A 120,128-nucleotide genomic window follows, 5' to 3' on the forward strand; every position below is an offset into this window, starting at 1 on the left:
TTGAGATCATCTTGGCTAACACGGTGAAACCCCATCTTTACTAAAAATACGAAAAATTAGCCGGGTGTGGTGGCACACACCTGTAATCCCAGCTACTCAGGAGGCTGAGGCAGGAGAATCGCTTGAACCTGGGAGGCAGAGGTTGCAGTGAGCTGAGATTGCGCCACTGCACTCCAGTCTGGGCGACAGAGTGAGACTCAGTCTCAAAAAAAAAAAAAAAATGACCGAGCATGGTGGTGCATTCCTGTAGTCCCAGCTACTCGGGAGGCTGAGGCAGGAGAATCACTTGAACCTGGGAGGCGGAGCTTGCAGTGAGCTGAGATTGCGCCACTGCACTCCGGCCTGAGTGACAGGGCAAGACTCTGTCTCAAAAAAAAAAAAAATTCGTAGAGATGGGTTGTTACTGTGTTTCCTAGACTGGGCTAAAATTCTTGGGCTCAAGAGATCCTCAGCCTCAGCCTCCTAAAGTGGGATTATAGGTGTGAGTCACTGCAGGTGTTTGGATTTTAGGGGTTGGCTGATAGGTGAGGAGAAGGCCAGGATGAAAGTGTTACTGAGCAAAAGGACTCACTGCTTGAAGTGTTAGAAACCAGTACTGTGACACTGGGTTTCGGGCTGAAGCAATCTTCCCGCCTCGGCCTCCCAAGTGGCTGGGACTACAGGTGCACACCACCATGTTGGACTAATTTCATTTTTTTTTTTTTTAATATAGTGACGGGGTCTCACTATGTTGCCCACCATGGTCTCACTCCTGGGCTGAAAAGATCCTTCCACCTCAGCCTCCCAAAGTACTGAGATTACAGTTGTGGGCCTGGCACCAGATTTGGGTTCAAGTGATTCTCCCACCTCAGCCTTCCCAGCAGCTGGGATTACAGGCATGCGCCACCACACCTGGCTAATTTTTGTTTTTGAGATGGAGTCTCGCCCTGTCATCCAGGCTGGAGTGTGGTGGTATGATCTCGGCTCACTGCAACCTCCGCCTCCCGGGTTCAAGCAATTCTTGTGCCTCAGCCTCCTGAGTAGCTGGGATTAAATGTGCCTGCCACCACACCTGGCTAATTTTTGTATTTTTAGTAGAGAAGAGGTTTCACCATGTTGTCCAGGCTGGTCTCGAACTCCTGACCTCAAGTGATCCACCCACCTCAGCCTCCCAAATTGCTGGAATTACAGGCGTGAGTCACTGCGCCCGGCCAAGAAAAGCTTTTTATTGCAAGTCAACTAGTAAGGAAGCAGGAGTCCAGCTCCAGTGTGTCTCCCTGTGCTGGCTTTAAGGCAGTAATTTTATTAGAAAAGGTTTAGGGGATGCATACTGGGATTAGTAGGTGGGTGATTGGTAGAAGGAAGTGGGAAGTCTGGAAAGTTCTCAGACATGTGCAGTTAACTCTTCATGCCTCCTCATGGGTCCCCCGTGCAAATTCTGGAGGAGTTATATGAAACGTGGTGGAAATTCAGGCTGTGATGTCAGGAAGCTCTTTCTGTGCAAACTCCAGTCGGGAATATTGGGTCCATCTGATTTCAGACAGTTTTGTTATCTTATAAGCAGAGGGAATTTCAGCGTTTCAGCAAGTTGTTTCTTTCCTTATCTACCATCCTATAAACTCAAGGATTTCTAGGGGCCAGGTGTGGTGGCTCACAGCGGTAATCTCAGCACTTTGGGAGGCTGAAGTGGCAGGATCACTTGAGGCTAAGAGTTTGAAACCAGTCTGGACAACATAGTAAGACCCCCATCTCTACAAAATAAATTTTAAAAATAAGTAAATAAATAAATTAGCCAGGCATGGTGGTGCACACTTGTAGTTTCAGCTACTCAGGAGGCTGAGGCAGGAGGATCACTTGAGTCCAGGAGGTCAAGACTGCAGTGGGCTGTCTCTTTAAAAAAAAAAGAATTTCCAGGCCAGGCGCAGTGGCTCACGCTTGTAATCCCAGCACTTTGGGAGGCCGAGGCGGGCGGATCACGAGGTCAGGAGATTGAGACCACGGTGAAACCCCGTCTCTACTAAAAATACAAAAAATTAGCCGGGCGTGGTGGCGGGCGCCTGTAGTCCCAGCTACTCGGAGAGGCTGAGGCAGGAGAATGGCGTGAACCGGGGAGGCGGGGCTTGCAGTGAGCCGAGATCGTGCCACTGCACTCCAGCCTGAGTGACAGAGCAAGACTCCGTCTCAAAAAAAAAAAAAAAAAAAAAAAAAAAAAAAGAATTTCTGCCGGGCGCAGTGGCTCATGCCTGTAATCCCACCACTTTGGGAGGCCGAGGTGGGCGGATCATGAGATCGAGACCATCCTGGCTAACACGGTGAAACCCCGTCTCTACTAAAAATACAAAAAATTAGCCGGGCGAAGTGGCGGGCGCCTGTAGTCCCAGCTACTCAGGAGGCTGAGGCAGGAGAATGGCGTGAACCCAGGAGGCAGAGCTTGCAGTGAGCAGAGATCGTGCCACTGCACTCCAGCCTGGGCAACAGGGCGAGACTCTGTCTCAAAAAAAAAAAAAAAAAAACGAATTTCTGTTAGTTACTGGTTTCTTTAACTGTTTGGGGCTCACTGCAAGCCCCGCCTCCCCGGTTCACGCCATTCTCCTGCCTCAGCCTCTCCGAGTAGCTGGGACTACAGGCGCCCGCCACCATGCCCGGCTAATTTTTTGTATTTTTAGTAGAGACGGGGTTTCACCGTGGTCTCAATCTCCTGACCTCGTGATCCGCCCGCCTCGGCCTCCCAAAGTGCTGGGATTACAAGTTTCTTTTTTTATCTTTTTTGAGAAAAAATCTCACTCTGTTGCCCAGACTGGAGTGCAGTGGTGCAATCACTCATTGCAGCCTCGACCTCCCAGGCTTAGGTGATCCTCCCACTTCAGCCTCCTGGGTAGCTGGGACAACAGTCATGTGCCCCTATACCCAGCTAATTATTTGTATTTTTTATGGAGATGGGGTTTTGCCGTGATGCCCAGGCTGGTCTCAAACTTCTGGGCTCAAGCCATCCACCTGCCTCAACCTCCCAAAGTGCTGGGATTCCAGGTATGTGCCACTACACCCAGCCTAGGGCCCAGCTTTAAAAGGAGGTGCTCCCTCAGTTTGGGGCCAGCCAGGCCTGCTGGGACAGTAGGACCCAGAACCCAGGTCTGCCATTGTCCTCAAGCCCTGGACTCCAGCCCCCCAACCACAGCCAGTTTCTGGCCAGGCTGCTCATGAAAGGCCATGGGCCTGGCTGGAACCTGCTGCCTTAGAGCCAGGCCTGTTCCCGGGGGAGGGGCGTTTGCCCGTTGCCAGGTGCCCAGGTTCCGGCCCCTGGCACTAGCAGCGGCCATGCTGCATGTGCTGGCCTCGCTGCCCTTGCTGCTCCTGCTGGTGATGTCTGCCCCCACCCACGCCTGGTCGCGACCCCGCTGGTACCAGGTGGGGCTGGACTTGCAGCCCTGGGGGTGTCAGCCAAAGAGTGTGGAGGGCTGTAGGGGTGGCCTGAGCTGTCCTGGCTACTGGCTGGGCCCTGGAGCAAGCCGCGTCTACCCTGTGGCTACGGTCATGATCACCACCACGATGCTGATGATCTGCCGCAAGATACTGCAGGGGCGGCGGCGCTCACAGGCCACCAAGGGTGAGGTGAGCACAGCTCTTCTTTCTCCCCCACAGCCCCTGCCTCAGTGTACGCTCAGTGAGCCCATCTTCCACCCAACCCTGCCCCATGGGTCCACACTGGCCTGTGGGACTCCCACACCCCCACCTCTAGCTCACGGCCCATTGTCCCTGTGTCCACACGCCTTCGTGGAACCCATGTCCACCACCCACAGCCAGCACCCTGCCCCCAACTCTCCCCTTTAGTACCCCTGCTCTCATCCAACCCCTGTGGGCCCCATGACCACTGTAGCCCACAACAGACCCTCGGTGATCCTCTATCACCCTGAGTCTCCCATCCCATCTGGGCACTGCCCCGCACCCTACTCCTTGCTCCCCAGCTCCATCACTGCCCCTCGTCGCATCTCCCTCTCTGCCCTCCATTCTCACTCCTGCCTCCTGGTCCTGTCTCAGCATCCGCAGGTGACCACTGAGCCCTGCAGACCCTGGAAACGGCAGGCCCCAATCTCAGACCACACCCTGCTCCGTGGGGTCCTGCACATGCTGGATGCCCTCCTGGTCCACATTGAAGGCCACCTACACCATCTAGCCACCCAGCGGCAAATCCAAATAAAGGGGACTTCCGCCCAGAGTGGGTGACCGAACACGTGCTTCTCTTTGCCTGACAGCCTGAGGTCCTGGGCCAGGTCTGCTCTTTCCAGGCCTGTCTGGACCGTGTGTCCCTTTTCAACTTTTAGAGCTAGCTGACTTGGTGTCCAGGACGGGCGGGCAGGTGGGGCACAGGCTGGCTCACACTGCTCCATTGCCCCCACCAACTGACCTTTCCTCCCTAAGGATCCCTCCTGGAGAGACAACTGCTCCTCTGGGCTGGGATCACACCTGTAATCCCAGCGCTTTGAGAGGCTGAGGTGGGAGGATCATTTGAGCTCAAGAGTTCGAGACCAGCCTGGGCAACATGGCAAGACCCCATCCCTACAAAAAATAAAAACAAACAAAAAAAATTAGCTGAGCACACACATAGTGGTGTGTGCCTGTAGTACCAACTACTCAGGAAGCTGAAGAGGGAGGATGGCTTGAGCCTGGCAGGCAGTGGTTGCAGTGAGCCAAGATTGTGCCACTGTATTCCAGCCTGGGTGACAGAGCAAGAACTTGTCTCAAAAACTGCTCCTCTGGCCTGACACTGACTCCCAGTGTGATGGGAGAGGACTTACCATCGGGACAGACTTGGGTGGCTCAGGAAGGGTTGCCCAGAGGAGCTGACAACCTGGCTGAGCCCTGAGGGGAAATGGGTGTGAGGAAGGGAAATCTGAGTGGAGGTCTGGTTCTGAGCAAAGGCCACGTGCTGTGTTTGGTACTCTCTGCACATGGGCAAGGTGGGCAGTGCCCACGATAAAGGGCCTCAAGTGCCGAGTGAGGGTACTGGGCCTCTCCAGTGCACAGGGGGAGCCGAGGAGGGACCTGGTCAGCTGAGAAGAGGGGTGGGGGCAGTGGTGAAGCTGGAACCAGATGCTGAGGATCTCTGATGGGGGACTGACAGCCCCAAGCCCCCATCACTGCGGAGTCCAACACCCTTTGGCTTCACTCATCCTTGTCACCACCTCAGGGAGGTGACTTTAGTCCTGCCATCAAACAGCAGCTGGCTCTGGTTTCCTTCTTCCCAGGCCCTGCAAGGCCCTCCCTTGAGGGGCCACTGCTCTGTCTCTAATAACAGCCCCTCCCCAGATCCTTGGCTCCAGCAGCCCCGACCTGGGGTCAGGCAGGCCGCCCTAGTGGCCTTTGTTTCTATGGCAGTCGCAAACATGCTCTAGTGTCTCAGTGGCCCTTGCTCCAAGGCCCCTGGAAAAGAAGGGACCCTCACTTCTTTACTCCCTTTCTCTTTCTTTTTCCCCTTTTTAAAAATTGTTTCTTTTTGTTTTTTTTGACCAACTCAAGCAATCCTCCCGCCTTGGCCTCCCAAGTAGCTGAGGCTACAGGCATACATCACCATACCCAGCTAATTAAAATATATATATATTTGTAGAGATGGAGTCTCACTGTCTTGCCCAGGCTGGTCTTGACTCCTGGCTTCAACTGATCCTCTTGCCTCAGCCTCTCAAAGTGCTGGGATGACAGGTATGAGCCACAGTGCCTGTCCCAGGTTCCTGTTTTAGAAAAAGACAACAACGTTATGAATTCTAAAATGGAACTGAATTAAAATAATGAGAAAAGAAATTATGAAACTTTTTTTTGAAAACTTTTTTTGAAATTGGCAAATACTACAATACTAAATCCAGAAAAATAACATAACTTGTGGCAACTTCCTGACATATTTCTTTTTTTTTTTTTTTTTTTTTGAGACGGAGTCTCGCTCTGTTGCCCAGGCTGGAGTGCAGTGGCGCAATCTCGGCTCACTGCAAGCTCCGCCTCCCGGGTTCACACCATTCTCCTGCCTCAGCCTCTCCGAGTAGCTGGGACTACAGGCGCCCGCCACCACGCCCGGCTAATTTTTCGTATTTTTAGTAGAGACAGGGTTTCACCGTGGTCTCGATCTCCTGACCTCGTGATCTGCCCGTCTTGGCCTCCCAAAGTGCTGGGATTACAAGCGTGAGCCACCGCGCCCGGCCTTCCTGACATATTTCTAATACTTTGGTCCCCTACATGGTCTGGCTTCTTACTCTGAAGACCTCTACAGAGGACAAGGATTTTGTGATTTTGGGGGGAGATATTTTCCATACAGAGAAAAGATAGTTCAGTCTTCCTCCTAACATGGTTGAAATTTGTGTTTTAATTATTGGTAGTTTAGGAAAGTTAAACTTCCTAATCTGTTGTTGATGGTGCCATACAAATGTTCTGGATTGTTGTAAAATTTGAGAAACTGTCATCAGCCTTCTTTCATATAGGAACTATGAAATTTGGAAGAATTTTCCACAGATGAGGTTCTGGCTCCACGCATTTCAAACCTTGTTTTCCTTCCGTGGCTCACAGTTTTCCCAGCACTGGGTGCCGTGGGGCATGTCCTTAAGGCAATAGGACTTTGCACTTCTGTCCTTACCCAGCAGGATTTTCTTACGAGTCACATTCCTAGTTTACTCTAGAACAAGACCAATAAACTAACTTTACACAAGGGTGGAGCAAACCACATAAATATGTCCCTCTAAACCTGGTGTAGAAAGTAAAAAAAAAAAGTTCCTCTTTAAAGTTTCCCTTCTTGTTAAAGAATAAATTATAAGTGTTACAAATAATAGTTTCTTTTAAAGACTAACTTCCTTTAAGCCTCCTCACTTTGTGCTAATAACTCTTTGTTAAGCCCTATCCTGTGTAGCTGTTAGATATAAAGAAATAAGGCCGGGCGAGGTGGCTCACGCTTGTACTCCCAGCACTTTGGGAGGCCGAGGCGGGCGGATCACGAGGTCAGGAGATCGAGACCACGGTGAAACCCCGACTCCACTAAAAAATACAAAAAATTAGCCGGGCATGGTGGCGGGCGCCTGTAGTCCCAGCTACTCGGAGAGGCTGAGGCAGGAGAATGGCGTGAACCCGGGAGGCAGAGCTTGCAATGAGCCAAGATTGTGCCACTGCACTCCAGCCTGGGCGACAGAGCAAGACTCCGTCTCAAAAAAAAAAAAAAAATGAAATAAGTACATTCTGTGTCCTTGTACTTTAACCAAGATATTTGTGCTGGAAATGCTCACAGGCACATTCCAGCTTGCAGCCTATGTGCCTTCCTTATTTCGAAATATTATTACTTTTGGCTGGGTGCAGTGGCTCACGCCTGTAATCCCGGCACTTTGGGAGGCTGAGGCGGGCAGATCATGAGGTCAGGAGATCAAGACCATCATGGTTAACACAGTGAAAGCCCGCCTCTACCCAAAATGCAAAAAAGATTAGCCAGGCATGGTGGTGGGTGCCTGTAGTCCCAGCTACTTGGGAGGCTGAGGCAGGAGAATGGCGTGAACCAGGGAGGCAGAGCTTGCAGTGAGCCGAGATAGCACCACTGCACTGCGGCCTGGGTGAAAGAGCAAGACTCTGTCTCAAAAAAAAAAAAAAAGAGAAAAATTTTAAAGGGACCAAACAAATTCTGAACCTGAAAAGTACAGTAACTGAAATGAAAATTTCACTAGCGGAATTCAGCAGCAGATTGGAGCAGGCAGAATAAAGGATCAGTGAACTTGAAGCTAAGATAATCAAGGCTGAACGCCATGGCTCACACCTGTAATCCCAGCACTTTGGGAGGCAGAGGTGGGCAGATCACCTGAGGTCGGGAGTTTGAAACCAGCCTGGCCAACATGGTGAAACCCCATCTCTACTAAAACACAAAAATTAGCTGGGTGTGGAGGTGCGCTCCTGTAGTCCCAGCTACTCTGGAGGCTGAGGCAGGAGAATCTCTTGAACCCGGGAGGCGGAGATTGCAGTGAGCCAAGATGGAGCCACTGCACTGCAGCCTGGGTGACAGAGTGAGACTCTGTCTCCAAGAAAAAAAAAGAAGGTAATCAAAATGTTATAATGCTATACTTCAAAAATTAAATACCAAAAAAAAAGGCAGTAATGGAGGAACAAGAAAATAAATATAAGACATACAGAAAACAAATAGTTAAATAGCAGAAGCAAATCATTTGTCAATAATCTCATTAAATATAAATAGATTAAACTCTCCTATTAATGAATTTTCAGATTGGTTTTTTAAAAAAAGGTTAATCTATATGTTATCTATCAGAGACTCACTTCAGATATAAGAACATAAAAACACCGGAAGTAAAAGGATGGAAAAAATATTTTATGGCCAGGCATGGTGGCTTACACCTGTAATCCCAGCACTTTGGGAGGCTGAGGCAGGTGGATTGCTTAAGGAGTTTGAGACCAGCCTGGGCAACAAGGCAAAACCCCATTTCTACAAAAAACACAAAAAATTAGCTGGGCATGGTGGTGTGCACCTTTAGTCCCAGCTACCCCGGAGGCTGAGGTGGGAGGATCACCTGATCTCAGGAAGGTCAAAGCTGCAGTGAGTCATGATCACACCACTGCACTCTAGCCTGGGGCGACAGAGTGAGACTCTCTGTCTCAAGAAAAAGAAAAAGAAAAAAAATACTTCATGCAAATAGCAACCAGAAGAGAGCCAGGGTGGCTTTATTATTGTCAGGTATAGTAGCCTCTAAATCAAAAAGGTTACAAGAGACAAAGAAGGACGTTATTTATTGATAAAAATTGCTTTTTTTTTTTTTTTTTTGAGACGGAGTCTTGCTTTGTCGCCCAGGCAGGAGTGCAGTGGCGCAATCTTGGCTCACTGCAACCTCTGCCTCCGGGGTTCATGCCATTCTCCAGCCTCAGCCTCCCGAGTAGCTGGGACTACAGGTGTCTGCCACCACGCCCAGCTAATTTTTTTTGTATTTTTAGTAGAGACGGGGTTTCACTGTGTTAGCCAGGATGGTCTCTATCTCCTGACCTCCATTTTTTTTTTTTTTTTTTTTTTTTTGAGACAGAGTTTTGCTCTTGTTGCCCAGGCTGGAGTGCAATGGCATGATTTTGGCTCACCACAGCTTCTGCCTCCCGGGTTCAAGCGATTCTCCTGCCTCAGCCTCCTGAGTAGCTGGGATTACAGGCATGTGCCACCATGCCTTGCTAATTTTGTATTTTTAGTAGAGACGAGGTTTATCCATGTTGGTCAGGCTGGTCTCGAACTCCTGACCTGAGGTGATCCACCCACCTAATAAAAGTTTCAAAACAATAAGGCAATATGATAATTAGAAACTTTTTTTTTTTTTTTTGAGACGGAGTCTCGCTCTGTCGCCCAGGCTGGAGTGCAGTGGCGCGATCTCCGCTCACTGCAAGCTCCGCCTCCCGGGTTCACGCCATTCTCCTGCCTCAGCCTCTCCTAGTAGCTGGGACTACAGGCGCCCGCCACCACGCCCGGCTAATTTTTTGTATTTTTAATAGAGACGGGGTTTCACCGTGGTCTCGATCTCCTGACCTCGTGATCCACCCGCCTCGGCCTCCCAAAGTGCTGGGATTACAAGCGTGAGCCACCGCGCCCGGCCTGATAATTAGAAACATTTATGTGCCTAACGGAGCCCCAAAAATAATGAAACAAAAATTAACAGAATTGAAAGTAGTCAGCTCTACAATTATAGTTCATATTTCAACCCCTCACTTTCAATAATGAATAGAACAGGCAGGTGTGGTGGCTCACGCCTGTAATCCCAGGACTTTGGGAGGCCGAGGTGGGCGGATCACCTGAGGTCAGGAGTTCGAGACCAGCCTGGTCAAGATGGTGAAACCTTGTATCTACTAAAAATACAAAAACTATCTGGGCATGGAGACAGGCCCCTGTAATCCCAGCTACTCTGGAGGCTGAGGCATGAGAATCACTTGAACCGCGAGGTGGAGGCTGCAGTGAGCCGAGATCATGCCATTGCACTCCAACCTGAGCAACAAAAGCAAAACTGTCTCAAAAAAAAAATAAACAAAAAACAAAAGCTGTGTGCAGTGGCTCATGCCTGTAATCCCAGCACTTTGTGAGACCAAGGCAGGAGAATCACTTGAGCCCAGGAGTTCAAGACCAAGCTGGGCAACGTGGCAAAATCCCATCTCTATTTAAAAAAATTAAAAGTAAATTTAAAAAATAAAAAAAAAAAATCTAGAAGAATAAATAGGTGAATGTATCAAATAGAGTAAGAAGGGTAAGGCGAGTGCCAGAGCCCTCCCTACAGAACACAGCCTGCATGGACCTGGTACAGGTTTGAGAATCTATGGGATGATAGAGGGAACATCAGAGATGGATAGGGAAACAGGGCCTCGTCAAGAAATGGTGTTACAAAATTTAGTTTGCCTTTTAGGGGGAGAGAGGATATTTTGACCTTACCTCACTCCATATACCAAGTAAATTCCCGAAAATCAATGAGTCACCAAACACCGTTGCAAAATTATTGCAATGACCACTGCTTGCACTTAACCTTTTAGTAATATTTCCTGTTTTGACCAACTCATTGAAACGCATCGTTCCCAACCAGCATCACACTTCCTGGTTGTCTCCTACTTCAGTGGCCTTCCCTTCTTAGCCCAGGGTAGCAGTGGGTATAGGGTGGGAGGCTAGATGACTGGGTTTAGAAATATTTCATTTGGGAGGCTGAGGTGGGAGGATCACTTGAGCCTAGGAGTTCAAGACCAGACTGGGGAATATAGTAAGACCCCATCTCTAGAAAAATGTTTTAAAAAATTAGCTGGGTGTGATGGTGCATGCCTATAGTTCCAGCTACTCAGGAGGCTGGAGTGGGAGGATGGCTTGAGCTGGGAGGTTGAGGCTGTAGTGAGCCATGATCACACCACTGCATTCCAGCCTGAGTGACAGAAAGCCAGACCTCTCAAAAAAACAGAAAGAGAGAGAGGAAGGGAGGAAGGAAGGAGGGAGGGAGGAAGGGAGGGAGGAAGGGAGGGAGGGAAGGAAGGAAGGAAGGAAGGAAGGAAGGAAGGAGGAAAGAAAGAAAAAAAGAAAGAAAGAAAGAAGAAAGAAAGAAAGAAAGAAAGAAAGAAAGAAAGAAAGAAAGAAAGAAAGAAAGAAAGAGAAAAAAAAAAGAAAGAAAGCAGGCAGGCAGGCCTGGTGTGGTGGCTTACACCTGTAATCCCAGCACTTTGGGAGGCCAAGGTGGGTGGATCACCTGAGGTCAGGAGTTTGAGACCAGCCTGACCAACATGGAGAAACCCCATCTCTGCTAAAAATACAAAATTAGCCAGGCGTGATGGCACATGCCTGTAATCCCAGCTACTCGGGAGACTGAGGCATGAGAATCGCTTGAATCCGGGAGGCAGAGGTTGCAGTGAGCTGAGATTGCACCATTGCACTCCAGCCTGGGCAACAAGAGCGAAACTCTGTCTCAAAACAAAAAACAAAAAAAAAACAGGTCGGGCACGGTGCCTCATGCCTGTAATCCCGGCACTTTGGCGGATCACGAAGTCAAGAGATAGAGACCATCCTGGCCAACATGGTGAAACCCCGTCTCTACTAAAACTACAAAAATTAGCTGGGTGTGGTGGCGCATGCCTTAGTCCCAGCTACTTGGGAGCCTGAGGCAGGAGAATCGCTTGAACCCAGGAGGCGGATGTTGCAGTGAGCCGAGATCATGCCACTGCATTCCAGCCCGGCAACAGAGCGAGACTCCATCTCAAAAAAAAAAAAAAAAAAAATAGAGATCATGTCCAGGGGCGGTGGCTCATACTTGTAGTTCCAGCACTTTGGGAGGCCAAGGCAGGAGGCTCACTTGAGCCTGGAGTTCGAGACCAGCCTGGGCCACATAGTGAAATCCTGTCTCTACAAAAAATATAAAAGCTGGGTATGATGGTGTGCACCTGTGGTCCCAGCTACTCAGGAGCCTGAGGTAGAAGGATCACTTGAGCCAGGGCATGGTGGCATGTGGTGTCCCAGCTACTTGGAAGGCTGAGGCAGGAGAATCGCTTGAACCCAGGAGGCTGAGGTTGCAGTGAGCCAAGATCATGCCACTGCACTTCAGCCCGGGTGACAGAATGAGACTCCGCCAAAAATTAGTGATGTTGGCATGTGCCTGCAGTTCCAGCTACTCGGGAGGCTGAGGCAGGAGAATTGCTTGAACCTGGGAGATAGAGGTTGCAGTAAGCAGAGATCCTGCCACTGCACTCCAGCCTGGGTGACAGAATGAGACTCTGTCTCAAAAAAGAAAGAAAAGCCGGGCGCGGTGGCTCACGCTTGTAATCCCAGCACTTTGGGAGGCTGAGGCGGGCGGATCACGAGGTCAGGAGATCGAGACCATCCTGGCTAACACAGTGAAACCCCGTCTCTACTAAAAATACAAAAAATTAGCCGGGCGAGGCAGCAGGCGCCTGTAGTCCCAGCTACTCGGAGAGGCTGAGGCAGGAGAATGCCGTGGACCCGGGAGGCGGAGCTTGCAGTGAGCCGAGATTGCGCCACTGCATTCCAGCCTGGGCGATAGAGCGAGACTCCGTCTCAAAAAAAAAAAAAAAAAAAGAAAGAAAGAAAGAAAGAAAAAAAAATAGAGATCATAAGACTGAGAGAATGAACTGTTTGTAGCAATAAGATACCAAAGTATAAACAAGACCTAAGGCCATGCCAGGCAAGAGTTAAGCCATTCACCAAAGAATAAACTATGTTCTAACTGCTGCAAGGTTTTTCTTTTTCTCCAGCAGCTAAACAAGCACTGGCCTTGAGATAAGCAATATGGAAACAATTGCAGTTCATCCATCACCAGACACTGACCCCATAAGCCATAACTATAGCTTTGATTGGAAAAGAGACTGATTTTGGTGACTTTTTCCTAATAAGAGACCACTGACCAGGGACTGGCTTTAGCTGGTTTATGGAACCTGTGCACTGAGTGCTTTTGTATCCTTCATTTTGACATATGGGGCTAATTGTATTTCTTTTCTTTTCTTTTTATTTTTTTGAGATGGAGTCTCCCTCTGTAGCCCAGGCTGGAGTGCAGTGGAGCGATCTTGGCTCACTGCAACCTCGCTTCCCGGTTTCAAGTGATTCTCCTTCCCCACCCTCCTGAGTGGGACTACAGGCACACGCCACCACGCCCAGCTAATTTTTGTATTTTTAGTAGAGATGGGGTTTCACTGTGTTAGCCAGGATGGTCTTGATCTCCTGACCTCGTGAGCCACCCACCTTGGCTTCCCAAAGTGCTGGGATTATAGGCATAAGCCACCATGCCTGGCCTGTAATGTATTTCAATGTTAAGTCTCCACCCCAAAGTGAACATGGGTCATATACAACACACATGTTTATTCAGTATACTTGCATTAGGACCCCCTTCATGAGTATCTATAGCTCTTCCTGTAACCTGTTGAATATGGTATTTTTTGTTTTTGTTTTTTCTTTTTTGAGACAGAGTCTCCCTCTGTCACCCAGGCTGGAGTGCAGTGGCGCGATCTCGGCTCACTACAACCTCTGCCTCCTGGGTTCAAGCGATTCTCCTGCCTCAGCTTTCCGAGTAGCTGCGATTATAGGCACATGCCATCATGCCTGGCTGATTTTTTGTATTTTTAGTAGAGACGGGGTTTCACCATGTTAGCCAGGATGGTCTCAATCTCCTGACCTTGTGATCTGCCCACCTCGGCCTCCCAAAGTGTTGGGATTACAGATGTGAGCCACCACGCCCGGCCGAATATGTATGTTTAGCCAAGCCATTCGACATAAAGCTCCTGCCTCTTTTGAAGGGTTTGTCTCTGGTTTTGACCAGAGGCCCACCTCCCAGCCTGCAGGTTGTAACCCTTTATAAGAAATGAAGTCAGCCTGGCACGGTGGCTCACGACTGTAATCCCAGCACTTTGGGAGGCTGAGGTAGGAGGATCACTTGAGCCCAGGAGTTTAAGATCAGCCTGGGCAAGATAGTGAGACCCCTGTCTCTACAATAAAAAAAAATTAGCTGGGTGTGGTGTGAGAGAGAGCCTGTGGTCATGGCACCTGGCATGATTTTTATAAAGATAGTTTTATTTTAAGTATAAGAGTAGTTTTTGGGTAAGGCGTGGTGGCTCATCCCTGTAATCCTAGCACTTTGGAAGGCTGAGGTGGGTGGATTGCTCGAGGCCAGGAGTTCGATACCAGCCTGGCCAACATGGTAAAAAATGCAATGATTCTAGCCTTTGCCTCTTCCTGTACTTAAGATACTGTCTGACAGGATTAATGATTATGCTTCTGTGACCTATAAACAGATGTACTCTTGCACCCAAACCTTGATGAGATTTATGCTCTAATGTAACTTCTGAGCACATTTGATGTAATTTCTGAGCACATGGAGAGCCGCCACCACCACCAATGTATGAACTGTCGGAAACACTGCTTGGAGCAGTCTAGCAGAAACTCCCTGAAAGGCTCTCCTGGATTGCAATTCTTGGTAAGACTTTTGAATAGAACTAACTTTAAATATTTAAATGCTTGATTTCTTTTACTTTAGTTGACATAACAAAGCATACCTTAGAATTCTTTTTTTTTTTGAGATGGAGTTTCGCTCTTGTTGCCCAGGCTGGAAATGGAGCGATCTCGGCTCACCGCAACCTCCGCCTCCCGGGTTCAAGTGATTCTCCTGCCTCAGCCTCTTGAGTAGCTAGGATTACAGGCATGTGCCACCACACCCGTCTACTTTTGTATTTTTAGTAGAGACGGGGTTTCTCCATGTCGGTCAGGCTGGTCTCAAATTCCTGACCTCAGGTGATCCGCCCGCCTCGGCCTCCCAAAGTGCTGGGATTACAGGCATGAGCCACTGCACCCAGCCAGAATTCTTTTTCCCCTTACAGGAAAGAAAAGGTTTCACTATGTTGGCCAGGCTGGTCTCGAACTCCTGGCCTTAAGTGATCCACCTGCCTCAGCCTCCCAAAGTGTTGGGATTACGGGCGTGAGCCACCGCTCCCGGCCTCTACTTAGTTCTTTTACAGAGAAAACTGGCAGGGCGCAAAACTGGCCAACATGGAGAAACCTTGTCTCTTCTAAAGAAACAAAAATTACCGGGCATAATCCCAGCTACTCGGGAGGCTGAGGCAAGAGAATCGCTTGAAGCCGGGAGGCCGAGGTTGCAGTGAGCCGAGATCGCGCCACTGCACTCCAGCCTGGGCGACAGAGCGAGACCCTGTCTCAGAAAATAAAAAATAAATAAATAAAGAGAAAAAATACTGACTTTCAGCACCGCCTTGCGGTCTCAGGTAAGTTTCCACGCTGGTACTTTAGCCCTGGGCTCGAACCTGCGGACACGCTGTGGCTGCAACTCCCCGCCCGCCAGACCTCTACTCAGAGTACGCGGCGCGGCTGGTGAGAAACATAGTGCACTCTGACTTCCACGCGTGGAATGGGGAGGCGGACCTGCTCGGGCTGATGGACCGCAGGTGGACTGATGTGCGCAGGGACGGGCGGCAGCGCGGTCAGGGCCAGCCAGCCAAAGCCAGGCCAGCACAAAAGACTGTCCCGGCTCCCGCCAGGAGGCAGCCGAGCGCCAACTCTACTGTACTGCGCCTGCGGGGCGACCGCCAACGCGCCCACTCTACGCTTGCGCGGTGCAACAGGGCCGCCTGCAGCTGGAAGATGGCGGCGTCCATGGTTTGTCGGGCCGCTACCGCCGGGGCACAAGTGCTATTGCGCGCCCGCCGCTCGGTGAGGTGGTGGCGAGAGCGCGGGGCTTCAGGGGACAGGGCTTCGGGAAGCGGACGGGTGTGGGCTGTTAGCAGTGGCAGGTCGAGGTGGGGAGGACGCGGGGTCAGGGCCGTGGGAAGGTCACGGCGGAGGACCGGGAAAGGTATCTCGCCGCTTGCCTAGGGGCGGGGACGGGGGTCCTCTGAGGACCTGGGAGGTGGGGAGCGATCCCCCAACCGAGTCCTCACTCGCAGCTGTTCCCTTCCGCAGCCGTCCCTGCTGCGGACGCCAGCCTTGCGGAGTACGGCAACCTTCGCTCAGGCGCTCCAATTCGTGCCGGAGACCCAGGTTAGCCTGCTGGACAACGGCCTGCGTGTGGCCTCCGAGCAGTCCTCTCAGCCCACTTGCACGGTGAGTTGGGGACGCTTTTGGGGAGAGGGCCTCCAGATTGGGCCTGCTGTGTTTTCCCTGGTTGGGGTGTGACCTTGGGCTCGAGTCTTCCCGTTTATGGTTTGGGTTCGGACTCAGGACCACTCACCCCGAGAATGGCCCCATTCCCCACCCTAGCCACGCCTTGGCTTCACGGGACAATCTTCACTATAAGCCAACGTTATTTAGCATATAATGCCGTCAAGTAGGCGGCCAAATTCTTTTCCAGCCTTTTGTTAAGGAGCCCATATAAGGGAAGTGATCATGTCTCCTCTTACAATGCGGAAAATGGGATTCAGACACCTTAGGTGACTTGCAGGGGTCCAGATCTGTCAGCCTTCACTGTCCAAGGTCATAATTTCCAGGCTAGACCAGAAATGCATTTTAGGAAGAAATGCATTTTAACAGTACAACGAAATGTGTGATTTTCCAAAAAATACAAATTCTCAAAATTAACTCAAGGATAGAAATCTTGATTCACAGATAGGTATATGAGTAGGTGAGAAGATTCCCAAGAAATAATTATCTCCTCCTCCCTTCAGCCCCCAGCTCCAGGGCCAGATGTTTTTATTGGCACATCCTTTTAGTTTTCCAGAAACAATGTCCTGCGATTTAAATTGTTACTAAGCATAGGAAAAGGTGGCCTGCAACTTCCTTGTTATATGTCACCTGTTGTAGTAAAGAATGCTATATTACATGAGCTCTAAAATGTGCTAGATTATAAGGAGCCCTCTGTGCTCCAGTGCTAGAGAAAGAATCTTAAGAATCTTGCCAATTAATCAAGGGATACTATAGATTGTAAAATGTCTCTTGCATTCGAAGATGTTAGATGTGAAATACATGTTCATCTAAGATTGTGTGATATATGGTATATGCATTGACATCTCTTAGGAAAGCAAATATCACATGTTCTCACTTATCAGTGGGAGCTAAAAAATATGTACATACAGATGTAGAGAGTGGAATGATGGACAGTGAAGACTTGGAAGGATGAAGGGGTGGATGATGAGAAACTACTTAATGAGTCCGGGCCTGGAGGCTCACACCTGTAATCTCAGCACTTTGGGAGACCAAGGCAGGCGGGTCACCTGAGGTCAGGAGTTCAAGACCTGCCTGACAAACATAGTGAAGCTCCATCTCTACTAAAAATACAAAAATTAGCCATGCATGGCAGCACACGCCTGTAATCCCAGCTCTTGGGGAGACTGAGGCAAGAGAATCGCTTGAACCCGGGAGGCAGAGATTGCAGTGAGCCGAGATCGAGCCACTGCACTCCAGCCTGGGTGACAGAGTGAGAGTCCATCTCAAAAAAAAAAGAAAAAGAAATTACTTAATGGGTACAAGGTGTGTTATTCTGGTGATGGATAATTCAGAAGCCCTGATTTGACTACTTGTGCATTCTGTGTGTGTAATGACATCACACTTGTGGGTGGGGCACAGTGGCTTACACCAGTAATTCCAGGGCTTTGAGAGGCCAAAGCAGGAGGATCGATTGAGCCCAGGAATGAGAGGTTGCAGTGAGCCATGATTATGTCACTGTGCCTGGGTGACAGAGCAAGGTCCTCTGTCTTTAAAAAAAAAAAAAAAATGGAGTTTCAGGTTTGGATAGAAATTTCTAAAAATTGTGCTTGTACCCCATAAATTTATACAATAAAAAAAAGTCTTGGCTGAGTGCAGTGGCTCACGCCTGTAATCCCAGCACTTTGGGAGACCGAGGCAGGCGGATCACGAGGTCAAGAGATTGAGACCATCCTGGCCAACTTGGTGAAACCCCACCTCTACTGAAAATACAAAAATTAGGCTGGGTGCGGTGGCTCACACCTGTAATCCCAGCACTTTGGGAGGCTGAGGCGGGCGAATCACAAGGTCAGGAGATTGAGACCATCCTGGCTAGCACGGTGAAACCCCGTCTCTACTAAAAATACAAAAAATTAGCCGGGCGTGGTGGCGGGTGCCTGTAGTCCCAGCTACTCGGAGAGGCTGAGGCAGGAGAATGCTGTGAACCTGGGAGGCAGAGCTTGCAGTGAGCCAAGATCGTGCCACTGCACTGCAGCCTGGGTGACAGAGTGAGACTCCGTATCAAAAAGCACACACACACACACAAAAACAAAAATTAGCTGGGCGTGGTGGTGCACGCCTGTAGTTCCAGCTACTCAGGAGGCTGAGGCGGGAGAATCACTTGAACCCAGGAAGCAGAGGTTGAGTGAGCCGACATCACACCACTGCACTCCAGTCTCGTGACAGAGTGAGACTCCATGTCAAAAAAAAAAAAAGTATCTTAGGAAAGTAGATGTGAAAAACTTAAATCAGCTATGGACAAATAGTAAATTAAAAGATTAGACCATGTGACCAAGTAGGGTGAGTGGTATTGTTTGTTTTTCATTTTTTTTTTTTTTTTTTTTTGAGACGGAGTCTCTCTCTGTCACCCAGGTTGGAGTGCAGTGGCATGATTTTGGCTCACTACATCCTCTGCCTCCTGGGTTCAAGCAATTCTTCTGCCTCAGCCTCCCAAGTAGCTGGGACTACAGGCACGTGCCACCACACCTGGCTAATTTTTGTATTTTTAGTAGAGACAGGGTTTCACCATATTGGCCAGGCTGGTCTCAAACTCCTGACCTCGTGATCCACCTGCCTCGGCCTCCCAAAGTGCTGGGATTACAGGTATGAGCCACCGTGCCCGGCCTGTGGTGCGTGTTTCACAGCAACCAGGAGGCTGTCAAGAAAATTAATATTATCTTTTTGGGTGCCAGGGCAACACTGTGTTTGGTGTCCAGAGCTGATTAAAAACAACAACAAAAAAGGTATTTTAGGAGCAGTATTTAGTGTGATAAAATATACAGTCTAAACCAATAGTCCCTTCCTTAGTGATGAAAGGATAAAATCATTGCCAGAACAAAGGCAGCATGTAATTTTTAGAAAGGAAAAAATAAGTTGTTGTTTGCAAATGATATGTTGTATGCTTAGACAAAAACAAATAATTAACTGAAAAGTGAGAGTGAATTTAAGGATTTTGTATGCTGGTGAGACCAGGTAAATGTGCACAGTTAGAAGTGTCCCTGGGGGTCCTTGATAGCCAATCAGGAGAGCAGTGATGCGGTGTGACTAGTCATTCGGCTGGCCCTCTGTTTCCCAGGCATGACTGTGTCTCCAAGCACAGGGGTCCTGCTGGGGCAGCTCTCCCTGACTCCAGGATTCATGAGTCCCTGCCTGGGGCTTGTACTGAGTCACTCAGGGTGGGGTGTGAGTAGGGGGCTGGGGAGTGGTTGGTTTGTAACCTTTGTTGGTGGCTTCTTGTCCAGGTGGGAGTGTGGATTGATGTTGGCAGCCGTTTTGAGACTGAGAAGAATAATGGGGCAGGCTACTTTTTGGAGCATCTGGCTTTCAAGGTGAGGCTCTTAAAGTCTGTCTCCTCTGGGCTTAGGGCTGCCTGTTGTGCCTCCTGAGGACGAAGGTCAGAAAAATTAGCCTGATTATGGGCCTCAGTTGTGGGGCTGATGTCTGGCTGGCCTTCCTAAAAGAAGCCACGTGAGCTTAACCTCTCCTGAGTGGGCACATATCTGATGAGCCCCTGCATGAGGCCCTCAGAGCCAAGAAGACCCAAGGAACCACAGGAGCCCCACTTTTCACCAGAGAAGCCAGGCCTGTGTTATGTGCATTCATACAGGAGACCTGTGGAACACACATAGATATGCACGTGCATTTTAACAAACCCACAGACATGGGCATGCATGCTTGCTTATGAAATGTTCTGCTCTGGCGGAATACCTGGGCATCCCTTGGTTGTAAAGACCCATGGTTTTTTTTTTTTTTTGAGACAGAGTCTCGCTCTGTCGCCCAGGCTGGAGTGCAGTGGCGCAATCTCTGCTCACTGTAAGCCCCGCCTCCTGGGTTCACACCATTCTCCTGCCTCAGTCTCTCCGAGTAGCTGGGACTACAGGCGCCCGCCACCACGCCCGGCTAATTTTTTTGTATTTTTAGTAGAGACGGGGTTTCACCGTGGTCTTGATCTCCTGACCTCGTGATCCGCCCGCCTCGGCCTCCCAAAGTGCTGGGATGACAAGCGTGAGCCACCGCCCCTGGCCAGACCCATGTTTTTTAAAGGAATGAAAAACATGGAGAAGGATTATGGGGTAGACAGGGCCATGGAGCCATAATAGGCAACCTAGCCAGCTGCAGTGTCACAGGTCTGTGTGCGGAATTAACGTGTGTGTGCACACCAAGAGATAGCACCACTGTTCTCCACACACAGGACTAGGATTGGGTCCCACAGAGGCCACTAGCATGTATTCACAAACACATACAGTCATGGGAATGGCATGGGAGGAGTGGGTTCTGTCACTTGGACACAGGTGTGGGCTTACCTGACCATGGCTGTCAATAAGGAGGTTGGGGGTGTACTGGTAATGACCCCACTGCTCGTTGGTAAGCTGTTACAGGAGCTTTAGGCAACACTTGCTCTGGCCATGCCCTTCATTCCTGGCCCTGGCTATCTCCATTCTGTTGGTGCATGATGCCATGGCTTTGGTCACCACAAGGCCTGCTTAGTGCTTGGCAAACAGACTCTGGGATCTGTGTCCCCAGAGTCTATGCTGAGGGAGGTACCTGTGGACCAGTGGTCCTGCTGGGTGTTTAGCCTCTGAGGACAGGGTTCTTGGGCTCCCGTGTGGCTCCTGATTGTTCTGGTTGCTATCCGGTTCCAGGGAACAAAGAATCGGCCTGGCAGTGCCCTAGAGAAGGAGGTGGAGAGCATGGGGGCCCATCTTAATGCCTATAGCACCCGGGAGCACACAGCTTACTACATCAAGGCACTGTCCAAGGATCTGCCGAAAGGTAACACCTGGAGGAAGAGGTGGGGACAGAGGGCAGGGGAGCAGCGGACAGCTACCCAGGAGCCCCTGGCTGACCACAGAATCATATTACCCTTAGTGTATGGCTTTGCAGCTGGGCAACTAGGGGTGGGCAGCAGGAGATGCCAGGCCTGGGGATTTTGTGCTGTCATTGATCTCCAGTGATCCACCTGGCACCTAAACATGTCCTCCTTGCATCTAGTTGTGGAGCTCCTGGGTGACATTGTGCAGAACTGTAGTCTGGAAGACTCACAGATTGAGAAGGAACGTGATGTGATCCTGCGGGAGATGCAGGAGAATGACGCATCTATGAGAGATGTAGTCTTTAACTACCTGCATGCCACAGCATTCCAGGGCACACCTCTCGCCCAAGCTGTGGAAGGGCCCAGTGAGAATGTCAGGTGAGAGTTGGCTGGCCTTGTGGTGGGATGCTTGTCCTATTCTGGCCTGGCCAGACCCTTTCCAAGTCACATTTTTAGTTGGCTAGCTGTCTTGTCGGGGTTATTTTCCTGAGTTTATGCAATTGGAGGCAGTCTCTATATCCATGTGGTCCAGTGAGTCTTTTTTAATGGCTTTGTGGGCTTCACTTGAATTTTGGGCTTTGTTTTAAGGTATGTTTTGGTGCATGTCCTGACAGTCCAAGGGCGAAGTGTCTGGGTGTCCCCTCCATGTGGTCTCTTGTCTCCTTTGCGGATGGCTCCGGGAGCTTTGATGCTGCCCTTTGAGAGTCCCACAGTGTTGGCTCACACCTTCTGAGAGAAGACTATGAGCCTGTCCTGAGGTCAGGCATGAGGCAAGGGCAGACGAGGGTTGCCCTCTAGGCCCTGGAGGGGTGGGTGGCAGAGATAGGGGAAAGGGGTCGGGGGGTGTGCTAGGGCCCACTCTTCAGAGAAACCATGCCTCTCCTAGTCTGCCTCCTCAGTCCCATTCATGCACGCACCCCAACTCACTCCAGTGTGGTAGAGGTGTTGACACACCGGCCGTATGTCTTGTAGGAAGCTGTCTCGTGCAGACTTGACCGAGTACCTCAGCACTCATTACAAGGCCCCTCGAATGGTGCTGGCAGCAGCTGGAGGTGAGTGATGGACTCACTGAAGCCCTGGGTAGTGGGGTCCCAGCCTTGGTTATCAAAGCCAAGGTCCTGGTTCCTACCATAGGGGACCTTCCACCCCAGGGGACCCTGCTCCCACCCTAACCTTGAGGGGAATGACCTTCCTCCTGTGCCCTCTGAGGTGGGATAGGATTCCACCCTGCTGCCACCACTGGGACTGGTTACACAGGATGCTGTCCCTCTGGTACAGGTCTGTCTTAGCCCCATCTGGTCCTAGGATACTGAGTTCATGGGCTGGTAGGGGATGTAAGCCCCTGGCCTTGTTCCTTGTTGCCTTGCCCTTGGGAGAGCCAGGCATTAGTTATGTGTTGATGCATGCCTGATAACAGACCAAGAAGTGACTTGAAAGGAAGGCACAGAAGGGTGGGGGAGATTTCACTGGGGACTCAGAGTTGGAGGTTGGGGGAGGGGCTTTTTAAAGCACCTATAGTTTGAACAGAAGCCTGAAAGGTGGTGAGTGTTACTTAGGTGGGGTGTGGGGAACTGAGCGCAGGGGAAGAGCAGTGTCATGGTCTAAGGTTTGCCCTGCTGCTGTGTGGGGTCACAGTGCAGGCAGGCTGGCTAGAGAGGGGCTGTGGCAGGGACTGGGCAGGAGATGGCAGGAGCAAGGGGGAGCAGAAGATGGACTCCAGGTGGTTTTATAGATGGAACCTGTTTGGGGTCTGGACATGGGTAAGGAACTGAGGTCAAGGTGCTTCCCATCTTGGCTGGGTGTGGTGGCTCATGCCTGTAATCCTAGCACTTTGGAAGGCCGAGGTGGGTGAATCACCTGAGGTCAGGAGTTCGAGACCAGCCTAGCCAACATGACAAAACCCTGTCTCTAGTAAAAATACAAAAATTAGCCAGGCATGGTGGCAGGCACCTATAATCCCAGCTACTTGGAAGGCTGAGGCAGGAGAATCGCTTCAACCCGGGGGACGGCGGTTGCAGTGAGCTGAGATTGTACCACTGCACTCCAGCCTGGGCAACAGAGTGAAACTCCATCTCAAAAGAAAAAAAAAATGCTTCCCAGCTTATGACCTTGGCGGCTGAGTGTGCGGAAAAGACCAATAGGAAGAGCATGACCGGGGGCTTTGGAGCTGGGGAACCTGGGGACAAGAGCGATCTGACGTGTGTGTCAGACTAGCAGGGCTTGAGCTCATGGAAGGAAGGAATAAAAGGCCAACGTAGGCTGGGCGCGGTGGCTCACGCCTGTAATCTCAGCACTTTGGGAGGCCGAGGCGGGTGGATCACAAGGTCAGGAGATCGAGACCATCGTGGCTAACACAGTGAAACCCCATCTCTACTGAAAATACAAAAAAATTAGCCAGGCGTGGTGGCAGGCACCTATAGTCCCAGCTACTCGGGAGGCTGAGGCAGGAGAATGGCGTGAACCCAGGAGGTGGAGCTTGCAGTGAGCTGAGATCGTGCCACTGGGCTCCAGCCTGGGCAACAGAGCGAGACTCCATCTCAAAAAAAAAAAAAAAAAGGCCAATGCAACTGGTGGCACCACAGAGCCCTCCTCTTGTGGAGGTGAGGAGGCAAGATCCAAGGAGTCCTAGGGTATACGTTTGTAACGTTATTTGCAAATGTCCCCAGCTCTCAGGGGACCAAAGAGCTAATCATGGCCCTGTAATAGCACCTCTTTCTGCCCCATCACTTGACACCCCCTGCAGGGCCAGCAGCCAGAAATACTTGAGGGAGAGTAGAGGGAAAAGGCAGGCCAGGTGGCTTTGTGCCCAGGAGTACCAGTCTTGTCCTTGATGTAGGTGGATGCATTCCATCTTCTCAAGTGAGAACCCACACTTGCATCACATGGCAGCCCATTTTTGAAGCTCTGAGCGCTGCTTCTCTCCTGGAATTGAGGCCATGGGAGCTATTTGGCCCTGAGGTGCCTGTCCTGTCCACAAGGCAGGGTCTGTCTTAGGAGGACCTTCTTTCCTCACCCTGTTCTAATGTCACATACTCCTGGTTTCTCCCACTAAGACAGGACATGGGGGTCCTCCACCTGTCTGTGAATTGCCCCACCTTGTGCCTTGGGCCCTGGCTGGTCAGTAATGCCACTGTCTGTCTCAGCAGGAGTGGAGCACCAGCAACTGTTAGACCTCGCCCAGAAGTACCTCGGTGGCATCCCGTGGACGTACGCAGAGGACGCTGTGCCCACTCTTACTCCATGCCGCTTCACTGGCAGTGAGGTGTGCTGCCTGTTGGGCAGGAGTAGTGCTCAGCTGGGGGCCTGTGGGAGGACCCCCATGTGCATGGTTATCCTGGTGACTCCAGAGATACCTCAGCAGTTGGGAAGGGGTTCTGTGGCTGCTGCATCACAGGCACACATGTTCACACACACATACACCTCTACCTACACCTGCCACCTTTTCTGTTCCCCCGGCAGTCTGGCTGTCCCTCAGCCTCGTCATATACTGTTTCAGATTCGCCACCGTGACGATGCTCTACCTTTTGCCCACGTGGCCATTGCGGTAGAGGGTCCTGGCTGGGCCAGCCCGGACAATGTGGCCTTGCAAGTGGCCAATGCCATCATCGGCCACTATGACTGCACTTATGGTGGTGGCGTGGTAAGTGCCAGAGCGAGCATGGGACCTCGCCTTCAGGGAAGAGAGGGTGTTGGGGCTGTGTGCTCCTGTGTGTGGGGGTCACAGTGTGGGTTGAAGACAAGAGGGTGGATGCTGACCACCTATCCACCTGGCAGCACCTGTCCAGCCCACTGGCTTCAGGTGCCGTGGCCAGCAAGCTATGCCAGAGTTTCCAGACCTTCAGCATCTGCTATGCAGAGACGGGCTTGCTGGGTGCACACTTTGTCTGTGACCGAATGAAAATCGATGACATGATGTTCGTCCTGCAAGGGCAGTGGTAAGTGGCAGCCTGGTACTGCTAGATGGGATGGCGGCTTTAACCAGCACAGTGGGAGGTTGAGAGACAACACGTTGACTCAGAATGAACACCACCCACCCCCGCCACCCCCCACTTTAGGATGCGCCTGTGTACCAGTGCCACGGAGAGTGAGGTGGCCCGGGGCAAAAACATCCTCAGAAATGCCCTGGTATCTCATCTGGATGGTGAGTTCTACAGCTCAGCGGGGAGGGGTAGAGTGCATCTTGCCAGTGACAGCCCCAAGGTAGCCACCACTCCTAACTAACCAAGGTTAGAAAGGAAAACTTTGAAGACCACGCTGTGCCCCATCACCCCACCCTTGGAGATGCAGGCAGGTGTGGGACAGGTCCACAGCCCATCGCTACCATAACAGGTGACCACAGAAGAGAGGGCTGTGATCAGCACAAGATCAGGGAGGTCCTTGTCAACCTGAGGCTGGAGATTGTGTACTTGTGGGCCCAGGATTGGGCTGGGTGGACCTCTGAGCCTTCCCTTGCCCTTAAAGGCACTACTCCTGTGTGTGAGGACATCGGACGCAGCCTCCTGACCTATGGCCGCCGCATCCCCCTCGCTGAATGGGAAAGCCGGATTGCGGTAACATGGGCCCCTGGGAGAGGTTCTGGAGTCTTGGCCTGGCAGACACCTGGGAGGTGTAGGGTTGGGGCCTGGCACAGTGGAGCCTGCTCCTGTAGGCATCCCTGGTGTCCTAGGCAGTTGTCACCTGCAGGGGTAGCATAGTGGGAGGGCAGGGCAGAGGTGCTGATGGCTGTGGAGATGGGCGGGGCCCATGGAAGTCTATAGCAGGGATCCCTTCCGCTTTTCCCTTTTGGGCTGGGGACAGCTGCATGCTGCCTGTGGGAGATCTCGGCTACTTGGATGATGCTGACTGGCTGAGGTGGCCAGGTGCCCGTTAGCCAGTAATGCCCTCTGCCTCACCCTGCAGGAGGTGGATGCCAGTGTGGTGCGTGAGATCTGCTCCAAGTACATCTATGACCAGTGCCCAGCAGTGGCTGGATACGGCAAGTGGCCTACGGGGTCTGCTCTTTGTTTATTTCCTCAGGCCATTCTCTTGGCCTCCCCTTCCACCTCTGCTCCCGTGCTGCTGCTCAGCTTACAGAGCAGCCAGTTAAGGCCCCAAGCAGCTCTCCCCAGTCCCCTGGCTGCCAGGGAGTTCTTGCTCAGAAAACCTGTCCCGGCAGTTCCTTGACAGCCTGCCAAGGTGCCTTCATCAATACCCTGCAACCATCAGGTAACGGGCACCTCCATGTGGGGTGGGGCTTCAAGGGCCAGAACATGAAGGGACAGGCTCAGCACCCCTGGGGGAATGTTCTCTTCCCTCTTTCCACTCAAAGCCTGTCTTGTGCTGCTCTGGGCAGCATCTCTGAGCTGGGTGCGGCACAGGGCCAGGTGTCCCTGGGCAGGCCAGGTACCCCACCCTGACGCTCCACCCTATCCCCACAGGCCCCATTGAGCAGCTCCCAGACTACAACCGGATCCGTAGCGGCATGTTCTGGCTGCGCTTCTAGGCGGGAAGCCTGTGTAAGCAAGAGGGCGGGACCAGGGTTTGTGGTCCCCCTACCACAAACACAGCACTCCGGCTCCTCTAACCTGTGCCACAGGTGACCAATAAAATCCTCTGCTGAGAAATGTGTCATCCCTCTTTTGGCATTGGCGGGAGTCCATGGGGCGGTAGATGGGGAGCAAGGACTTCCCTCTAGTTCTGTGGCTCCTGGATCCTCCTGCCTTCCCACAGGCTGATGTGTCCTCAGCCAGGGGCAAGCGTGGGGGCTTCAGCAGAGGCCGGAAGTCTTTGATGCCTACAGGGAGCTGAGCCCAGATGTTTCCACTCAGCCACTTAGGGGAGTTCCTCAGCCAGCCGGTCCCAAGAGTGGGCTGTGGGAGTCCATAGGAAGTGTAAACCCAGCCTTTGCCCCTGTAGGAGTCCCACCCTGGAATCCCTGCAGGCTCAGGTGGGAAACCCCTCACTGTGGACCTTGTGCCGAGTCACCCCCTGGTGGTTGGTCCCTGGTTTGCTGAGGTGGACCAGAAGGGGCCAAGGGGTGTCTCCAAGGATGCCTCTTGTGTGTGTTTACTCTGGATTCTGGGAGGAGGATAGCCTGGGGCATAGTGTTCCTATTTGGTTTCTAACTGCTGCCTGGACAAGCAGGGCAGGAATCCTTTGCCTCCGCTGACTCAGGCTCCAAGAATAGCCCTGAGCTCAGTGGGGCCCGAGCCCCCTCCCTCGACTACATCTGTCCCAGGCAAGTCCAGAGCTGCTGGCCTGACAATCCCCTCCCCATTTTCCTGAGGCAGCCAGGACCCGGTACAGCTCTTAGCTACCTAGTCCCTCTGTTATCTCTTTGGGCTCTGGTCCCCACGGTGGGTGGGCAGGTAGGCTGCTCCTCCTGCACCCCCCAGTGCTTCCACAGTCAGGTTCTCTGGGATCCCAGGGGGAAGTTGAAAGCGAGGGGCCCAATTTTCCTTTGAGGAAGTCGCTGTCTGGCAGTCACAAGCAGGGTGCTGGGACAAGGTCATTTAGAAGAGGGCTGTTTAGAAGTCCCCCTGGCATCCTAGCTTGGAAGTAGCCCAAGGAACCCTTCTATCACTCTCACCCTGCCCCACTGCCTTTCCCTCACCATTGGTTGCCATACGTTGCCAATTCGGAGACATTTGTTAAGCACCTTCTACGGCCCGGGACTGGGGCATTGCGCAGATCATTCTACTTTGTGAACGGCTGGAGAGAAGATGCTGGGCAGCGCAGAACCCTGACGGGCCCAACCCTGGGTGCTCGTGGAGGTGCAACACCCAGGCAGGGGAACAAGTGCCAAGTCTGTTGCCAAGTTTGAGCTCCTGGAGGATAGGGCTTCATTTCCAAGCCCAGCCTGGCCCTTAGAGGCTACAGGTGTGCTGGACACAAGAGCTTGAGTTGCTGGGAGTAGTCTGGTTCTAAGGGACTTTGGTTACCAAGCCAGGGACTCTGGTCTTTACCCTGGAGCCATGCTGGGGAAGTGCGTTGGAGGTTATTGTGAAGAGAAGTGACTTGGTCAGAGTTGACATTCAGCATGGGGACTCTCCGGCCATATTTCTGTATCAGTCCTGGTGAGCTGTGCTGTGGCAGAACAGAGGTCATGGCCACACAAGAACTGGAGCCAGCTGTAGGGGACAAAGAGGACTACATTCCCAGCAGGGCTGGGAGACTCGGGGGCAGGAGTGGGTTGGAGGAGGGTAATCTTCCATAGTCCAGTGAGGAGTTTGGTGGTGTCCAGGGTACAGTGGGATGTGTGGGGCTGGGACCTGATAAAGGGGCCCTGGTTGGAAACAGATGGGGTGAGGTAGTGACTGAAGCCAGGGAAGGAAATGTTCAGGGAAGCTTAGGAGGGAGAAGTATGTGCTCTGGGGGCTCTATCGCCCTGATGGGGTTGCAGGTAGGCACTGGCCTCTGGGGCTGTGCCCTAGACTGTGTGCCTCCCAGGAGGCCAGAGCTGGGGCCTCAGAGGGCCACACTCCTGCTCATGAGCCTCATAGGAGCTCCAGACATGGAGTCATTCCAACCTTACTCCTACCTTCTCAACAGCCTCTCCCAGCACCCTTTGAGAGACCCTCTCACAGCAGCCTGTCCTTTTGGGGGCACCTCAATTCTGATGAGGTTTGCCTGAGCACCCACCCTCCCAGCTGGGCCTCCTTTCTCCCCTAAGACTGGCCCACGTGTGCACATATGTCTGTACCGTACTGTCTGTGCCACTGGCCTGCTCTCGCCCGCCCTGGCTGTGCGGGAGGAGATGACAGTCTTAGGGGGAAGGGGCTGCCTGTGTGATGAGAACATACCTGGTTCTCTGCAGCCCTCACCTGGAGCACACCTTGTAGGGATGGGGGGTCCTGGAACATGGCTGAGGAGACCCTGACCTTGGAATAAGGTTCTAGGCCCCATGGGTTCAGCACTGTGCCCCAGGATAGTTTGGGGGGTCAGTAATAAGGGATAGCCCCAGCCTTCCTTGGGCAATAGGAAAGCCAGCAGCATGGATGGTCTTCACTGCCTTCAGCTCTGGCCACACCAGAGTCCTCGGGCTGTGGAGGAGTCCAGCCAGTGCTGTCCCCATATCTCCCTGTGGATCCCAGGGGAGGCTGTGGGGTCGGGCATATTAGAAGGGGCCCAGCAGCCTTGGTGAGTATAGATGTGCTTTCTGGGCTGCCCAGAGTTATTCAGGATTAGCAAGAAAAAAAGGGGAAGCGGGACCCAGATGGGGGCCTGCCCTTCTTAGTGGTGCCTCTCTACCTTAGTGTCACCCATCTAATGAAGAGATATGCATATACAAAGCCCCGCCTCCTTGGGACAGTGGCCCTGGCCTGGTGTGTGTTGGGGGACTGTCCACAGCCTCAGAAGCCAAGCTGGGGGAGGATGTGAAGTCAGCCTGGGTAAGGGGAGAGGGGTAAGGTAGGGGACAGTTATGAAGCTGGAAGCTACAGGTACCATGAGGGCAGTGAGGAAAGGAGGAAGGGGCCCAAGGGGACCTCGGCCTGGTGGGGGAGATGGGTGGCAGGGACCTATAAGAAAAGTAGATGGAAGGAGGGGGTGCCTGTGGGTGAGGACATTAGGTAGGGGGACCTGGCCTGGGGCATGGAGGGCTGGATTCCTGAGAGATGAGCTGTCACTGTGGGTGGTCCCGCCCTCCACAGATGGGCGGCCCCCTCCCTGTAGGCACAGCTGGATTGCATCTGCCTGTGACATGGTAGGGGGTGTGGGACACTGGGATGTATGCATAAGCATGACACAGGTTCTCTCCTCCTTCCGGCCTATCCCCTGCAAAGAGGGGGTGAGTTACTTGGATCCAGGCCAAGGGGACCTTGGTTTCCCTAAGACCGGCCCAGAGTCACTCGTTTGCCAGGGCTTCTCGCCTGTCAAGGAGATTGGGGTGGGGCCCAGGAGGCCCACCAGACAGATGGCTGAATCACAGGAGTGGCCGGCGGGACCCATGGCCTAAGGGCTTGTCTGGGCACCCCCACCAGATTGGGGGTGAGTCATCCTCAACTGCAGCCCCCACCCCCACGGCGCTGCTGCCTTGTGGCTCTGCAGGAACCTGTCCACTCCTCAGCCTGGTCACTGTGATTGACCTAAAGCAGCCAAGACCTGTGACCTTAGATGGAGTTGGGGGTACTCCCTCAGCATCTGCCCATGGAGAACCTTCTGGGAAATTCCCAGAAGCCACTGGGGGTCGGGGGGTTTATAGTTAAGTGCGTCATATCGTTTGTCTGGGGGAGGGGTGGGGGGGGCGGCGACCTCTCTGGGATATGAGTGAGGGCGGGTGCCTGGGTCCCCGCCTGCCGCTCCGCCCCCCGAGATCAGGGACTTTTCTCTGCTCTGCCGGCGGGACTGCAGCGGCGGCGGCGGGAGCGGGCGGACGCGCAGGCAAGACCAGGACTCGGGCTGGAGGGGCGCTGGGTTCGGACCTGCCAAGGCCGCGGGGGAGCAAGGGACAGAGGCGGGGGTCCTAGCTGACGGCTTTTACTGCCTAGGATGAGGCTGCGGCTTCTGGTGGCCGTGCTCTGCGCCGGGATCCTGGCAGGGGCGCCCCGAGTGCGAGCCCAGCACAGGGAGAGAGGTGGGCACCCCAAAGGAGGACCCGGCCCGGGGCACTGCACCGTGCCACCCTCCGCTCCACCCGGCCTTCATCCCCAACACCCCCCGCCCACAACCCAGCCAACTCCACGACGCCCCGCGGATTCCTCCTAATTCTGGGACTCCCCGAACCCTCCGCGGTCGGTGCTGGGTTCCCTAAACCGCCTCGTATCCTGTTCCGACCCAAATTCTGGCTCCCTGGATACGTGCGGGGTCCCCTGCCTTATGCCAATCCGCGCCGGCCCCTAGAGGCTGACCTCAGTCCCAAGTCCACACCCGTGCCGGCGACTCTCCCTCCTGCGCACACCCCAACCCTCCGCAGGAGTCTGCTCTGGGACCCACCGAGCTCGACTCCCTCCAAGGCCCCCAGGCTCAGGCCGACTCGGCCCTGGTTTGCCTAAGATGAGGCCTACTCTCCCCACCATCCCAAGTCCCAGGGAGGCCACCGTGCGGGAAGGCGGGTGGTTGGCCTCCCAGAAGAGGCCCTGATCTCTCCTGCCCACCCCAGTGACCTGCACGCGCCTTTACGCCGCTGACATCGTGTTCTTACTGGACGGCTCCTCATCCATTGGCCGCAGCAATTTCCGCGAGGTCCGCAGCTTTCTCGAAGGGCTGGTGCTGCCTTTCTCTGGAGCAGTCAGTGCACAGGGTGTGCGCTTTGCCACAGTGCAGTACAGCGATGACCCACGGTGAGTAGTGGCCCTGGGGGCTGGGGACCACGAGATCCGACCAAGACCCCTTCCCCAGAGAGAGAGGAGACCCCAGAAACCCCAGGCCGGGTCTTTCCAGAAACAAGTTTTGGGGAACCTAGAGACCCCTTAGCCAGGACCTCCTCTGGAGACAGAGGTAAGGATTCCCTAGGTAGAACCTTCGTGCCCTGAAGCACCTCCAGGCTATTGCAAGACAGGAAGGTGCAAGACAGTGAGGCTGTGTTTTCTGATCTGGAGATGGGGAGCCCAGGAGGGGGCCCCCATGCCTGTTGGATTCTCCATGTTCTAGCCCCCTAACCCCTGCAGCCGTTCACCAGAGGTGCTCCATCTGGCCAGCATCCACTTTCCTACATCTGGACCCCTCCTCATGCAATTATTTAATTAAGCAGCATCTTGTTCCCCACAGACTGTGAGCCCCTAAGGGCTCCTTCAGGTCTGCCCAGGCCCAGCTGCAGATGGTGCATAAAGGAGCTCCTGGGGAGTTTGTTAACCTGGGGGTTCCAGAGGCAAGTGGGTGTGGAGAATGACAGAACGAAGGCACCCCTCATGAGAGCCTGATACCCATAACCCTCACCCTACAGGCCTCCTCAAGGCCAGGGCCAGAAGAGATCCTGAGTCCTAGCCTGTTGCCACCCCTACCCTCCAACAGGACAGAGTTCGGCCTGGATGCACTTGGCTCTGGGGGTGATGTGATCCGCGCCATCCGTGAGCTCAGCTACAAGGGGGGCAACACTCGCACAGGGGCTGCGATTCTCCATGTGGCTGACCGTGTCTTCCTGCCCCAGCTGGCCCGACCTGGCATCCCCAAGGTGATCCCTACCCCTACCATGCCTCCCAAGATGACCTCAAATGAAGTGTCCAGGGGAACCATGATTTGACCCTTGCACCTGTCCCAGGTCTGCATCCTGATCACAGATGGGAAGTCCCAGGACCTGGTGGACACAGCTGCCCAAAGGCTGAAGGGGCAGGGGGTCAAGCTATTTGCTGTGGGTAAGGACTGAGCAGGGGTGACAGGTCAGCTGGGGGGTGGGGGCAGTCAGAGACCATGTGGGTGACTGATTCCTGATTGGTCGTCACTTCAGGGATCAAGAATGCCGACCCTGAGGAGCTGAAGCGAGTTGCCTCACAGCCCACCAGTGACTTCTTCTTCTTCGTCAACGACTTCAGCATCTTGAGGACACTACTGCCCCTCGTTTCCCGGAGAGTGTGTACGACTGCTGGTGGCGTGCCTGTGACCCGGCCTCGTGAGTTCCTGCCCACATGGTGTATACCCTGATCTAGACCCCGGACCCCATCCCCCACTTGGGGATTCCATCCTATGTGCTCTTGGCCCCGACTCCAACTCTGCACCATACATGCCCACCCCAATCTTCCTGCCTGATCTCCTGATCCCGCATTCCCAGCGGATGACTCGACCTCTGCTCCACGAGACCTGGTGCTGTCTGAGCCAAGCAGCCAATCCTTGAGAGTACAGTGGACAGCGGCCAGTGGCCCTGTGACTGGCTACAAGGTCCAGTACACTCCTCTGACGGGGCTGGGACAGCCACTGCCGAGCGAGCGGCAGGAGGTAGGATGTCAGGAGTGATAGATGGGGGCTAGGGACTTGGCTGGGCAAGATAAAGTGACCTCTGGCCCTGGGCAGGTGAACGTCCCAGCTGGTGAGACTAGCGTGCGGCTGCAGGGTCTCCGGCCACTGACCGAGTACCAAGTGACTGTGGTTGCCCTCTACGCCAACAGCATCGGGGAGGCCGTGAGCGGGACAGCTCGGACCAGTGAGCAATTCTGCCAGCCTCTGACCCCATTCACCTAACCCCTGACCCCAGTACCCCCTCCCACTCCTGACTCTATGAATCCCTGGTGGGACTCTCCCCCAGCTGCCCTGGAGGGGCCGGAACTGACCATCCAGAATACCACAGCCCACAGCCTCCTGGTGGCCTGGCGGAGTGTGCCAGGTGCCACTGGCTACCGTGTGACATGGCGGGTCCTCAGTGGTGAGTGAGAGATGTGGGCTGAGGGGAGTCCCTGCGCCTCAGACAAGGTTGTAGAGTCCTGAGCCTGCAAGGCCCACTGGCCCCTTGGTGTCCCCCATGCAGATGGGCCCACACAGCAGCAGGAGCTGGGCTCTGGGCAGGGTTCAGTGTTGCTGCATGACTTGGAGCCTGGCACGGACTATGAGGTGACCGTGAGCACCCTATTTGGCCGCAGCGTGGGGCCTGCCACTTCCCTGACGGCTCGCACTGGTGAGAAGGCTGGGCACATTCTTCAGGCTGGGACGGGCAGGCAGGGCAAGGCCCGGAGGCCACTGACATCCCATGTGCCCTGGGCAGACGCTTCTGTTGAGCAGACCCTGCGCCCGGTCATCCTGGGCCCCACATCCATCCTCCTTTCCTGGAACTTGGTGCCTGAGGCCCGTGGCTACCGGTTGGAATGGCGGCGTGAGACTGGTCAGTGCGGGGGAAGGGATGGACAGGCAAGGGTCAGGGCATGGCCTCCGCTGGCCTGACCCTGTCATCTCGCAGGCTTGGAGCCACCGCAGAAGGTGGTGCTGCCCTCTGATGTGACCCGCTACCAGTTGGATGGGCTGCAGCCGGGCACTGAGTACCGCCTCACACTCTACACTCTGCTGGAGGGCCGCGAGGTGGCCACCCCTGCAACTGTGGTTCCCACTGGTGAGGGCTCTGTGGGCTGGGCCAGTGAGTGGGGGAGGTGTCGGAGCCCCAGGCTGCCTCTATGCTGTGCTCTTCAACAGGACCAGAGCTGCCTGTGAGCCCTGTAAAGGACCTGCAAGCCACCGAGCTGCCCGGGCAGCGGGTACGAGTGTCCTGGAGCCCAGTCCCTGGTGCCACCCAGTACCGCATCATTGTGCACAGCACCCAGGGTGAGGTGGACGCAGCCAGCACCCCCACCACACACACTGAAGTTCCAGCCTGAGGGGTCTGAGTGTACCTCCAGCCCTCTCCTTCCACACCTGGGTCCCTATAGTCTCCTCCCTGTCTCCTTATCCATCTACTTCCCAGGATGGCACTGAGCCCTGAACTGTCAACAGGGTGTGTCTGCCCCTACCCTGCCCCAGCCAATCTCCTCCCTGCCCCACACCCCATCCATGGCTTTCACCTCTGCACAGCCACAAGCTCAATCACCTGCCTTTCTGTTACCCTAGTGGTGACCGCTGTACACCAACCTCTCATTGCATGTCCCCATCCAGCACTGACCTCTGCCATCCCACATCAGTGTCTGTCAATGGCTCATCAGTCCTCACTGCAGTCCACTGACTCCTGTCATCCTACATGCCAGCATCCCATGGACCCCTGTCCTCCAGTGTCCCTGACCATCACTGGCCCCTTTCATCCTATGTCCTTGTCTTGCACTCACTTTTTTCAGCCATATCCCAGCTCTCTGGTCCCCACCATCCCACATCCCCACCCCCATGGCCCTTCTCGCTCTGCATCCCTGCACATCACTGCCATCGTCCCACATCCCTGTCTCTTTCTGACCCCTGCCCACCTACCCTGACTTCTCTCTTAGGGGTTGAGCGGACCCTGGTGCTTCCTGGGAGTCAGACAGCGTTCGACTTGGATGACGTTCAGGCTGGGCTTAGCTACACTGTGCGGGTGTCTGCTCGAGTGGGTCCTCGTGAGGGCAGTGCCAGTGTCCTCACTGTCCGCCGGGGTGAGTACTGCAGGAGGCTTGTGGAGGACAGGTGTCTGCTTCACTCTGGTCCTGGTTCTGACTTCTGACTTCTGTCTTTAACCCCTAGAGCCGGAAACCCCACTTGCTGTTCCAGGGCTGCGGGTTGTGGTGTCAGATGCAACGCGAGTGAGGGTGGCCTGGGGACCCGTCCCCGGGGCCAGTGGATTTCGGATTAGCTGGAGCACAGGCAGTGGTCAGTGTGGGGTGTGTGGGGGGACTGCCGAAGGCACCAATGAGGGTATGGGGGCCAGAGGGGACAGGCAGGAGCCATGCCAGCATTTCCTTCTAACCTCAGGTCCAGAGTCCAGCCAGACACTGCCCCCAGACTCTACTGCCACAGACATCACAGGGCTGCAGCCTGGAACCACCTACCAGGTGGCTGTGTCGGTACTGCAAGGCAGAGAGGAAGGCCCCGCCGCAGTCATCGTGGCTCGAACGGGTCAGGGCCTGCCCCCGTCCCTTGGCTCTCTGCCTCCATTGCTCTTTCAGACCCCCATGCCTTCCCTTGCAGACCCTTGCTTCTTCCCAGAACTCCTGCCTCCCGCTTCAGATTCCCACTCCCTCCTCCCTCAGAGACACTGCTTCCCCTTCAGTTTCAGCTGTCTCCCCTTAAGCCCTCCCCGTCTTCAGATTCCTCCGCTTCTCCCCTAAGACTCCCACAGTCTTTGCCCTCAAATTTCCACCACCTCAACCCTCAGACCCCCACCCCTTTTTTGCTGGACCCAAATCTCCTCTGAGATTTACACTTTCTCCTCCATCAGACCCGCTCAATGCTTCCTAAAACCTCCATCTCCCCACTTCTCCACTGGACCTATTCACCATCTCCTCTATCAGATTCCTGTCTCCTGTTAGACTCCCATTGCCTTCCCCTATCAGATAGCCCCACTCCTTCCTGCCTGCTCCAGCAGACTCCCCATTGCCTCTCCCCACTAGACCCACTGGGCCCAGTGAGGACGGTCCATGTGACTCAGGCCGGCAGCTCATCTGTCACCATTACCTGGACCAGGGTTCCTGGCGCCACAGGATACAGGGTTTCCTGGCACTCAGCCCACGGTGGGGACTGGGGTTTAGGAGGGGGCAGGTCAGGGTGGAATGGGGGCTGGGGGTTTATTGGGGGTCCAGGTGGGGCTCTGGGGGACAGAGTTTGCTAGCCCTGGAGCTGCCTCCATCCCTGCTCCCAGGCCCAGAGAAATCCCAGTTGGTTTCTGGGGAGGCCACGGTGGCTGAGCTGGATGGACTGGAGCCAGATACTGAGTATACGGTGCATGTGAGGGCCCATGTGGCTGGCATGGATGGGCCCCCTGCCTCTGTGGTTGTGAGGACTGGTGAGTGGACCCTGGCCAGCTACTAGCCACACCACATTAGCTACCCTGCCCTGCTGTGTGTTCCTGATTGCCCAGCTGCCTCCATGTCCCTGCTCGGTGACTGTCCTGTCCACACTGACCCACCCCACACTGATTGTCTACCCATGGTGACCTCCTGGTGACCCCACACTGCCCACCCCAAGGCACTGACCTCCTCCTTCTCAGGGCTGCCTACAGTGACTTGTCCACACTAACCTCACACTGACCTTCAGATCACCCCCGCGTCAACCATACCTGCACTCCACTCTGTTCTCTGCCAGAACCCCTTACCTTGCCTCTGTCCCCAGCCCCTGAGCCTGTGGGTCGTGTGTCGAGGCTGCAGATCCTCAATGCTTCCAGCGACGTTCTACGGATCACCTGGGTAGGGGTCACTGGAGCCACAGCTTACAGACTGGCCTGGGGCCGGAGTGAAGGTATGGCTCCCTGATGCCACCCCTGTCCTTCCTGGCTGGGACTGCCCACCCCTAACCATTGCTGTATGCCCACCTGGCCAGGCGGCCCCATGAGACACCAGATACTCCCAGGAAACACAGACTCTGCAGAGATCCGGGGTCTTGAAGGTGGAGTCAGCTACTCAGTGCGAGTGACTGCACTTGTCGGGGACCGCGAGGGCACACCTGTCTCCATTGTCGTCACCACGCGTAGGCAGGGCATGCGCTGGAGAGCTTCAGATGGGTGGTGTGGATGGTTTGGGGATCAGGGCTTGTGCTCCGGATTGGAGAAAGGACCAGGATTAGTAGTGAGCCTTTGGGGGCGGGGTCTGAGAGGAGGGAAGGTGAAGCCTGGGATAGGCAGAAGGGCTAGCTGGGCGGGGTGCCTGTGCCAGGGTGGGCCTGGGATTGGTGCAGGGGCCATGGGGGCAGAGCCTTTCTGATTCCTGAGCTTTCTCTCCAGCGCCTGAGGCTCCGCCAGCCCTGGGGACGCTTCACGTGGTGCAGCGCGGGGAGCACTCGCTGAGGCTGCGCTGGGAGCCGGTGCCCAGAGCACAGGGCTTCCTTCTGCACTGGCAACCTGAGGGTGAGAGGTGTCCCCAGGAGGAGGTTAGGGACCAACGGGGGCAGGGCTGTGGCAGACAGTGACGGTGGGCGGGGTCTGTCATTGGGGGTCTGCGGGATCCGTGACAGTAGGTAAGATCAATCAATGAAGTGGGTGGGATCAATGAGTTCATGGAGGGTCAGTCTGGCAGGGTCCGTAAAGTGGGCAGGGTCAGTGAGGACAAGGAAGATCAGTCAGGAGGGTGGACCCAGTTAACAAAGCCAGTGAGGTGGGTGGGCCCTTTAATGCCCCCAGGTGTCACTCTCCCACGTGCTCTTGGCCCCCACCCTCACGCCTGCCCCAGGTGGCCAGGAACAGTCCCGGGTCCTGGGGCCCGAGCTCAGTAGCTATCACCTGGATGGGCTGGAGCCAGCGACACAGTACCGCGTGAGGCTGAGTGTCCTAGGGCCAGCTGGAGAAGGGCCCTCTGCAGAGGTGACTGCGCGCACTGGTAAGCCTGCCTCACCTTGGCGTGCTCCTCCCCTGCTAATGACCCACCCTGACTTCCTGCACCCCAACTCTGAGTGACTCCTCCTGTACCCCACCCCTCACCCTCTGACCCTGGGTGACCCCAGCATGACCTCCCATGATGCTTCAATAAGACAAACTGGACCCAGGATCTTAGATCTCTCCCTTCTGGGTTCTCAGGACTCAGCCTCTGATCCTCGATCTTTCATTCCTCCTTCAGAGTCACTTCGTGTTCCAAGCACTGAGCTACGTGTGGTGGACACCTCGATCGACTCGGTGACTTTGGCCTGGACCCCAGTGTCCAGGGCATCCAGCTACATCCTATCCTGGCGGCCACTCAGAGGCCCTGGCCAGGGTGAGGGGGAGGCCAGGGTTTGGGTGGGCTGGCAGTTGGGGCTCTGTGGAGACTGCTTTTTAATCAAGTTCTATCTCCTGCAGAAGTGCATGGGTCCCCGCAGACACTTCCAGGGATCTCAAGCTCCCAGCGGGTGACAGGGCTAGAGCCTGGCGTCTCTTACGTCTTCTCCCTGACGCCTGTCCTGGATGGTGTGCGGGGTCCTGAGGCATCTGTCACACAGACACCAGGTATAGTGGGCATAGTGGGAAGGGCAGAAAAGTGTGTCTGGGTGGGCTGCCCGCTTCAGTAACTTGTTCCCCTTCCTGCAGTGTGTCCCCGTGGCCTGGCGGATGTCGTGTTCCTACCACATGCCACTCAAGACAATGCTCACCGTGCGGAGGCTACGAGGCGGGTCCTGGAGCGTCTGGTGTCGGCACTTGGGCCTCTTGGGCCACAGGCAGTTCAGGTTTGGCCCTGGGGCAGCCAGATTCTACCTCTCCCTGCGGCCCCCCACCCAGGCTCCATACCAGTTACCATCTCCTGACCACCCAATAGGTTCAGGCATTCTCCCAGCTCTCCCACAGGCTCCAGACCTCACCTGCTGCCTGGCTCCCTATCCTGCCATCACTGCTGACTCCCTAATAGATAGGGTTTGGTCACACACACCCTGATGTGTTTCTCCAGGCTCTGTGCACCCCCATCCCTGCTCTATCGTCCTCCTCAGGCTCTGTGTTTCCTTCCACCCCAGGTTGGCCTGCTGTCTTACAGTCACCGGCCCTCCCCACTGTTCCCGCTGAATGGCTCCCATGACCTTGGCATTGTCTTGCAAAGGATCCGTGACATGCCCTACATGGACCCAAGTGGGAACAATCTGGGTGAGGACTGCAGCAGGCATGGACTCCTGGGGCTATCCACTGGGAGCTTGGTGCCCCAGGGTTCTGACATGTCCTTCCTTCCAGGCACAGCCGTGGTCACAGCTCACAGATACGTGTTGGCACCAGATGCTCCTGGGCGCCGCCAGCACGTACCAGGGATGATGGTTCTGCTAGTGGATGAACCCTTGAGAGGTGACATATTCAGCCCCATTCGCGAGGCCCAGGCTGCTGGTAAGGAGTAGGCTGATGGGGAAGGGTCTGGAAATAGGGGTGGCCCTGACAGGGCTATCATGCAGCCACTGGACCCCAACTTAGGGCTTAATGTGGTGATGTTGGGAATGGCTGGAGCGGACCCAGAGCAGCTGCGTCGCTTGGCGCCGGGTATGGACTCTGTCCAGACCTTCTTCGCCGTGGATGATGGGCCAAGCCTGGACCGGGCAGTCAGTGGTCTGGCCGCAGCCCTGTGTCAGGCATCCTTCACTACTCAGGTTTGGAAGAGGCCTCTGGGGGACTGGGTGGTAGAATATAAGGGGTCTGGGGGCTCTTGGTAGAAATGTTCAACCTCAAAGAGACCCTATGTCTGCAGCCCCGGCCAGAGCCCTGCCCAGTGTATTGTCCAAAGGTAAGAGTCCTTCATCGAGAGGTGAGTGGAGGCTGCACCTGGGGCTAGCCACTCTGACCCACATCTGACATGTCTTTCCCCAGGGCCAGAAGGGGGAACCTGGAAAGATGGTGAGTGCCCCTGCGGGCGGGGAATAGAGAATGGGTTGGGTGTCAGTGGGGGTGCCCCTGCGGGCGGGGAATAGAGAATGGGTTGGGTGTCAGTGGGGCAGGGGAGGTTGGCAGCACAGGTCTCACTCATCACCCTTCCTAGGGCCTGAGAGGACAAGTTGGGCCTCCTGGCGACCCTGGCCTCCCGGTGAGTGCCCCCCACATCTGTCCCTGCACCCTGACTGGCTTATCCCCACCTAACTGCTGTCTTCTCTCAGGGCAGGACCGGTGCTCCTGGCCCCCAGGGGCCCCCTGGAAGTGCCATTGCTAAGGGCGAGAGGGTGAGTGTGGAGACCATCGAGGTTTCTCTGAGGCACTCCTCCAAGCTTTCTCAGGGTGTTTACAAGAGAGAAGGAAGAAGCAGAGTTAGAATCATCGGGAATTCCTAGAAGCCCAGCTGGAGGTTATAAACCACCGCAGAGACTTTGGGGGACACTCTGAAGTAGAAAGGCCAGTGGGGCCTCTAGCCCCCCTGCAGAGCCTGAGCAGCAGCTCTAAGTCCGAGAGGCAGGGAAGCCCTTTGCCTTGTCACTGCGCTTGTGCCTGGAATTGGGCTCTGTGCAGCTCTGAGGGGCCACTTCTCTGCTTCACTGTTCCACCCCCAATAACACTTGGGGCCCAGTGGGGTAGGCGACCCATGGTTGATGGGGTGAGGCCCCTCCGACAAACCAGGGGCCTTGGGGGAGGGTCCCTTCTTGTCCCGACCTCTTCACCTCCTCAGGGCTTCCCTGGAGCAGATGGGCGTCCAGGCAGCCCTGGCCGCCCCGGGAATCCTGGGACCCCTGGAGCCCCTGGCCTAAAGGTGAGCAAGCCTTGCCCTGCAGGTCAGGGTGGGCGCTGCCTGAGTGGGTGGGGTGGCTCCGACTGTTCTGCCTCTGGCCTCCATTTGCAGGGCTCTCCAGGGTTGCCTGGCCCTCGTGGGGACCCGGTAAGGTGCCTTCCCTTCTTTGCTCTCCAAGTGTCTTCCCAGGGTTCTTCCACAGGGTGGGAGCCTGGGGTGGTGGTGCAGTGCCCACGTTGACACTCGCCTGAGCCCAAGCACCACCCTCTGCTCTGTTTCGTCCTCAGGGAGAGCAAGGACCTCGAGGCCCAAAGGGGGAGCCGGTAAGTGAAGGGGGAAGGGAGGCGGCCGGGATGTCCCAGGGAGGAGCAGGACTGCCCCACGCCAGACCCTGTGCAGGGCCTAAGGCGCGAATAGGAATAGCTGGACATGTCTAGGGGCTTCTTCCAGCTCAAGGCCCCCACATCCTGAATCCTGCCCACTGCTCTCTGTCCTTACAGGGGGCTCCTGGACAAATCATCGGAGGTGAAGGACCTGGGCTTCCTGGGAGGAAAGGGGACCCTGGACCATCGGTAAGTCTGGGGTATGTGGAGGCAAGTGATGTGTAGTGGGGGGACCAACACGAGGGGGGCGAGAGTGGGGTCTGTGGGGTTGCACCTTATACTTTGTTTCCTCCATCAGGGCCCCCCTGGACCCCGTGGACCATTGGGGGACCCAGGACCCCGTGGCCCCCCAGGGCTTCCTGGAACAGCAGTGAAGGTGACAGCCTCATGAGTGCCATGTGATGCAGAGACCTGGTGACCCCATTTGAACCCACATAACCCCTACCAGTTACTCTGGCCTTTGTGACCCTTTGATTACCCCCATCCTCACCACGACGCCTCAGTTCTCCCAAGATCCTTGTAATCCAATTGGACCCCATGACTCTCATCCCTCCTGGTATCTTTGGGAGTGAGGTGTGGCCCAGGGTCATGGGATCATCATCTGTTTTCTAGGGTGACAAAGGCGATCGTGGGGAGCGGGTAAGTGAGGGACAAGCTGTGCTAGGGGTGGCTTGGAGTCTGATTCCCCTGTCCATTCCCTGACCTGGTGTTCTCTCCCAGGGTCCCCCTGGACCAGGTGAAGGTGGCATTGCTCCTGGGGAGCCCGGGCTGCCGGTGAGAGGCCTTGAGGCTCTGCTGGGGGCCCTGCTCAGGGGTGTGGGTCTCTCCTGGGGCAGTGGTTGGGTGCTGGGCTTCATAGTTCTTGGCTCACATTTTTACTCACTTCTTCCTAGGGTCTTCCCGGAAGCCCTGGACCCCAAGGCCCTGTTGGACCCCCTGGAAAGAAAGGAGAAAAAGTAGGAAGGCTGACTTGATGATGTCCCAGTTCTGGGGTGGGAAGCTGGGTGCTGGGGGCAGGGCCTCCCTTCGGTCTTCCCAACCATGCGTTTCTCCTTCAGGGTGACTCTGAGGATGGATCTCCAGGCCTCCCAGGACAACCTGGGTCTCCGGGTGAGCAGGTGAGTGGAGGGGCCAGGGGTTCTGAATATGGTGGGCACAGCTCCAGCCCCCACCTCAATCATCAACCACTGCTCCATCCTCATGCCCAAACTCAAATCTCTGAACCCCCAAATTCATCCCTTCCAGGGCCCACGGGGACCTTCTGGAGCCATTGGCCCCAAAGTGAGTACCAGTGGGGGGATTCAGGTGTGAAGGGTGCTACTCTGGGCTCCCCATGGTGTTAGAGGAGGCTGGAAGATCAGGAGATAAGAGTTCCCTCCAGGTCAGAGGTCGTGATTTTGGAGGGGGTGGTTGGAGTTTGAGACCCCTTGTCTGGGTTTTGACGTTCAAGCCCCCCCACCAACCCTCTCTCTCTCTTTCTCTCACCCTCTCTCTTCAGGGTGACCGGGGCTTTCCAGGGCCCCTGGGTGAGGCTGGAGAGAAGGTAAGTGCAACCTGGGGGGCTTCAAGGACCCTGGAGGATCTGGGCCCAACTCAGCTCTGACCTCTTCTGTTCCATCAGGGCGAACGTGGACCCCCAGGCCCAGCAGGATCCCGGGTAAACCCACTGGCTGCAATGCTCATACCAGCTGACCTGGCTGTGCTCTTTCTGGTTCTGACTTCTTGCCCTTGACCCCTGCTACCCCTGCTCCTCACCCCTCCTCAATGGCCCCTTAATCCCTGCTGATACAGGCTCTAATCCTCAGCCCCAAGGGACCTGGCTTTGAACCTCTGGCCCTGCTGAACTGACCTTGACTTTCACTGCCTGGTGTCTGTCCTCCTGCCGAGTCTTACCCCTGCCAACCTAAATCCCAATCTTCCCTGACCCCTCTCCAGCCCCCACCCCAGCCTCTAGCCCTGTCTGTCCATATCCCCCCCACCTACCTGCACAGCTCTTCCCTTCCTTTCCTCCAGGGGCTGCCAGGGGTTGCTGGACGTCCTGGAGCTGAGGGTCCTGAAGTGAGTCTGTGACTGTGGTGGGACCAGGAGTGGGACTTTTGTGTGTCCCTCCCTTTTCCCTTCCCCTCCTGGGCTCACACTTTCTCTACATTCAGGGGCCACCAGGACCCGCTGGCCGCCAAGGAGAGAAGGTAGGTCCTCGGCTGGGGGTGGTACTGTCTGGTACTAGGGATGTGGCAGGTGGGACACTGGGATTTTGGGCTCCTAGGTGACTCCCTGAGCTGTCCCTGCTCCTGTCCTCTCTCCACAGGGGGAGCCTGGTCGCCCTGGGGACCCTGCAGTGGTGGTGAGTGATGGGAGGATGACGCTGTGAGCACAGCACAGCCCTTGAGCAGTGACCCTCCTATAGAACACTATCTGGGCTGTGATTCCACAGTGCTGGGACCGTGAGCAGGCTCAGAGCTCTGCGGCTCTCCTTCTGCTAGAACCTGCCCCCAGACTCCTGGCTATGATCCTGTGACCCCATGACCGCCATACAGGTCACGAGCTCTTTGTGTCAGTCCATTTTGTATAACCCCTTCCCTGCTGTCAGCGGTGACCCTGTGACTCCTGGGCGGGGACTGAGCTGTATGACTTCCAATTCCCTGTGACCTCCATTCCAATGAAGACTTTGGTCATACAACCCCAAGGCAGGGCCAAACTGTATCTGTCCTGTTTGTTTTCAGGGACCTGCTGTTGCTGGACCCAAAGGAGAAAAGGTAAGCCTGGTATGGGGCAAGGGGAGGTTTCTACATTGTTGAGGTCTAGGTCATAGGGCCTATCTATGGGACTTGGGGGGTCATAAGACTTGCTGGGTCAAGGGGTTAACTGGAGCCTGGGATGAGTACTGATGGTCTTTGTCACCTCCAGGGAGATGTGGGGCCTGCTGGGCCCAGAGGAGCTACCGGAGTCCAAGGGGAACGGGTAAGTGAAGCGAAGTGTTTAGGGGGCAGGTGGTGAAGGTTGTCTTCCTGACTTCTTATCCTTCCATCCACAGGGCCCACCCGGCTTGGTTCTTCCTGGAGACCCTGGCCCCAAGGGAGACCCTGGAGACCGGGTGAATCAATGTGGGAATGGGGAGTGTGACAGAGGGAGATGAGGTGGTGGGACCCCGACTAAGTCTTGTCCCCCTTCTGTCCCCTTCAGGGTCCCATTGGCCTTACTGGCAGAGCAGGACCCCCAGTGAGTACCTGTGACCCTGGGCAACCTCAAGGCTTCCGGGGTCCCCTCCCCTTGAGAACTGCCTGCTTCGAGCCTCCCGCATCACCTCCCTCTTGCCTCGTCCACAGGGTGACTCAGGGCCTCCTGGAGAGAAGGGAGACCCTGGGCGGCCTGGCTCCCCGGGACCTGTTGGCCCCCGAGGACGAGAGGTAAGAGGCTGGAGTCGGGGGAGTCACGGTGGGTAAGGGAGTAGGGCTGTTGCCAGCATCATGGGGGTTCTTGGAACTAGGGCTGACTCTCATGTTTCACAGGGTGAAGTTGGAGAGAAAGGTGACGAGGGTCCTCCGGTGAGACTCCTTCCCACTGTGGTTTCTGATCCTTTACCCTTGAACTAGGATCCCAGTAGGCTGGTGCTCCACCAGTTCATCCATCCACTCCCTGCCTCCTGTCCAGCTGCTGCTCAGGCCCTTCTCTGTCCCCTCTCTCTGAGTTAGATCCTGACTGCCCTGTGCAGTATGACTTTTCTCTCTATCACCAGGGTGACCCGGGTTTGCCTGGAAAAGCAGGCGAGCGTGGCCTTCGGGTGAGTCTTGGCAGAGAGAAGTAACAGGGGTGATGGGAGGTGGGCATGAAGGTGATAGGAAAGGCTGAGGGGGGTAAGGGGTGATGTGAGGCCCTGCAGGGAGGCATGGGGTGATGGGAACCTCTGATGTGGATTTTGGAGTAATGGGGAACCTGGGGCAGTGTAGGGGGTCATAGGGGCACCTGCAAAATACTGGGAGTGTCTGTCTCAGGCCAGTTGCTCTTCTTAGGGGGCACCTGGAGTTCGGGGGCCTGTGGGTGAGAAGGGAGACCAGGGAGATCCTGGAGAGGATGGACGAAATGTGAGTCCCAGCCTATGTATGACTCCTCACCCCAACCTTAACCCTCCAACCAGCCAATTCCCAATACCCGATCCTACCCCCCAACCCTGTAATGCTAAGCCCTCCCAATCTTCACTTCTTGTGACCCCTGCACACACCCACATGAAGGCTACCAACATTCCCATGAGTCCTCATGGTGCTCCCAAAGCTCCCCAAACTTCTGCCTACCTTGAGTGGCCCTGACCCCTGCCTTTCTGCAGGGCAGCCCTGGACCATCTGGACCCAAGGGTGACCGTGGGGAGCCAGTGAGTAGGGCTGGTGTCCTGGGCTCAGAAGGGATGGAGGGTCCCCTGGCGCTGCTGCCAGTGTGCCTTCACATGAGGGGTCTGGAATTCAAGGTGGGAAGCATGGATGGCCACCTGTGCCTGCTGGGGGCTGGCATTGGGGTGCTTCGGGGAACTTGGGGGCAGAGTTGAGCCTGGGGCAAACCAGAGCCATGGCCTGGGACCTGAGGGCTCCTATTGACTATAATCATTTCCTTTCCCAGGGTCCCCCAGGACCCCCGGGACGGCTGGTAAGGGCTGTGCTGGGTCTGGTCCTCCATCATTGCTCTCACTTGCCCCTTTAGCTCCACATCATGTCCCCTCATTCCTTCCACTAACTCCCACTTCCCCCACTGCCCCTCTGAAACCTCTGCAGATCCCTGGAGCCCCTCACAGACCCTGTATCCCCTCGCCAACCACTCTTCCCCTTGTTGAGCCATTCTTCTCACTGGTCATTCCCCCAACAGGTAGATACAGGACCTGGAGCCAGAGAGAAGGTATTAGGGTCTGTGGGTGGAGGGTAAAAAAGACCCCAGTGCTCCTCCCGGCAGGTTCTACCTTGGGCATGGCTTGGCTTCAAGGCTGTTCCTCAGCAAGCTTATCTCTGCCACAGGGAGAGCCTGGGGACCGCGGACAAGAGGGTCCTCGAGGGCCCAAGGGTGACCCTGGCCTCCCTGGAGCCCCTGGGGAAAGGGTGAGTGTGATTGGTCCTGGGGGGTGCAGGGGTGGGAGGGCCTGCTCTGATTTCTTCCTCCCCTATCCTCAGGGCATTGATGGGCTTCGGGGGCCCCCAGGCCCACAGGTGAGTGATGCACTTTGCCCCATCTGCCAAGTCCCCATCTTGCCCTCATCTCTTATCTGACCCTGTTCCCTCCAGGGGGACCCAGGTGTCCGAGGCCCAGCAGGAGAAAAGGTGAGAGGGTGTGGAGGTTTCTCAGGACGTGAGCCTGGGTTATCAGATCCACCTCGGCCTTGGTGGCCTCTTACCACTCTATTTTCCACAGGGTGACCGGGGTCCCCCTGGGCTGGATGGCCGGAGCGGACTGGATGGGAAACCAGGAGCCCCTGGGCCCTCTGGGCCGAATGTGAGTCTTCGTAGTCCTGCCTGGTTGTCCCCTTCACATGAGGACCCTAGACCCCAGCCTCGTTGGTTGGTCTTGGCCTTGACCAGCTCTGGGGCGAGACCTGTTGTCTGTGTCTTCTCCCAGAGCCCTACCTGGGTGGGGCATGTCCTTGCCATGCAGGCCTTAGGCTCACAGGGACTAGAGCCCCTGACCCCATGACCATGATGAACTGACTTTGAGTCTCTCCTCAGGGTGCTGCAGGCAAAGCCGGGGACCCAGGGAGAGACGTAAGTGTGGGGAGATGCTGGGACAGAGGGGGCTCAGGGGGCTGCGTAAGCTCCGACCAGATCATCATAGTCACAGCATCCGAGAGAGTTGGTAGGGGATTGGTTCAGCCTTGCCTTTGGGAGGGTCTCAGTCCCTGGCAGACAGGTTTTAGTAGAATCCCCCTTTCTGACCTTCTTTGCCTTGGGGGTCTTCATAGGCCCTCGAAGTTCTGGGGGGTTCTTCCCTTGGGAGTCTCAGCAGGGGCCCCCATCCATGGGGTCTGTGCCTGAGGGATCTCAATGGGACCTCCCAGTCCTGGGGGTCTCTACCCTGGAGGGAGATCTTTTTGGGGTCCTCTTAGTCCATGGGGTGTGCCCTAAGGGATATCTCAGAGGCCCTATAAATCTTAACAAAGACTTTTTCCAGGGGCTTCCGGGCCTCCGTGGAGAACAGGGCCCCCCTGGCCCCTCTGGTCCCCCTGGATTACCGGTGAGTCCAGACTTTCATGTTACCCCCTTTCCCCCTTACTACCCTCACCCGATCCCCAACATCTGACCAGTGATCTGTTCCCACAGGGAAAGCCAGGCGAGGATGGCAAACCTGGCCTGAATGGAAAAAACGTGAGTGTGTCCAGGGCAGCTGCGGCGAAACCTGCCAAGAAACGCCAGCACACCTACACAGCCCAGATCTGTAGCAGCACATGAGGCACACGTGCAGACACATGCATCCTGGCCTAGACATACAGATGCATCCAGAAACATAGTTCTTTTTTTTTTTGAGACGGAGTTTCGCTCTTCTTGCCCAGGTTGGAGTGCAATGGCACGATCTCGGCTCACTGCAACCTTCGCCTCCTGGGTTCAAGTGATTCTTCTGCCTCAACCTCCCGCGTAGCTGGGATTACAGGCATGCGCCACCATGCCTGGCTAATTTTGTATTTCTAGTAGAGATGGGGTTTCTCCATGTTGGTCAGGCTGATCACAAACTGACCTCAGGTGATCCACCCGCCTCGGCCTCCCAAAGTGCTGGGATTACAGGCATGAGCCACTGCGCCAGGCCTGGAAACATAGTTCTATATGCACACACAAGCAGCCTCACAGACACATAGGGAGTTAGGTGAATGGGCCAATTTATGCCAGGATGGGCTGACACGTGCCCAGATAACCCACAGCCATAGGCACAGGTGAAGAGCCACAGACAGGTCGACAGGCACAAACACGCTGGTGTGAAGCCACATTTGGGGCACTTAGAGATATGTTGATACCCAGACACTTCCACCCAGACTCATGTGCTAAGACATGGACCCAAGACCGCATGTGGACCTGTGTTGAGACATGGTGAGACACACATGGATGGCTCTGACCTGTGACATGTGCTAGGACATGCTGGCCCATGACTTTATATTGTCACCCACACGCTTATGGTCATACACATTGAGCTACACACAAGAGTTGCAGACAGATGCCAAGACACATGGCTCTCAAGGCACTGGGGGCCTTTGGAGACATGTATAAGCCCATGCCCATATGCAGACATGGGCCAAGATGTGCAAACAGACCAGGACACACAGACCCATGGGTACATGTACTAAGACACACATGGATATGCACACACCCAGGACATGTGGACAATCACCAACCCAGAGATGCATAAATGTGGAGCTACCTCTAGAGAGCCAGAGTCAAAGGACATGTGTGCAGTTGCCTGTTGGGGTGAGCAGGCCTGTGCAGGCACACCCTTAGACATGCAGCAGCTCACTCAGACGGCCACAGGCCATGCTCCAAGACACACACAGCCATGGAGCTACAGGCACAGAAATACAGTCACAGTCATCTGAAATCTACCAAGATAGTGTCTTGCAACCAGACACCAGTGAATGTTTGGGCTGATGTGAGTCCTCTGCCCACAGGGAGAACCTGGGGACCCTGGAGAAGATGGAAGGAAGGTAAAGTCCCCCACCTGGGGTCTCTCTGGTCTCTGCTTGGAGCCATGCCTGAAGTATCCTTGTCTTCCTTAGGGAGAGAAAGGAGATTCAGGTGCCCCTGGGAGAGAAGTGAGTATTGGAGTTTTCTGCAACCTCTGACCCCTGACCCTGACCCTGGGAGAATATGACTCCACTCTTTTCTGAGGTCTCAGGGTCCTGATGCTGGCTGCATCCTTCACAGGGTCGTGATGGCCCCAAGGGTGAGCATGGAGCTCCGGGTATCCTTGGACCCCAGGGGCCTCCAGGCCTCCCAGGGCCAGTGGGCCCTCCTGGCCAGGTGAGTGTCCTGGGTCATTCTGGGACTTCAGAGCATTAGAAGCCATTATGTTTCCACGGGCAACCCTCCCAGGAAGCCATGGGCCTTTGTGACCCCTTTGTGTTCTGCCATATCTCAGGGTTTTCCTGGTGTCCCAGGAGGTGCGGGCCCCAAGGTGAGTGCGGATGTTGGGTAGGGGGCGTGGTGAGGGGCTGACCAGGCTGGGGGCCATTTCCCCACCTGATCATTCTTGCTTTCAGGGTGACCGTGGGGAGACTGGATCCAAAGGGGAGCAGGTGAGGCCCCCACCTTTTCCACATGCCCGGGTAGCCACAGCACCCACATGTGCACATGCACGCCCATCGGCTGGTTCCTAGCAGTTTGTCTTCATCTCTCCAGGGCCTCCCTGGAGAGCGTGGCCTGCGAGGAGAGCCTGGAAGCGTGCCGGTGAGCCAGGCTTGCGATGTCCCCTTGACTCTGTTTTGCATGCCCATTGGGGCCACCTCGCCATCCCCTTCCCCTTGCCACGAGGCTCCATAGGTTCTGTGCTGTGTGTTCAGTGCCCTGCCCCATTGGGATTCTTGTAGTCCACACTCAAGGGAACTTGGGCAGTGGGGACACGCCAGAAAGGGGCTCCCATGGGTCTCCAGCCATGCCTCAACCAAGTGCTAAAGGGTGCTCTGGGCAAGAGGCCTAGGGAAAAGTGTGTGGAGGTGCTTTCCTGAGGCTGTGTGGGGCAGAAGGCAGGAGCTTCTCTGTCATGGGCAGCCCTTCACCCAGCCTTTGTCCCCAGAATGTGGATCGGTTGCTGGAAACTGCTGGCATCAAGGTGGGTTGTTTAGGGGCTGGGGGTAGGGACAAGTGGGGGCCCTTAGGGCTCGTGGTGCCCACAGGCATGGGGGCTGCAGCGATGCGCCCCGCTCCTCTGACCTGTTGCTGTCCCTCAGGCGTCTGCCCTGCGGGAGATCGTGGAGACCTGGGATGAGAGCTCTGGTAGCTTCCTGCCTGTACCCGAACGGCGTCGAGGCCCCAAGGGGGACTCAGGCGAACGGGGCCCCCCAGGCAAGGAGGTGAGCAGAGGTGGCTCAGTGGGGTGTGCCCCGTGGGGGGTGTAGCTGTACAGCCACCAGCATTCTCTCTTCCACTCCTGCAGGGCCCCATCGGCTTTCCTGGAGAACGCGGGCTGAAGGGAGACCGTGGAGACCCTGGCCTTCAGGGGCCACCTGGCCTGGCCCTTGGGGAGAGGGGCCCCCCTGGACCTCCCGGCCTTGCCGGGGAGCCTGGAAAGCCTGGTATTCCCGGGCTCCCAGGCAGGGCTGGGGGTGTGGGAGAGGAAGGAAGGCCAGGAGAGAGGGTGAGGCTGGGGGCTGACCAGGAGAGTGAGGGAAGAGGGGTTGGGAGGGGTGGGACCCACCCATGGGCTTGGCCCTCATCTGCTATTTGCATTTCAGGGAGAACGGGGAGAGAAAGGAGAACGTGGAGAACAGGTGCGCTGCGATGGGCTCTGTGGGGCAGGCTGTCTGGAGGCTGTGCTGGGGCTGCCACCCCATTTTCTTGTTTCCTGCAGGGCAGAGATGGCCCTCCTGGCCTCCCTGGAACTCCTGGGCCCCCTGGACCCCCTGGCCCCAAGGTGATCACCCCATCCCTGCCCTAGGCCTGTGACTAGTGACCAGGAAGCCACCCTTAGCTTGGTCCCCAGAAATATGGTAGTGTGTGCCATAACCCTGGAATTTCTGACCCTATAACCCTCTGTGATCCTGAGATCTGTGCTGAACCCCCCATGCCTCTATGACAGAGACATCTCTCCCCTGTGACCTTGTGTTTGTAGGTGTCTGTGGATGAGCCAGGTCCTGGACTCTCTGGAGAACAGGGACCCCCTGGACTCAAGGGTGCTAAGGTCAGTGTGTGGGATCAGCTCGGGGCCACCCTCTGCCATGGCACCAGGGACTGACTGCACATCTCATCCTCACAGGGGGAGCCGGGCAGCGATGGTGACCGAGGTCCCAAAGGAGACAGGGTGAGGCCTCTCTCCACCCTTCCATAGAGCCCCCCTCCTTTCTGGGGGCACACTAGAGGTGGTGTGCATATGTACCTGGGCACGTGGCAGGGACTAGGGGCTCAGGGCATGACACTCTGCCTTCAGGGTGTGCCAGGCATCAAAGGAGACCGGGGAGAGCCTGGACCGAGGGGTCAGGATGGCAACCCGGTAAGTCCTTGCCCAACAGCCACACATGTGCAAGAAGGTGGCTCTCACATGTGTTGTCCTGTGTACAGGGCTGGGGTCTGTACTGCCTGGGACTGTCTGGGTCCTGACTCTGTCTAGGGAGATGGTGAGTGGAGGGGAATTTGGAACTAGGAAACTAAGGCCTTAAACCTGTTCTCTGCAGGGTCTACCAGGAGAGCGTGGTGTGGCTGGGCCTGAAGGGAAGCCGGTGAGTGGTGGCTGAAGCACCTGGCCCCAGGCTCTGGACCCTCTGCTAGGTGCTGCTGCTGCTGTGTGTGTGCATGTCTCTGTGTGTGTGTGTTTGTGTGTACCTGTGTCTATGTGCCTCTCTGTGTGTGCCTGCTTGTGTGTGCCTGTGTCTGTGTGTGTGTGGTTGTATGTGGATGTGTGTGTGCAGGCCTGTGTGTGCTATCTATGAGAGGAAGTCCATGGGTAGGTGTTATCTGTGACTGCAAAGGGCAAGTTATGGAAATTGACCCCCAAGAAAAAAGCCCCCAGAGGTTGAGAACAGGCCCAAGTGAGGCCCAGATTGAGGCTCATCAGTGCCCTCTCTATGTAGGGTCTACAGGGTCCAAGAGGCCCCCCTGGCCCAGTGGTGAGTACCCAAGAACCTTCACCTGTCTTGCCCCCATCCTGTGCCCTGCCCCAGTGAGCAGTACTGCCTCAGTTTCCCTGGTGGGGTGAAGCTAACTCCCCCTCATCAGACTCTTTTTCTCCCCAACAGGGTGGTCATGGAGACCCTGGACCACCTGGTGCCCCGGTGAGTGACCAGGGAGCACTGCCTGGTGAGGGTCTGGAAGGGCTGGGATAGGCATTGGCCACGGCTGATGAGCCAGGCCTTCTCTGTGTTAATCCCTGAGCCCTGTTCCCTGCCCTTGACCCTTTTCTCTAGGGTCTTGCTGGCCCTGCAGGACCCCAGGGACCTTCTGGCCTGAAGGTGAGTCTAGGTGTGTGGATGGGAGGAGGAGGCTCCTTCGAGCCGTGTCCATGCCTGGGGTAGTGTGCGCCAGCCTCCTGGGCTGTCATCTCCTGCAATGAGGCTGAGCTCCAGGAGCCCTGGCCACGTGGGCTCTGCTCATGCAGTCTCTGGGTTGTTTGCAGGGGGAGCCTGGAGAGACAGGACCTCCAGGACGGGTGAGTGGCCTAGCTCACAGGTTAGGGTCATAGAGAGATGGGTGGGGTTGGCACTGCCCTGAACTTTCTCTTCCTCCAGGGCCTGCCTGGACCTACTGGAGCTGTGGGACTTCCTGGTCCCCCCGGCCCTTCAGGCCTTGTGGTGAGTGAGTCCCTGTGGCCCCTGCAGGGACACTGTGTTTTCACTCCTTGGGGCCCATGTTATCTCATGTCCTCCTGTGTCCATTGTCACCCTGACATCCGACTTGTTCTCCCTCAGGGTCCACAGGGGTCTCCAGGTTTGCCTGGACAAGTGGTGAGTTCTGGGGGTCAAGGATTGGGCTCCAAGGGTCAGGGGTCGACAGGCAGCCCTGACAGAGCTCCTCCCTCTCAGGGGGAGACAGGGAAGCCAGGAGCCCCAGGTCGAGATGGTGCCAGTGGAAAAGATGGAGACAGAGGGAGCCCTGGTGTGCCAGTATGTGTTCTGGGGGCAGCTCGCTAGGGTGTGGTGCCCGGCTGTGGGCCTGAAATATGAGGAGTGGGGCAGCAGGGGTGGTGGTGGAGAGGCACTGAGTTCCTCATGCTGCTCTGCCATAGGGGTCACCAGGTCTGCCCGGCCCTGTCGGACCTAAAGGAGAACCTGGCCCCACGGGGGCCCCTGGACAGGTGATCTTCGACCCTGACTTCCACCCCCTGCAGCAACTCCTCTGCCTCACCCACAAGCCTGTTTCCAAATGCCATGGGGGTGGCAGGGTGGGGGCAGGGGAGGAGGAGGAAACTCACTAGCATTCCCCACAGGCTGTGGTCGGGCTCCCTGGAGCAAAGGGAGAGAAGGTGAGTGTGTGTGGGGCTGCCAGTGAGGGGGGTCAACTGGTGGGAGCCAAGGAATCCCACTGACCTCTCCCCCTTACCAGGGAGCGCCTGGAGGCCTTGCTGGAGACCTGGTGGGTGAGCCGGTAAGTAGGGAACTTCTGACAGCAGAAGTTCTGGGGGTCCTGTCTCTCCAGTGGCCTAACTTCTGACCTTTGACCCATAATTTACCCACCCTCATGACCCTCAGCTTTCATAGTAGACTCCATATTTGAGCCTTGGCCCCATGCCTCCCTCTGGAGTCTCATCTTTCTGTGACTGATGCCTGTGTTGCCTCCTGACCTCTGTCAACAGGGAGCCAAAGGTGACCGAGGACTGCCAGGGCCTCGAGGCGAGAAGGTGAGGTGGGCTGACCCTGGGGCCTGAGTACTGAGCAGAGAAGGCTCAGTCCGGACAACCCTCACCGGCCATTCTGTGCAGGGTGAAGCTGGCCGTGCAGGGGAGCCCGGAGACCCTGGGGAAGATGTGAGTCCGGGGCCTAGGCAAGGGCGAGCCTGGCCTGAGTGTGATGGTGGGCATAAGGGGCCACTCTTGGGCCTGGGCACATGTCTGAGCCCCTGAGTCGGGCTGCATGTCCCAACATCCAGGAGCCTGCTCCCTGGATCACAGGGAGCCACACGCTGTCAGCTTCCACACTCTGAGCTCTGGCGGCCCTGCCTTGGCTTCTGTGTGCCTGTCCTTGGTCTGTTCCTCACCACATCTGGGCACACGTGTGCTCCGGTCTGATCTCCCAGATCTCAGGACACACATGAGTTCTTGTGAACCTCTCCTTGGTCCTGTGTTTACAATCCTCCTTTCCCCTGCCCCTGGCTGCCAGCGTTCAGCCTGTGGCCACGCCTGCTCTACCCGGGAGTGGACGTGTTGGGGTTCCCCTCTGAGCGCCCGTGTGTCCACACTCATGTCTGTGGAGCCAGATGTCTGCACTCGTGTGTGAGCTCCATGTGCCTGTGGCCATGCCTGAACTCCCCACCTGTCTATGGTTGTATCTGAGCATCCCTCTGCCTGTGCTGTCCTGAGATAGGCCATGGTCATGTCTGAGCTCCTGTGAGCCAATTCTTGGTCGCATGTCTGAGTTCCCGTGTGTTCATGGTCACATCAGAGCTCCCCTGGGAATATTTTCGGCCCATGTCTGAACTCTGTGCTCATGTTCCTACCCTCTCAAATGCTGTTTGCTGGGTTTTTTTAGGGTCAGAAAGGGGCTCCAGGACCCAAAGGTTTCAAGGTATGTGTACCCAGAAGGGTCCCTGCTGGGGTCCTGGTCCTGAGACTCCCTGAGCTTGATCTGATGCCTCTTTTCCTAAAAGGGTGACCCAGGAGTCGGGGTCCCGGGCTCCCCTGGGCCTCCTGGGCCTCCAGGTGTGAAGGTAAGTCAATGCCCCATCACCAGTTGTGGGGGCAGCGGGCCGGGCAGCCGCTGGAGGTAGGAGGAAGAGGGAGTTCTGGTGAGAGTCCTGGGAGGGGTCCTGCATTGACCATTCCCTCCCTTTGCTGTGTTTATTTCAGGGAGATCTGGGCCTCCCTGGCGCCCCCGGTGCTCCTGGTGTTGTTGGGTTCCCGGGTCAGACAGGCCCTCGAGGAGAGATGGGCCAGCCAGGCCCTAGTGGAGAGCGGGTGAGGGGCTGGGAACAGCATGTAGGAGCTTGGTGAATCCGTGGTGGGTGAGGAGGGGGCCCTGCCTTGGGGGTTCCCAGTCTTGAGAGGGCAGAGGGTAGGAAGGTTCCCAAGTCACTCTCTGCCTCTCTTGCCCCATTTTTCTGGTAGGGTCTGGCAGGCCCCCCAGGGAGAGAAGGAGTCCCAGGCCCCTTGGGGCCACCTGGACCACCGGGGTCAGTGGTGAGTAGAGGTGCCCTAAAGCCCCATGTGTTTGATTTCCTGTCCTCGTGAGGACTTCGGATGGGGGCTGGGCCACACTGTGGGGTGCTGGGGGAGATTCTTTGAGAGCCACAGGAACCTCACCTCACTCTGACCTACAGGGACCACCTGGGGCCTCTGGACTCAAAGGGGACAAGGTAGGTGGGACAAGGGCTGCTGGCTGTCTCTTGTGCCCTTGTCACCCCCTCCAGCCTCCACTGACCTCCCATGACCCTGCGTCCCCCCACTGATTCCCCTCACTGATCCCCAGTGTCCTGTTGGTCTCCAGGGAGACCGTGGAGCAGGGCTGCCCGGGCCCCGAGGTGAGCGTGGGGAGCCAGGCGTCCGGGTACGTATGTCCTACTCCACAGCCGAGCTCCCTTCATCCCAGCTCTTGCCTCTGATTTCCAACCTCTGAGTTAATGAACCTAATGTCACCATCCAGGGTGAAGATGGCCGCCCCGGCCAGGAGGGACCCCGAGGACTCACGGTGGGTCCCGCTGGGAAAAGTGACAGTGCTGTGACCTCAGTCCCCTGCCTGTGCCCTTTGTACCCCAGGACTCTCTGCCATCCTCCCTAGCCCTCTGGCCCTCCTTGTCTACCCCTGTCCCCTTTGTCTGGTCCCCACTGTTTCCCTCCTCCCCCCGATCCTCCTCCGTCCTCCACTGCCCTGGTTCCTGTAGCTTACGGTCACCTTCTCTCACACAGGGGCCCCCTGGCAGCAGGGGAGAGCGTGGGGAGAAGGTAGGAACGTGGGGAAGGTCCTGGAGTGAGTGGGGTGGGTGAGTGGATCTTGTATGATATTAGAATTCAGGTGCGGGGCCTCCCCAGTTTGGGCGGGACTCACACTCTTTCACCCAATAGGGTGATGTTGGGACTGCAGGACTAAAGGGTGACAAGGTGAGTGTGGGCACGGGGAGGGCAGGGCAGGGGCCAGGGTGCTCCCAACTCCTCTGACTTCTCCCTGCCCCCTCAGGGAGATTCGGCCGTGATCCTGGGGCCTCCAGGGCCACGGGGTGCCAAGGGGGACATGGTGAGTGGGCCCACATGCAGACTGGGTCTCCCCTGGGTGCGAGACGGACCCCGTGGGGCTGGCCCAGGGCATCTGAGAGCTCAAATCCCCAGAGGGTGAGGGACCTTCAGCCCCTTACTGTGACTTCTTACCCAAACCAACCCAGGGTGAACGAGGGCCTCGGGGCTTGGATGGTGACAAAGGACCTCGGGGAGACAATGGGGACCCTGGTGACAAGGTACAGGGAAAAGGGTGGTGTACTCTCTGTGGGGTCCTGTGACTGTGGGGGTTCCACAGCATCTGTGAGGGCAGGAGGGGAGGACAGGAGGAGGCTTTCTGGGGTTCAGGGGGAAGGGGTTCTGTGGCTGACTATGGAGTGGCCGAGAGGAGGGGCTCTAGGGAGGGCTCAAGGTCTTGGTGTGAGGTTAGGAGAGCTCTGTGGACTGGCCCTATGAGGGGCCCTAGAGGGACAGGAAGGGGGCTCCTCGGGTGTCACCATCTGAAGCACCTTCAGATGGGATGAGGAACCCGGTGATAAGAGGGCGGGGCAAGGGTCTGGAGTCTTTGGGGTGAGAAATGAGCCAGTCCATGGACTACAGCCCCCAGTTCCACCCGCTATGGCACAGGCTGGGAGGGCGTGCCGCTAGGGCCATTCAGGAGTGACTCGAGCTCTGCCCCAGCTGGCAGGCTCATTGTATTCTAAGCCCCCAGCCTGATCTGGTCCTGACTGAATCCCTCTCCTGGTCACTCCCACAGGGCAGCAAAGGAGAGGCTGGTGACAAGGGCTTGGCCGGGTCGCCAGGACTGCGTGGACTCCCAGGACCCCAGGCAAGTCCTGCCCCAGGCCCAGGCCCAGGTCCAGAGCCAGCATCACACACACACATATCCTGGGGGTCCTCTAAGTGCGGGGGATTCTGGCTCCCTCGCTGCTGGCCCCATGTGTGTTCACCCGGGATCTGTGTGTGCCCTGGGCCCCGGCCACTGAGCATCTGAGTGGCCACACATGCAGCGGATGGACCAATGTTGGGGACAGTCTCACTGAAGGGCTCCCCATCTGTGTTTCTCACAGGGTCAACCTGGTGCAGCAGGGATCCCTGGTGGCCCGGTAAGATGCCCCTGCTCCCACAGGGGCCCCCTGTCCCCAGAGGGACCCGTCACCATGGTTGTCCCACCAGTGTGGTAGCTTTTGACCTTACAGTGACCCAGTGCTCTCATGGTGCCCTCATGTTGCCCAGGGTCCCCCACCTCCACAGTAGCCACCTATGATGGTGTCCCCTGCCCATGGTTACCCTTATCCCCTGCCTACTGTGACCCTTGTCCCCATGGCAAGCCCCCGTGGCTCTGGCCTCCAGAGGTGACTCCCACCCCATGGTGTTCCCTACCCACTATCCAGGGCGATTCTCTTTGGTCCCTCACTGACCTCCTCTGACCTCACATGGACCCTTTCCCTGCTAGGGATCCCCAGGAAAGGATGGAGTGCCTGGTATCCGAGGAGAAAAAGGAGATGTTGGCTTCATGGGTCCCCGGGGCCTCAAGGTAGGAAAGAAACAAGATTGGTTTTTTCTGGTCAGGAAGGCCTAATGTTGAAGGGCGAGGGACCTGGGGTCAGATATTAGGGCGCTGGGTCAGAGGTTGGAGTACCTGAGGCCTGTTTGGGGAGTTGGTTTCAGGGTGAAGGGGGTCACAGAGTGAGGTGTCTGGGAATCACTTCTTCATCTGCTTTTCTCCCTCAGGGTGAACGGGGCGTGAAAGGAGCCTGTGGCCTTGATGGAGAGAAGGGAGACAAGGTACAAAGGGGCTGGGGGCTGGGGGGCTACGTGGCCTGGGGCCTAAGGCTCACCCCACTGCCTGATGCCTGCAGGGAGAAGCTGGTCCCCCAGGCCGCCCCGGGCTGGCAGGACACAAAGGAGAGATGGTGAGTGTGGGCACGCTCAGAATGCGGGGGCCACGGGTGGACGGGGGCCAAGTTCGTGTCTTTTTTTCTCCAGGGGGAGCCTGGTGTGCCAGGCCAGTCGGGGGCCCCTGGCAAGGAGGGCCTGATCGGTCCCAAGGTACAGGGTCTGTGGACAGTGGACATGACAGGGAGTCAGGATGGGGCAGGGAAGCTCACGGTCGGGTCATGGGGGTGTAGGGACAAGGAAGGCTGTGGAGGGTTGGGACTTTGGGGGCTGAAGTGGGGCTGTTCTTGAGGTGTCAAGGTGGGTTGGGGTCACAGTGGAGTTAGGATGAAAGCATGGGAGGTGGAGGGGGCACGTGCCTCAGGGCAGGGGGCTATAGTGGAGTTGGAGTCATGGGGATCACATCTGGTTGGCTCACAGGTGCTTGGGTTACAGAAGGTTTGGGCATTAGGCCAGGGAGCTCATGGGAGTTCAGGGAGGTTCCAGAGCTGAGGCAGGTCAGGGCAGAAGGTCTCTCTCATGCTTCTTCTGTTCCCAGGGTGACCGAGGCTTTGATGGGCAGCCAGGCCCCAAGGGTGACCAGGGCGAGAAAGGGGAGCGGGTGAGTTGAGGCCATGGTCATGGTGAATTGAGGGGAGCGTGCCCTTTGGGAGAGGGTCCATCTTTGGGGCCTCTGATTACTGACTCTGTCCTATATCTCCCCAGGGAACCCCAGGAATTGGGGGCTTCCCAGGCCCCAGTGGAAATGATGGCTCTGCTGGTCCCCCGGGGCCACCTGGCAGTGTTGGTCCCAGAGGCCCCGAAGGACTTCAGGGCCAGAAGGTAAGGGGCCCCAGATCTGACTCCTGATCCCTGAACCTTCCCTACCCCTCCAACCTCTTAAACATCCTCCAGCCTGCCTGCCCCAACCTCTGAAGCTGTGACCTCCAACCTGCCTGACTCCTGATCCCCACTGCCTCTGACCCTGCTCACTTGGTCCCTGTGTCTGACAGGGTGAGCGAGGTCCCCCTGGAGAGAGAGTGGTGGGGGCTCCTGGGGCCCCTGGAGCTCCTGGCGAGAGAGGGGAGCAGGTGAGTAGGGATTCCCAGGCTTGGGTCAGAGATCGGGGTGACTTCTGTTGTCCCTGAGATCAGAGGTCACAGCCTGGTCCCATCTGTTGCACATAGGGGCGGCCAGGGCCTGCCGGCCCTCGAGGTGAGAAGGGAGAAGCTGCACTGACGGTGAGTGTGGGCCTGGATGGGCCTGGATGGGCCTGGGTGGGCTGGGGCCCTTCCTCCCTCACCCAGCACCCTGACCCCTGGGCCCTGGCTCCGTGCAGTCTCACCATAGTCCCTGCATTATGTGCCCTATGTCCTTCCTGTGAGCCATGGGTTCTTCATGGTCCCCGTGGTCTTCTGCTCCCAGGAGGATGACATCCGGGGCTTTGTGCGCCAAGAGATGAGTCAGCACTGCGGTGAGTGGTGCCCAGCCTGCAGTCTCCCGCTCCACCCCAGCACCCTAGGCAAGGGCAGGCAGGCCCCTAGAACTTACAGGGCAAGCAGTCAAGAAGATGGGGGGATTGGATGGATACACAGAAGGACACGTGTGCTGCAGGACTGACACATGACACGTGTCCCCAGTGGAGGGAGACACACAGGCAGATGAGGATTGCCATGCAGTGTTCTCAGATGTCCAGCTTGGCTGTCTGGGGAGCGGGATGATGGTGGGAGCAGAGCTGGTCCCCTTGGGCCTGACCTGGACCCGGTGGGAGGGGCATCAGAGTGAAGCTGTCTCTTCCCGTCTCTGTCTGTACCGCCTGCCTGTTTCTGTGTCTGGCCTGCTTCTGTCTCTTGCCTTTTGTTGGCCTGTTCCCAACTTCCCTCTCCTCTGCCTTCTTCTCATTTTCCATCTCTCTATCTACCTCCCACCCTCTCTCTTCCTCTCTCTCCTGTCTGTTACACTCTCCTGCTGTCTCTTTGTGTTTCTCTACCCCTCTGCGTGTGTGTCTCTGTCTGTCTCTCCATCTTCCCACCCTTCTGTCTGTCATTGTCTCTCTATCCCTCTCTGCCCCCTCCAGCCTGCCAGGGCCAGTTCATCGCATCTGGATCACGTGAGTAGTTTTCTACTCCCAGAGCTTTCTTCACCCCAGGCTCTGCCCTGCCTATCAACTGGGGTCCTCTCAGCAGGGTTGGCTGGGATGGCTGCCCATGGTAACCTCAGGGCCCTGAGGCCTCTGCTCTTGGCTCCAGGACCCCTCCCTAGATATGCTGCAGACACTGCCGGCACCCAGCTCCATGCTGTGCCTGTGCTCCGCGTCTCTCATGCAGAGGAGGAAGGTGAGGACAGCTGAACCCGTGGGGCAGCTATGGTTGGGTCCCAGACATGCACATGGGTGTCCATGAATGCAGGGCACATGCCAAGCACATAGGGTCTGCAAGCAGGGCACACGCATGGGCACTGTGTACACACAGTGGAGATCAGTGCTGCCCACCTTGCCCCGGGGGCCAGCAGCCACTGCTCCCAGCACACCCTGCCCTACCTGCAGAGCGGCTGCCCCCTGAGGATGATGAGTACTCTGAATACTCCGAGTATTCCGTGGAGGAGTACCAGGACCCTGAAGCCCCTTGGGATAGTGACGGTGAGAATGGGGGGCTGTGCCCAGTGGGGCCTGGGGAGGGGCAGGCAGAGCTGAGCCCTGCTGACCTCCCCCTGACCTTGTAACCCTCTCTGATTCCCACAAACCCTGCTGACTTGACCCCATTGGCCCAGACCCCTGTTCCCTGCCGCTGGATGAGGGCTCCTGCACTGCCTACACCCTGCGCTGGTACCATCGGGCTGTGACAGGCGGCACAGAGGCCTGTCACCCTTTTGTCTATGGCGGCTGTGGAGGGAATGCCAACCGTTTTGGGACCCGTGAGGCCTGCGAGCGCCGCTGCCCACCCCGGGTGGCCCACAGCCGGGGGACAGGTATGGGCTGAGCCCCCGCAGCGGGGGACTGGGCACTGAGCCTGCCTGGATCGGGTTCTAGGGGAGGAGTCCTTGGGCCAGGGTTCCAGGTCAGGGTCCTGGAGGAGACGCTCCCTCACAGTAGGGGACCTGGGGCAGATGCCCAGACCAAAGAGCTGAATATAGAGCCCCAGCTGTGGAGCCCCCAGTAGGGTCCCCTTCCATGTTCCCTCCTTTAAAGACCTAAGTATGGACCCCTCTGAGGTCAGAGCCCCCACTTCCTGTTGTAGCCTCAGCTCCCTCCCCTTGGGTGCCTCTGCCTGAGCTTCTCCAGGGAAGGTCAGATGGCTGACGACCGTTTCCAACCTGTCCTCACCAGGTACTGCCCAGGACTGAGGCCCAGATAATGAGCTGAGATTCAGCGTCCCCTGGAGGAGTCGGGGTCTCAGCAGAACCCCACTGTCCCTCCCCTTGGTGCTAGAGGCTTGTGTGCACATGAGCGTGCGTGTGCATGTCCGTTATTTCAGTGACTTGGTCCCGTGGGTCTAGCCTTCCCCCCTGTGGACAAACCCCCATTGTGGCTCCTGCCACCCTGGCAGATGACTCACTGTGGGGGGTGGCTGTGGGCAGTGAGCGGATGTGACTGGCGTCTGACCCGCCCCTTGACCCAAGCCTGTGATGACATGGTGCTGATTCTGGGGGGCATTAAAGCTGCTGTTTTAAAAGGCTCCTGTTGTGACTGTTTGGAAAGATAGGGGTGTCAAGGGGGAAGGTTTTCCTCGGGGGGTTGGTATTATTCTGCGTGGGTACAGAGTCCCTCTGCCCAGTCCTGGTCACTGTCTTGTGATTCTCAGTCCCCAACTTGTCCCCAGAAAAGAGTAGATAGGTTGGGGGCTAACGACATGTTTCCACTGCCCCCCGGGAGGGATGAGTCATTGATGGGGGGCTGCCTCATGCCAGGAAGCATGTCCCAGCTCCCACCCCAGAGGGCTGAGGGAGATAAATGGGCCCTGAAGCGGGGTAGAGGGTCAGTCCACAGGACAGCATTGCCTGGCCCCAGCCCCAGGCAGCCACGGCAGCCTGACTTACCCCAGAAGCAGCTGGTGGCGGTAGGACTGGGTTAGGTCGGGATGGGAAGGGTCTTGGGGTTTGAGTGGATCTGGGGTTTGGCTTTATAGAGGGCTTGGACCCAGGGGGCTCTGGGATCTCTGGCTGCTTTTCTGCCTCTGAGACCCAATTCCTGCCCTTCTCTTTCCTGCAAGCTGCAAGCTCTCCTGCTGAGAACCGCCTGCCCTCCTGTGGACTCTGTGTTTCTCTGTCTGAATCTTTCTTTCCATCGTGCTCTCTGTCTCTGGGATGGTTTCTGTCTCTGTCTTTTTCTTCTAGTCTCCATTTTGCTCTGCCTCCATCTCCTTCATCTCCCTCTCTTGCTGTCTCTCTGTCTCTGGATTTCTTTGTCTCTTTTTTTCTGTCCTGCTTTCTGCCTCTCTGTCTCATTCTGGTTCTCCTCTTGTCTCCCCTTCTCTGTCTCTGGCCTGGCCTCTCTAACCCCTTTCTTGGTGTCTTCCTCTCTCTCCATCCCGCGCTCTGTCGTTCTGCCCTTGCCATCTGTCTCTGTCCATGGACCCCAACTGACCAGAGCCCCTGCCCTGAGCCCATTTTCTCCTTGCAGCCTGACCTCACGATGACCAGGTGTGCTCTGCTGGTGCTGATGGTCCTGATGTTGGGCAGAGTCCTGGTTGTCCCAGTGACCCCTATCCCAACCTTCCAGCTCTGCCCTCAGAATTCTCCCCAGACCACTCCCCGACCTGCAGCCTCAGAGAGCCCCTCAGCTGCTCCCACATGGCCGTGGGCTGCCCAGAGCCACCGCAGCCCCGCCCGCCACCCTGGCTCGCGCATTGTCCTATCGCTGGATGTCCCCATCGGCCTCTTGCAGATCTTACTGGAGCAAGCCCGGGCCAGGGCTGCCAGGGAGCAGGCCACCACCAACGCCCGCATCCTGGCCCGTGTCGGCCGCCGCTGAGCCTGAGGGAGGGAGTCACAGTGATAGGGCCACCCTGGATGGGAAGACCTGGAGGGCAGCCACACAGCTGGACGGATGCTGCCACATCTGGGCATAGAGTGTCCGGACACTGCCACATGGAGCCACTGCCATGCAGGTCATATCAGATCTGAGTGCCCCACAGAGTCACAGTGTGTCTGGAGAGCCTGGACATCGGACATTGCTAAGTTGGGTCACTGCCACATGGAGTGTTGCCTGTGTGCCCCACAGACCTAATATATGTCTGGACAGCTTGGATGCTGCCACGTAAGGTCACTGCTGTGGCGAGTCTTGCTATGTCTGAGGGCCCCATAGTCACAGAACACTGGACACCACCACATGCAGTCATCATCATGTTATTTCAGGAGCCTCAACACGAGAGTCAACACTGCCTCCAGGACAAGTCCCTCTGAGGCCCACAGGTCTGTCATCCCATAGGCCACCACACAGAGAAATGCTGGCTGAGGGTCACTTGCTTGCTCTGTGCCCCATGAGGCAGCACCTGCCCCAGATGGACGGGGCTGTGAGGGGTGTCTCCAGGCACAAAGGCCCAAACACAGGAAGCCTGTGACCGTGGCAGCCTTGCCTTATGGGCGCATGTGCGCGTGTGTGGCTGAGTCTCTGACAGCTATGAGTGTGTGTGAGCAGGGTAAAGGTATGTGAGGGGTCTGAGAGGAGTGGGTGCTTGTCCCCCAAACCTGCATGAAGCAAGAACAACTCCTGGCCAGGCCCTGTCCTCCCCATGTACCCCTGCATCCCCAGCCTCAAACCAGGGACACGCAGGGCTCACAGGAGACAGGGCTCAGGCTCCCAGAGCTCCAACCAAACTCTGTCCTGCTTCACGCACGGATTGTCCTGGGCAAAGGTGTTCACCTTTCCGAGCCTCGGTTTCCTTATCTGTAAAGCAGAGCGACACAAACAAGCCTGTGAGCATTGTGTATGTAGCAGACATGGAGGTCCTGCAGCAGGAGGTGCTCAATAAACACAAAGCGATTGAAGGATGGGACATGCGAGATTCCCAGTCATGTGCACCCACGCTGCGACACCTGGGGGGTGAGTCATACCTGGCTTCTCTGCCTTCCTCCCTAGCTCCCCGGTTAACTGACCTGGTCCCTTGGTTTGGAAGGACTAGGTTTTGCCTGATTTCACAGCCCAACTCGATTGCTGGGCCAGAGATAGAACTGACTTTCTGGGCAGTGCGGACAGGCTTGCCCGCAGAGGGGGCAGGCACTCTGGGCTGTGCAGACAACTCTAGGTGGACATGAAGGCAGACGCTGGGTGGCATGGGCAGCTCTGGCGGGAGAGGGAGACTGTACTGGCCAGAACGCGGCCGGCTGACTGGAGTGGGGGCACTGGCGCTGCCCTCACAGTTGTAAGCAGCCCTGTGGGGGCGGGCCTAGGGCAGGCTGGGGAGGCGGGGCTGCAGGAGCCGCAGGAGTCGCTTCTCTCTCTTCAGAGTGCTGGGCGGGGTGACCCCACTCTGGAGCTGCAGGGGGCAGTGGCCCTGGCCAATTTTGTTGCAGGATGGACAGAGGCTCGTTAGGAGGCAGCTCCCTGACCGACCTGGGGCCGGGGAGCAGCAGGCGGGGTAGGCACGGGACAGCGTGGGGAGGGTGGGGGGTTAGGGAAAGACCTGGATAAAGTCAGGGTGGTGCTGGAGGGGTGTGAGAGTGTTGGGAGGTCTCTCCTAGTTTAGGGGTGCTCTGAGGGGCATTCATCTGTCAGTGGCCCGAAGGAGGGGGAATACTGTCACCCTGCAAGGGAGAGGGGGCTGGGCCACGGGGGAACTATAAATAGTGTCTTCCTCCAGCCCAGGGGGAGGGACCGCCAGCTGGAGCTGCCCAGGCCCTCCTGCTCTGCTCTTTGCTGGCCTCCAAGGGATTATGTTTGTCCAGGTCTCCTCTTACGGGTCACACCAGTTTGGGGAAGTCTAGAGGCTCATTTAGGATGGGTTTCACATGATGTGGCTTTAGCCCTTAAACCAGCACTTCCAGGGTGTCTGCTGTGTGCCCTGTGCCAGTCCTGAGCTTCTCTGAACACCTGCTGTGTACTCAGTTTGGTCATGAACCTCTCTGAACCCTTTCTGTGTGCCCTTGCTGGTCCTGAATCCCTAAGCACCTACTGTACGCCCTGTGGCAGGCTGGAAGGAGGAAGTGCAGATCAGGGTTTCCAGGCTGCTTGGTGACATGGTTCTATACCCCGAAGTCAGAACCTCACACTCCTTGTGAGCCCTGGGCCCAGGGAGACACAGGGGACAATCCTTTGCTGGAAATGGCCAGACGAAGCTGGAATTCCTGGAAACTCCTGAACCTCCCAGTGGACAGCAGGGGTGGGGGTGGAGAGATATATGTGGGAAGCGAGGCAGCAGAGAGCAGCAGGCCCCACTGCAGGCTGCCTGTCTCTGCACATGCCGGGGTGCAAGGCTTGTGAGTGTGTGTGCGTCTGTGTGTGCATGTGCAGCTATGCCAGTGTCTCTGTGTGCATCAGTGTGTGGGCCTGTGTGGCATGCACTTACACCCCTGGGTCTTTATGCTGCAAAGGGTGGTTTGTGGGCCAGATGTGGTGGCTTATGGCTATAAACCCAGGGCTTTGGGAGGTTGAGGCGGGAGGATCGCTTGAGGCCAGGAGTTCAAGGCTGCAGCGAGCCATGATTGCACTATGTGCTCCAGGCTGGGTAACAGGAGCGAAACTCGGTGTGTGTGTGTGTGTGTGTGTGTGTGTGTGTGTGTGTGTGTGGTGTGGGATGGTTTGGCAGTTCTGTCAGGACTGGCCAGTAGATACAGGGACTGGGAAGAGTTTGAGCTTTGAGAACTGGCCACCACATGGCTTCTAGGCTGGGACACTGGGAGGAAGTCCAGTGGTCAGTGCGGAGGGCACCCTGGGAGCCAAGCAGGGTCAGGCCAGCCAGGTTCATGGTGGGCGGAGGCTGAGCAGAACATGTTCACACATGTGTGTACAGACATCCCAGCATACTTCTCACGCCTGGGACAGAACAGCTGGCTCACTTTGGGATATACTGAGGAGGAAAAAGCCATGAGGGCCAGGGATTCTACCGGGCATCCGCTGATGCTGAGAGCAGATACCGGGACAGCATCTCCATGGAGAGGACACGGGGGAGTGGGAGCACACATGTGGAGGTGGACTGTGCGATCCCACTGCAGTGTGGGAGGCAAGGTCTGAAGGCTGGGAGCCGAGCTGAGTCCATGCTGCACTGTGGACTCGCTTTGTGATCTTGGGCCCTTCTCTCTCTTCCTGACCCTCAGTTTCCCACCTGACAAACAGGGCCATGGGAGGGGAGATGGAGAATATCCTCAGAGCAGATGTGGACCGTGGCCTTGGGGAGGAACCCCAGGCATCACCTGATGTTGACCTGTAGCCTTCTAGCTGGACATAGGGACTTGAAGGAGGGTGCCTGGGTCAGCCACGGGTAGACTTTCTGGGGAAGAGAGGAAGGTACAGAGCTGTTGCATTTCCTGGGAACCAGGCTCATCCTGTCTGGGTGTGAGGATGCCTTCCCAGAGATAGCCCTGGCCCCCTGCCCAGGCCGGCTGTCCTCTACCCCCAGCCCTTGATTAGCATCCCAGGAGGTCTGGGAAGAGAATGGACAGGCCAGAGGAGGTGCTGGGTGTCTGTAGATGTCAGAGGAGATAGCTTTTGCAATCAGTGCTGTGGGTTAGACAGGGTGTGTGCGTGTGGTAATGAGGCCTCAGAGGCCACAGTGGCCCCAAGATGGCCTTGGCAGTGGCCAGAAGACAAGAGGGCTGGCTGTGTCACGAACAGAATGAGTGGCTTTGGAGAAGTAGGGAGCAGGTCATGAGGGGCACCCAGCTCATCAGGAGCCGCCCATGGATGTGCTCAGATCTGCTGGGACTGGGGTGGAGGAATGAGTGGGTGAATACTGCAAAAGGAGGATGAGGAAGGAGGAAGTTGTTGACCCTGCCTGGGGCAGGGTGTTCCCAGGGCAAGCAGCTAGAGCTGGTTTGGGGGAGGGTCCAGATGCGCTTCCAGCATGTGGACCTTCGGAATCTTCATTTCCTATGAAGTGGGCAAGACATCTGTGTCAGTCATCTTAAGGGTCCTTGCCAAGCTTTAAAGAGCTGGGTGGACTTGGACTGATCCAAGGCAGGACTGTGGCAGGGAGGGTATGGGAGGGGGTGCTACACCTCTACCCCACAAGGCCAGTCTTGTTGCCAGTCCCATGCCCTCAACACCTGGCTCCTGGCTGGGTACACACTGGGCAGAGAGAACCTGAGGATGCAGGGCACCTGCCGGGGTGTTGTGGATGACATCGCTAGAGGGCAGTGTGGCTCAGGTTGAAGCTGTGTTGGTGGGGGCTGGGGCAGAGAGTGTACAAAGCTTGGAGAGGCGGGGCTGGGGATCCCGAGGCGGCGGGAGCCTGCAGGAGTCCGGTGGGGGCCAAACAAGAGAGTGAGCCAGGGGTTTACGAACTTCTGGATCTCTCCCCTGTTCCTTGTCCCCAGTGCATTTTCAAAGACAAGAGGGAGATACAAATATAGTAAAAGGCAACCATAACGTATTTTAAAATGAATTTCTTAGAGACTGACATATTTATACTATAATACTGTAAGATAGACAATGTGCACATCCCATTTTCCTGATGAAGAGAAAATGTTATTAACATATTATTTTCAAAAAATATGTAAAACTTTAGTTGGGAAAAAACCAAAATACTAAAAAACAAAAAAAAATTGTAAAAAATGAAATTCTGGAAAGACAACTAAGATACTGCCAGGGCTTAGTGAGTACCCAAAGTACTTGGTTACTAAGTGCCACGCACGGCCGGGCGCGGTGGCTCCCGCCTGTAATCCCAGCACTTTGGGAGGCTGAGGAGGGCGTATCACCTGAGGTCAGGAGTTCGAGACCAGCCTGGCCAACGTGGTGAAACCCCGTTTCTACTTAAAATACAAAAATTAGCAGGGCATGGTGGTGGGCGCCTGTAATCCCAGCTACTCGGGAACCTGAGGCAGGAGCATCCCTTGAACCCGGGAGGCGGAGGTTGCAGTGAGCCGAGATAGCGCCATTGCACTCCAGCCTGGGCAACAGGAGCGAAACTCCTTCTCAAAAAAAAAAGTCCCACGCATTTGCTCCCAGCAGCCAAGGCAAAGAGAGAAAGAGGAACAATATTGAAATGTGTTTGGAGTCTCTATCCATGAGGTAAAAGAGCTTTTCCAGCGTGGCAGAGCATGCTCCTATGGATGGCGGAAGAGTCCCGGGGCTCGGCGCAGTCAAGGGGGACCCCGAGCAGGGGCAGGAGGGCGCAGCGGAGTTGACGGCTGGGCCTGCAGGCCTACTGGCCCCTGTCGGCTCTGACCAACCTGGCCGTGCGGGTCACGTAGGCCTCGTCCCACTGGATGAAAACCCCTCCCTCCTGGGGGCCCTGGGCTCCCTGGCAAGGAGGTAGCAGAATTCACGCGTGCCGCTGCTCAGGGATGCAGCGCCAGGGCGGAGCCCGTAGGTGGGGCCTATGCAAATCAGCGCGGACAGGTTGGGAGCGCTAAGTTTGCGCATCCGGGGCGGGCCTGCACAATCCGGGCCTTGAACTGGGGCGGGGCCAGTACAATCCGGAGTTGAGCATGCGCATTCTCGATCCTGGCCTGAAGAACTGGGCCGACTTGTTCCAAAACGGGCGGGGAGGTGAGTTGGGCATGCGTGGTCGGAGGCCGGGCCCTTTTCAGCTGGGGCGGAGCCTACTCACTCTGGGGCGGGCCTGCGGGAAGATAGACATGGGCTGTCGCGGCTTGAGGAGGGGCGGGGCCCAAGGGGCGGGACCTCGGGTGGCCCGAGGTGGCCCGGCTGCTGGGTTGGAAGCGGCGCAGTCCGACTCATCCCGGCCCCGGGATGGCGTCCCCACGGGAATTGACACAGAACCCCCTGAAGAAGATCTGGATGCCATACAGCAATGGGCGGCCCGCTCTGCACGCTTGCCAGCGCGGTGGTGAGGCGGGGTCCTCCGGGAGGGGGTGGGAGGTGCACCGGGATGGGCGGGTAGGGCGGCCTGGGCGGGGGTCTCGCATGGAGAAGGGGCGGGAGACAGATGGGGAACCGGGGACAGGTGAGGGTGCCGTGACTGGGGAGGCTGCTGGGGACAGGTGAGGCGGTCGTGACAGTGGTGGGCCAGAGACAGGTGTGGCAGAGCAGGGGGCGGGGACAGGTGTGTGGGGGCATATTGGCTTGGCGGTGGCTAGGTCTGGCCACCATCACCTCGAGGAGGGCTCTGGCCCCCTCGCTTCCCACTCCAATCCCCATCGCCCCCAGCCTGGGGAGGACCCTGTTGGGCACCCCAGGCCCTTCCCTCTCTCGTGGCCAAGGAGTGTGGGCTGGGTTGTTGGACTGGAACTGAGCTGTGTGGCCCTAGGTGAATTACTTGGCCTCTCTGAGCCCAGAACTTTCAAAGGTGGGCTAGTTTTCCAACAGGAGGAAGGGTGCCTCTTGGCCTTAAAGCTAAGCTTGGGCAGGAACTTCAGCACAGATGTGCTCAGGATAGAGACAGAAAAGTATGCCGTGTGGGCCTGTGTCTGTGTCCCGGGACATGTAAGTATCCACCTGGGGTCATGGGTATACACTAAAACTGGAGAGTGAAACAGCTAGGAGAATGCCGAAATTCATGGAATTGTTAAGGGGCTCACCTCTCCTAGGGTCCCAGGTGTTTAAACCGCTTCCTTGAGTTTCTGCCTGTCCTTAAATGAGCTGGCAGTTTTTTTGTTTTTTTTTTTAAGAGATGAGTCTTGCTCAGTGGCCTAAGCTGGAGCAAGTGCAGTGGCACGATCATAGTTCACTGCAGCCACGACCTTCTGGGCTCAAGCAATCCTCCCACCTCAACCTCCCGATTAGCTGGGATTATAGGTGTGCCACCACACCCAGCTTTTTTTTTTTTTTTCGTTTTTTTGTAGAGACAGGGTCTTGCTATGTTGTCTGGGCTGGTCTCCAACTCATAGCTTCAAGTGGATCCTCTGGCCTCCGCCTTCCGAAGTGTTGAGATTACAGGCGTGGGTCCTGGCCTGCAACTTTTTTATTACCAGGAAAAAGAAAGATTTGTTTTAGGAGTAACTGAAACATTGTAATGAATTTGCAGCTTGTCCAGGACCTCAGAGAACATCTAGTTTAACAGACAATGAAATGGGGATCAGGAGATTGAGTGACATGCCTGGGTCTGCCTGTGATCCTGCCTCTGTTTATGTATGATAAGCAAGGGGAGAGTTCTTTGTGCTCATCCTGCTGCAGCAGCCTGGGGCCACGGCTTTGATCATGATATGAGTCCTGGGGGAAGGGTGTGTGTATTTCTGGCCACACTGTGAGTCCTGGTAGGGGAAGGCCATGTTTCTGACCAGACCAAGTCATGGTAACTCATGGCTCTAATTGTGACGTAGGTCCTGGTGGGGTTGTGGCTGTCTACGGTGCACACTCAGTCCTGAGGGCTGTGGCCAGCCCTCCTTTGAGACTCTTCTGGAGGCGGGGAGGCTGAGCCAGTCTGTGTTATTAGGGCTGTGTGGTGCTGACTTAGGGGGGTGGCTGCTATTATTACATAGAGGAAAGGAGTGAGGACTTGGACTTTTTTTTTTTTTTTTTTTGAGACGGAGTTTCACTCTTGTTGCCCAGGTTGTAGTGCAGTCCTATCTCAGCTCACTGCAACCTCTGCCTCCTGGGTTCAAGCAATTCTCCTGCCTCAGCCTTCCAAGTTGCTGGGATTACAGGCATGCGCCACCATGGCTGGCTAATTTTGTATTTTTAGTAGAGATGGAGTTTCACCATGTTGGCCAGGCTGGTCTTGAATTCCTTACCTCTAATGATTTGCCCCCCTTGGCCTCCCAAAGTGTTGGGATTGCAGGCATGAACTGCCATGCCCAGCCAAGTCTGTGAGCCTTTAAGGAGTAGGTCCTCAATAAGTGGAGGCAGGGTATTCTGTCATCACTACCATTCTTTCTTTGCTTCTCACTACGTCTGAGTCAGGGATTGATGCATCAGCTCCAAGCCAACCCCCGTTACAGGTGAGAGGAAGCTGAGGCCCAATGGGAAGGTCTCATAGCTCCTGAGGCAGGGCCTGTGTTTCTCCAGGCTCTAAGTGTGGAACTGAAATGTGGCTCTGGCCTGAGCTGAGGGGCTCGTGCCATCACGGTGTCTCAGCATGTTGGGGTAGGCTGGATTCTAGGTCTGCACTTTTTCCTGGAGGAGGAGGTAGCACCTGAGAGGCCAAAGATGAGACCTGCAGGTTGTGTGGGGATTTGGGCCTCAGGGTTCACAGCAGGGAGTGGGTAAGCAGTGAATGAACATGGAACCAGCCCATGCAGCACCTCCAGCTCCCAGTGCCTGCATTTGGGCAACATTTTACCCTTTGCATAGTAGACTTGTAGGTGGAGTGACTGCAAGGACAGTCTGGACCCGGAGGGTGTGGGTGTGGCTGGAAGCGGATTTGGTCCCAGGGCTTTGTGGGGAGGAGGAAGCAGGACCCACTGCTGGTCTGTGCTTTGTACTGGGTTCTCTCTGGAGTCTAGTCCCCAGCTCCTCAGGGCACTAGGGGCTGGTGGACTGAGGGATGTACTGCACCTCCTCCACTCCCACAGTCACGCCCCCACTTGATAAAATTTAAAGCCACACCTGAGGGCTGGGAGGCTTTTACCTTTCCCATCACTGGCCTCCGAGCTCAGACGTGGAGGAACTCTGGGGGCAGGTGGGGCAAGAGCTGACTCAGGAAGGGCTACAGAAAGGACCATGTTTGACGGCTTTTCTCAGCTGAAAGGTGGCAAGACTCTTCTTGGGTAAGGACATGACTGGTGTGTGCACAGGGCAACAGGAGAGATGACTTTCAGTCCCCTGTGAACAGGGCCTCCATGACACATTATTTTAAAGAGCTCTTCCTTCCCCAGCCTGGCCTAAGGAGGTGAGAGCAGTTGCAGTTCAGGAGTCAATTCGGGCACCCCCTCCAGGGACTTGTGGGTGCTCCTCGGGTAGAAGTAACGGAACATAGACACTGCCCGTTGCCAGGCATATCTCAGGCCCCTTGGGCCCCTTCGGTCCTAGAGCTCATGGGGCCTGCAGCGAATTTACTGGAAAGGAACCCATGAGGGAAGTTGGGCTGACGTGTCTTCACATTTCCTTCCGCACATGCTCAATGTTATAAACAGTGTGTTCCTTTTTTTTGGAGACAGTCTCACTTTGTCCCCCAGGCTGGAGTGCAGTGGCACGATCTTGGCTCACTGCAGCCTCTGCCTCCTGTGTTAAAGCAATTCTCCTGTCTCAGCCTCCCGAGTAGCTGGGATTACTGGTGTGTACCACCACACCTGGCTAATTTTTGTATTTTTAGTAGAGACAGGGTTTCACCATGTTGGCCAAGCTGGTCTCGAACTCCTGACCTCAGGTGACCTGCCCGCCTTGGCCTCCCAAAGTGCTGGGATTACAGGCATGTGCCATCACGCCCAGCTATAAACAGTGTGTTCTGCTGTCCTGTTTGCTCAGTGTCAGGGTCCTGTCGGCTGAGAGCCGCAGGTGCAGCCGCGCACCCAGCCCGCTTAGTCCACGTGCTCTGTTTCAAGGGCTGCAATGTGTTCCCTCCTTGTTGTGCCTCAGTTGGCAATTTCTCATGGCTGGAATTTCCCAGTGTTTTGCTATGGTAAGCAGAGCTGTTGTGATACACTTGAACTTTGGTTTTCTTTTGGGTCATTTCCTTGGGAGCTTATCTTGGGGAGCAGAGGAGATAGGTAATTTATTGCCTTGTTTTGCACCCAGGCCTGATTTGCTGCCCTGCCTGCCCATCTTGTGCTGCACATGTGGGTGGAAGGGGGGAAGGGAAGTGTCACCAAATGCCATGGGAGGAGGCTGGAGCTGTCTCTGGGAAAATAGGAGATGTGGAGAGGGGGTGCAGATCCCCAGTCCTGAGGTTGTGGGAGCCCCTGAAGGAGCAGTTGGGGGGTGGCCCCATCAGTGGGAGCAGGGTGGATGCAGGATTTCCTCCTGCTTAGCAGCTGTCGCACTGCCCTTGGTTGCTTGAGAGCCAGGCCACCTGGCCGGGAACTATGCAAACAATGTGAGCCTCAGCTGTCCACCGGCCCTGAGGAGGCAAGGCTTTGCCTAACTTGTTTTCCTCTCACCTTAGCTAATGCTGAGAGTTCTCTGCAAGTTTCTTCACTCTCACTCAGTCAGCCTGTTTCATGGGGTCTCCTCCTTCCTGCCCCTGAGGCTCACCGTTTGGGTTACCTTTAAACAAGGGGCATGTACAGGAGTGATGGAGCCCCCACTGGCAAGCAAGGCCCTTTGTTTCTCTACAGGGCCTGCCTGGGGCCAGGCCACCACCTCCACGCCCTGAGTCCCAAGGGCAGTCGGTGCTGAGGTACACCTATGGCTTTAGCTCAGTATCTGCCAGGGTAGGACAGAGGGCACAGCTTCCCAGAAGTGCCCAGGCTCTTCCATGGGGATAGCACTAGGCTTCTCTGAGGGATGATTGCCCCATTTTACAGCTGGGGACACCGAGGCTCAGAGTTCCCAATGAGTGTCAGACTCAAGATGGCAACCCAGGCCTGACTCCTGAACCCCCGCGGAAGTGCTTCTGGGGCCTCTGTGCTCCGAGGGAAACAACTTATTGGTGGGGACGGTCTCTCTAGGCAACCAGGTGAAGGCACTTGCAGAACCAAGAAGAGGGGCAGTGACAGGTCCTCACATCTGTTCATCTGCCTGTCTGCTATGGTTTTACCTGACTCAGGTCCTAAGGATGAGGAAAAGGAAGCTTCCTGAGGCTTCTGACATGAGACAGCATTTGATGGCATTGGAAACTGAGCTGAGGGCTGGGCTCACGCCTGTAATCCTAGCACTTTGGAAGGACTAGGCAGGCAGACCCACCTGAGGTCAGGAATTCGAGACCAGCCTGACCAACATAATGAAATCCTGTCTCTACTGAAAATACAAAAATTAGCCAGGTGTGGTGGCATGTGCTTGTAATCCCAGCTACTTGAGAGGCTGAGGCATGAGAATTGCTTGAACCCGGGAGGCAGAGGTTGCAGTGAACTGGGTACCACTATACTCCAGTACTCCAGCCTGGGCAAGGGCGACAGAGCGAGACTCTGTCTCAAAAAAAAAAAAAAGAAGAAGAAGGTGATGGCTCACGCCTGTAATCCCAGCATTTTGGGAGGCCCAGGCGGGCGGATCACTTGAGGTCAGGAGTTTTGAGACCAGCCTGACCAACAGGCCGAAACCCCGTCTCTACTAAAAATACAAAAATTAGCCAGGTGTGGTGGCAGGTGCTTGTAATCCCAGAAACTTGGGAGGCTGAGGCAGGAGAATCGCTTGAACCTGGGAGGCGGAGGTTGCAGTGAGCCAAGATCGCACCACTGCATTCCAGCCTGGGCGACACAGTGAGACCCCGTCTAAAAAAAAAAAAAAGAAAACTGAGCTGGGTCCCATGAGATGAAGCTGGCAGTTCTGCTGCCTTGGTATCTGTTCTAGCCAGCTGGGGATATAGGGGGCTGTATTCAGACCCTTCTGTGCCTCTAGCCTGGCATCTTCTCTGGCTGGCACACTGACCTGTGGCACATGAATGGTGGTAGGTGGGCTATCAGAGGGACTGTCCTTGTGGGCATCAGTCTGGGTCTCTGGTCTCAACCCCTTGTGGTCCTTACCCTGAGAGACTTCTAGATGCCTCCCTCCCTGATCCTGCCCACAGTTCCCGAGCACCAGCGCTGTGCCAGGCCCCAGGACCCTAAAGGGTTCAGATACCACAGGGCTTCTTATGCTGTAAGTGATCAGTCTAGAGAGAAGAGTGTCATTAGTGAGGTGACCAGGATTGAGGGTGAGGGGTGTTCCCGGTGGCCATGGAGATGCCTTGGGGAAAGGACTTATTGAGGAAGTGACTTTGGAGCTGGGCTTCGTATGATGAAAAGAAGTTCACCACAGGGAGGGCATGCAGTGGGGCTACGTGTTCTGGGAGCACTGAGTGATGGCTGGGGTGGGAGAGATGTAAAAAGGTTAGGGTATGGATTCCTGGATGACAGAGGCAGGGTGTTGATTACCCCGCTGGGTTTTGGTCCTGTCCTTCATGCGGTGGGGACCCCCCTAGCCATGTTTTGCCAGTGGCAAGTTCGGTTGACTTTATACCTGGTGGTGCACATCAAGATGAAAAGGGCTGGAGAGATCCCACTGTGTCTGCCAGAGCCCAGGTGGGCCTGGGGAAGGGGGACATGCCAACGGTGGCTTGAAACCAGCATCTGGGGCCACTCCGGGAGCTGTGTGGGGATGCTAGGAAGCCAAGAAGATACGTCTGGTGCCAGTCCCATGCCCTGAGGCTGAGAGACCACAGGCTGAGAGGGAGGGGTGCGCTGGGAGGGCCCCAGCCCTCATATGACACTGTGCTGCTTGCCTTTTAGTGTGCATGACCAACTGCCCAACGCTCATTGTCATGGTGGGCCTGCCTGCCAGGGGCAAGACCTACATCTCCAAGAAGCTGACGCGATACCTGAACTGGATTGGTGTGCCCACTCGGGGTAAGGCTTGGCCCCAGCTGTCCAAGGGGAGCTCTATGGGGCATGGCAAAGAGAATAGAGAAGGCCTATTCTCTATTATTTGGCCTGGGGGTGGGTTAAGGTCAGGGTTGGTAGGGGTTGCTGTTGCTGTGAAAGCTGAGGCTCTCCTTCCCGCCAGAGTTCAATGTTGGCCAGTATCGCCGGGACGTGGTCAAGACCTACAAATCTTTTGAATTTTTTCTCCCCAACAATGAAGAGGGCCTGAAAATCAGGAAGTAAGTATATGTGTTGGGTTGGGGGGGAGAGGTTGCTGGGGGACCCAGTGTGGAGAATGCTAACACATTACTGACCATTTACTGAGAAGCCCCTGGAGTGGAGCTGCTGGTGAATGACTGAGCTACTCCTGAGCCCTGGCCTTGCCCGGCCCTGACGGCTGTGTGACAGGGCTGTGTGACAAGGCTGCTCTCTGGATCTCTCAGGATGTGGTGGGGGTGGGAGGTGATGAGTTTGGGGACGAGAAGAGAGGGTGTGTTGTGTGGCCTCCTGGTGGCTGGGCCATTCCTGCCCTGGGGTTAAGGAGCCCTTGGGAAGGACAGCCTTCCCAAGGGAAGGGAGGACAGAGCTTCAGGGAGGTAAGGGGCTCAGCCCACACAGGTCATTGGAGCTGCTGCCTGGAGGTCATGCTCGCTCACCCCAGCCCCCTGTGGGGATGGCTGCTGCTGGGGAAGGGAACCTGAGTAAGTGCAGGCATACAGGCCTTAGGGATGGAGCTGGGGGTGGGGGGCTTCCTCTCTTGCCCCAGGATAAGCTCTCTCCTGTGTATTTGGAGCATGTTCTTGGTGTGTGATTGCTGGTGTGATTGGCTTTGCATTGACATCTCCTAGATGCTGCTGGGTGAGTCGTTCACACTTCTGCTGTTATTCTTGAGATAGAAATGTGTATATGCTACCCCCCACCCCCAACAACTTTCAGACTTGAACTGAGTCCTTTCTTCAAGGAACTGAGCACCAGCTGGTGGTCTGAGCAGCCATGCTGTGCTTTTCTCGGGAGGTGTTAGCTGGGGGCTTGAGAAGCCTCTTATCAACCTAGGGTGGCAGAGACTTGCTCTTGGCCCAGCCATCAGGATAGGGCAGTGAGCAGAGGTTGACCCAGCTCTAGTGACTTCCCCAAATCAAGCCCAGCCCCAGGCCAGAGGCTACCAGGCTGCCACTGGGGTTCACCCTAGGCTACCTGTTCCTTCTCTGGCCACCAGGGGTCAGGAACTCCCTGCTGTGGGGCTTGGACCTTCAGATCGGAGACTGCCTTTGTTCTTGCATGGGTGTGGCCAGGCCAGGCTATGGCACCAAGAAGGGAAAGGGAGCCTGATATTCAGGTTTCTGTGGCCAAATTGTGGGTAAAAACCAAGGCTGGACCCTCTGGTTATATTGAGCCAGATAAAAAGTAGGGGACTAATGTCTGAACCTACCATGTGCTGGGTTCTTGTTGCCCATTGTCACCCCCTACTTTTACAGATGAGGAAACTGAGGCTCAGACAGGCCAGGATTCTCACACAAAATAGCAAGTTTACATCAGCGCCCAGACTTGAATCTAAGCCCATCCACCGCTAAAAAGTGTCCATCATTCCAATATTCCTCAATAGGTAGGTCAAGGAACATCAAATGCACATTTTATTTATTTATTTTTAAAATTATTGTTATTTTTGTGTGTGTGTGATGGAGTCTCACTCTGTCACCCAGGCTAGAATGTAGTGGTGCAATCTCAGCTCACTGCAACCTCCGCCTCCCAGGTTCAAGCAATTGTCCTGCCTCAGCCAACAACCCCAAGCTGTGGACGCTGATAGCCTAGCCTGTCTGATCTTCCCAGCAGCTTCTGTGGTGGGCGGTGCCTCACTTTTCCAGATGCTGGGACCAAGGCCAGAAAGTGATAGGGGTGCCTTGGGTCACTCAGGGTTTGAATTTGAAGTCCGTCCTGTCTGAATCCATAGTGTTTGTGGGGAGAGTCTGCCAGCCATTCCACTCTGGCTGTCCCCCTAAGGTAGGGATATTTGGGATTAATTCACATGAAGAGACCTAGACTCAGAGCGGTTGGGAAGCTAGTCCAAGGTCACCCTGCAACAGAAGCTGGGGCAGGCTCATTGCTGCCTTTCTGCAGGCATACCCTCTGGCTGCCCTAGAAACCCTTTCTCCTGTGTCCGAATCCTGGCTCTGGCTGGGCCACAGGGCCATTTCCTATTAATCAGCCCCAAATTTCCCAATTAGCAAAATAAAAGGACCAGAGTTTTTAAAATGGAGAACCTGGGAAGAGACAGCTGCGTTTCCCAGAGGCCCAGTTACTCATACAGTGTTGAGGTCCATCTCTGATACTGGACACAGCAGAAGATCTAGAAAAGTGCATGCAAGGCCGGGTGCAGTGATTCACACCTGTAACCCCAGCACTTTGGGAGGCCGAGGCGGGTGGATCACTTGAGACCAGGAGTTTGAGACCAGCCTGGCCAACATGGCAAAACCCCGTCTCTACCAAAATTACAAAAATTAGCCATATGTGGTGGGGCGCCTGTCATCCCAGCTACATCAGGAGGCTGAGGCATGATAATTGCTTGAATCTGGGAGGTGGAGGTTGCAATGAGCCAAGATTGCGTCTCTGTGCTCCAGCCTGGGCGACAGAGTAAGACTCTGTCTCAAAAAAAAAGTGTATGCAAGGGCGTAAGTACACATATTCTAAACAGGCACACTCATACTCCTGCACACACAAGCCCCCTATGCACACACACATGTGGGCACATGCATGTATGTGCATACCTCATAGGCACACATCCGGACATGCATATGCCATATGTACAGGGTACATACGCATGCACATCCTCTGTGTACACAGTCACATTATACATGAGGGTATATGTACATGTGTGGGCACCTACACATATAAATACTTGGGCTCACTTAAGCCACACATAATTCAAGGGCCATTACACGCATGCAGGCACACATGTTCTCACCCTGTATATACACACACACCTGAGCACGCTCATACATGGTGTGTCGGGGGTCCCCAAGACTGCCCTCAGGTTCAGTGATTTGCTAGGGTGACTCCCAGGACTTGGCATATAGCTGGACTCATGGCTAAGACTTAGTATGGCAAAATGACACAAAGCAAAATCAGAAAGAGAAAAGGGGCCTGGGGTGAAGTCCAGAAGAAACCAGGGGTGAGCATCAAGATTTTCTCCCCATGGAGTCACACAGGACGCACTTAATTCCTCCTGCATTGAATTGTGACAACACGTGTAAAATGTTGTTTGCCAGGGAAGTTCATCAGAGACTCAACGACCAAGGTTTTTATTGGGGGCTGGTCACATAGGCACCCTGTGCCTAGCATGTACCAAAATTCCAGACTCCCAGAAGGAAAGCAGATATTCAACATAAACCATGTTGTTTGTATAAACAGTCTATGCACAGTGAGCTCCTCTTCTAATTCAGGGAAAGTTTCATGTCACTGGAGGGAACTGTTTACCATCAAGTTCCCTGACCCTGGCCAAGGGCCAACCTCACAAGCAGGCCTTTCGAAGGGGACCATTCTCACACCTGCTGTGTTAACTCTTCCACACACATGCAGTCACCCACTACATATGAAGGTGGGTGCACACACACATGCATACCTCAGAAGCACGTGTGTGGGCATGGATACACTCGTGTTCACCTCTATGCACATGTGGATCTGTGCACACGTACACACCAAGCATGATCACATATGTTCTCACACAGTCACATGGCACATGAAGACATGTATACACACACACCATGTGTACACACATGGTCACCCCCACGTCCATACTCTGTATATGCTTGGACACACACACAAAAAACCTTATACACATGGGTGCATGCACACACATCCTGTGTGCACACATGTGGGCACACTCATTCATACCTGTGCCCATTTAGTCACATACTGCACACAGGGATTGTGCACACTCGTGTGTGCACCTGTGCTCATACATGGGCCCAGGGAATACTCACACAGGTACACTCACAGATTTACATGTACACACTTGGGCACAACACACTCACACATACCCACCCACACGTGGATTCATGCACATATGCATCTCTTCACCCCATTCGTACTCTCTCATACACACACACACACACGTACACACACACAGGCTCCCAGGCTCTTCCCTCAGCATCTCCACCGGGGCCCTGAGGTCTCTTCTGCATGGTGGTGTCATGGCCAGAGCAGCCCACAAAAGAGATCTTAGCCCAGAACGTGGGGCTCTAAGGAGAAATGTCCCCACCAATGCCAGTTACCTGGACTCTCAGAATTCAGATGTTTTTGGCATGAGGAAGGAAGCACTTTGAGGCTTTAACTGAAAGACCCATTGGGGCACAGAAATGGTTACAAGGGCTGGACATAGTAGCTCATGTGTGTAATCCCAACATTTTGGGAGGCTGTGGCGGGAGGATCACTGGAAGCTAGGAGTTCAAGACCAGCCTGGGGAATATAGTGAGACCCTGTCTCTTAAAAAAAAAAAAAAAGAAAGAAAAGAAATGTCACAAGGAGCCATAAAAGTAGAGCTCTTTTCAGTGCCCTGGACTCAGCTCTACCACTGATTTCTCTGTGGTTCCCAGATCAGCTTCTGCCTCTGTATTTCAGGCATATCGTCCTGATGAGAGCCCTTTGACTTTGACACGCTGGGAGTTTAAACACAAAATCCAAAGATCAACAAAGCCAGGAGGGCTGGGCGCTGTGGCTCATGCTTGCAATCCCAGCACTTGGGAGGCTGAGGAGGGTGGATCACCTGAGGTCAGGAGTTCAAGACCCACATGGCCAACATGGTGAAATCCCAGCTCTACTAAAAATACAAAAAATTAGCTGGGTGTGGTGGCACATGCCTGTAATCCCAGCTACTCGGGAGACTGAGGCAGGATAATTGCTTGAACCCAGGAGGTGGAGGTTGTAGTGAGCTGAGATCATGCCACTGCACTCCAGCCTGGACAACAAAGTGAGACTCCACCTCAAAAAACAAAAAACAAAAACAAAAAACACAAAGCTAGGAGATCTAGCTTTACCCTTACATAGAAAAAGGGAAGATAATAGATAAAAAAGTAATTTATCTATCTCCAGACCTCATAGGATAAATTGATGAGAATAATCCTGGCTGGGCACAGTGGCTTGCGCCTGTAATCCCAGCACTTTGGGAGGCCAAAATGGGCAGATCACTTGAAGTCAGGAGTTCGAGACCAGCTGGCTAACATGGCAAAACCCCATCTCTACTGAAAATACAAAAATTCGGCCGGGCGCGGTGGCTCACGCTTGTAATCCCAGCACTTTGGGAGGCCGAGGCGGGCGGATCACGAGGTCAGAAGATCGAGACCACGGTGAAACCCCGTCTCTACTAAAAATACAAAAAAATTAGCCGGGCGTGGTGGCGGCGCCTGTAGTCCCAGCTACTCGAAGAGGCTGAGGCAGGAGAATGGCGTGAACCCAGGAGGCAGAGCTTGCAGTGAGCCGAGGTCGCGCCACTGCGCTCCAGCCTGGGTGACAGAGCAAGACTCTGTCTCAAAAAATAAAAATAAAAAAAAAGAAAAAAAACAAATCTTATGTGTCAATCCACTTTGCAGCAATAAATGAAAAAGCTGAGAACTTATAAAGATTGTGTAAGCCTGGGCAACATAGCAAGACCCCATCTCTAAAAGAAATTTAAAGATTAGCCAGGTGTGGTGGCATACCCCTGTAGTTTCAGCTACTCTGAAGGCAGGAAGATTGCTTGAGCCCAGGAGTTTGGGCTGCAGTGAGGCACGATCCCACTGCTGCACTCCAGCCTAGGTGGCAGAGCGAGATCTTATCTCAAAAAAAAAAAAAAAAAGATCTGAAAACTGTATAGTCAGTGTTCGGTCATAGGTGGGGGATTCCCATTCTGTAGGGTATGGATATGATAGAAGAAGAGATGCAGAACCCTCCCTCAGCAGGGGTGGTTTGGGTGGTTTCTTTCAGGAAAGAAAGTTGAGCACTAAGCCTAACACTGCCCAAGGGCCAGCACTAGTGTTCCTCCCATCCCCACCACCAACTCCTGACATGCACACAAGAAAACGGCTGCTTTTAAAAATGCTTATTTTAAAATACAAAAATTAGCTGGGCGTGGTGGTGCACGCCTGTAATCCCAGCTACTCAGTAGGCTGAGGCACGAAAATTGCTTGAAACTGGGCAGAAGTTGCAGTGAGCTGAGATCGTGCCACTGCAGTCCAGCCTGGGTGACAGAGTGAGACTCAGTCTCACAAAAAAAAAAAAAAAAAAAAAAAAGGCGGGGGGGCTTATTTTGATAATCAGGGAAAATATATGACAATTAGAAATCATGAATATGGCACAATGACAGCATGGATTTACACACAATGAGAAGATGAGGGAAAATACAGAAACTTAGTGCTTAAAAAATGTTCCTAATGGCCAAGAGTGTATAGCCTTCCACCTCATAGGAGAAGAGTTAGCCAAACACTGAACATTATCCCAAGGAAAGAGAAGAAAACTTTGAAAAGAGAGCAAGAGACCTCGGGGCTGTTCCTTCTCCTGTCATGTCTCCTCCTGTCGTGTGTCCCTGGCCACCCTCCTGCAGACAGGGTTGGGTGCTGGGCTGACCCTGTGTTTTCTCTTCTGAAGGCAGTGTGCCCTGGCAGCCCTCCGTGACGTCCAGCGGTTCCTTAGTGAGGAAGGGGGACATGTGGCGGTGAGTGTGACACCCTGGTGACAGCTGGGAGTGACACATGGGAGCCCACCCACATCTGTGCCTCTACTCATCAGGCATCTGGAGGGGAAGGCAGGGTGTGTGTGCCCCAGATGCTCTGGGTGCCAGCCCTTGGGAGGAAGTCTGCAACAGCTATGCAGGAGGGAGCCAGAGACTGGATATGGGCCAGGAGTTTCCCTCTGGGCATGTGGTGGCCACATTTGACCCTGCAGGACTTCCCTCTGGATGCTTGTATTCTTGGCCACCCCAGAAGTTACAGGTATCAGGTTGCCTAAGTCTTTAGTAAACGTGATTTCTCCTGGTATGGGGAGAGTTCTGCCCAGCATTACTGGTTGTTGTAGGAACCCACTGAATCCTGGGTTAAGGGGATTCCACCTGTGTGTTGGCCCTTCTAGTCAGATGGAAGGGCAGAACAGGGCTGAACTGGGGTGTCTGTGGGAAAGGGCTCTACCCCAACCTTGTATAGTAAAACACAGGGGCTGTTCTTTCCCTTCCTTTTTCTTCTTGGAGTCATACCTTCTGGAGTTCTCTGTCCCCAGCTACAATCTGCGCCTGTAGCATAGCCATTGCCCTTCTCTCTCCTGGGTTGAATGTTCTGCCTGTGGATCCCACATCATCCTCTCCTTGACTTACTGATTTGTTTCATTGAAGCACATCCTCCAGTAACTTCCTGAGAAAGGTGCTTGGGGAGGTAAATTGTGTGAGACCTTGCATATCTGAAATGTCTTTTTTTAATCCTCACATTTGATGGTTGGGTATAGAATTCTAGGTGGAAAGTGCTTTTCCCTTAGAACTTCTACAACATCACTCTGATGTCTTATGGCTTCTAGTGTGGCTGTGGAGAAGTCTCATGTCATTCTGATTTGCTGATCTTCCTAAAAGCTTCATCTCTTAGAGGGAGCTGAGAGTTTCTCATGCCCCTTCCTCTTGGGAGGCCTTTAGGGTCTTCAAGGTGATGTGGTTTGTGGTGGGTCTTCTCTCCTCCACCATACATGGTCCTAGGGGGCCCCTTTTCATCATAACACTCTTGTTCTCCAGGTCAGGGAAATCGTCATGTATTATTTCTTTGACAAATCACCTCTGCCCCTTTCTGGCAACTCACTCCATCCCTACTCCCATTTTCTGCGCTGCTTTTTCTAGAACTCCTGGTGGCTGCATGCTAGCTTGATTCTGATTTTATCTTTTTTCTCTGTATTTTCTCTCTTTGTTTTTTTGGTTGTTTGTTTTGAGAGAGACTTCTTCAACATTATCTTACAAGTATGTGAGTGTTGTTGTTTTTTTTTCCTTGAGACATGGTCTTGCTCTGTTGCCCAGGCTGGAGTGTAGTGGCTTAGTCACAGCTCACTGCAGCCTGTCTCCTAGGCTCAAGTGATCCTCCCACCTCAGCCTCCTGAGTAGCTGGGACTACAGGCACGTGCCACCATGCTTGGCTAATTCTTGTATTTTTCATAGAGACAGGGTTTCACCTTGTTGAGCAGGCTGGTCTCAAGCTCCTGGTCTCAAGCAATTTGCCTGCCCCAGCCTCCGAAAGTGCTGGGATTACAGGCATAAGCCACCGCACCCGGCCCAAATTCCTTTTTGTTTGTTTGTTTGATTTAGTTTCTGTTTTTCTTGTTAAAGGTTTTGCTGGAGTGTCCAGTGAGCCCTGGCTGGATACGCTTTTTAAAAAAGTGATGCTGGGCTGACATGGTGGCTCATACCTGTAATCCCAGCACTTTGGGAGGCTGAGGCAGGAGGATTGCTTGAGCCCAAGAGTTTGACACCAGCCTGGGCAACATAGCGAGACTTTGTGTCTACAGAAAAATTTTAAAATTAGCCAGGTGTGGGCTGGGTGCGGTGGCTCACACCTGTAATCCCAGCACTTTGGGAGGCTGAGGCGGGTGGATCACGAGGTCAGGAGATCAAGACCATCCTGGCTAACACAGTGAAACTCCATCTCTACTAAAAACATACAAAAAATTAGCCGGGCGTTGTGGCAGGCGCTTGTAGTCCCAGCTACTCAGGAGGCTGAGGCAGGGGAATGGCGTGAACCCAGGAGGCAGATGGGAGGCTGAGGCAGGAGAATGGCATGAACCTGGGAGACAGAGCTTGCAGCGAGCCGAGATCGCGCCACTGCACTCCAGCCTAGGCAACAGAGCAAGACTCCGTCTCAAAAAAAAAAATTAGCCAGATGTGGCTGGGCACAGTGGCTCACCCTGTAATCCCAGCACTTTGGGAGTCCAAGGCAGGCAGATCATGAGGTCAGGAGTTCGAGACCAGCCTGACCAACATGGTGAAACCTCGTCTCTACTAAAAATACAAAAATTAGCCAGGCGTGATGGCACAAGTAGCTGTAATCCCAGCTAGTCAGGAGGCTGAGGCAGGAGACTCGCTTGAACCAGGAGGCGGAGTTTGCAGTGAGCCAAGATCACGCCACTGCACTGCAGCCTGCGTGACAGGGCAAGACTCTGTCTCAAAAAAAAAAAAAAATTAGCCAGGTATGGTGGTACATGCCTGTAATCCCAGCTACTTGGGAGGCTGAGGCGAAAGAATCACTTAAGCCCAGGAGGTTGAGGCTGCAGTGAGCTATGATTGCTCAACTACACTCCAGCCTGGGTGACAGAGGGAGACTCTGTCTCAGAAAAAATTTTTTTAAATGAAAACAAAAAAATGATGCCGTAACCCAGGTGTGGTGCACACTTGTAGTCCCGGCTACTCAGAGGATGCTTGTGCAGGCCCCAGGTACTTCTCAAAGAGCTCCAGATGGGTCAGTGCCCAGCTGGATGGGGTTGGGAAGGGGGCCTGGGCCTCCAGCTCTTCTTTGTCAGCCAGCCAGTCCTCCCATTTCCTCCCCACCTTTGTCCCTTTTCTTAGCAATGCCAGTGCACCCTCCTGAGTGCTCTGGTCCTGCGCAGGTAGTGTGCTCTGGTTGGTGAGCACCTGTGTTTGGTTTCCTACATGACTCTGAGTTCATCACCATGGATCTCTCTGACAGAATTGTGTGGATGTCTCCATCTCCTGTTGTCTCCTCTCTTTTTCTCTTTATCCTTCTGTTCCCATTTTACTGGGGTGTCAGGATGGAGTAGAAATAAACACAGGTTCAGTTTACCAGGTTTAACTGGTTTCACTGCAATTCCTGTTGGTCAGACACAAACTGAGTGCCCACTGTGTGCAGAGCAGCGCTGAGTAGGTTCTTCTGTGCCAAGGGTCTGCTCCCCTGCTGGGAGCACAGGCATCCTCTCCTTCGAACTTCCTTGGGGCATTCTCTCCAAGGAAGGGGAGGGCCAGCCCAGCTGTTGCAAGTCTGAAGGAGACTGGCCAGGCAGGTGGCCCTGGCAGCAGCTGGTCCTTGTGAGAAATCCAGTCCCCAGAGAGCCTGTGCTGCGGCCCTCAGGTGACTCCTTCCTTCCCCAGGGCCAGAGGCTGAGTTAACCCTAGTTTGGTCCTAGGTTTTTGATGCCACAAACACCACCCGAGAACGGAGAGCGACCATCTTTAATTTTGGAGAACAGAATGGCTACAAGGTGAGGCCTCCTTGGCTCCTCTCCTTGGTGGAACTGTGGCATGCCCCCTGCCCTCCAGGGCTCCTTTCACCGCCTGCTGATGCATGAGGGGCATGGGGCTGGCATGGCTCCTGAGTGTAATTTGGGGTGAGAGGGGCTGTCTCCACCTGGGGTTTGCTTTCCAGAGGGAAGGGGGTTTTTGTGGGAGAGTCTAGGAGAGGGCAGCACCTGCTTTAGCTCCGGACTCCTTGACCCCAGCTCCAGCCCCCTGAACCTGGGTTTCAGGGCCTGGCTGCTGGTCAGCATGGGCCTTGGGGGATGGAGAGCTCCGAGGAGCAAGGTGGGAGCCCCTAAACGTGTCCATGTTCCTCCCTCACGCCACCCCGGCGCTTCTGGTCCTGCCGCAGACCTTTTTTGTCGAGTCCATCTGTGTGGATCCTGAGGTCATAGCTGCCAACATCGTGGTAAGTAGTGCATCTCACCTTGTCAGAAGGTCATGTGTGACAGGGACATCCCTTTTCAGGTTTTGGCTAACCTTAATTTGATCTTGAACCTTGTGGGGGTAGGGAGGCAGTGTGACTTCAAATGCTGGGTCAGGTATGCCTCGCCCTCTGTGAACCACTGTGTGGAAGCCTGGGTGGCTGGTGGACATTCACTCACCCCACCTCCCCCTTGTAACTACCTGGACACTAGGAGAGCACCTTCAGCAGGGGTGGAAGGATGGGTGAGGGGCATGTTTTATATTTCAGAGAAAGAAAGACTCATTCTTCCCTTCCCCTCCCTCAGTTTATCTGAGGAATGGCCATCTGGATGTGGGGAAATGAGAGTTCAGGGTGGGGAACGGCCTCCAGGCCTCTCCCCCTGTACCACGAGGTTGAGGGACTTCAATCCCTGGACCCTCAGTGATACCCTCTTGACACTGGTGTGAGAATTCAGACCAGGGAGCTGCTGGACCAGCCCCCACCTCAGCTTCCAGCCTCAGGTTCCCGCACTGGTCTCCGACGCAACCTCCTCCAGTCCCCTGCCCAGCAGTCTCCTTGGCCTCTGGCCCCGCCTGGCTCCTGACCCTGATATGTCCTTGCTCTGTGCCTGGCTCCGGCAGCAAGTGAAACTGGGCAGCCCTGACTATGTCAACCGCGACAGTGACGAGGCTACGGAGGACTTCATGAGGCGCATTGAGTGCTATGAGAACTCCTATGAGTCACTGGATGAGGACCTGGATAGGTGAGTCAGGGCAGCGCCGGGCCCTGCAGCTGTGATGGCGGGCGGCAGGGGTCATACTTGGCTGCCTCCTATGGCTCCCCATGGTGGTGGCTGGAGGCCCAAAAAGCAGAGATGGTCTGACCTTTCTTGTTTATTTCCTTGGGGCAGAAATGTTTGGTCAGAGGTGACTTGCAGAACACCGGTTACCTCATCCGAAACTCTGCGAGTCAGGATTTTATACTATTCCGTCATGAAATCAAGCCGAATTTCTATGCAGGGGGTCTAAAAGCAGGGATTGGCAAATATTTTCTGTCAAAGATCAGAGTAAATATTTTATTTAGACCTTGAAGGATGTACAGTCTCTGTTGCAGGCACTCACTCTGCTGTCACAGTGCAAATAAAACATAGACGATATGTAAATCAGCGGGCATAGCTGTGTTCCAGTAAAACTTGATAAAAACAGCCCACGGCTGAATTCGACTGGCTGGCCACAGTTTACCAAATCCTGTCTTACAAAACACATGGGGCAGTGGCTGGGTAAATAATAATGTAGCCCTTGGTGAAGTATTACAGTCATCATTATAACTCGTCATTGTGGAGAGACATGGGAAAATATAATATTGCATTCAGCGAAAAAGCTGGAATACAAACTTGTGCTTAGGTTCTGTAATTCTATAAGATTGTGTAATACAGGCTGGGCAGAGTGGCTCATGCCTGTAATCCTAGCACTTTGGGAGGCTGAGGCGGGAGGATGTTTGAGCCCAGGATTTTGAGACCAGCCTGGGCAACATGGTGAAACCCCGTCTCTACAAAAAATACAAAAATTAGCCTGGCATGGTGGCGCACGCCTGTAGTCCCAGCTACTCGGGAGGCTGAGGTGGGAGAATCACCTAAGCCCAGGGAGGTCAAGGCTGCAGTGAATTGCAGTTGCACCACTGCACTCCAGCCTGGGTGACAGAGTGAGACCCTGTCTCAAAAAAAAAAAAAAAAAAAAAAAGGAGGCACATGAACCAAGAAACACAAGCAACTCTGAGACGAATGCTTTTGGGGTGTGCATAGAGCAGTGTCCTCAGCTGGGTTCTAGAGCCAGCCCAGGCCGAGCCTGAGCTGAATGGCACCTGCCGCCTGGGTCTCTCTATGGCTTTCATGGTCCCCCAGCACAGCATTTCTCTTCATGGTTCTGTGATGTGATCCATTTGTCTCAGCCTGAACCAGAGCCCATCCTGCACCCCCACACCCAGAGACTGATCAATGTGCTGTCCAAGCTGCAGTGCTACACAGGTCCAGAGCGGGGAAGTGGCTGAGCTGGACTTATCGGCTGCCACCACAAGCACCATCCTCCTGTGCTTCCTGTCTCATCCACCAGCTGCCCAGGATGGGGTGTGGCAGCTGCTCAGCACACTTGGATGACCAGGACTGGGCTCTAGTGGGAGGAGGTCACTGGGGAAGGAAAGGCCAGGTCCTTGGACAGCTGACCAGGAAGAGTGGGGGCGTGGAGCGTTTGCCAGCTACTCCCAAGTCAACAACGCTCGGGAAAACTGTCTCTTGGTTCAACTTACAGACAGTGTATTGAGAGCGCAGAGGTAGGCCAACAGGGGCCCCAGGGACACATGAGCAACGGAGAAAGTCATGATGTGGTATGGCGGACCCCCCACTTTGGATGTCACCTTTGGGAAGCATGATGACTGACGAGCACCTCCCATCTCCCGTCTCCCACAGGGTTTGCCTGTGCATCACACGCACTGTGTTGCTCCCGCCTCACCCCCATCACTTGCACACCAGCTGATGGTCCTGAAGGTTGTAATCTCTGGTGGTCAGAGGTACAAGGCCTTGCAGCTAGACTCCGTGGCTGGCCAGATGTGCTCTGTGAGAACCCTGGCCACACTCACAGGCCTCTTTCTACCTTCTCTCTGGACAGGGACCTGTCCTATATCAAGATCATGGATGTGGGCCAGAGCTACGTGGTGAACCGTGTGGCTGACCACATCCAGAGCCGCATCGTATATTACCTCATGAACATCCACGTGACCCCCCGCTCCATCTACCTCTGCCGGCACGGGGAGAGTGAGCTCAACCTCAAGGGCCGGATTGGCGGGGACCCAGGACTGTCCCCTCGGGGCAGGGAGGTCAGTGCATGTGTGCCTGCATGTGCACACGGGCCTGCATTTGTACCCTGCATGGCTGGGTATATGCATGTGTGAGTGCGCTGGGGCTGGGCTCCCATTCTTTTAATGTGCAGTCAAGGTGAATGACCTTCATTCAGCCTAGAATCTTCCCATCATGTAGGGAAGATCATCAAGCAACAGGCAAATGCCTGGATCTCTGGTCTGCATGTGAGCTGTCACTCACTGAGCCCCTTTTGTCAGAGGCATGCCACCCTTAGAGTGACCTGAGTCCATACAGTGTAGCAGATAGCTGTACCACAGTCCAGGGGAGACCTCAGTGGTCACGTAGCACAGGGCACGTGGTTGTGGGGAGGCAGTGGCCCTGATGAGTCACAGCTGGAACTGTGCTACTGTGCTCAGAGTCTGGGAGGGTGCACAAGAACAGCACTTGTGTTCTTGTGTGTCAGCATGTGTGTCATCGACAAGTTAGTTCATGCTTTTTACCAAACCTGTAGTGAGTGTTCAAGGCGAGGATGATCTTATGGACCCTGCAGCTGTGGGATGCTTTAAGGGCAGCCCAAGACCTGTAGGTCTGAGTTTGCTTATGATGTATTTCAGTTTGCCAGGGGTCTAGCCCAGTTCATCAGTGACCAAAATATCAAGGATCTGAAGGTCTGGACAAGCCAGATGAAGAGGACAATCCAGACGGCTGAGGCGCTGGGTGTGCCCTATGAACAGTGGAAGGTCCTCAACGAGATCGATGCGGTAGTTACTGTCCCTCCCTTCCTGTCTACCTCCCAGATACTGCAGGGCTGCTGCATCGTATCATAACAACAGTGACCATTGCTCCCCTTGGGCAAAGGAAAGGAGAGAGAAAGGATACAGGAACCTAGGGACTGGGAGCAGAGAGGAAAAGGCAGCCTAACAGGATGGGACCTTGGGTGAGCCCTAGACCATTCTCAGGAGTGAGCCTGGGAATTGACACCTCAACCTCACTCTCCTCCCTCCCTGTGGCCTCCTGCTAGGGTTCCTCATGGTCTAGCTCAACAAGAAATCAGTGGCCAGGGGAGCTTGGTAGCTGCAGTCAGCCATAGCCAACCTCCCAGGGATCTGGAGACACAAATGAGGTGAACCAGCACGGCCTTTGTCTCTTTAAAGATGCTGTTCTGGCCAGGTGCAGTGGCTCACAGCTGTAATCCCAGCACTTTGGGAGGCTGAGGCGGGCAAATCACCTGAAGTCAGGAGTTTGAGTCCAGCTTGGCCAACATGGTGAAACCCCGTCTCTACTGAAAATACAAAAATTAGCCAGGCGTGGTGGTGGGTACCTGTAATCCCACCTACTCAGGAGGCTGAGGCAGGAGAATTGCTTGAACCCAGGAGACAGAGGTTGCAGTGGGCTGAGATTGTGCCACTGCACTCCAGCCTGGGCAACAGAGTGATGTTCTGTCTAAAAAAAAAAAAAAAAAAAAATGCTCTTCTGCTGACTTCTGGGTTGCATTGTTTCTAAGAGAAGTCTGTTGTCATTCTCATCTTCGCTCTTCTGGATATGTTATCTCCTTTTTCTCTGGCTGCCTTTAATATTTTCTTTTCTTCTTTTTTTTTTTCAAGACAAGATCTTACTCTGTCACCCAAGCTGGAGTGCTGTGGTGCAATCATAGCTCACTGTAGCCTCAACTTCCTGGGCTCAAGCCATCCTCCCATCTCAGCCTCCTGAGTAGCTGGGACTACAGGCACTTGCCACCACGCCCGGCTAATCTTTTCTAATTTTTGTAGAGACGGAGTCTCATGATGTTGCCTAGGCTGGAATATTTTCTCTTTATTGCTGATTTTCAGCAATTTGATTATGATGTATCTCAGTATGGTTTTCTTTATGTTTATCATGCTTGGGGTTTCTTGAGATTCTTGGATTTCTGGGTTTCTAAATATAAAATGTGAAGAATTGTTGGCCATCATTTCTTCAAATGTATTTTCTGCCACCCTTTCTCCCATCCTGGACTTCCACTCTATGTATGTTAGACTATTTGGTATCATCCCACAGGTCACTGAACTTCTGGTTTTTTTCTTTCTTTTGTTCATTTCTTCTCTGTCTTTTTTTCCTTCCAAGCTTTAGTTTAGTTAGTTTCTATTGCTATGTCTTCAAATTCACTTATCTTTACCTCTGCATTTTTATTAAACCCATCCAGTGAACTTTTCATATCAGATGTGGTGTTTTGAAGCTCCAGGAATTCCATTTTGTTCCTTTTTTGAATCTTCCATTATTTCTTCACTGTGCTTGGCTCTGCAGTCCAGGAAGTGCCTCTGGGCAGTAAGCTGCTGCCTCCTCCCCTCAGCTTGCTTCCCTTCTCTCAAGGATCACAGTCCTGCCTAGTCTCGTGTCTAAAAACAGTTATTTGATTTGTCCCTTTGTTTTTTTTTTTTTTTTGAGACGGAGGTTTGCTCTTGTTATCCAGGCTGGAGTGCAATGGCATGATCTCGGCTCACTGCCACCTTCATCTCCCGGGTTCAAGCGATTCTCGTGCCTCAGCCTCCAGAGTAGCTGGGATTATAGGCACCCGCCACCGCACCAGCTAATTTTTGTATTTTTAGTAGAGACAGGGTTTCACCACGTTGGCCAGGCTGGTCTTGAACTCCTGACCTCAGTCGATCCACCCACCTCGACCTCCCAAAGTTCTGGGATTACAGGTGTCAGCCACGGCGCCCTGCCAATTTGTCCTTTTTTAAAATAATAGTTGCTTTTGTTGGGGCCAGAGCAAATCTGGTACCAGTTGCTCCATCATGGCTTGGTCTTTATTATGGGTGGTTCCCATTTCAATATGAAAAGCTTTTTCTGTGGATATATACTTTAACTAATTTGAATATTACCACCCCTACTTTTGTTTTTCCATTTTTTTTTTTTTTTTGCTGTGGTAAAATATGCATAACATAAAATTTACCATCATAGCTGTTTTGAAGTGTACGTTTCAGGAGTATGAAGTACATTTACATTGTTATGCAACTGTCACCACCATGCATCTCCAGAACTCTTTTAATCTTGTAAAACAGAAACTCTGTACCCGCTGAACAATAACTCAAGCCAGATGTGGTGGCTCACACCTATAGTCCCAGGTACTTGGGAGGCTGAGGTGGGAGGATTGCTTGAGCCCATGAGTTTGAGGCTGTAGTGTGCTATGATTGCATTCACGATTGGCCCTTGCACTCCAGCCTGGACAACATAGTGAGACCCCATCTCTAAAAAAATTTAAAAAAGAAAAACAATAACTCTATTTGCTACTCCCAGCCCCTGGCAACCACTTTCTGTCTTTATGACTTTGACTACTTTATATACCTCATATAAGTGAAATCATATAGTATTTGTCTTTTTGTAACTGGTTACTTCAGTTAGCGTAATATCCTCAAGGTTCATCCATGTTGTAGCTTGTGCGAGAGTTTCCTTCCTCTTTATTTTTTAAGACAGCATCTCACTCTGTCACCCAGGCTACAGTGCAATGCAGCAATCACTGCAGCCTCAAACTCCTAGACTCAACGATTCTCTTGCCTTATCCTCCCTAGTAGCTGGGACTAACAAGTGCACACCACCATGCCTAGATAATTTTTTTATTTTTTGTAGAGAAGGAGGCTCACTATATTGCCCAGGCTGGTCTCAAACTCCTAGCCTCAAGCGATTCTACCACTTTGGCCTCCCAAAGTGCTAGGATTACAAGTATGAACCACCACACCCAGCCTTAAGAATTTTCTTCCTTTCTAAGACAGAATAAGATTCTATTGTATACCACATTTCGTGTATCCATTCATCTGCCAATGGACACTTGGGACAGCTTCCACTTTTTAGCTATTGTGGATAATGCGGCTATGAACGTGGATACAAATGTCTCTTTGAGACCGTGCTCTCAATTCATTTCTTTTTGGTATAGACCTAGAAGTGGAATTGCCAGATCCTATGGTAATTCTGTTTTTATTTTTATTTTATTTATTTATTTATTTATTTTGAAACAGAGTCTCACTCTGTCGCCCAGGCTGGAGGGCAGTGGCGTGATCTCAGCTCACTGCAACCTCCACCTCCCTGATTCAAGCAATTCCCCTGCCTCAGCCTCCCAAGTAGCTGGGATTACAGGCCCACACCACCATGCCTAGCTAATTTTTTTGTATTTTTAGTAGAGACAGGGTTTCATCATGTTGGCCAGACTGGTCTCGAACTCCTGACCTCAGGCAATCCACCCACCTCAGCCTCCCAAAGTGCTGGGATTACAGGCATGAGCCACCGCACCCGGCCTCTGTTTTTATTTTTTTGAGGAACTGCTGTACTGTTTCCCATAGCAGCTGCATCATTTTACATTTCTACCAGAAGTACACACGGGTTCCAGTTTCTCCACATCCTTGTCAACACTTGTTGTTTTCTTTTCTTTTCTTTTCTTTTTTAATAGTAGCCATCCTAATGGGTGTGGTATTGCATTGTGGTTTTGATTTGTTATTCTTGCTTTCTGTCCATATATTTTTTCTTTTTTTTAAGTGACAGGGTCTTGCTTTGTTGTTCTGGCTGGAGTGCAATGGCACCATCACGGCTCACCTCCCAGGTTCAACTAATCCTCCCACCTCAGCCTCCTGAGTAGCTAGGACTATAGGCACACATCACCATACCCGGCTAAATTTTAAAAAAAATTTTTTTGGCCGGATGTGGTGGCTCACACCTGTAATCCCAGCACTTTGGGAGGCCAAGGTGGGCAGATCACCTGAGGTCAGGAGTTGGAGACCCAGGAGGTTGAGGTTGTGGTGAGCTGAGATCGTGCCACTGCACTCCAGCCTGGGTAACAAGAGCAAAACTCCCTCTCAAAATTAAAAAAAAAAAAAAAAATTTTCTGCCTCCCAGGTTCAAGCAATTCTCTTGCCTCAGCCTCCCAAGTAGCTGGGATTACAGGAATGAGTCACCAAGCCTGGCTAATTTTGCATTTTTAGTAGAGATGGGGTTTCTCCATGTTGGTCAGGCTGGTCTTGAACTCCTGACCTCAGGTGATCCCACCTCGGCCTCCCAAATTGCTGGTATTACAGGCGTGAGCCACTGCCCCGTCCTACATTTTAAAAATTTTTAGAGATGTGGTCTTGCTGTGTTGCCCAAGGTGGTCTTGAACTCCTGGGTTCAAGTGATCTCCTTCCTTGGCCTCCCAAAGTGCTGGGATTACAGGCATGAACCACCATGCCCAACCTGTCCATATTTTTTTATTATATTTTTTCCCTTTTATGTTTAACATTTTTGTGTCATTTTCTTTAGAATAAAGAGCTTAGGCCAGGCGCAGTGGCTCATGCCTGCAGTCCCAGCACTTTGGGAGACTGAGGTAGGTGGATCACTTGACATCAGGAGTTTGAGACCAGCCTGTCCAAGATGGTGAAACTCTGTCTGGACTAAAAATGTAAAAATTAGCCGGGTGTGGTGGCGCATGCCTGTAATCCCAGCTACTTGGGAGGCTGAAGCAGAAGAATTGCTTGAACCCAGGAGGAGGAGGTTGCAGTGAGCCAAGATATGTCACTACACTCCAGCCTGGGTGACAGAGCAAGACTCTGTCTCAAAAACAAAAAACAAAAAACAAAACAAGGCCGGGCGCGGTGGCTCACGCTTGTAATCCCAGCACTTTGGGAGGCCGAGGCGGGCGGATCACGAGGTCAGGAGATCGAGACCACGGTGAAACCCCGTCTCTACCAAAAATACAAAAAAATTAGCCGGGCATGGTGGCGGGCGCCTGTAGTCCCAGCTACTCGGAGAGGCTGAGGCAGGAGAATGGCGTGAACCCGGGAGGCAGAGCTTGCAGTGAGCCGAGATCGCGCCACTGCACTCCAGCCTGGGTGACAAAGCAAGACTCCGTCTCAAAAAAAAAAAAAAAAAAAAAAAAAAAAAAAAAAACAAAACAAAACAAAAGCATATACTTGCTTTGAGTTTTAGCCTAGCCCAAGAGCTTTTTTCATCAAGGCATCTGCAACCACTTAGGTTTATTATTATCATTACTGGTATGTTTGATCTTGTTTTCAATACCTTGGAATTTTCTCTTTATTCCAATTTTTCTGTGTAGATATGATCTCTTTTGTTATTTGAAAGGTAGGCAATGTTTTTATTCCAATAGTCATTACCTTAAAGCTTTTCAAAGACATTCTCAGGCTGGATGCACATAATTGAAATATACTTAACAAAGCTCATACTGTCACAGGAAAATAATTTTTGACTTTCTGTTGGGAAAGATGATGTATTATTTCCATTTGTTTCCTTTTTGCTCTGTTTTTTTTCAATGTAGTTGGGCAGAGTACAGCATCATGGTTTTATTTTATTTTATTTTTATTTATTTATTTATTTTTTGGGACCAAATCTCACGCTGTTTCCCAGGCTGGAGTGTAGTGGCGCAATCTCAGCTCACTGTAACCTCTACCTCCGGGGTTTAAGTGATTCTCATGCCTCAGCCTCCCGAGTAGCTGGGACTACAGGTGTGAGCCACCATGCCTGGCTAATTTTTTTTTTTTTTTTTGAGACGGAGTCTCGCTCTGTTGCCCAGGCTGGAGTGCAGTGGCGCGATCTCGGCTCACTGCAAGCTCCGCCTCCCGGGTTCACGCCATTCTCCTGCCTCAGCCTCTCCGAGTAGCTGGGACTACAGGTGCCCGCCACCACGCCCGGCTAATTTTTTTGTATTTTTAGTAGAGACGGGGTTTCACCGTGGTCTCGATCTCCTGACCTCGTGATCCGCCTGCCTCGGCCTCCCAAAGTGCTGGGATTACAAGCGTGAGCCACCGCGCCCGGCCTGTCCAAGGTGTTTTCTATGTTTGTTTGTTTGAGACAGGGTCTTGCTCTGTTGCCCAGGCTGAGTGCAGTAGCACAATCTCAGCTCACTGCAGCCTCCATCTCCTGGGCTCAAGCAATCCTCCCACCTCTGTCTCCCAAGTAGCTGGGACTACAGGAACTCGCCACCATACCCGGCTAATTTTTGTATTTTTTTTTGTAGAGATGGGGTTTCATCATGTTGCCCAGGTTGTTCTCAAACTCCTGGGCTCAAGAGATCTACCTGCCTTGGCCTCCCAAAGTGCTGGGATTACAGACATGAGCCACCACATCCAGCATAAGTTTTTGTGCGGACTTATGTTTTTATTTCTCTTCACTGTACGCTAGGAGTAGAATTGCTAGGTTGTATGGTAATTATACATTCAACCTTTTGAGAAACTGCCACACTGTTTCGCCACCTCACATTCCCTCCCGTAGTGTGTGAGGGCTCTGATTCTCCACATACCCACCTGCGCTTTTTACCATCAGTCTTGGTTGTAGCCATCCAACATGGGAACTCAGTTTAGCCACATTCTCTGCCACTTTATAACATAGGTTACCTTTTCTCTAGGGTCCAGGAAAAGGCACCTCATTTCCTTTTGCGGCCTCACAGAGGCACCTTTAATGTTCATATTCCTATCAACGTTCTTTTCATGATGATATATGTGCTCTTTAAGTTGGTGGAAGCTGGCCGGGTGTGGTGGCTCACGACTGTAATCCCAGCACTTTGGGAGGCTGAGATGGGCAGCTCACATGAAGCCAGGAGTTCGAGACCAGCCTGGTCAGCATGGCGAAACCCTGTCTCTACTAAAAATACAAAAAATTAGCCAGCCGTGGTGGCCTGTGCCTGTAATCCCAGCTACTCAGGAGGCTGAGGCAGGAGAATTGTTGGAACCCAGGAGGTGGAGGTTGCGGTGAGCTGAGATTGCACCACTGCACTCTAGCCTGGGCAACAGATTGAGACCCTGTCTCAAAAAAAAAAAAAAAAAAAAGATGATGGAAGCTTTCTCTGTCATCCTCTTCACTTCCTTCTGTGCCTTCACCAGAATAATCTTTAATGTCTAAATTTCTACTAACAGTCTCTTCAAGACAGTCTAAGCTTTTTATCATGCACCACAAAAATCTTCCAACCTCTACCCACTATCCAATTTCATAACCACTTCCACATTTTTAGTTCTTTATCACAGCAGCCAGCAGCACTTCACTTCCTGGTGCCAAAATATGTGTTAGTATTCAAGTGTGGTGGCGCACACCTGTAGTCCCAGCTACTTGGGAGGCTGAGGTGGGAGGATCACCTGAGCCTGTGAAGTTTGAGGCTGCAGTGAGCCAAGATCACACCACTGGACTCCAGCCTGAGTGACAGAGTAAGACTGTCTCAAAACAAACAAACAAACAAACACTAAATATATAAAAAAAAAAGTGTTAGTTTACTAGGGCTGCCATAACAAAGCACTACAGATGAGTGGCTTAAAACAACATGAATTGATTCTCTCACAGTTCTGGAGCCTAGAAGTCTGATATCAAGGCGTCAGCAGGGCCATGCTCCCTCTGAAGGTGCTAATAAAGAACCCTTCCTCACCTCTTCCTAGTTTCCAGTTGTTGCTGGCAATCCTTGATATTTCTTGGCTCATAGCCTCATCACTCCAATCCCACCTCTGTCTGCTGTCGTCACATGGCTTTCTTCCCTATGTCTCTCTGCCTGTGCCTTCACATGACATTCTTTTTTTTTTTTTTTTTTTTTTTTTGAGACGGAGTCTCGCTCTGTCGCCCAGGCTGGAGTGCAGTGGCACGATCTCAGCTCACTGCAATCTCCGCCTCCTGGGTTCAAGAGAGTCTTCTGCCTCAGCCTCTCAAGTAGCTGGGACTACAGGCGTGAGGCAGCATGCCGGCTAATTTTTGTATTTTTTTAGTAGAGATGGGGTTTCACCATATTGGCCAGGCTGGTCTCAAACTCTTGACCTCATGGTCCACCCGCCTCAGCCTCCCAAAGTGCTGGGATTACAGGCATGAGCCACTGTGCCCGGCCTACATGGCATTCTTAAAAGGACACCAATGATTGGATTTAGGACCCACTCTAATCCAATGGGTCCCCATCTTTTTTTTTTTTTTTTTTTTTTTTTTGAGACAGAATCTCATTCTCTTCCCCAGGCTGGAGTGCAATGGCGTAATCTTGGCTCACTGCAATCTCCACCTCTTGCGTACATGCGATTCTCCTGCCTCAGCCTCCTGAGTAGCTGGGACTACAGGCGTTGCCACCACACCCGACTAATTTTTGTATATTTAGTAGAGACAGAGATTCATCATGTTGACCATGCTGGCCTTGAACTCCTGATCTCAGGTGATCCACCTGCCTCAGCCTCCCAAAGTGCTGGGATTACAGGCCGTGAGCTGTGAGCCACCACGCCCAGCCAACTTTTCTTTTTTTTTTTTTTTCTTTTCTTTTGAGAGGGAGTCTCTCTCTGTTGCCCAGGCTGGAGTGCAGTGGCATAATCTCAGCCCACTGCAACCACTGCCTCCTCCACCATGTTGGCTAGGTTGGTCTTGAACTCCTGACCTCAAGTGATCCGCCTGCCTCAGCCTCCCAAAGTGCTGGGATTACAGGCGTGAGCCATCGTGCCCGGCCAGCTTTTTTTTTTTTTTTTAATGGCATTTGTAGAAGATGATCTATGCTGTGTGTGTGTGTGTGTGTGTATCCGAAATAACACAAGTGAAGTTTTCCTTCATAGTTTGCATAACAACCTACACTCACAAGTACTATTTCCACAGCGCAGAAAAGAAAAAACACATAGCATCTCTGTGTATATTGGAGGTGATGGATAGGTGGACAAGACCGTCCTGGTAGCTTTTTACAAGCAAGGAACCACCAATGATCGGTGTTCCTATAGGTCCTCCCCTCCTTAGAAGACAGGTTTCTGTTCCCTTCACCCAGGAAATGCCCGTGAACTTGGTCTCCTCTGCTGCCTCACCCCACACGCCCCCAAGGCTCATCTTCTAGGCCTTGTAGGAGGTGTGATGACTGTGGTATCTCCCTAGGGCGTCTGTGAGGAAATGACCTACGAGGAAATTCAGGATAATTATCCACTGGAGTTCGCCCTGCGGGACCAGGACAAGTACCGGTACCGGTACCCTAAAGGGGAGGTAGGTGGGATTTGGGGCTTAGTCCCAGCCACCTACTGCCTGCCTGGGAGTACCACCTGTGGCTGAGGGCCTGTGGGGCTCTGCAGGGGCTGCGTGGGTAGCAGAAGGGGCCTGGTCTCAGAGGCCTGCCAGCCTGGGTGTGTGGTTCATCTCCACCCCTTCCCAGCTATGCGGCCGAGGCCTTAGTCCCTTCCTCAGGTGTGGGGTGGGCAGTGCCATGTAGGGCAGGCCTTCAACCCGGAGACCTTTGGCTCCCTGCTCTCCATTCTTGTCTTTCCCGTTCCCAGGGGTGGAAAATTCAGAAGGGCAGGGCCTGAGGTGGGGGGGTCTGCGGAGTTAGGCTTTCCTGGGACCCCTGTAGACAGTGCGCGGTCCCCTGGCGTTCCCAGGCCAGCTCCTTTCCCAGGGAGTTGTCAGCCCTTTCCAGGGCGCTCAAATGGCTGGGGAGTTGGGGAGACCATGGCGGGCCTGGGACTCGGGTCTCAGCTCACTCGTGTCCCTGTCTCGGGCCTCATCCTTCCTTTGGATGCTTCCTCTTGTCACAGGCTGAGCCCATCCTGTTCTTCCTGTGGCTCCAGGCACCACCCCCAGCCCTGGCACCAGACCCAGGGAGACCTTCCACACATGAGCTGGCTACCACAAGCCACTGCACTTGCCACCTTCTCTGACACAGGTCAGCCCAGGCCCCAGGTCAGAAACTGAGGGTCACCTTTGACTGAGGCATCTCCTTCCACTTCCAGGAGGTGGCCTGGGGCAGGGGCCAAATAAAAATACCCCCCATCAACACACATATGTACACATATATATACACATGTAGAAGCACCTCCACCCAGAAGCCAGGCTGACAGGTCTCTATACTGTACCATCCTCAGGATAGTATAGCTCTTGGGAACATTAATTTTTCCCCACATTATGTTGTGAGGCCAAGTTCAGATTTAGAACCAACCCGGATAACGGTCAGGAGAAACAAAGCAGCTGGCTGCTCAAACTTGAGAATACAGGGAGGAGAACTGGTTGAAAAATTCATGTTACCAAAAGAACCGATCTAGGATTTTCTCAGAACTACCAGGAACTGGCACAAATCAGCATGTCATTTTTGCTTCCTAATCAAAGCACGTTCGGTTCTGACTGCTGGAGGCCATTTTTGAAGGACCACTCATTGTGTGCAGATGGATGAAACTGATGAAAATCTCTAAACCTGCCAGGTTGAGAGGCCCAGCAGGGGCCTAAACCGTACATCACGGCAGGCATAGGGGGAAGATACTGGGCAGGTAGACTGAGGATAGTTCCTGGGGACCCCAGCTGTTTCTGATGAGTCACACTCCAAAAAGTTCCACGTCTTTGCTCTCTTCCCCTTTGCTCTTTTTTTTTTTTTTTTTTTTGAGACAGAGTCTCGCTCTGTCACCCAGGCTGGAGTGCAGTGGCGCAATCTCGGCTCACTGCAAGCTCTGCCTCCCAGGTTCACGCCATTCTCCTGTCTCAGTCTCTCCGAGTAGCTGGGACTACAGGCGCCCGCCACCACGCCCGGCTAATTTTTTGTATTTTTAGTAGAGACGGGGTTTCACTGTGGTCTCGATCTCCTGACCTCGTGATCCGCCCACCTCGGCCTCCCAAAGTGCTGGGATTACAAGCGTGAGCCACCGCGCCCGGCCTCCCCTTTGCTCTTGTCGGTGCACTCTGTTTGCTGTGGGCTGGAAGCAGGCGAAGTCTTCTCCACCAGTCACATGAATTCCATAGCTGAGGATTCAGTGCAGAGCTCCATGGGTGGGCACTGAGGTGGACCCTGGGATGGAGCCTGAGGCCTAGCTCTGTGCTCTCAATCCTACCAGGACCTGGCCCTGAGATGGGAGAGGTGGCCCCTTTCCTCAGCTGCCCACCCCCATGGCCTCAGAAGCCTAGGCTGGAGGAGGCCCAGCCACAGCTTCCCAGGATGGTGAGCAGCTGCAGGAGTGGAAGGTGACCCAGTGTCCAGATGTGTCTATCCCTCCCCCAGAGCCAGGCCTGAGGGACACCTCTCTGCTTGTCCTTGCAGTCCTACGAGGACCTGGTCCAGAGACTGGAGCCTGTCATCATGGAGCTGGAGAGGCAAGAGAATGTGCTGGTCATCTGCCACCAGGCTGTGATGCGCTGCCTGCTGGCCTACTTCCTCGACAAGGCAGCAGGTGCGGGCTGTGCCCTGGGGGAGGTGGGAGGGTTGTGTGAGAAGGTAGGCACTGTCACCAGGCATTTCTGGTGTGCTAGCCATCCCCCTCTGTGTCTACAGAACAGCTGCCCTACCTCAAGTGTCCGCTGCACACAGTCCTGAAGCTGACCCCTGTGGCATATGGTAAGGAAGCTTCCTGCACATTGACCGTGGGTAGCCATGACCTTGGATCTCTGCACAGTTCCATGATTTTCTCCAAATTCCTTGAAAATTGTGTTAGGAGCCCATTCCTCCACCTATTACCCCACTACCTTTCCCAATTTGCTTTTTTTCTTTGAGACAGCATCCCACTCTGTCACCCAGGCTGGAGTGCAATGGCGTGATCTAGGCTCACTGCAACCTCCATCTCCCGGGTTCAGATGATTCTCTTGCCTCCATCTCCTGAGTAGCTAGGATTACAGGCGCCTGCCACCATGCCCAGCTAATTTTTGTATTTTTAGTAGAGAGAGAGTTTCACCATGTTGTCAGGCTGGTCTCGAACTCCTGACCTTAGGTGATCTACCTGCCTCGGCCTCCCAAAGTGCTGGGATTACAGGCGTGAGCTACCGTCATGAGCTACCATCTGCGGCCCTAATTTGCTTTTAAAAAGTTTGTTGTGGGGCTGGGTGCGGTGGCTCATGCCTGTAATCCCAGCACTTTGGGAGGCCGAGGTGGGTGGATCATGAGGTCAGGAGATCGAGAACCCCCTGGCTAACATGGTGAAACCCCGTCTCTATTAAAAATACAAAAAAATTAGCCGGGCGTGGTGGTGGGCAACTGTAGTCCCAGCTACTTGGGAGGCTGAGGCAGGAGAATGGTGTGAACCTAGGAGGCGGAGCTTGCAGTGAGCCGAGATCGCGCCACTGCACTCCAGCCTGGGCGATAGAGCGAGACTCTGTCTCAAAAAAAAAAAGTTTGTTGTGAAAAAGTTTATGTGGCCACAGAAGACCTCCCCAGTGACTTTTCTTAACCATTGCCTATCTGCATGAGGGGCTTTTCTACTGATTTTTCTAAACCCCCACGAGGCCCCATGGTCCTCAGGGCCTGGACTTTATTCTGGGTGCAGGGCAGTGTGAGTCCCACCCCTGCCTCTTGCTATACCAGCAGAGACCTCAGGCAACTTCTTCATCTCTCAGGTCTTAGCTCCTCACCTTTAACACAGGTGCTCTTGGGGGAATGGCTGTGAAGCCCAGTGGCAGCTGATGTCACTCCAGTGTGTGACAATGGCCTCATCCCCCATTGCACTGTGCACCTGGCACACAGTTGACTGGGCCTTGCATGGTAGAGTTGGAATGTGGGTGGTTTGGGGGCCCTGAAGACTTTGAAAGTCAGTGACCTCAACTCAGGCCTGCTGTTCCCCCGATCCCTCTCGGTCCTGGGGTTGGGGAGCCTGGGGCCTCTGCGTGGCCCTGTCTGGGCCGTCACATACAGATACGCGTGGGTCTGACGGGGTGTCTCGTCCTTCCTCCCGGGGCTCCCCAGAGCTGCCTAAAGTGGAAGAACTAGAGTGAGGCTGAGATGGCTGCTCCATTCCACACGCCCAGACCCCCCTCCAAGACAAGTTTCTAGCTTCTGCACCTCAGCTGCCTTTCAGGAGTGGGGATGGATTTGCATCTTCCCTTTGGCAGGTTGTAAAGTGGAGTCCATATTCCTGAACGTGGCCGCTGTGAACACGCACCGGGACAGGCCTCAGGTAGCAATGGGGTCACTGCTGGGGTAGCAGGGTGTTCTTGATGTGGGGGTGTCCAGACTGCACATCCTCCAGGGCCAGGCCCAGCTGGGGCACCTGCCAGAGGGAGCTTGAGTCTTCTGCCAAGACTGTTGTCCCATCAGCAGGGCAGGGCCCTGCATCAGGCCTTCCCAAGGCACCTGCCCTGGGAAGGGGGAAATCCCTGACTCTGGGCCACCAGGCTCAGGAGTGCCTGAGCTTGGGTGTGGTTGGACCCCCAGGACTTGAGGAGCCACAGGGCTCCCAAGCAGCTCCTTGGAGGTCTAAGTCAAGGGGGCCCTTGGGCTCAGTGAGAATGAGGCTGGAGGCTAAGAATGAGGCTTCTGGCCTTCAGAGGGCAGGTGGGCACTCTTCCCACTCCCCATCCCTGCAGCCGAGGCCTCATGAGCCCCTTTTCTAACCCCAGCACCTTTAAAAATTAAAATGGGATCATGCACTTTTGGGGAAAGGGCCATGCAGATGCTGAAGGGGCCTCAGCATGGGGTGGAGACCTTGGTCCATAAGAGCAGTCACCACCTGTGCTCCCCAAGTGCCTTGTGGAAGGTAGAAGCTCCTCAGAGTGTAGCTCAGAACCACTCTTGGTCCCATGTGGTGTCCCTCCACAACGTTGGCTCCCTCTCCCACTGGGGCCAAGGATAGGACCTACACTTCTGGGAGCCCTGGTCCCAGTTCCTGCAGGCCACTGCATGGAGAAGGCTCTTGGGCCTCAGTCATGCCTGTTGCCATCCATGATGAGGCCTGCTTGGGCTCTGGGTCCCTGCTGAGGGTGCAGGCCTTGGGTTGGACCAGGACATCTGGCCTTGGACCTCACAGCACAGGTGTGTAGATGTGTCCTGTCCCTTGCCAACACCACTGCCAACGAGCAGGACCAGTTACCCTGCAGGCCTCTCTTCCCATTGCTCTGATAGTCCGTGCATGTCTTGGCCAAGTTCAGCTCAGGCCCAATTTGGTACCTGCAAGTTACAGGGGAAGGCACCTCCCAATGGGCATCCTTTGGGCCAAGGAAGGCCCAGATGGCACTGGGCCCCCAGCGCTGACAGAGTCATGGTAAGAGAGGCCCCTGGGCCTGGCAGCGTGATGGTAAGAGAGGTCCCTGGGCCTGGCAGCCCTTGGGAGCTGACCCTGCCGGTCCATCACCGTACTGTGGCTGGCGGTCACTCTGCCCACTATGGGTGGGTGCTTCTGAGAGGCAAACCGCTACTAACCCCAGGTTCCTGGATGGCTCCCTTCTGGCCCATCCGTTGGGGCAGGCTGTGGTGGAAAAGGGGCGCCTCAGGAAGCCTGCCCAGCAATAAGAAATATACTTGCCCCTATAATTCCAGAGGCCGGTCCTGTGAGCCCAGGCTGTGGGCCATGGGGGCCATGTCTCTCTCCCGGCAGATCTGGGCATGTCATGTTGCATGCGGCAGCAGCTCAGATCATCAGTGACCTGCTCCTGCAGGTGATGGTTCCGGGGCCCACAGCAGGGAGGAGGGGCCACCAGGCTCTGGGGCATATAAGACAGCCTCAGAGAGCTAAGGGAAGTTTCAGATTCCCTATTCCTCAGGCCTGAGACATGCTGAGCCCGACAGGCCAAGGATGGGACTGAGCTCTGCAGTTTAGTGGGAGCCATCTGTAGCTGAGGGCTTCAGGAGGCCCTGTAACCCCAGTTCTGAGGGGACAGACCAGGCTGCAGACCAGGAAATGCCCATGGGCTTCTGGGGCACCTCTGACACCTGCGTGCCAACACTTTAAACCAGGAAGGAGGCACCCCCAGGAGTTGAACCGCTTCCCTGCCCCACAGATGAGGATAAAATCCCCGAGCCAGGGGTTCCTCCTCAATTGACCCAGCCCTGAGATAGGAGGTGGGAGTGGCCTTGCTTTGGGTATTGCCTGACCTGGCTGCAGTGGAGCAGGAAACGAGGTGGCATCCTCCACCGCACCTTTGTTCTATTGTCCATCTACCCGCTGTGTGGCACGAAGCTCTTGGCCATATATTCTTAGGAAGCTTGTGGTCTAGAGTCTTGCGGCTGTGGCTGCTACAGTGAGAATGTGAAGCCTGATGAACCACAGTGTTGAGGAAGGCAGACAGCAGGCATCTCATCTATTCCTGCCATGGAGTGAATGCTATGTGTTTTTATTGTACAGAACGTGGACATCTCAAGACCTCCAGAGGAAGCCCTTGTCACGGTGCCTGCTCACCAGTGACCATGTTCATCCACTGTGACCACTAGGCAGGCACTGGTCTCTGCAGAGGGGGTCATTCCAGGCCCTCCAGTGTGTGTGATAGTCACCATGCCATGCAGGGATATTCTTGAAGCCACACATGGCTGGCGGAACCCAGAACCCCCACCCCAGCCCACCTGGCTCTTTGTTGACAGTCAGCGACAAGGTTGTGCATGGCTCCTGACCTGCTGCTAAGAGTCACTTGACCAGACTGCATCTGCATGGGCTGCGCGGAGGTTGCCCAGCCCCAGGTTCTTCCGGCGCAGCTCTTAGGTGTTCACTCTCGCCAGCTCAGTTGGCTTTGTGAAGTGTGAAACCCTACAATGTGAAAGGAAAGTGCTTGCTGTGATGTTCCTACTGTGGCCCAGCTGCCCAGCATGGACCTGGTGACTCTCTGCAGGGCCTCTACCATCCTCTCTGTGGCCACTTCCTGAGCCAGAGGCCAGGTCTTCGTGGGGCCCTAAGCTTCTGCTGCCTCTGGTGAGAGGGAGCGCCCTTCCCATCCTTACCCACCAGGAACTAGAGCCCCAACCACAGCAGATGCTTCCCGGGCAGCAACTGGCCAGGCCCTTGTATCCATGTCACCCTTATTTGTGGGCATTCATGAAAGCAATGCGCTTGCTTCAGCACATTGGGATGCACAGAAACGTGCGGGCAGGGGGCAGTTGTGGTCGCCCCTCCCCAGTTGTGCATGTACCCGGCTACTTAGGTATGCTTAGGGGAGCTGGTGGCCAGGGGCGCCCCTTCAGGCCTGCTCTCACAGTGAAACCACCTCAAGACAGGGCAGGAAGTTACCTTCCTGGTGCACACACCGAAGTGCTCGAGGGAGAGGCTGCTGCCCCCTCTCCCCTTCCCTGGCTGTGGACACTGGCAGCCGATGGGGAGGTGGCCTCTTGCCTGTTGCTGCCTGTGTCCACACAGGAATGTACACTGGTGGCAGAGACATGCATTTGCCATAAGTAATTCAGAAACACTTGTATGGTCTTGTAAAACCTTTCTGGTGTTTGTTGACTTCTGCCTGTGGGCCTGACGAAGGGAGAAGGCAGAACCATAGGCAGTCCCTGGGCAAGGGAGGATTTTCCCAGCCACAGCACACAGCCTTCCATTCATGTGCATGTGAGTCTGGTGAAAATGGCCTTGTGAAGTCCAGTGTCTGTCATGCTCCTGAGTTCTTTTGGTCCCAGAGAGGCAGCCTGGGCAGTCTGTTTACAGCTGGCAAACAGACTGGCTGGCAAGTTGTGGGGCTGGGTCAGAAAGTGTTTGCACTTGTAATCAGGTGCCCTGCTGTCCACAGGTGGACTCTGGGGAAGCCAAACCCCTGGATCCCAAGTCCTTTGTGTCCAGAGCCTTTCCTGGCCTGTTCCTGGAGGGTAGCACATCTTTCCAGCCTCCCAGGGCTTTGCAGCCTACAGATGCCACCCATCCCTGAGAGAAGTTAGCCTCCCTGGCCCTGGCCGGTGGTCTCTCATCCTCGTGTGCTGCTCCACTAAGAGATGTCCAAGGCGGAGCAGGGGCAAGATCCTTCCAGACTCATCTGTCAGAGCCCCAAGCCCTTTAGACCCAGAGCCCGAGGACCATGCCACTGCCTTTGGGACACTGGGACTGCAGCCTTTGCTTCTGTGTATTTTGGAGTTGCGGTGACTTTTGTCACCTGGACGCACTCATTTGTTAGCCATAGTGGGTTCCCTTGGTCAGCAACAGTGCATGTACCTCTGGATGTCACCTGAGGTGAGACCACCGAGGCCTTTTCTCTCTGTGTACGGAGGGGAGTTAGGAGTTGCTGGACTGGATGCATTACAAGGACTGGGGACAGGGCAGAGGGACATCCAGGGATCAGGGCATGAGTGGGGACAGCCTCCCGGCCTCTGCCCTGGCATGGTCTCCGCGTGGGCTGAGGTGTGGCTGATTGGCTGCCACATTTCGGCCATGCTGCCTGGCGTGCCTATGTTGCAGATATTTTCCCGAGTTCCCAGAATGGATGGTATTGAATCTCAGCCACATGCAACACTGTGTCCAGCATTCTTTGCAATAAATACTTTTTTAAAAATAATCTCAGGTTGTATTTGGTAGCCAGTTCTCCATTTGTGAAGTGTTTTTTTTTTCTAGCCTGCTCTGTCGACACCTGGTGCTGTGGTCTTCCTCGCAGGTCTGTGTTGGGATCCTTCGTTCAGCTTCCACCCCCATGTTCACTCTCACTGAAGAGGAATCGTGCTGCCCTGGAGTGAGCCCTGGCCTGGCATACATGGGCAGGTGGCCTGGGTCTTCCCTGGGCTGACCTGGGGTACGGGGCCCTTGGCCCTGAACATGAGGCAGATGTGGAGGGGGCGGTGCAGCTGGAGTGGAGCACTGTTAAGGGGAGGATTCTGAGGTCCCTGGGAATGTGGGCTTCAAATGGGGCGTTCTTGGGGAGGAGGCCCCGGGAGCTGGGTCAAGGATGTAGTGGCTGCATGAGGCTGTGGGTGACAGCATGCTGACCAGTGTTTTGGTATTTTCTTTTTCTTTTTTTATTTTTTATTTTTGGAGATGGAGTTTTGCTCTTGTTGGCCAGGCTGGAGTGCAATGGCACGATCTCAGCTCACCGCAACCTCTGCCCCGGGTTCAAGCAATTCTCCGGCCTCAGCCTCCCCGAGCAGCTGGGATTACAGGCATGCACCATCATACCTGGCTAATTTGTATATTTTTAGTGGAGACAGGGTTTTTCCATGTTGGCCAGGCTTGTCTCAAACTCCCAACCTCAGGTGATGCACCCGCCTTGGCCTCCCAAAGTTCTGGTATTACAGGCGTGAACCACTGCACCCGGCCTATTCTGGTATTGTCTTTGTCACCTGCATCTGGGGTCGGGAAGGTGGAGACAAGGGGCTGGTGTTCTCTTTTCCATGCCTCAGAACATCATGGGCTGTCCATACTTCCTGCCCTGTAGCTGGCTTTCCGGGAAGTGGGTTGTAGGGGGGCTCCTCTGTGGACAAGATGGGGTGAGGCATCGCCGGGTGCCCGCCTGTGCTCCTCCCAGTGTGTCAGGGCAGAGGATGGCTGTGGCTGGGCTGCTTCTGGGTGGTTTGGGGTGGCCAGCAGCTATGTTTCTGCCTTCTCCAACTATGCCAAGGGGTCTGAGGGAGAGGCAGCTTTGCAGGATTCAGGTGGTGACTAACCTCCGCCTGGTGAGAGCTTGGGGGACAGCTTTGGGGTCCTCACCTGTCTCTTGGCACTGAGTTCCTAGGGTGGACACCTGACTCCCTTTGAGGCTTCTCAGCACTTTTGGAAGAAGGTTTTGAAGATTTTAGTAGAAAACAATAAGAGGAATGAAATATAACAATATCAGAGTTTTTCTTCAGGTCCAGTATTGTGCTATAACCTAGAAAGGGCAATTATATTATTATGTTGAGTAGCATTTTGGGTTACTGGGAAATAATAGCCATCATATAGGGTCACAGGATATTTGTTTTTTATTTTATTTTATTTTTGTGAGATGGAGTTTCACTCTTGTTGCCCAGGCTGGAGTGCAATGGTGCGATCTCCGCTCACTGCAACCTGCCCCTCCTGAGTTCAAGCGATTCTCCTGCCTCAGCCTCCCAAGTAGCTGGGATTACAGGCATGCGCCACCACGCCCGGCTAATTTTGTGTTTTTAGTAGAGATGGGGTTTCTCCATGTTGGTCAGGCCTGTCTCGAACTCCCGACCTCAGGTGATCTGCCCGCCTCGGCCTCCCAAAGTGCTGTGATTACAGGCGTGAGCCACCGCACCTGGCTATTTTCATTTTTTCTTACACCAATAAGAATGAGCTTGAAAGGATCAGATAATATTTGGATAGAATCAAATATTGTTGCAAAGACATAGGTAGGTTTCAGCAATATTGGATTTATATCTAAAAATATATTTATTTTTTACTTGCAGAGAAGAGTGTTGCCATATTTGGTTTAGACTGATCATTACTGGGTACATTATTGTTTAAACAGAACTATTTTATTTTATTTTTGTAAAAACCGGGTCTTGGCCGGGCGCGGTGGCTCACGCTTGTAATCCCAGCACTTTGGGAGGCCGAGGCGGGCGGATCACGAGGTCAGGAGATCGAGACCACGATGAAACCCCGTCTCTACTAAAAATACAAAAAATTAGCCGGGCGTGGTGGCGGGCGCCTGTAGTCCCAGCTACTCGGAGAGGCTGAGGCAGGAGAATGGCGTGAACCCGGGAGGCGGAGCTTGCAGTGAGCCAAGATTGCGCCACTGCACTCCAGCCTGGGCGACAGAGCGAGACTCCGTCTCAAAAAAAAAAACGGGGTCTTGCACTGAACACAGTAGTTCACACCTGTAATCCCAGTGCTTTAAGAGGCCGAGGTGGGAGAGTTGCGTGAGCCCAGGAGTTTGAGACCAGCCTGGGGAACATAATGAGACCCTAGCTCTACAAAAAAAATTTTCAAATGACTAACTGTGGTGGCACGTGTCTACAGTCCTAGCTACTTGGGAGGCTGAGACGAGAGAATTGCTTGAGCCCAGAAGTTGGAGGTTGCAGTGAGCCGGGGTCAGGCCACTGCAACCTGGGCGACAAAATAAGACCCTCTCTCAAAGGCAAAAACAAAAACAGGATCTTGCTCTGTAGCCCTGGCTGGTTATGAACTCATGACTTCAAGTGATCCTCCTGCCTCAGCCTCCTGAGTAGCTGGGATTACAAGCACGTACCACTGTATTGGCAAAACTATTTTATTAAAAGTGAAAAATGAGGTGGGGTACAGTGGCTCATGGCTGTAATCATTTGAGATTAGCCTGGGCAGCATAATGAGACCTTGTCTACAAAAAAACAAAAAACTTAGCTGGGCATGGTGGTGCGTGCCTGTAATCCCAGCTACTCGGGAGTCTGAAGGGGGAAGACTGCTTGAGCCCAGTAAGTTGAGGCTGCAGTGAGCTATGATTGTGCCACTGCACTCCAGTGTGAGTGACAGAGCGAGATTCTGTCTCAAAAAACAGAAAAGTGAAAAATGGCTTTGTGGTAGACCACAAGTAGTATCTGCCACACCTGGCTTGTGGCCACAGGTCTCTTTTGGGAGATTGTGAGGAAAATGCCAGGATGAGTCTATGCTGTTTTTACAGGGCCCTCCTTAAGGGTGCATGCCCCACCTCCTTCAGGGGACCCTGGGTTTGCAAACTGATTTTTATCTAGAAAATTGGTGAGGGTTTCCTCTCTGTTGCAGTCGAGTCTCTGTCAGTTGGACCTCACACTCTGTTGTTATCTAAGTGGGACTCTACTGGCCTCTCCATCTATTTTGGTGCTAGGGGTCTGGTGATCAGGTCCCTATTGCTAAAGATTCCTGCAGGTTGCTAAAGATCCCTCCAGGTCTGACCATTCAGATAACCTGTAAATCCTGCATTCCCAGTCTCTGCTCCTCTCTCTCCTCTGGCAGCTCAATACTGCTGCTTGACCCTTGTCACCCCAGACTCCTTGTATCTGCATTGAAATCAAGGAGCTGGCTTGGTGCGGTGGTTCACAACTGTAATCCCAGCACTTTGGGAGGCTGAGGTGGGTGGATCATTTGAGGTCAGGAGTTTGAGACCAGCCTAGCCAACACGGTGAAACCTTGTCTCTACTGAAAATACAAAAGAATTAGTTGGGCCTGGTAGTGCATGCCTGTAATCCTAGCTGCTGGTGGAGGCTGAGGCAGGAGAATTGCTTGAACCTGGGAGGTGGAGGTTGCGGTGAGCCAAGATCACGCCACTGCACTCCAGCCTGGGTGACAGAGTGAGACTCTGTCTCAAAAAAAAAAAGCAATCAAGGAGCCATTTCAACTCTAGTGTCTCCCACTAGAATCCCTAACCTATGGAGAAGAGTGACTATGGTGCTTATTATGCACCCCCCACCAATTTATATGTTGAAGTTCTAACCCCTAGTACTTCAGAATGTGACCTTATGTGGAAATAAGGTCGTTGCAGATGTAATAAGTTAAGACAAAGTTAGACTGCAGTAGGATGGCCCCTAATCTAATATAACCTAGTGTCTTCAGAGAGAACACTGGCCTACGAACACCCTGATCTCAGACTTCTAACCCCTGGAACTGTGAGACAATACATTTTCTGTTGTTTTAGACACTCAATTTGTGGGACTTTGTCACGGTAGCCATAGCAAACTAAAACTAAAACTTTTCAAAGATGCACCCCTCAGCAATGAATTTCCCAAGGCTTTGGGGAAAGGAATATCTTCTGAATCTTCAATCCCTTCAATCCAGGGGATTGGTTAGGGAAAAGATGAGTTGTCCATGACAAATTCAGTCCAACATTTATTCATTTATATATTTATGTATGTATTTATTATTATTATTACTATTTTTTTTTGAGACAGAGTTTCACTCTTGTTTCCCCTCGGCTCACCACAACCTCCGCCTCCCGGGTTCAAGCGATTCTCCTGTCTCAGCCTCCTGAGTAGCTGGGATTACAGGCGCATGCCACCACACCTGGCTAATTTTTGTATTTTTAGTAGAGACAGGGTTTCATCATATTGGTCAGTTTGGTCTCGAACTCCTAACCTCAGGTGATCCACCCGCCTCAGCCTCCCAAAGTGCTGGGATTACAGGCATGAGCCACTGCACCCGGCCTGTATGTATTTATTTTTTGAGATGGAGTCTTGCTTTCCTGAGTAACTGGGATTACAGGCACCCGCCATCATGCCCGGCTACTTTTTGTATTTTTGTAGGGATGGGGTTTCACCATGTTGGCCAGTCTGATCTTGAACTCCTGACCTCAGGTGATCCACCTGCCTCGGCCTCCCAAAATGCTGGGATTACAGGCGTGGGCCACTGCACCCAGCCTCAACATTTATTTTGAATGAATGAAAACAAATACATCTTCTTAAGGCTTTGGATTCTTTCCTCTGTGTTATATCAGGGAGCTTTTGGCACCTTAACTGCATTGAGTGGGATCCAGTTTTTTTTTTTTTTTTTTTTTTTTTTTGAGACGGAGTCTCGCTCTGTCGCCCAGGCTGGAGTGCAGTGGCTCACTGCAAGCTCTGCCTCCCGGGTTCACGCCATTCTCCTGCCTCAGCCTCTGGAGTAGCTGGGGCTACAGTCACCCGCCACCACACCCGGCTAATTGTTTTGTATTTTTAGTAGAGACGGGGTTTCACTGTGTTAGCCAGGATGGTCTTGATCTCCTGACCTCGTGATCCGCCTGCCTCGGCCTCCCAAAGTGCTGGGATTACAGGTGTGAGCCACTGAGCCCGGCCGGGATCCAGTTTTTATTCAGCCAACCAAATAGACGTGTGGAACAACCCCCGACAGCTTGAGCTGGTGCATGGAATCCAAGTCCTTGCTAAGTGCACCCATATTGATAAATTCAGCCCAATATAAACTTATGTTCTTATCTCCTTGGTCTAGGACTTCAGTCTGTTCCCACACATGTTCTCCATATTTTGGCTAACATGAAATAACAGTCCTGCAACTCTTTTGATATGTGAGCCTCCCGCTCTGGGCTTGACTTTGTGAAAGGGTCTCCAGGCATGCTGAAATATCTCTCTAGTTAAAGCTCTGGGAATCATAAGGAATTGGGGGGAGGGGCCATGAGAAGAGTTAGCTTCCTCTTGCAAGGTAACTCCTTCATGATGTCCATGGTGTCTTTCAGGGGAGGACACCTTGCTTCAGCAGGCAAGGGAGGTGCAGAAGAGGCTAGGGGTTGGTGGGGATCTAATTCCTCTGAATTCTTTCATGTATCTTCATTCCACTTCATTAATTTCATACTTGTGGGGGTTCTTTGTGTTTTTTGTGTTTGTTTTTGAGAGAGTTACATTCTGTTCCCCAGGCCAGAGTGCAGTGATGTGATCTCAGCTTACTGCAGCCTCAACCTCCTGGGTTCAGGTGATCCTCCCACCTCAGCCTCCCTGGTAGCTGGACTACAGGTGCACACCACCACAACCGGCTAATTTGTTTTCTTTTTGTAGAGGTGGGGTGTTGCCATGTTGCCCAGGTTGGTCGCGAACTCCTCGGTGGAAACAATCTGCCCACCTCAGCCTCCCAAAGTGTTGGGATTACAGTTGTGAGCCACTGTACCCTGCCTGTTTTTGTTGTTTTTTTTATTATTTAAAATATTTTTTTTGTAGCAATGGGGGTCTCACTTTGTTGCTGGCCTCAAACCCATGGCCTCAAGTGATCCTCCCACCTTGGCCTCACAGAGTACTCAGAATATAGGCATAAGCCACAATGCCTAGCCAATTCAGCACATTTATTAAGTGCCCACCATGTGGCAAGCAGTGGGGATACAGGAGTAAGCACTATCCTGCTGTCAGAGAGATGACGTTCTAGTGGTAGGAGATACAGTAAGCAAATAAGTAAAACACAGAGTATATAGGGTGCTGGGTTGGAGGGAACGGGCATAGGAGGGGGTTGCAAGCAGGCCTCACTGAGAAGGTGACCAAAGGCTGCAGGAGGCCACGGAGCATTCCATAGCCAATGCAAAGGCTCTGAGGGTGGCTATGCCCAGTTAAGAAACACAGAAGAGCCGGGCGCGGTGGCTCACGCTTGTAATCCCAGCACTTTGGGAGGCCGAGGCGGGCGGATCACGAGGTCAGGAGATCGAGACCACAGTGAAACCCCGTCTCTACTAAAAATACAAAAAATTAGCCGGGCGTGGTGGTGGGCGCCTGTAGTCCCAGCTACTCGGAGAGGCTGAGGCAGGAGAATGGCGTGAACTCGGGAGGTGGAGCTTGCAGTGAGCCGAGATTGCGCCACTGCACTCCAGCCTGGGCGACAGAGCGAGACTCCGTCTCAAAAAAAAAAAAAAAAAAAAAGAAACACAGAAGAGGCTGGTGGGGCTGGAGAAGAGAGAGGAGGAGGAGGAAGACCAGGTCAGAGAGGTCATGGGGTACAGAATATGTGGGGCCTTGGAAATGGGGGGCCTGGGAAAGGGTTTTGAGCAGAGTGACTTGATCTGATAAACATTTAAAAAGAACTCCTCTGGCTGCTGCAGAATCAAGACTGATCTGAAATGGGGCTGAGTGGAAGCCAGGTCACTTATCTGGAGGCTGCTGCAATGTGAGAGACAATGAGCTCCTGATGGAGCTGCCGAGAAGTGGTTGGATTCTGCATATACTTTTCAGGTAGAGCCAAGTCTGGCTGACGATTTGGATGAAGGCATGTGAGAGAGAGATAATCCCAAGGTCTGGAGTTGCCACTTATGGACATGTGGAAGCCCGTGGGGGAAGCAAGCTGCGGATTGGGGTTAGCAGTTGAAGGTGGGTTCAAGATGTAATGCCCGGTCCGGCACAGTAGTCAGGTCTGTAATCCCAGCATTTTGGGAGGCCAAGGCGGGTGGATCACCTGAGGTCAGGAGTTCGAGACCAGCCTGACCAATATGGTGAAACCCCATCTCTACTAAAAATACAAAAATTAGTTGGGCATGATGGCGTGTGCCTGTAGTCCCAGCTATTTGGGAGGCTGAGGCAGGAGAATCACTTGAACCTAGGAGGCGGAGGTTACAGTGAGCCAAGATCACACCACTGCACTCCAGCCTGGGCAGCAGAGTGAGACTCCACCTCAAAAAAAAAAAAAAAAAAAAAAGTGCAGCTTGAGAAGCAGCAGTGTGAGGAGTGTGTGATGGAAGCGGGAGTGTCCCGCCCTGTCACTGAAGCTGGAGGGTCAGGGAAGGTAGACGGAGAACTGACCACTGGATGTAGACATGCATGTGGGCTCCAGTTTCCCAGGGGCATGCTTTGTCCTGATCAGTGCCTAACTTTCACAGGAAAGAGTGAGTGAGCCTGGTCAACAATGAAAGGAAAATAACGACTGGGCGTGGTGGCTCACGCCTGTAATCCCAGCACTTTGGGAGGCCGAGGTGGGCGGATCGCAAGGTCAGGAGTTTGAGACCAGCCTGACCAACATGGTGAAACCCCGTCGCTACTAAAAATACAAAAATTAGCTGGGTGTGGTGGTGTGCGCCTGTAATCGCAGCTACTCAGGAGGCTGAGGCAGAAGAATCGCTTGAACCCAGGAGGCAGAGGTTGCAGTGAGCCGAGATCGTGCCACTGCACTCCAGCCTGGCGACAGAGTGAGACTCCGTCTCAAAAAACAAAAAAACAAAAAAAAAAGAAAAAGACTGAGTGAGGCTGTGATTCAACCAGTATTTTAATCTGGAACACACAGAATCAGCCCTTGGGTTAGATATTGGGCCATCTCAGCCCCATGGCTGCAAGAGGCTCATTTTAGCAGAGTTGAAAAAGTTTTCAGTTTATGCCTTGATACAAGAAGCTAACAACTTGACCTCATCATGCCATTCTCTTTCTTTAAGCTGTTTGGTGCCATTAGAAGCAACCACCACTCATTGTAATTTTCTCTTTTAACAAGCCAAATGAAGCTATGCACAGGGCAAGGTATGAGGGGAGGGGGCACAGAGCTTCCATGTCATCTCCGAGCACACTAATCTTCCCTGCACCTCAATGTGTTCGCCAACCCAGAAGCTCCCAAACCCCACTATTTAATGGTTTTTATGGAGGTTTCATTACAAAGGCATGATTGATTAAATCATTGGCTATTGGTGATTGAACTCAATCTCTAGCCTCCCTCCGTTCCCCAGAGTTTGGGAGATGTGACTGAAAGTTCCAAAACTCTTATCCTTATTTGGTCTTTCTCTTTCTTTTCTTTTTTTTTTTTTTTTTTGAGACAGAGCTTCACTCTTGTTGCCCAGGCTGGAGTGCAATGGCACGATCTTGCCTCACTGCAACCTCCGCCTCCGGGGTTCAGGTGATTCTCCTGCCTCAGCCTCCCGAGTAGCTGGGATTATAGGTGTGCACCTCCACGCCCAGCTAATTTTTTGCATTTTTAGTAGAGATAGGATTTCTCCATGTTGGTCAGGCTTGTCTTGAACTCTCAACCTCAGGTGACCCTCCCGCCTCTGCCTCCCAAAGTGCTGGGATTACAGGCGTGAGCCACTGGGCCTGGCAACTTATTTGGTCTTTCAGGCCGATATCGTGAAGCTATCTAGTGGCCCTCTGATAGGAGTCATCTCATTTGCATCAGAAGGACGGTAAATCCTAAGGGGTTAAGGAGTTCTGTGTGAGGAATGGAGAACTAAGACTAAATACTTAGTTTTTTATCATGCAACACCACCAGCAGTGACTTTACCAGCTGGGTCTCCTCTGCCTGCCACAAGTTGCCAGAGCCCTTTCCTTCCTCAGGGCTGGACTTCCACTGCTTTTAGCTCCAACCAGGCAGATGACCAGTCGGACACCCCCATTTCCCTGGGCATCTGCTACCATTCCTGGTGAGGACTAATTTTTTTTAAAAATTATTTATTTTTTATTTCTCTCTTTCTCTCTGTCTCCCTTTTTTTTTTTTTTTTTTTTTTTTTTTTTGACAGAGTCTTGCTCTGTTACCCAAGCTGGAGTGCAGTGGCACTGCAACCTCCACCTCCCAGGTTCAGGCGATTCTCGTGCCTCAGCCTCCCCAGTAGCTGGGATTACAGGCATGCACCACCACACCCAGCTAATTTTTGTATTTTTAGTAGAGATGGGGTTTCGCCATGTTGGCTAGACTGGTCTGGAACTCCTGACCTCTCAGCCTCCCAAAGTGGCATGAGTCACAACGCCCAGCCTAGTTTTCTCTCTCTTTTTTTTTTTTTTGAGACACATTCTCGCTCTGTCGCCCAGGCTTGAGTGCAGTGGTGTGATCTCGGCTCACTACAACCTCTGCCTCCTGGGTTCAAGTGATTCTCCCACCTCAGCCTCCTGAGTAGCTGGGATTATAGGTGCACGCCACCACGCCTGGCTAATTTTTCGCCATGTTGGCCAGGCTAGTCTTGAACTTCTGACCTCAGGTTATCCACCTGCCTCGGCCTCCCAAAGTGCTGGGATTACAGGCTTGAGCCACCTTGTCCAGATTTTTTTTTTTTTAAGTTTTTTTTTTTTTCTTTTTGAGACAGAGTCTTGCTCTGTTGCCCAGTCTGGAGTGCAGTGGTGCAATCTTAGCTCACTGTAACCTCTGCCTCCTGGGCTCAAGCAATCCTCCCTTGTAGCTGGCAATACAGGCGTGCATCACCACGCCCAGCTAATTTTTGTATTTTTTGTAGAGACAGGGTTTTGTCATGTTGCCCAGGCTGATCTCGAACTCCTGCGCTCAAGAGGTATCTGCCTACCTCTGCCTCCCAAAGTGCTGGTATTAAAGGCATGAGTCACCACAGTGCCTGGCCCTGGTGAGAACTTCTCTATCAGTCGGAGGAAACTGACTCTGCCCAACTTAATCAGAAACCCAATTTATGAAAAGCAACTGTGGAACCCTCAGAGCCAACAAGGCAGCTGGAAAGAAAGGTTCCAAGTCGAAGCAGTATCGTCTCCAGCCCAAACCACAGTGATACTTTGGCCTGGTGAGCATGCCACTGCTCCTGCCACGAGGGGGAAGCAGGGGCCTTTGTGACTCACACAGCCCTCCCCACAGGTGCAGACTCATGTTGCTGCCGGGACTGCTGCAGCCCTCCATCAAAGCTGGTCGCCAGTACCCCTGACTGACTCCAGGGAGGCTACATCTGATTGGTTGGGGCTGGGCAAAAGCCCTTGCCCTGGGGCAAAGGAATCTGAAAAAGATAATATCTAGCATGTTTCTCCTCTGATGTGGAGGAAAGGGGACCAGGTGCTGAATGAAGAATGGCAACGGTCCTTGAGCAAGCGTTCTACTGTAGAACTCACCGATCTGGCCCTGCAGTCAGTCCTGGGGCTGGGCTCATGGCCTCATTCTCACCTGGTCACTGTCACCCTGGGCTTTACAAGCATCAGTGGGTGTTGCTTTGCCCCACCAGCCTGATGCAGAGTTCTCACCTACAAACTGTAACCAAGGTCCCAGCAGAAAACAGTCATTCTTACAAACTGGGTATTTGAGGAGAGTTTAATAAAAGTGCTGTTGCACTTTGGGAGGCTGAGGCGGGCAGATTGCTTGAGCCCAGGAGTTCGAGACCAGCCTGGGAAACATGGCAAAACCCCACTTCTACAAAAAATACAAAAATTAGCTGGGCGTGGTGATGTGCATCTGTGGTCCCAGTTACTCCAAAGGCTGAGGTGGGAGGATCACCCCAGTTTCCTGGGGAAACTGAGGCTGCAGTGAGCCGTGACTGCACTCCAGCCTGGGTGACAGTGAGACCTTGTCTCAAAAAAAAAAAAAAAAAAAAATTACTGTTTACAGAGCTGTAGGAAGGTTTGGGGAGCCACCTAGCCTTGGTACAGCATCTGGGCCAAGTCCTAGCCTTGGTAGAGCATCTGGGCCAAGTTTGGTTTCTGCCTTGGAGGGGTCACTTTCCCTAGGCAACTTGTATTTCCAGGCTTTGCAAGCCTGAGCTGCAGAGACAAAACTCCTCAGACACCGAGTTAAAGAAGGAAGGGGTTTATTCCGCCGAGGGCATCCGCAAGACTCCTGTCTCAAGAGCAGAGTCCCCCAAATGAGTAATTCCTGTCCCTTTTAAGGGGGTGCGCGTGAGAGGGTCGTGATCGATTGAGCAAGCAGGGTGTACGTGACTGGGGGCTGCATGCACCGGTAATTAGGTCAGAACAAAACAGGATACGGATTTTCGCAGTGCTGTTCTATACAATGTCTGTAATCTATAGATAACATAACTGATTAGGTCAGGGATCGATCTTTAACTACCAGGCCCAGGGTGTGCCGCCGGGCTGTCTGCTTGTGGATTTCATTTCTGCCTTTTAGTTTTTACTTTTTCTTTCTTTGGAGGCAGAAATTGGGCATAAGACAATATGAGGAGTGGTCTCCTCCCTTAGACCCACAGAAAATGCCTGCACACATGGGCACATGCCTGTGAGATGCATGGTTGCGATTTCCAAGCCACTGGGGTGATCCTAGCCTCCACTCACTCCTGCCCATGCATAGCCCTGGGTGGGGCCTGAAACACCCACCAAGCTCAACCATGAGCTGTGGGCAGATAAGAGGGCGTGGGAGAGCCAAAGACCAAAAAAGTAGGGAGGAAGAGGCCAGGTGAGAGGCCCCTAAAAGATCTGGGGGTGGGGGCAGCAGAGTAGAGAAGCCAAAGGCAGGCATGGGAGGTGGGAAAGGACAATTCTTTTTTTTTTCCTTTTTTTTTTTTTTTTTGAGATGGAGTCTTGCTCTGTCACCCAGGTTGGAGTGCAGTGGCGCGATCTTGGCTCACCACAACCTTTGCCTCCCGAGTTCAAGCAATTCTCCTGCCTCAGCCTCCCGAGTGGCTGGTATTGCAGGCATGCACCACCACGCCTGGCTAATTTTGTATTTTTAGTAGAGATGAGGCTTCTCCATGTTGGTCAGGCTGGTCTCGAACTCCCAACCTCAGGTGATCTGCCCACCTCTGCCTCCCAAAGTACTGGGATTACAGGTGTGAGCCACCGCACCCAGCCTTGTTTTTCTTTTTTTGAGACAGGGTCTTGTTCTGTTGCCCAGATTGGAGTGCAGTGGCACAATCATAACTCACTGCAACCTTCATCTCCTGGGCTCAAATGATCCTCCCACCTCAGACTCCCAAGTAGCTGAGACCACAGGTGCATGCCACCATACCCAGCTAATTTTAAAATTTTCTGTAGATATGGGGTCTCCTTATGTTGCCCAGGCTTAGGACAACTCTTAGGAGCTTTGCTGGGGGGCAGGGACTGGAAAACCAAGGAATAAGAAACCAAGCTTGTGGATGGTGCAGAGTAGAATGAGCAACCTTTAGGGAGGCAGAGGGCTGGGCACCCAGGGTGTGGAACACAGGATGGCTCTAGAGCTGGACATGAGGAGCATGCACTGGCCATTCTGCAGAAGGGGGACCTAGGCTGCACCCAGCTTTGGAGAGTGGAGCTCAGGAGGCAGAGGTGGGATAACCAGGCTGGGCTGTCAGGGAGGATGTGACTCCAGTCCCTCACTAAGACCCTCCCAGAGGGCATCCTGCCTGGGGACTGTCATATCCCTGCCCCCCATATGTGTGCTGAGCACGGTGAGTCTTAAGCCCTTCTTGGCCAGGAGGTGATGGGGGCTTATTGGAGACCCAGGCCTTCCTCTCCCTGTTCTAACACCCTAGCCTGGGAAACTACTGGGAACATCCCAGATTGTCCTCTTGGGTTTCTCTTTGTCCACAGCGATGCCCCCACCTTTAGGTGAGAAATATATGGTGGCACACAGGGTGCACAACCCGGCCTGGGTGCCCCATTAGTGTGACATTTCATGTTTTCTGTCTTGAGTGAAATGTTCTGATTGTGCTAAGTGCAGAGTGGGGGTGGGTCAGGAACTCTGGGCATAAAATGAAGAATGACTCAACATCCCTGATTCTGCCTGGACCCCTGCCACGCAGTGAGGGGGCAGAGCCCTGTGTGG

The 120,128-nt window shown here is 54.1% G+C and overlaps 5 protein-coding genes across 14 annotated transcripts; all 5 read left to right on the top strand.

Moving 5' to 3' along the window:
- The first annotated feature begins 2,915 nt into the window (after positions 1-2,915).
- TMEM89 (transmembrane protein 89) lies at positions 2,916-4,205 on the top strand. Its single transcript, XM_055278351.2, has 2 exons — positions 2,916-3,588; positions 4,015-4,205. The coding sequence occupies exons 1-2, from the start codon at positions 3,187-3,189 to the stop codon at positions 4,198-4,200; spliced, it is 588 nt and encodes a 195-aa protein (XP_055134326.1). The 5' UTR covers positions 2,916-3,186; the 3' UTR covers positions 4,201-4,205.
- Positions 4,206-15,499: 11,294 nt separating this feature from the next.
- Positions 15,500-26,545, top strand: UQCRC1 (ubiquinol-cytochrome c reductase core protein 1). Of its 2 annotated transcripts, XM_055278097.2 has the most exons (13): positions 15,500-15,664; positions 15,914-16,054; positions 19,372-19,458; positions 20,773-20,902; positions 21,122-21,320; positions 21,915-21,994; positions 24,089-24,204; positions 24,439-24,582; positions 24,717-24,877; positions 24,998-25,083; positions 25,404-25,492; positions 25,842-25,917; positions 26,360-26,545. In XM_055278097.2, exons 1-13 carry the CDS (start codon positions 15,596-15,598, stop codon positions 26,422-26,424), a joined length of 1,443 nt encoding a protein of 480 aa, XP_055134072.1. In that variant the 5' UTR covers positions 15,500-15,595; the 3' UTR covers positions 26,425-26,545. The 2 variants fall into 2 exon arrangements, with proteins under 2 accessions (XP_055134072.1, XP_063466079.1); XM_063610009.1 differs by having other exon boundaries at positions 15,520-15,664; positions 25,842-26,545.
- A 3,837-nt stretch (positions 26,546-30,382) lies between these two features.
- COL7A1 (collagen type VII alpha 1 chain) lies at positions 30,383-61,499 on the top strand. Its single transcript, XM_055277665.2, has 118 exons — positions 30,383-30,495; positions 31,021-31,201; positions 31,872-32,031; positions 32,119-32,212; positions 32,305-32,466; positions 32,626-32,789; positions 32,865-32,994; positions 33,097-33,213; positions 33,316-33,462; positions 33,550-33,666; positions 33,742-33,891; positions 33,972-34,100; positions 34,748-34,891; positions 34,980-35,105; positions 35,208-35,351; positions 35,846-35,965; positions 36,094-36,237; positions 36,564-36,689; positions 36,771-36,917; positions 37,171-37,293; positions 37,616-37,762; positions 38,000-38,134; positions 38,218-38,364; positions 38,446-38,582; positions 38,865-38,991; positions 39,076-39,222; positions 39,307-39,479; positions 39,578-39,613; positions 39,697-39,723; positions 39,866-39,910; positions 39,981-40,043; positions 40,484-40,564; positions 40,655-40,690; positions 40,831-40,866; positions 41,044-41,115; positions 41,225-41,302; positions 41,539-41,565; positions 41,647-41,700; positions 41,820-41,882; positions 41,985-42,044; positions 42,172-42,207; positions 42,425-42,469; positions 42,548-42,583; positions 42,940-42,984; positions 43,080-43,115; positions 43,235-43,270; positions 43,650-43,682; positions 43,834-43,887; positions 43,961-44,020; positions 44,110-44,145; positions 44,253-44,333; positions 44,436-44,471; positions 44,663-44,707; positions 44,937-45,008; positions 45,248-45,292; positions 45,535-45,561; positions 45,778-45,807; positions 45,924-46,004; positions 46,077-46,112; positions 46,188-46,223; positions 46,315-46,395; positions 46,626-46,661; positions 47,068-47,130; positions 47,217-47,261; positions 48,548-48,583; positions 48,656-48,691; positions 48,804-48,899; positions 49,018-49,053; positions 49,139-49,174; positions 49,278-49,325; positions 49,672-49,707; positions 49,826-49,948; positions 50,032-50,232; positions 50,330-50,365; positions 50,446-50,508; positions 50,707-50,775; positions 50,851-50,895; positions 51,022-51,084; positions 51,266-51,310; positions 51,662-51,697; positions 51,827-51,862; positions 51,995-52,039; positions 52,204-52,236; positions 52,316-52,378; positions 52,496-52,531; positions 52,610-52,690; positions 52,813-52,881; positions 53,014-53,049; positions 53,130-53,171; positions 53,380-53,424; positions 53,506-53,550; positions 54,272-54,307; positions 54,390-54,449; positions 54,589-54,696; positions 54,847-54,918; positions 55,059-55,094; positions 55,226-55,285; positions 55,382-55,426; positions 55,645-55,680; positions 55,801-55,836; positions 55,913-55,969; positions 56,115-56,186; positions 56,705-56,776; positions 57,018-57,053; positions 57,404-57,484; positions 57,682-57,735; positions 57,810-57,863; positions 57,937-57,999; positions 58,385-58,447; positions 58,552-58,668; positions 58,839-58,916; positions 59,013-59,066; positions 59,251-59,299; positions 59,903-59,935; positions 60,075-60,161; positions 60,371-60,463; positions 60,595-60,792; positions 61,151-61,499. Exons 1-118 carry the CDS (start codon positions 30,411-30,413, stop codon positions 61,165-61,167), a joined length of 8,835 nt encoding a protein of 2,944 aa, XP_055133640.2. The 5' UTR covers positions 30,383-30,410; the 3' UTR covers positions 61,168-61,499.
- Positions 61,500-62,446: 947 nt separating this feature from the next.
- UCN2 (urocortin 2) lies at positions 62,447-62,794 on the top strand. The gene has a single exon (XM_055291415.2). The coding sequence runs from the start codon at positions 62,456-62,458 to the stop codon at positions 62,792-62,794; it is 339 nt and encodes a 112-aa protein (XP_055147390.1). The 5' UTR covers positions 62,447-62,455.
- Positions 62,795-64,249: 1,455 nt separating this feature from the next.
- Positions 64,250-106,896, top strand: PFKFB4 (6-phosphofructo-2-kinase/fructose-2,6-biphosphatase 4). 9 transcript variants are annotated; one of them, XM_055278220.2, is made up of 15 exons: positions 68,602-68,768; positions 73,734-73,737; positions 75,233-75,297; positions 75,455-75,551; positions 81,928-81,994; positions 85,441-85,515; positions 85,902-85,958; positions 86,597-86,718; positions 88,616-88,823; positions 89,421-89,567; positions 98,626-98,730; positions 100,763-100,892; positions 100,994-101,056; positions 102,541-102,605; positions 104,769-106,896. In XM_055278220.2, exons 1-15 carry the CDS (start codon positions 68,672-68,674, stop codon positions 104,826-104,828), a joined length of 1,362 nt encoding a protein of 453 aa, XP_055134195.1. In that variant the 5' UTR covers positions 68,602-68,671; the 3' UTR covers positions 104,829-106,896. The 9 variants fall into 9 exon arrangements, with proteins under 9 accessions (XP_055134185.1, XP_055134166.1, XP_063466270.1 ...); XM_055278184.2 differs by lacking the exon at positions 73,734-73,737 and adding an exon at positions 69,217-69,364 and having other exon boundaries at positions 68,612-68,768; positions 75,181-75,297; XM_055278210.2 differs by lacking the exons at positions 68,602-68,768; positions 73,734-73,737 and adding an exon at positions 64,250-64,400 and having other exon boundaries at positions 75,181-75,297.
- The last annotated feature ends 13,232 nt before the right edge of the window (positions 106,897-120,128 follow it).

The sequence above is a fragment of the Symphalangus syndactylus genome, chromosome 1, assembly GCF_028878055.3.
Source record: "Symphalangus syndactylus isolate Jambi chromosome 1, NHGRI_mSymSyn1-v2.1_pri, whole genome shotgun sequence".
NCBI lineage: Eukaryota > Metazoa > Chordata > Mammalia > Primates > Hylobatidae > Symphalangus > Symphalangus syndactylus.

What these genes read in the sequence shown, in the direction of transcription:
- UQCRC1 (XM_063610009.1), top strand. Translation starts at nt 15,596, where the DNA reads ATGGCGGCGTCCATGGTTTGTCGGGCCGCTACCGCCGGGGCACAAGTG. An exon ending in TATTGCGCGCCCGCCGCTCG is followed by an intron (nt 15,665 to 15,913) that starts GTGAGGTGGTGG and finishes TCCCTTCCGCAG; the next exon opens with CCGTCCCTGCTGCGGACGCC. An exon ending in GCCGCTTCACTGGCAGTGAG is followed by an intron (nt 24,205 to 24,438) that starts GTGTGCTGCCTG and finishes ATACTGTTTCAG; the next exon opens with ATTCGCCACCGTGACGATGC.
- TMEM89 (XM_055278351.2), top strand. Translation starts at nt 3,187, where the DNA reads ATGGGCCTGGCTGGAACCTGCTGCCTTAGAGCCAGGCCTGTTCCCGGG. An exon ending in CACAGGCCACCAAGGGTGAG is followed by an intron (nt 3,589 to 4,014) that starts GTGAGCACAGCT and finishes GTCCTGTCTCAG; the next exon opens with CATCCGCAGGTGACCACTGA.
- UCN2 (XM_055291415.2), top strand. Translation starts at nt 62,456, where the DNA reads ATGACCAGGTGTGCTCTGCTGGTGCTGATGGTCCTGATGTTGGGCAGA.
- COL7A1 (XM_055277665.2), top strand. Translation starts at nt 30,411, where the DNA reads ATGAGGCTGCGGCTTCTGGTGGCCGTGCTCTGCGCCGGGATCCTGGCA. An exon ending in GAGAGCCTGGAAGCGTGCCG is followed by an intron (nt 49,326 to 49,671) that starts GTGAGCCAGGCT and finishes CTTTGTCCCCAG; the next exon opens with AATGTGGATCGGTTGCTGGA. An exon ending in CTGGACTCAAAGGGGACAAG is followed by an intron (nt 55,095 to 55,225) that starts GTAGGTGGGACA and finishes GTTGGTCTCCAG; the next exon opens with GGAGACCGTGGAGCAGGGCT.
- PFKFB4 (XM_055278184.2), top strand. Translation starts at nt 68,733, where the DNA reads ATGGGCGGCCCGCTCTGCACGCTTGCCAGCGCGGTG. An exon ending in GCACGCTTGCCAGCGCGGTG is followed by an intron (nt 68,769 to 69,216) that starts GTGAGGCGGGGT and finishes CTCTGAGCCCAG; the next exon opens with AACTTTCAAAGGTGGGCTAG. An exon ending in ACCGGTACCCTAAAGGGGAG is followed by an intron (nt 98,731 to 100,762) that starts GTAGGTGGGATT and finishes TTGTCCTTGCAG; the next exon opens with TCCTACGAGGACCTGGTCCA.